Source organism: Chelonoidis abingdonii, chromosome 6, assembly GCF_003597395.2.
Source record: "Chelonoidis abingdonii isolate Lonesome George chromosome 6, CheloAbing_2.0, whole genome shotgun sequence".
In the NCBI taxonomy this organism is placed as follows: domain Eukaryota; kingdom Metazoa; phylum Chordata; order Testudines; family Testudinidae; genus Chelonoidis; species Chelonoidis abingdonii.
The window spans coordinates 64,739,763-64,865,913 of NC_133774.1; the positions used below are offsets into that span (position 1 = coordinate 64,739,763).

General features: G+C 41.3%; 1 protein-coding gene across 3 annotated transcripts; it reads right to left on the reverse strand.

Moving 5' to 3' along the window:
• Window positions 1-20,036: 20,036 nt before the first annotated feature.
• Window positions 20,037-102,321, reverse strand: CHD1 (chromodomain helicase DNA binding protein 1). 3 transcript variants are annotated; one of them, XM_032772384.2, is made up of 37 exons: window positions 101,967-102,321; window positions 97,810-98,016; window positions 77,770-77,974; window positions 76,635-76,736; window positions 75,178-75,245; window positions 73,457-73,606; window positions 72,846-73,108; window positions 70,349-70,574; window positions 69,179-69,279; window positions 67,940-68,118; window positions 67,413-67,540; window positions 62,856-63,072; window positions 53,445-53,534; window positions 52,149-52,339; window positions 49,881-50,069; window positions 49,263-49,425; window positions 46,027-46,179; window positions 45,558-45,629; window positions 44,061-44,210; window positions 42,910-43,058; window positions 42,482-42,578; window positions 42,294-42,389; window positions 40,423-40,599; window positions 40,115-40,275; window positions 38,514-38,555; window positions 37,527-37,657; window positions 36,937-37,075; window positions 35,978-36,128; window positions 35,088-35,210; window positions 34,602-34,733; window positions 31,781-32,044; window positions 31,343-31,483; window positions 26,739-26,917; window positions 23,832-23,928; window positions 23,512-23,569; window positions 22,206-22,419; window positions 20,037-21,047 (listed from the first exon to the last, which is right to left on the reverse strand). In XM_032772384.2, the coding sequence occupies exons 2-37, from the start codon at window positions 97,860-97,862 to the stop codon at window positions 20,684-20,686; spliced, it is 5,415 nt and encodes a 1,804-aa protein (XP_032628275.1). In that variant the 5' UTR covers window positions 97,863-98,016; window positions 101,967-102,321; the 3' UTR covers window positions 20,037-20,683. The 3 variants fall into 3 exon arrangements, with proteins under 3 accessions (XP_032628275.1, XP_074923222.1, XP_032628274.1); XM_075067121.1 differs by having other exon boundaries at window positions 22,206-22,416; window positions 101,967-102,320; XM_032772383.2 differs by lacking the exon at window positions 101,967-102,321 and adding an exon at window positions 98,731-98,749.
• Window positions 102,322-126,151: the final 23,830 nt, after the last annotated feature.

The following is a 126,151-nucleotide window of genomic DNA, read 5'->3' on the forward strand; positions in this document are numbered from 1 at the left end:
CGTCTGAGGAAGTGGGTATTCACCCACGAAAGCTCACGCTCCAAAACCTCTGTTAGTCTATAAGGTGCCACAGGATTCTCTGCTGCTTTCACAGATCCAGACTAACACGGCTACCCCTCTGATACTTGCCACAGAAGAAGGGAGAGGAGCGAGCTCCACCCTGCTTGTTTATATAAAACGTGGTGGTGTTGTCTGTCAGAACTGTCATGCTGTGACCTTCCAGAGTAGTGTGAAAGGTTTGGCAGGCTAGATGAACCACCCTGAGCTTCTTCACATTGATGTGGAGCAACATCTCAGCCTAAGACACAAGCCCTGCATCCTTAGGTCCCTTAAGTGAGCTCCCCAGCCAAGATCTGAAGTGTCTGTCATCAAGGTCAGAGCAGGTTGCGGTGCGGCGAAGGGGATACCCTCACATATTACCGGATGACTGAGCCACCAGCGCAGGGAGTCCAACACCTGGACTGGAACCATCACAACAAGGTCTACAGGATCTCTGCCTGGGTGATACGATCAGGTAAGCCACTCTTGTAATGTCCTGAGCCGCAGTTGAGCATATTTGACTATGTGGGTGCATCTGCCCGTGGTAGTGGGAAACTTTAGCATCTAGTCTATGACCTGCTGGATGTCCAGGAACCTGGATTTCAGAAGTCTTGCTTGCGCCTGCACCGAGTCCAGCACTGCCCCGAACTCCAGCCTTTGGGTTGATATCAGGGAAGGCTTGGGCAAGTTGACTAGAAGGCCCACCTTGCAGAATGCATCTAGGGCACTGTCACATGGTAGCAGACCTCTCTGGACTGACACGCAAGGAGCCAATCATCTAGTTATGGGTATACCCATATTCTCCTCTTTTGCAGGAAGGCTGCCACTACTGACATGCACTTTGTGAAGATGCGGATGGCTGTTGCCAGGCCAGACGGGAGGAGTGTAAACTACTAACGGTGCTGGTTTATGGCGAATCATAGGAACCGTCAGTGAGCAGGGTAAATAGCGTTGTGAAAGTAGACATCTTTGATACTGAGGGCAGCATACCAATCCCTCAGATTCAGGGACAGGATAATAGTTCCTAGGGAGACCATACGGAAGCGGACCTCGACTAAGAACTTGTTGAGCCCACAAAGGTCTAAAATGGGCCAAAGGCCCCCCTTTTCCTTTGGGATGAGAAAGTAGCAGGAGTAAAACCCCTTTCCCCTTAGTTCCCAAAGGACTTCATCCACCACGCCCGCCTCTAGCAGCAACTGTACCTCCTGCATAAGGAGGTGCTCGTGAGAAGGGTCCCTGAAGAGGGACTGGGAAGGGAGGTGGGTAGGAGGCAAGGAGGAGAACTATAGCGTGTAACCCGCTTGTACTGTGCGTAAGACCCAACAATCCGATGTTATACAGGACCACGCCTGGTAGAACTGGGAGAAACAGTCCGAGAAACGTGGGGAAGGATCCTGGAGCTGGGTTGGTACACTGTCCTCGAGCGCACCTTCAAAACCCCTGCTTGTTGCCAGGCTAGGGCTTGCCCTGGCCCTGGTCTTGACTAGGCATATTATTCCGCCTGCACCTGTTGTCTCTGCCCCTTCTGCGGTAAGGGTCCTCCCTAGGGCAGGGCTGGTACTGCCGTTGTTGCAATGGTGGGGGCTTGAATGGCTTCTTCTAAGTCACCGGGGTGTGCATGCCTAACGACTTGAGGGTTGCCCAAGAGTCTTTAAGGCAATGCAGCTTGGCATCCATCAGGTCGGGAAAGAGGCCAGACCCTTCGAAGGGGAGGTCCTGGATGGTGTTCAGCCTTCAGGCCTTCTGTCAGAGGTTCAGAAGCCACACCGAATGCCTCATCACCACACCTGAGGAGATTGTTCTGGCTGTTGCATCTGCTGAGTCCAGAAAGGCTTGGAAAGAGGTCTTGGCGACTGCTTTTCCCTCTTCTACGAGGGCTGTGAACTCAGACTGAGAGCCCTGGGGCAATGAGTCTTTAAATTTGGAAACTGCTGCCCAGGAATTAAAACTGTGCCTGTTTAGGATCACCTGCTGGTTAGCAATCCATAATTGGAGGCCCCCAGAGGAGTAGACCTTCCTGCCAAAGAGGTCCAAACGTTTAGCATCCTTGGCCTTGGGGGCTGGGGCTTGCTGGCCATGATGCTCCCATTCATTCACGGTGGAGACAACCAGCAAACAGGGGGTTGGATGAGAAAAAAGAAAGTCGTATCCCTTGGAAGGAGTGAAGTACTTCCTTTCCACCCCCCTTGCCATCGGTGCTCTGGAGGCTGGGGTTTTCAGACCGTCTTGCAGTTAGAGTGGATGGTCTTTATGAGCGGGAGTGCAATTCTGGAGGGACCTGCAGGGCTTAGTACGTCCACCATAGGATGCTCCTGCTCCACCATTTCCTCCGCCTGTAGGCCCAAATTTTGGGTGACCCTGCGGATCAGCTCCTGATGTGCCCTGTGGTCGATTGGGGGAGGCCTTGACACCGCTGTGCCCACCACAGCCTTGTCTGGGGATGATGAGGTGGTGAGGGCCTGCTGAGCTCCTCCGTTTGTTCTTCCTGCCCTTCATCATATGTTGGGAGCACAATGAGCCCTGCCTGGCAGATTGGCCCCGGGACTTCCCCGGGCTTGGTGCCACTTCCACTCGCTGGTGTTCCGGAGAAGCATCTGGTGGCCTGGATACCATAGCCTCCTTGGGCGCGGAGGGGTGTCTGCGTGGAGACCGGGACTGGTGCACCAAATAGCCAGACCTCGAAGCTCTGGAGGTGGTTCCTTGCTGCTGCTGATAGGCCAGAGTGTCCAAAAGGGCCATTGTCCTGGTGGTCCGCATTGGGAATGCCATGTGGTCTGGGGCTCCTTGCTAGCTGGTGCTCTGCGGGCATAGCTGGAGCAGCCTGAGTCAACCTCAGATTCCGAGGAGGCCGATCTTGAAGGCCAAGGTGGTGCTGTGGTATGGTGTCATCGGGGGGGCTGGAAAGCAGCTTCTCCCTGACCGGGACCAGTACCAATACTCTCGGGACCTGGATTGATGCCTTCTACCCAGGGCCGGAGATTGCAGCTTTATGTCCCCTTGGTGTTGGCTTAGTGGCGGTGCTGGGGAGTGGTGCACCAGGGGAGCTGGTGCTGTGCGCAGGCTCAGTTCTGGTGCCATCGAGTCCCGCTGAGTCAAAGGTAGCTGGGAATCCACAGAGACTGAGCTCGACCGGGAGCGGTGGGAAGGTGACCTTGAGGGGCACACCATTTCCGGCTTGCCTCTGGATGGCACCTTTGGTGATGGCGCTGGAGATTGCTCCTTGCCAGGGCAGGGACTTGACGCCAACACTCGATGAGGTCTTTTGCCACCTCAAAGATGGCTGGCGTGGAGGCCTGTTCTGGGAAGTCTTCCAGCCCTTCTTCTGCACTCAACCCAATTAGCGTGGGGCTCGATGGGCCCTGTGACACTGGAGCCACTGGTGCTGGTGCAAGTCCTGAGGCCGCACTGCCCTTTTGAGTGCTCGGTCACTGGGGAGGTGCCACCTTCTTATGTGAGGAGCGCCCTCTATCGCCTTTTGGCTGCTCCTTCGACCGCACTGGAGAGGTCCAGCAGTGCCTGGGTTTGTCCTGTTTTGGTGCCACATGCTTGCAGTGCCCCACTGGGACCAGATCACGGATTGATGCCAGGGCACTCCGCACTGAGGATGCCTGCACCGAAGGCAGCTGGTCCGAGGCCGCAAGTTGTAGCATGGCCTCCATGAGCAACTGCTTGAGGCAAAAATCTCTCTCTTTCTTAGTTCTTGGCTTAAAGGCCTTACAGATCTTGCAGCGCTCAGTCTGGTGTGCTTCCCCCAGACAATGGAGACATGAGTCGTGGGGATCACTGATTAGCATAGGCTTGTGGCACCTGGCACAAGCCTTAAACCCATGGGCCTGTGGAATGCCCCGGAGCCCAGGGCTGGTGCTGGAAACAACTTCCAGATACCTAAAACAAAGGAAGCTTAACTATCTACTATTAAGAAGTGCTAACTACTGACAACTATTAACTACAGATAACTGCTAACTACTGATAACTGTTACAACTGTGCTAAGGGATCACTCGCAAGTGAGAGAAGAGTTGTTCCAATGCCACCACGGATGGTAAGAAGGAACTGAAGGGGGGTTGGGTCGGCAGGGGTATATATGCACTGGCATGGAGGCGCCGCTCTGGCAGGCTCCCCTGCCAACCCAACAGAAGCCGCTAAGATAAAAAGTTTCCAACGTCTGTGCACATGGAGCACGCACACCTAATGTGGAATGGACATGAACAAGCACTCGAAGAAGTAGTACACTTGCCAGTTGGTAGCACAATTAGATACAATGCATTATCCATTTTAATGAAATAGCCTGGGTCTTGGAACAGCCAGCTATAGCCACAAATAGGCATGGGAACAGTGTGAAAGATTTGTAGATGTAATATCAAAGAGCTCTGGAGATGTCTAAAGTGCATAGCTGCTTCTCCCTTTGTGAAGAATATGATTCAGGGAAGAAGAACATAGATACATTTAATTGATTAACTTAAGTGGAAGATGGAAACCACTTTGGGAATGAATTTTGCATTGCATTTGTACCACTTTGTCCTTACGAAATGTATGGACTTGAACATGAGTGCCTGCCACTTGCTCACTCTCCTGTCTGAGGCAATGGCCACAAAAAATATCATTTCAAGGGTGAGATGGAGCACTCGAAGAGGCTCAAAAAGGACACTCCATCACAGTTTCAGAAGGATGATATTGAGGTCCCATCCTGGAGCAGATTCTCTGACAGGTAGGTAAGTGTGCATTAGGCCTTTAAGAAACTTGAAAACTGATGGATGAGGGCAGTGGTGCTGGAACACTTTTTATAGTGAAGGTGCTGAAAGCCAGCTAACGAAACTATAAACCATGTGTGTTGAAAAGCCATGTGAAAAAGTGCAATTCCTGCTCACATCACACGGTTGCAGCACAGCTCCTGGATTCTGAAGCATCACAAACTAATGCTAGCTTCCTTCTGCAAACTTTTCACAGTAATGCCTGGAGGTGCTGCAGCACTAGCTGTACCCCTAGTTTCCAGGCCTATGGATGAGAGAAGATTGAGAGCAACTGCATTGCAGGATGGTGTGCCAGTATTGCTGCTAAGTGGACTTTGAGCTACAGGGAAGACCAGAGCATTTTAACTGCAACAAGAATTGGGAGTCTTTGGTACCTGCACCAGGTCTAGGTTGTGTTAAGCAGCTCTTATCAAGAACCTTTTCAACTTGATGGAATAAGGTTTTTTTTTTTTTTCTCCTCCTTTCTCCTTGGTGGAGGTTTTCTTGTTTTGTAATAGGATTTCTTGAACAGAGCAGTCCCTCTCCATGGTGCTTCACCAGTCAACATCCAGGCCATCAATTGTAGGGACTGTAGGGCTTGGTGGAAAACCTGGCCTTGATCCAGAAAAAAACAAGTCTGGTTGGCTTGGAAGCTTGATCAATGACTATGTGGACATCTGCAAAAGGTCTGTCAGCCAGAACTGTACTGGCCAGTAGGGAAATGTGAGGATGAGTGTGGCCTGGCTTTGGCAGTCACCCTGGGGATTAGTAGCATTGGTCTGAAAGCATATAGGAGGCCTTAATTCCATTGTAGGCATCTGAAAATGATCCAAGTTTCATGCTGTCTCCAGAACTGAAATTTGTACTGGTCCTTAATAGGAAATGGGCCTATCAGTGGCATCCCCCATGAACTTGGTGATGGACCTCAGCAGGGACCACTCATGATTGGTGACAGACTGCTCAGGAAGTTCACCAGATCATTGCTGTCTTCTGGGGGGTGCAGCTACTGGGATTGTGCTATCTGGCACCATTTCCACAGCTTGACTGTTTCTCTGCAGCAGGGGGAAGAGCATGCTTGTTTATGTAGCGAGTGGTGCATCTGCCTCCATGTTCTCAGAAGGAATTTTTGCAGGCACATTTGGAGAAACCTTCTCAGGGATGAAGACAATGGTTTAATTCTTGATTTTCACCCTAGTTATTCATTAGCAACACTAATTGCTGCCCTGAAAATGTGAGGCTTGCCTCAGTATGTGAAGTGGGATCCTCACTGACACATACTCAAAGAAGCTGTTTTGACAGATCAAGAAGATCTGTATTTCTGAACTGTAATGTCTAAGCTGGGCTACCAAGTTTTAATGCACCTCCTTGTTTGCTTATTTTTATAGTGTGTGTGTGTGTGTGTAGAAATGGAGAAGTCTGGCAGAATTCATTACTGACTCACATTGGTTTTTATTCTTGCTGCTCACATCTGCTGGAGAGAATATGTTGCCGATCAAGTGAAGAGCCGATGTAAAGACTTGGTTTAGTATAAAAATGGTTACCTACCTTTCTGTAACTTGCTCTTTGAGATGCGATACACATGATCACCTACAACACTGCAGATGTGTTTGCACCTCATGCACAGTTGCCAGAGAACTTTTTCCCCTCAGTGGTACCTGAACAGTGATTGTAGGACAATCCATCCAAAATTGGCATTGTCCCTTGACTGACAGGAAATGGCATAATGAGACGTAAAAATGTGGACTGATGACCAAGTCACTGCTTTACAAATATCTATGATCAGCATTTGTGCCAAGAAAGCCACTGAAGTTGCCTGTGCTTTAGTAGCATGCACCAATACTCTATCTGGTGGGGCTATATTACCCAACTGGTAGCATAAATGAATGCACAAAGAGATCCAGGATGAGATTCTCTGAGTGGAAACTGTTTGGCTCTTAGCCCTGTTTGCAACTGCAATGAACAACTGCATGGACAATCTAAAGGACTTAGTATACTCCAGGTAGAAAGCTACAGCTCACCTCACATCCAATGAATTAAGTGTCTCTTGCGCCTAGGGTTTTGAGAAGAGCATTGGAAAAGAGATTGCCTGGCTAACAAGCAAATTAGAAACTACCTTCATGATGCTGGACAAACTTTTTCCTTATGGAAAACTGTATAGGGAGGCTCAGACATTAGGGGTCTCAACTTGTCCATGCTTCTAGCTGAGGTAATGGCAACTAAAAATGCTACCTTCATAAAGGGATGGAGCAACAAAACAAGATGCAAGGGGTTCAAATGGTTGTCCTATTAACTTTGCTGGGGACAAATTCAAATTTCAAGGAGGGATAGCACTTGCATATGTGAGTACAATCTGATCAAGCCCTCGAGGACTCTGGTAACAATAAGGCAGGAGAAAAGGGATCTACTAGCCATTAAGGTATGGAAGGCTGAGATAGCTGCTACATGTACTCTTATAAAGCTAAACTCCTAAAACATCAGAGTTTGGTATAGAAGATAGTCCAGTACGAGGTTCGGGGGGCATGCTCTCGGGATACACCTACCTGCAGGACCAAATGGAGAAGCACATCCATTTGGCCAGATAAGTGCTCCTAGTTGAAAGTTTTCTACTATTCAGAAGCACATCCTGGATGTTCTTAGAACAGAATCTCTCATTTAGATAGGGGAGGCAGAACTAGTTGGGATTGGGGACAGATAGCCCAAATCCAGGGCTGGTGGTACCAGGAGATCATTGGAGGCTTGCCCATTGACTGACTACACCAGCCTTTACTGAAGCATGGGAGGTTATGGTACCATGAGTTTCTGACACATAGAGGTAGGTGCTGCAGGCATCAGTACCAACTGCAAACCTTGCACCACCAAGGATAGCAACACCAAGAGGCTAAGCAGGTCCCTCTTGGGTGCTTGAGGATGGCAATGACTGATGACTCTGCTGCAGAGCTCTTTCAGGGAATGCCTTTGGTGATCTTGGCATAGGCTCAGGTGGCAGCAATCCCTTCTTCTTAGCTGAAGACTGCTTCTGCAAAAGACTTTTCCCCCCAATGTCTGAGTCTCTGCTTCTACTAAGTTTTGGCACTGACACCCCTGAACATGGTATTGAGTCTGAGGAGGGTCTAAGCCTTTTCTTTCATACAGGTAAATGGGACCAAGGAACTGCAGACATCTCTGGTGTGCTCTGTACCATGGGGGGCGAAATGCTGTCTCCATGAGCAAACGTTTGAGTCTAGCCACTCAATCCCTCACAAATGTGACATTTGTCACTTATTTGGGATTCTCCCAAACATTTCAAATGGGCTGGATGTGGGTCACTGATTAGCATAGTTTTAGTGCAAGTGCGGCAGGATTCAAAATCTGGTGAGTGTGAGTACTGATCCCAGTATCAAAAGATGAAAACTAGTGCAAAAAGACCTAAAAATAAAATCTATCACTAAAACTAACTTAAAGTTAACTACTTCCTAACAATAACAAGGTATAGAGACAAATGATTGAGAGAAGTTTATGACAAATCTTAAATTGCTTCAATAACTGTCATTGGCAGTAAGAAGGAAATGAGGGGAGCTGGGGGCAGCTTGGCCCTCTTGTGACACAGTGCTCGAGCCACCCTGATGGGTACTGCTGAGGGAAAAAGGTTCTCTGAAGTGGTGACATCCCTCAGACATCCTAGGCAGAGGTGCAGCCAGGGGACTCTGTGTCCTTCCTCCGTCTGCAGGCACCACCCCTGCAGCTCCCATTGACTGCAGTTCCAGACCAATGGAGCCAGCATTTGGAGCAGAGGCAGTGCACAGAGCTGCCTGGCTATGCTTCTCCCTAGGAGCAGAGAGGGGGATGTCACTGCTTCCAGGGAGGTGTGGAGTCAGGTAGGGAGCCTGCCAGCCTTGCCCACCCCCAGCAGCGGTGTGGGTCCCAGGCCTTGTACCACCATGCCCCCAGAACCCATGGCATGCCCCAGGCCTCACTTCCCACTCCAAGATTTAGTCAGGGGTAGACAGTACAAGACAGGTCACAAGATATGAGTTTTTGCTTACAGTCCCTGACCTGTCCATGACTTTTACTAAATACATCCAGCTCCAGTGGCATCTTATGTACTGTTCTTTCTGAATTTTCAGCAGTGATATCTTTGATCAGTGGATAGGTAGATCAGAAAATTTGTTACTTGATGATTTAATATCTATGACCACCAACCAGGTTGTTCTCCAATGAATAGGATCCAAAGGTGACTAAACTCTTTGTCTAACAACCTTTTGCTTCATTATACTTCTTCCAATGGCCACCTCCAATGTTTGCAAAGCTGTATAAATAACTTATCAAATGTGGTCATCGGTGAAAATTCAACTTCAACTTTACTTTTACTGATAAACTTCTAATGATCACCCACAACAAAATTGCTATTAGTCAATTACAACATCACTTTTTCTGGGTGGTATGAGCTAGCAGTCAGGACACAGAAAGGAAGTGATTGGGTAACATTTTCAATTGATTCTTAACCTGTGAAGTAGCAAAATGCTTTCAGCTTATGATTTTTCCATTACAATGAGGAATAAAAAGTGTAGCCTATAGAACCTCTGTTTGTAGGAGTTGGATAACCATCTTTGTGATCTTAAGACTAATGCCTCGACCATCACAAAGGTAAATTTCAGATTGGAGATGAAAACAGTCTCAAACTATAATAGTTTTCTAGTTGATCCATTTCAGAGAAAAGAGAAATGAAGATGATTTCTTATCCATCTGCTTTCATCTTCTTGGCCCTGAATCCGGAACATGTCTAAATGCTTTCCAAGAGAGAAACATATAAAGAATTTCTTCTTTGAACAAAAAGGGTGAGGTACTTGGAATTGAAGATGACAGGAGCTGATTGGATAGATTGGGATTTCACACATTAACAATTTGATCTGAACATGGACTAGAGGAGGGGCTACAAAGTATTTATTCAAATTCTTTTCGCCCATAGATGCTGGGGTACACCTGATCAGAGATCTTTCTTCCACTATTAACGAGAGATTGTCTCAATATAATGTGCTGTGACAAAGTTCCTCCTCTACCTTGGTGGGTCCTGCGCTTATTGACGGATTTGTTCACCTCAGTGATCTTCCCCTCTTGTGGAACCACAGTCTGGGTCAGCTCCTCCTGTGTCTGATCAGGAGTTGGGAGGTTTGGGGGGAACCCAGGCCCTCCCAGTACTCCGGGTTCCAGCCCAGGGCCCTGTGGGTCGCAGCTGTCTATAGTGCCTCCTGTAACAGCTGCATGACAGCTACAACTCCCTGGCCTCCTCCAAACACCTTCTTTATCCTCACCACAGGACCTTCCTCCTGGTGCCTGATAACGCTTGTCCTCCTTAATCCTCCAGCAGTACACTTTCTCATTCTCAGCTCCTCGCCTTCTTGCTCCCAGCTCCTCACACACACACACTCCTTCGCCTCTGGCTCCTCCCTGTCTGACTGGAGCGAGCTCCTTTTTAAACCCAGGTGCCCTGATCAGCCTGCCTTGATTGGCTGCAGGTGTTCTAATTAAAGTAGCTATCACTACTGCCTTCTAGAAAGATCTTACTTGGCTCCAGGTGCCTTGATTAACCTGGAGCAACTGCCATTTGGTTACCAGGTTCCTAGGGATTTGTTTAGCCTGGGGCTAACATACCTGTTTCTCAGTACTTTACTGTAGCCATCTGGCCTTGCCTCATCACAGTGCTCAATAATATGGTTTTAGAGGAAAGTTTCAGGGTCTTTTTTGTTTCATTGCAATTGTTAGTGGATCAGTCTATTCCCAATCAATTTCCCTCTCTAATAAAGATTTATGGTTGATTGGATCCTTACTCTTCAGATTCAATAACTTGAAAATTACCTGGGCTGAATGAGCCCTTAATACCGCCTGAGGATACAGGTAAGTCTCCCATCTTATTTACTTTGAGTCCTAAGTGACACAGACCCAGGAGCTGGAAGAAGAATGCTTTTCTCCTCTGAGGCATCTTAAATGGACATTTAGGTCAGACCCTGCATCACCAAATTCAATAGGAATTTTGATTAACTTCAGTTGGGCAGGATCACTCCCTTTATATTGCCTGTATTTTAATGCCTGATCCCTTCTCCTGCTTCTCCATCCTGAGAAGAGAGTCAGGCCACAAAGCCGCTAAATCTAAATTTTAAAAGGAGGTGGGGGAGGGGAGATTAACTACTAAAAATTTCTCGCTCAGATAAATAACTTCCTGACTATAATGATACCAAAACTGAAAAGGACTCCAAGACCAAGTGGAAGAAGAGGAACTGAAGGGCATTTGAGACTGGATCACTCAGTCTTGGTCAGTGCCATGGTAGATACATATGTGGCTCCAGGCTTAATGGTTCAAGGATTCACAAGCCATAGCATGTGACTATGTGATCATCAGCTGCACAGGTGGATTCATGAAGGTTGTTTTTTTCCCCCACCTATGAATCTGCTGCTCAAATCCTAAAACAATAAGGCATTTAACATACATCAAATGCTTCAAAGACCTCCGTGCATCCCTAGGGTTTATAGCCAATTATAAAGAAACATTTATTAATGCCAATTGCATTGTCTACCAAAGATAGTCAAAATAAAGGCCATCCAAAAGCACTAGCTTATTTTACTAACGGGGGACAAAAATGTTTTTCAAGCTTCACTGCCTCTGCTTTCAAAGAGATATGCTCTAGATTACTCCAGTGTATGAAATTTGTTTCAGTTTAAAACCAGTTGAGGTACAAGCAAATGAAAAACAGAAACAGACGTGCTTCATTTCTTATATCTGATCAATGGTATGTGGTTTTCTGATACAGTAACTTACATCATCTCAGGATGTTTCTCTCTAGAGCACACTGACTCATAACCTGAGTCTGTTGAGTATTTAACATTAAAGAATAAGATCAATCCTGGCAAAACAAAATAAACATATCCTTTGCTCTACAGTTTTCAGCATGTGGGCTCACCCTAGATCTAAATCTAAAAAGCTTTACTATCTGACCCAAAGCTTGTATTAAAGCTTCAGAAGCAAGACATTAAAAGAGACTTTAACACAAGCCTTTAAATATGTTTTTATATCCTACAACTTGTTATGATAAAGCTTTTAATAAGAGGCCCACTTTCACACTAAGTACCTTTAAAATTACTGAGTTTTACATTTTTGTAATCTACATTGTAGCTATGTAAACAACCTCAAGAATTGTGCAAAGAGGTGTGGCCATAACTGATATTAAGAAACATTAGTAGTTGTCAAGATTTAATTTAATTTAATTATGGCCTGAGGATACCAAACCATGTCCGGGAGATGTCAACTGTACTAATTCACTCAAATCTGGAGATTAATATTTTTTTGGTAAAAATTCTAAACATAAGAACATTTCATAGAGATTTTAGTCATTAGCGTATGTATATTTTCACTGGTTTTAATGTGAAAACTCCACAAAAAGGAACTAAGCTGTATCAGAAATTTGCAGTTCAGTTTTAACAGACCTGATACAACTGGATTCATTTTCTTAAGGTGACAAAACAGGAGCTAACCAGGTTTCAAAGCGGCTACATCAGACATACCTTTATGTTATTACTGTAAAATATTCAGTTACAATGTTTTCCCCCTGTACTTAAACAAAATAAGAGAGGAAGTATAGTCTAGTGATTAGACAATCAGACTGGGATGTAAGCATTCTGTACTCTGATTCCATCTCTGCCACTGACAATACGTGATTATGGTTAAATCACTTACCTTCTCTTTGGTTAAGAATCTCAATATATAAGATGGAGATAAAAATTACCTATCTTGGTTGTAAGACTTAATGTCTATTAAGGGCCTTGAGCGTCTTGTATACATCAGTGGAAGAAAACAAGTCAGAAATACCTCCTCAATAATGAGAACGAAGAGTATTTGTGGCACCTTAGAGACTAACAAATTTATTTAAGCATAAGCTTTCATGGGCTAAAACCCACTTCATCGGATGCCTGCAGTGGAAAATACAGTAGGAAGATTACAGAGAGACTGGGAGTGGATGGGTCATTACACAAAGTAGAACTATTCCCCCTACTGTTACTCACACCTTCTTGTCAATTGTTGGAAATGGGCCATCCTGATCATCACTACAAAAGTTTTTTTTTTTTCCCTCCTGCTGACAATAGCCCACCTTAACTGATTACTCTTGTTATAACTGGTATGGCAACACCCATTTTTTCCATGTTCTCTGTGCGTGTGTATATATATCTTCCTACTGTATTTTCCACGGCTGATACAGACTAACACAGCTACCACTCTGAAACCTGTCTCCTCAATAATGCACACATCTACAAAGTAAGTGTAAGTGAAGTACAAAGAAAAAATCATAACCATGCTTACAGACTACCATTACTTTATATATTTACTAATAGAAATATTTATTGACTGCTGCATATTAATATGGTAATTCTGCATGAAGAATTCTATGCTTCTATTTTATTCGGTTCACATATGCCTGTATACAATGACAAACCTTTGGTATGGACTGAAATCTGGGATTTAACCAGTCAGCATAGCCTCTTAACCAGCCTCCACAATTTCTTTTAAAAAACACAATGGGTTCCTAGTCGATGATTGGGACTCCTAGGTGCTGCAGCAATACAAATAAACAAATCCTAAATTGTAATATAAAGAGTATTATCTAGAATATAGGCTATTACTTTTATAAGAATCTTCACTTATTTACTGCACAACATATTTTAAGTGCGGTGTTACTGGTACAGTGGTGTGCATAACAATCCTAACACACACACGGTCTTGAACGTTAGAACACAATATGCAGTTTTCATAATAAGTTTGTGAAGAAATGTTACAGAAAAGAGCTAATATGTTATTGTTCAGAGAATAAGAGTGTCTTATTAGGGCTGTCAAGCAATTAAAAAATTAATTACAATTAATTGTGCTGTTAAACACTAGAATACCATTTATTTTAAATATTTTTGGATGTTTACTACACTTTCAAATATATTAATTTCAGTTACAACATAGAATACAAAGGGTACAGTGATCACTTTATATTTTTGATTACAAATATTTGCACTATAAAAAACAAATTACATTTTTCAATTTACCTCTGTGGCCAGACCACAATGCACTGGCACGGCGCCTCCTGCTGGTTGTCCAGGGAATTGGCTCTTTTCCAGCTCCAGAGCACCTTCTGCTGGCTGATCGTCTCACCTGCCACTGGCCCCCCATGTCCCTCTCAGACTCCAGTGCCCTTGGCCCAGGGTTCTGCCCCAGCAGTAACCCACAATCTGGGTTCCCCCACCCCAAAGAGCCCCCCCTCTATCCCCACCTTGCCTCAGTGGCTACTACCAGTCACCATCTAGTCCCCGCTCACTGGGGCAGATGGCAGTCTGTAAACCACTCATTAATCAGCAAGGGGGGTTGGACCAATTGCCTCTGCCTATTCCTGGGCTACCCCTCTGTAGCTCTAGTACCGTTTTTGTGGGCTCTTAACTCAGCCCGCAGCCTCGGGCTTAGCTGCCCTTTCCCAGCACTGCTCCACCCTAGGTACCCTCCTCAACTACCAGATAGCCAGGCCCTTCTCTCTCTAGGGAGCTAGAGAGAGTGTGTGCCTCAGTCCTTCTGGCCAACCATCCTCTTATAAGGGCCAGATGGGCCCTGATTGCACTGGCTACAGCTGTGGCTGCTTTCCCAATCAGCCCAGCTTCTCTCCAGCCACAGCCCTCTCCCTAGGCTGTTTTAAGCCCTTCAAGGCAGGAGCAGGGTTACCGCCCTGCTACAACCTCAAACAGGTACTGTAGTGCAATCTCTTTATCATGAAAGTTGAATTTACAAATGTAGAATTATGTACCAAAAAAACTGCATTCAAAAATAAAAATGTAAAACCTTAGAGCCTACAAATCCACTCAGTTCTACTTTTTGGTCAGCCATTCAGACAAACGGGGTTGGTTACAATTTGCAGGAGATAATGCTACCTGCTTCTTGTTTACAATGCTGATGATGCATTCTGCTTGATAACGATCCAAAGCAGTGCGAACTGACTTATGTTCATTTTCATCATTTGAGTCAGATGCCACCAGCAGAAGGTTGATTTCCTTGTTTGGTGGTTTGGGTTCTGTAGTTTCCACATCAGACTGTTGCTCTTTTAAGACTTCTAAAAGCATGCTCCAAACCTCTTCCTTCTCAGATTTTGGATGGCACTTCAGATTCTTAAACCTCGGGTCGAGTGCTGTAGCTATTTTTAGAAATCTCACTTCGGTACCTTGAGTTTTGTCAAATCTGCTGTGAAAGCGTTCTTAAAATGAACATGTGCTGGGTCATCTTCTGAGACTGCTATAACATGAAATATATGCAGAATGTGGGTAAAATAGCAGAAGACATACAATTCTCCCTCCAAGGTGTACAGTCACAAATTTAATTGATGCATTTTTTTTTAATGAGCATCATCAGCATGTCCTCTGGAATGGTGGCCGAAGCATGAAAAGGCATATGAATGTTTAGCATATCTGGCATGTAAATACCTTGCAACACCAGCTACAAAAGCACCAGGCAAACACCTGTTTTCATGTTCAGGTGACATTGTAAATAAGAAGCAAGCAGCAGTATCTCCCATCAATGTAAACAAACTTGTTTGTCTTAGCGATTGGCAGAATAAGAAGTAGGATTGAGTCGACTTGTAGGCTCTAAAGTTCTAAACTGTTTTGTTTTTGAGTGCAGTTATGTAACCCAAAAATCTGCATTTGTAAATTACACTTTCACAACAAAGAGATTGCACTTCAATACTTGTATGAGGTGAATTGAAAAATACTATTTCTTTTATTATTTGTACAGTGCATGCATTTGTAATAAAAATATAAAGTGAGCACTGTGCACTTTGTATTCTGTTTTGCAACTGAAATCAATACTGAAAATGTAGAAAAACATCCAAAATATTTAATAAATTTCAGTTGGTATTCTATTGTTATAAGTGCAATTAATTGCGATAAATTTGAGTTGATCGCATGAGTTAACTGTGATTGACAAGCCCTACTTATCACCCTCAATTACTAATGATATTGTGGGCTACTGTTTTTATGTGAACAAGTTAATGGCTCTCATCTTTTCTTGGTTAATTTAGTATTTCTGTGCAAATTAACATTTATAATAATAATTTGTCTACATGAAACATCTAGAATTTCATCCATGTAATCAGGATTTCTCTCTCAAAAAGAGATATCTACAGATTTTGCAATTTAAAAAAAATACTGAAAGTTACCTACTTACAATGCTTAACTACTGTTCAGGAAAATGGAGAGTAACTTGAGTTCTTCTGGATGCTTTTACCCACATGGATGCCACTGAAGGTGTGCATACAAGGTGTGCTCAGCATCTTTTAGCTAGCAATGTCTGTGGGGGCTGTACATCCTGTGCATCTTTGTGTCCCCTACAGTGAGCGTATAAAAAATTGAGCAGTCCCAACAGCCACTCAGTTCCTTTCCTAACGTAGAAATACAGGCAAGAACTCCAGATCACTGAGGAAGAAGGGGAGGGGTCCATGGGAACAAAAGCATTATGAAGTACACCAGTTGCTGTACGGTAAGTAACTTTTCTTTTTCAAGCGTTTGTCCACACACATCACAGTGTAGGTGACTGGCTAGCAGTTTCCCTCCAAGGAGATGAGTAATTGAAGTCCCTATCTAAATATTGACTGTAGAACAGCCTTGCCAAATTGGGCATCATATCTAGACGCTGTGACAATGGAGTAACGATTGGTGAACGTGTCAATCAAACATTGGTAGCTGTGCTACAGACTTTGGAGATAGGGAACCCTCTAAAACAAGCCACAGAGGATAATTGGGCCTTAGTGGAATTTGCCTTCACTTGAGAAGAACTATCAATTTTTTCAATAAGTAGGACATTTTAATTTGGATGGTCTTTGTGATGTAACAGCCTGCCTTTAGACTTCTTATAAAAGGCTGAGATGATTTACAGAAAGACTTTGTTTTGGAAAGATAAAAGGACATAGCTCCAAGAGTAACTAGCATGTGGAGTTGGGCCTTCATCAGGGAATCATCAGGCTTAGGAAAAAGTATTGATAGAAGAATAAATAGGCTTGTATGAAAGTCAAACTATTTTCAGAAGAAATTCTCCGTGTGGTATGCTGTCCTTATGAAATACCAATTAAAGGCAATTGACCCACAAGAGCTTAAATTCACCCATCCTACAAATTGAGATGCCAGTGACTAAAAACATCATTTTAATAGAAAGATGTTGCACAGAATATACCATAGATGCAAAAGAAAGGTCCATCAAAGATGTGAGTACCACAGTCAAGCCCAGGTACTGAATGGTTCTTTAATTGGTGTGGTTTGAGCATTGGCCTGCTAAACTCAGGGTTGAGAGTTCAAACCTTGAGGGGGCCATTTGGGGCAAAAATCTGTCTGGGGATTGGTCCTGCTTTGAGCAGGGGATTGGACTAGATGACCTCCTGAGGTCCCTTCCAACCTTGATATTCTATTCTATTAGACATTTTAAAAACCTAGAAACCTTAGGATGGAGGGAAAAAACATCAAGAAACAGTCAACAGATGGATTATATACTGATATAGCAACCATGTTTCAATGACAATAAACAATAAAAGATATTTTAAACAAGAGACTCCAAAGGCTGAATATGATTCTGGGTAGACCACAAAGAGAAATACTTCCACATGACTAGATACATTTTTCTGGTAGACACCTTCCTGCTCTGTACCAAAACACACTGTATACTGAAGAGCTTCTGCCCACAGAACTAAGCCTCCGTTCTGTCAAATGAGGGGATTCTGGGGCTAGGTAAAGTACCAGGCCCTGGCTCTGCAAAATGATGTCTTATGGGTTCAGATGCGGAGGAAGTGGACTGATTGATAGCTGCATCAAAACGGAGTATCAAAATTTATGCATCCATAAGCAGGCAAAACAATCTCACAGGCAGAGCAGATTTTAAAACCTGTAAATTTAGTCTCCACCTTTGGACTTAGTTCTCAGAACCATGGTGAGACTAAACGTAAAAAGATTCAACAGCCAAAGCACTTAAATAAAATAAATAAATAATCAAAACCTATACTACCTGCTAATAATACCATCTAAGATACAAAGTAAGCAGGACACAGCAGCTTTTTTTTTTAATTCTTCTTCAAATGTACGGCAAGAGAGGTGATTATCAACATTCAGATAATGAAGTCCAGATTAGCGAGTCAGTGGGAAGCTTCAGAAATGGCTTTGTAAGTCTGAGAGGCCACTGACATGATCAAATCGGGCACTGATTTACAATTTGGTACATAATTTGTGACTGGTAACCACAGTCTCATTGTGCATTTTCTCTTCTCTTCCGAAGGTATATGAGATGACAGTATCTGCCATGCAATGTTCTAAAACAGGTTAATGGTGCGCAATGTTCAGCAGTCAAGTATACCAGTGCTCCAGTCAGTGTTTGAAGAATGTGGACATCAAGACCCCTTATTGAACCCATGAGTTTTCAGACAAGACTAGTCCTTGCTTTCACTTTTCCAGATGGGCTTTAAAAGTCAAGCATCTACCACAGACGGTGAGAAAGAACTGAGTGGTGGTTGGAGCTGCTCTGCTTTTTGTACTTTTACTGCAAAGGGCATGAAGATGTGTAGGAGATATACGGGGCCCCAAAAGGCTGTCAGCAACAAGATTCCAGGTTTGCATGCACAAGGTACACAAACCTACAGGGGGATCCATGTGGGCCAATTCTTGAAGAACCTTCATTTCAACTTTAATATTTTCAGAAACTGGAAAGTTTTATTTTATACAATTAGAGATCAGAATGAGAAATCTGAGTAATATATAATTAATCTGACATTAGTCTGAAATGTAGGGATGATAAATTCTGTGTCATGCACAATTACCAAACCAGACCTAACTGTCTGAGGTATTTTATATATTAGTTTTATTTTCGCTCTATAAAACAATCAAATTATTTAGGGAACAGCTTATTTTTTTAGATTTATTCTGTTCTAACAAAGCCAGCTGACAAGATAGATTGTGGGTTAAAAATAGAGCAGCTATCAATTTATTTGTTTCAAATGTGACGTTATATATATATACACACACACACACACAGAGCGTCAAGATCTCAACCTTAACTTATTCACTTTGTGTCTAAGTATATTGGATTTTTGAGGATAAAATTTTAACAGAAACATGAGTAACTGTCATCTTCAGGAAAAAGTTAGGGAAAAAATTCTGCTTGCATACCTTTTTCTGTAACTTGCCTTCTGCATTTTATTAGTGACATTCGTATAGACATCCGGGATCTTTGACTTTTCTTAGATTGCATCTGCTTATTATCCTTTTGGACTCATAACCTCTATTTGTGACCTCACAAATAACTGCAGTTTAGATGATGATCATAATGTAAAAAACAAAACAAAAAAAATCCACAAATTGTAGGCAGGGATCACAGAACATAAAGTAAATAAACTAAACAGAGATCCTGGTTTTAGACATATGGCCTAAAAACCACCACGGAAAATAAAGACAAAAATATAATCTAAGCACCCTAAAGATATAATTTGAAGTATTCCATCAAGTCAGTGGGTTTTTAACCTTATTAAATTATTCCTCCCGCCACACATTTTAAAGTATGATTTTGCGACGATATTCTGAAATTTGATATAATCACTAAAATTAGTATACATTTAAGGGTAAAACATTTTAACAATGTTTAACTTATAAGGAACGTAACACCATAGGAAAATAGCATCAGAAAACTACAAGAGCCCATATATCCTTTAGTTAAATTTAATTTGTCAGATAGAAGTTATCTGTTTACAATCAGCGTGTAGTGTAACAATTTTTATTAATAAAGTCACTCAAATCTTCTAAAATATTAACTGGCTGCATAGCACATTTGACATTATTGCCTATACTGAAGAGGGAAAACAAATGGATTTACAATAAAATTTGTCTGATATGGATTCTGAAGGGTTCATGTGTTGAATTATCCTTCCCCTTTTAAAACAAATACACCCAAAAAAATTTTTTTCAGAGCCTAATTTAGTTGTATATTTCTTACCATTTCATTACAACAATCACAACACGGACAGTTTACTAGAAAAAAACAAAACATATCGCACACAGTATCTCAAACAAAACAAAAACAAAAACAAAAAGAGCACTAAATGGAATAAAGTGTTCCCTTCCCCCAATTTTACATTCTGAGCAGTGATTCCATCAAGATATTTTATTCAAAAATGTAACACACTGATTTTGTTTCATACTTGTGACAAGAAGGCCTGAGTTGGTGAGGAAAGGAACAGTCAAAAAAAGCCTGAGAGGGGAAAAAGCTCATTTAATTAATTTACAATAATTTACAGCTCTTTTTTTGTAAAAAGGCATTACAATTGATCACAAACAGGAGAAATCCTGGTTATTTTACAGTTCTAGGTACAGAATTTAAATATTCAAGCTTGTGATGAAAAGCGGCAAGGTGGTCGCAGTGTACAATGTAAACAAGTAGCTTTGGAAAGTGAACAAGGTCCTTGAGAGTTCTTTACTAAAAAAACCAAAACAAAATAAAACCCAAATGCCTCATTCCTTCCTGATACACGATCACAGGTCAGTGTGTAAAAGTTCATTTACAAACATAATTTAAACTGTATTCAGCTTAAAAGCACTTTGACGTGAAGAGTTTTATAAGATCCAGTCTGAATGGGGCAGTGTTGAGGTCCCTGTAAAAGTAAACATCTTCCATTTCTTAAAAAAAGTGCCACAACATTTGCAGCACAGTGCAGCATAAACTTTAAATACAAAAATATTTTTTTCCTCTGTTGGGATAATAGACCTTGCATCCTGGAAAGAAGTAACAATACTGCTACTGATAGAATATCCAGTCCATGTCTTTCAAGTCATGTAAGGCAATTACTGTGTTAGTTTACTGTATATGGCTAAAAGAAGGCCCAGAAAATGTTAGTCTTTGTTATGTTTTCCGGCTACTCCATGTATGTTCAGGTGTACTTTTGTGATCTGCTGAGTGTTCAAATGGAGATCTGTGTCCTAAGGGAGACCTTGAGCCATAAGGAGACCTCTGATCTAGTGGTGACCTTGGGCCACTACTGGAAGCTCTATGGTCCATTTGCCAGTCTGAGTGGTATCTATAGTCCCTGGAAGATTTATGATGGCTGTACTCTGAACTGGATCGGTGATCTGAGTGTATCCGGTGGTCTGAATGAGAACGGTGGTCTGAATGAGACCGACTGTCTTTTAAATTTCCTTCCAGGCTTGATCTGTGATCTCTACTCCTGTGGTCATCCAGCTTTCTATGTTTATTATCACTGTAGTATCTGAAAGATAGGATAAATTGTTATTTTGGTAATAGTAATAAAAGCAAAGGTTAAAATGGTGGCAATCTAGCAGAATTACTTTAAGAGCTCATTCTTTGAAATTCAGCACTATACACAAAAATTAAGCTTTGATGCTCAGAAACTTGGATATTCTTGTGTTTGTCAGAGGAAGCATATATATAAAAAACAGATGAGATACATCCTTTGTCAAATTCAATTAGAAAAGACGAAAGTGTTATAAAATGAAGAGATTCCAAAGAGCCTGGTAACCATATTTCATTCCATGCTCTCATGCCCCATCATCACTGATGTCTTACTTGTCCAGTGTTACTGAAATAGGTCTACCTCTTATGATATCAGAATATCAATTTTTCCTCTCATCCAACACAGTTTCCTCATTTGATTGCCTATCACTTCCATTGTCAGCCATCCTGTCTTATGTTGTCGTTTTCTGCCCTTTTTTTTTTTTTTAAGGGTCACGGTATTGACTCTTTATCAGAACTTTCTATCCCTTGAACTGACTTCAAATCTTACCTATATTACTATTTATAATAAGTTTATAGCAGAACATAATGTGCTAGGTGTTTTTCCAAAAGAAAAAACAACAAAGTCTTTGACAAAAGGAGCTCACAATCTAAGAGATAGAGACTAGGGGAAGTAGTACAGAAGCAGAGGATCTGAATATGTATATGCATATGCATAAGGGAATGGAGGTGTCCAGTTCATTGGTTTGATCCTGAAATTACTAGAATTTCAAAACGGTGCCCAGCTGCATCTCACACATACACTCTCATACACACACACTCTCACACAATATCAAACAATCTTCAAGAGGGATTTAAATGCACAGAGGGTAGGTGGTCTTGTGGATGAACTCAGGAGAGGCATATATTATTGGCTAAGTGTAGAAGAAGGCACGTTTTAATTATAGCACACTATTCTAATCAATTGAGTTTCACTAAGCTTCTGAAATATTTTTATGTGAGAACATGTTGGATAAGTATCTACAAGGACCTAGCAAACTGGCAACCTGTTTTTGGTATGAACCACATACTTAAGTGAAATGCAATTAAAAAAAATCCCCAGAAACAATACCAACAATAACAAAAAACAAAACATGCCTCCCCCAAATTTCTATGGATTATTAGCAAAACTCACCTGCTGTCCTGTTTGTAGTGATCCCAATCCCTGTGATCTTTTCCATTACTGAAGGCAGAATAGGGCCTTTTTCTAGAGTCGCTTTTTTTGTAAGCATCTCCCTGATGCCTGTCTTTGTGATGATCGTGGTATTGTGACAAATGTCTGTCAGAGGAATAACTGTCCCTGCTACTGTCATCGTGGTTTGTATTCTCTTTCAGTCTTTCCACATCTGCTTAACAAAATAGATAGCTATGCTGAATGTGTGTTTTTGCGTAAGAGAATTTCATAAACTACAAAATTTCTAGTTGAAAAGTATGAAAGGATTATTGTACAGAACAACCCTTCAACCTCTTAGATTTAACTATGTGAGAGAAATACAATGATTTGCAACAGCAGCTGACTATAGGAGCAAAAATGTGTGAACTGAGAGAAGTTGGGATTGAATAGGCAGAAACAAGAATAGAAATGCAGAGTGGAATTTAGAGGTGGACAGATAGAGATTATGTAGGATCTAGAATGAATGGATGAAAAGTTCAATTTGATTAATTAAAGGACAGGAACCCAACAAAGTGTTTCAATGAGAGGTCAATGTGGGTGAGGTTGCCTTTACCAGCGGAATTTTGAACAGTTGTAGGAGGAGCAGAGAAAGTTATAGTATTCAAGGTGAGAAATCACCAAGGCATGGACAAACGTTTTAATAGTGCAACTAATGAAACAAGGGTATTTTATTGTGATTCAGAGGAAGATGTACCATTGCTTCATGAGTGATTGGACATATGTATAGTGAAAGAGGAAACAAAGAAGTCAAATATTGCATTGTGGCTGCAAGCTCATGAGATTGGGAGGATAATGTCACTGTCAATGACAAAAGGGATATTACATCCTACATCATAGATTGCTGGCCCCTGCTTTAAGTGAAAACCTTAGAATTCATGATAGTGATGCAAGAAAACAAAAAACGAAACAAAAAAGCCTGTAACAAAACAAAACAAAACAAGAAAAAACCCACTTTGGAGTCTGAAACTAGTCTAGAGGCATCAAGCATTTCTCTTTTTTAACATAATTAAACACAAAAGTGTATTCTCAAATGTGTTCTAATAAAAAGGATTGCCAAATAGCAAATAACTCTTAAAAAATTAGCTGCAGTTGGATTTGTGCTTGACTTAGTTTCACCAGCAAAAGTATGTATGCTGGGTCTCACTAAGTAAATCTATCTGTAGGGACAATTTCACTTAATGCTAGGAGGAGTTTTAGAAGGTTTCAGAGTTTCAAATACCCTACTAGAAAACAATTCAACTCAACACCACCATGCAGAACGTCTTACCTGGATTTCTAATCACATGTGTGTTCACGTTGCTGCTGATGTTCTGGTCATTGTGTTGCTAAGAGAAATAAATACAACAATTGGCATTGCTAAATCTCAAAATTACAAATACAAGTGCTAAAACATTCCATCTGATCAAAAAGGTGACATTAACACACAAAATTATATCCTTTAAATCAGACATTTTCATTTGTAAAAGGTAAATTCAGAATCCATTAACACTTTACCCTCATAAAACAAGTTTTAATATGTCCAAAAAAAAATTGGATGTATACAGATATCCAATCAGAATGTCTCGAAATATAAAAATAATATATTACCTGAGATTCCTGGCGTTTTTTGATTGCGTGTTTATATAGTTTGTGCAGCTTTCTGGCATCGAATTCTGTAAACTTTGAAACAAAAATCCACAAATTTCTAGAGAAAGGAAAATAAAAAAAACAAAAAGACAGGTTAGCCTTCCTGCATACACTGGTTTTCCTTTATACCATTTTGTCTACAATGGGGCTGATTCACCATTGTGATATTTCAGTGCCACACTGGTGTAATTACATTGAAGTCAATGGAGTTGTACTGCAGTGGTGAATCAGGTCCCATCACATGCAAAGGTAGAATGTCTAGCAATACAACAAAGAATTTTGCATAATTCTCTGAAGATATTAAACACTAAATGCTACATATGTATTATTAATTCCTCTCTTTTTCTTTACTGCTGTGTGATGTTTATATTAGTTTGTTTAGAATGCAGATATGACCACGAAGAAGTAATGGACATCAGTGAAAACTCTGCTAGTTAAGGGTGGGATAGACCTGACTTTACAATAGGAGTTGAGTGCTCAATTCTCTTAAGAGAAACAATGGGTGATGCAATATCTTTTGTTAGACCAACTGTTAGTGTTGGACAAACTTTTGAGCTCTGATCTCTTCAAGGTCAAAAAGCCCCTTTTTTTTGAAAATTCCCTCTAAAATGGAAACTGTGTTACTCAATGTAACTTCCAAGATTGATTTTTCCTGCAGTGCAAGACTTTTGTGCCACATGCCTTATTTCCTGAAAATAGCAGAGGCAGATAGGATGCAACCATATGATTCCAAGGATTGGTCATGCATCTACTGCTAGTAAATGAGATGAATTTTCACAACTGAGTAATCACAAAGATACTAGTGGAAATGAATCCTAATTCGTTTTCTGGACGTTTGTCCACACTGGGAGAGGGAACAACTGGTGATAAAGAATTTGGTGGGAGGTCCCATGTGGGGAACAAAGTCCTTGAAATTTCAGGCCCCTATTGATTCAAAAGAGAGCGGGCAAGAGAAATTTCCTTGCTGCTGTCTCCAATTCAACTTTAAAAGCCAGGACTGCAATATAGAATGCAGACGCGTTAAATTGCCTCTTTAATTTTCATGGCTGAAAGAGAAATTTGAAATAGAGGGGGGAAGTGGCAAGGGTAAGCCTGGAACTATTCTGAACTACCTAGCACTATTTGGAAGAAAGTAACGAGGTGCAGCCCAAGTTCTTCTGGAGAGGCCAGAATCCTTTAAAAAAAGGTCACATATATCAGTTCTGGAGAAGAAACTGTACTTGTGAAGTTTGCTGATGTACTGCTGAAAACACAAACCACAGAGCATTCACTGATGTTCTCACAGGGTTCCAAAATACATCTTCAGTGCTGAGTTTACTACTTCTTCAGTATACTAAACTTTGCTTTTTCCGGCAAGTGATTAATTATTATAACTTTGGCCTATGAGCTTTACTTAAGTACGTACAATAGCTGTGTTTAATGACACTTGTATAAGTGGTCACACATGGAATCTCTGAGAACTGGAGGGAATGATTGTCTTTAGCATGCTGTGTGTCCAATCAGATATTGGTGTAGTTTGTCTTTCAGTGCCTTATGCATGGCCAAGAAGAAGCCAGAGTTTGCATAGCCACTGTATAATTAAATATAAGATAATCTACCACAAACACCATGCATGTTATGGATAGATAAAATTTCTTAACATTTGCTGATAGTTTTTATAGCAGTGATACATGGGTAGAGATAAGGTAACATGGATGATCTTAAGTGTGAATGTTTATCAATTTTTTCCCTTAAAAATAGAATATAATTGTCTATTTTGATTGTACGGGTTTTGGGACATGGATCTTGCTTTCATACTCGTCTAAACTGTTTAACACAATGTTGGAATACAATAATTGAGTAAGAACAGCAGCATTCTAGAAGTTGCGGATATTTTTTTCCCCCAATTAGAATTAATGACTGAGGACTTAGGACTTTTTTAATCTATTTAGAATTGTGCGAAATGCTGAAAAATATCACCCCAACTTTTTATTTTAAAGTATAATCTAGGTAAAGTGAAGTCTTTGGTTTATAATTAAGCACAAAAACACATTCGGAGATTCTTTCTGATCCTTTCTTGCCGCTTTGTTAGTTATTAGTATTAGCATTAAGATTTCTAAGTAATTTTTTTAAAAAGTAAAACATCTTATTATATGGTGCCAAAGTTAATATTTCATTGTAAAGCCATAGCTGACAAGCAATCTAGTTTCACAATATATTTTAGTATTTTTCTAGAATGGAGGCTCTAAGCAAATTTACATAGGCAAAACTTCAGAAGTGTTCACTATGAAAGCATAACGAATAATAATCAAGATTAAAAATTAGATGCCATCTTCTGTCTTTACAGATAAAAGTTCTTTGCCACTAAAAGTTACTTATAAAGTACTCAGGAACTTCTGATTCGCTAACTTCCAGTCCTTTTTAAAACCAGGAGAAGGCTCCACCTAGTGGACAAAGTACAGCTTGCAGGGGTAGTCAATTGTTTTTTGTCAAGGTCCAAATTTCTTGGACAAAATATAGTCAATGTCCAGACTCCAGAGAAAATAATACAAAAATAATAACAATAATGATGATAAGAAGTAAATAAAGATTTTGGGATCCATTAAAAAGCATCTGGCGGTCCAGATCTGGCCCACAGTTCTCCTATTGACTATCCTAAGCTTACACAATGATACACAATTCAGCATATGGAACATGAATCTGGCTTCAAAATCCACTACACAATTCACATTTTTCTTTATTGTACTCATATGGTATTTTAAAACATCTGTAAGTAGATTCAAGAATGTGAGAGCTGGAAACCAACAAAAATGGACAGAAATCACTCTAGTTAATAGAAACAGTTAAGGGTTTTTTCCTTTCATTCATGAAAAATGTAGAATTACTTACTTCCTCCACTGCTTAATAAGTTCAGGATTTGTGTATTCTTTTAGACATTCAGTGATGTGATCCCCAATTTTGATCAGACACTGTCTAGTATGCTCCAGCTGTTCCCTTTCTGAAAGACCTTTTTCTGGTCTATCTAGCTGTTTCAGCGCTGCTTTGACAGGCCTCATTCTTTCTTTGCACTGTAAAGTGGAAAAAGGGATATACAAGTCAGGAGGGAAAGGAAAAAAGCAAATTCTACATGACCCACCTTACTACTGTGCTATTTACACAGGAAAAGACAGTGCTACTCTAAGCCAAATGAAATGTCAAGCCTCTGGCTCACAGCTTTTAAATTTTTTTTTTTACTACAGGTTTCCTTTGGAAAAGTAATAATTAAACCAATGTGATATTAGCTCCTTTATGAAAGCATTAGATTGTATTTAAGATTGAAGAAAATATTTTTCTTAGAAATAAGATATTACAAACAGATACGATGACTCTAGGTATTATAATTCTAATCTGTTGTTTTTTTTGTTGTTGACCTTTCAGCACAAATACACAGTACTAGACCTGTGTTACTTTCAAGAAACTTTGTATACAAATTCAGTGTCAAGATCGTAAATGACAGTATTCAATAAATCTAGAATAGATGAATCCTGAAAGAATTGCAGCCCAGAGAGAAAGTGACATTCCACTCAGGAAAGGACCTGCATTCCTCTTCCTCTCTTGTTGGGCATGGTTCCCTACCCTTCAGAAAAATCTCTGCAGCTCTCTCTCAGATAATCTTGCCAGCGGATTGATCCCTATGAATGAAGCTAAGACTACCAAGGAGATGCTGGTATGGACAGACAGATGAAACTCAGTTCAAGCTTTCCTTGCATGAGGAAGAGTGGAAAAGGCTGGCTCTCCTTGTCCCATATCCAGCCCTCCCAAACATTCATTTCTTCATGACCCAGTAAGAAAAAGCTCTCATTGTACCTATCTTGAGTCTCTAAGTGAAAAGAGAGAAGTGAAGAGAAGAGGGAAGGGGAAGAGGATAGACTGAACTGTAACATCTGATAGTGGAAGTGATGCTTTCAGTAGGTGAATAGGAGAAATTGTCAAAAGCAGGGCCTGACTAGACCATGTAGATAAGCTCCTGCCTGGCTCACTAATATTAGGAGGACTTCTGGAGAGACTGCAGCAGAAGTGCTATGATCTCCAATACAGCTTTTGTCTCCTTCATCAACCTGTTCAGTGTCTTGAGCTCTAAAAGCACCTGGACTACTCTTTTATCTTTTTCTTATTATGACGAATATGGGGAAGAGTGTATTTAAAAAAAAACAAAAAACAACAAAAACCTCACATTGCCAGAGCATTCAACAGATACTTTTTATTCAACAATCAATCTCAATTACCGAGAGGGCAAATAGGATAATAAGCAAAAGCCAGCATAGATTTGTCAAGAACAAATTGTGCTAAACCAAAATAAGTCCTTTCTTTGACAGGGTTACTGGCCTAGTGAATGGAGGGGAAGCTGCAGACATGATACATCTTGTTTTTATAAGGCTTTTGACATAGTCCCATATGATATTCCCATAAGAATACTAGGGCAATGCGGTCTACATGAAATTGCTATTAAATGGGTACAAATCTGACTGAAAGACTGTACTCAAAAAGAGTAGTTATCAATGGTTCACTGTCCATCTGAGAGAATGTATCTAGTGGGGCCCCAAAAAGATCAGTCCTGGGCTGGTGGTATTAATATTTTCATTAATAATTTAGATAATAGAGTTGTGGGTATGCTTATCATATTTGTGGATGACATCAGGCTGGGAAGGATTGCAAATACTTTGGAGGACAGGATTAGAATTCAAAACAACCCTGATAAATTGGAGAAATGGTCTAAAATCAACAAGATGAAATGCAATAAAGAGAAGTGAGAAGTACAATAGATTTCACTTATCAGCAACCCCTCCGTTGCCAGCAAAGTTGCCATTATCTGGCAGTTGCCAATAAGCAAAAGGCAGGTTTACAATACTGCAGCTGGAGAAGGAAGTGCTGGGACGTCCCTTCCCTGGCCACAGATCTTGCAGTTAGGACAGCCAGTGGGGAGGGAGGACTGAAGCCCAGATTCTGGGGCTTTCTATATGAAACGGGGTGCTGAGGGACCACAGAGCTGTATGATAACTTCCCCTATGCTCTCCAGGGATTGCGGTCAGCATTTCTGAGTGCTTTCTTCCCTGCATGCAGTCACCGACAAGGCAAAGCCAGGAGAGTCAGGGAGTGGTCTGACATCCAAGCTGCAGCCCCACTTCATATTACTGCCCTGCCCACAGCCTCCCCTCCCAGCCCACAGCCCTGACCTCATGCGCGTTCCCATGCACAAGCAGGCTTGTGGGGCTGTAGTCCCAGAAAGAAGCACTGGGACATGCTGAGCACTGGTCACAGGCAGCTTTGTGGGGCGACAGCCAGGGAAGGCACGTTCTCACAGCACTTTCTTTGCTAGCTGCAGCTGGTGTGTCTTCCAAAAAATGCTGTTAATTTGTTAATAAGCTGCGTGCTGATGCCAACATCTGAAGCCCCTTAACATAAAAGGCAATGGGATGGGATTGATTCTCAGCAACATGTTGCTATTAATTGGAAGTTGTTAATATTCAGGTTACTATTAAGTGGAATCTCCGTATTACATTTACAAGGAAAAACCCAAATGCACAAATACACAGTGGGAAATAATTGTCTAGGCGGTAGCACTGTTGAAAAGGATCTGGGGGATTATAATGGATCACAAATTGAGTATGAGCCAACAATGTGAAAAAAGCTAATATTCTGGTGTGTATTATACTTATACTAAGCTTGATAAGTATATGGAGGGGATGTTATGATGGGATAGTTTAATTTGGGCAATTGATCTTGGATTATCGGCAGATAAGTTTGCTAATGGTCTGTGAGGGGATGTTGGATGGGATGGGAACTGAGTTACTGCAGAGAATTCTTTCTTGGGTGCTAGCTGGTGAGTCTTGCCCACATGCTCAGGGTTTAGCTGATCGCCATATTTGGGGTCGGGAAGGAATTTTCCTCCAGGGCGGATTGGCAGAGGCCCTGGAGGTTTTTCGCCTTCCTCTGCAGCGTGGGGCATGGGTCGCTTGCTGGTGGATTCTCTGCAGCTTGAGGTCTTCAAATCACAATTTTGAGGATTTCAATAACTCAGTCATGGGTTAGGGGTTGTTATAAATGTGTATGGGTAGGGTTTTGTGGCCTGCCTTGTGCAGGAGGTCAGACTAGATGATCATATTGGTCCCTTCTGACCTATGAGTCTATGAGTCTATGAGTATTAACAGAAGGATCATATTTAAGACACAAGAGGTAATTATCCCACGTCACTTAGCACAGGTATTCTGGACATCACACTCAGAAAGATGTGACTGAATTAGAGAGATTCGAGAGAACAACAAAAATGACAAAAGGTTTAGAAAAAGGTTTAGGAAAGGTTGAAAAAACTGGGCATGTTTAGTCTTGAGGAAAAAAAGACCCAAGGGGTGAGTTAATTTTCTCGTTACCTATCTCTCTTACGGCCCCAACTATGAGTTAAACCAATCTGGGTTCCTTTAGATTCAGTGGGCCCAATTCAGGAGGAATGTAAAAGGGTGTGTAAACTACACATTGATAAATTGGGTATGGATGTTAGTCAAAGTCTGCCCTGTTACAATATACACAGAGAGAGCAAAAAAGATGTAAATCATCTCTGAATCTGACATGTGCTACACCCAGTCTGAAAATTCAATTCAGGGAGTCTAGGCAGTCTGAGAACTCCATGTTGCACCTAAGGTAATTTGACCCAATCTTCCCCATTAACGTTTTCTATTAAGGTAAGATGAGAAACCGAGTGACAATCAGCATGATAGTCAGTGTTAAGAAATGCTTCTTGAGCATGAACCTGACTGCTGGTTTGAATGAACATGGCATGCATGTGTTATGGCCAAGCAATGGGCCCAGTACATCCATCCCTCCTGATGAAACACAGGCCCATCTTAAAGATTGCAGGCCACAGCTCCCTCAGCAAAGGCAGAACCTAAATGATCGAGACAAGACTAAACAAAAATGAAATATTACATTCGTCCATTCCTCAGATAGAACTACAACAAGGATCCTCACATACGCCAGCAACAATCCAAACTGGTTCTAACCTATCTTGTCTCTGAAGCACACAAATCTCAGGATTTCACATTTTTAAATGTTATATGTTGCTGGACATATGCATATCAAATGATCTGTGAAGAGATCGTAGCATATTTAGGCACCATAATATCATTGGGAGGTCACTGTCATATTTTCATAGGACCTCGCTAAAAAGGAGAGTGCATATTCAATATATAACTCAGAAGTGCAAACACACATCTGAAAAAGCTGATATTGAGCTTATGCAGAAATTTTGTAATGTTTGCTGCATGAAGACAGAACTGAACCTTTAATATATACCTTATCCACATATTTGGTGTGCTATTCTGAGACCTCACTGGCAAGGGATCAAGTGCAACAATGCCTAAGCACATTGGTGTTAACCGAGCATATAGAAGCAGTTTTAATTCAGAACATCATTCTTTTTGTGTTAAATATCAGCATTAAGATGGCAATAAGGAACTTACTACACTGAATGTCTTCTGATCCAGTTCTTCTGATTCTTCAGATATAGGAACTGGCTCACTAATTGCAGTAATATGAACTGGAGTATCTGCTGATGTAGCTTTCCTGATTTTGTCTCTGTTGTCAGATTTGACTTCATTAATCTATGAATAAAATATTAAAACAGATCTGAAAAGGGAATTGGAGTTTAGTTCTTCAGTTACACTATCTTACTACACATACTGACCATTTACATATAATTAATTTTATTTATTTTTTTTGCCTAAGGAAGCAGAAAGGAGTGTGAATGTTTCTTATCCCACTTGCACTTTCAGCCAGCTAAACTATGTGGCAGTAACAATAACAGAGCATTAAGTGATCTAAAATGCCTGTCTACCTCAAAACTAACCTGTTGTTTTTTTTTTTAAATTGTATTACATAATATACTGAAATCTAATTACCTTCTCTTCCTTTGCTTCTTTTTCTTTCTGTGTGGACTCCTTTACTTTGCTTTCTCTCTTTTCTTTCATATCTTTTTCCTTTAATTCTTTCTTATCCTCTTTTTCTTTTTTCTCCCTTTTCAGTTCCCTCTTGTTTTCCTTTTCTTTTGTTTCTCTCTTTTCTTCAACCTCCTTCTTTATACCAATATCTGGCTCAGATTTTTCATCGTCTTCTTTTTCCGTTTTAATTTTTTTATTTGAATGTTTCACTGAAGTGATCTCATCCTGCAACATTTAAGTATAGGCATCACATTGCAAACTCAATTCCTAGCTTTACAAATTTTACAACAGAGAGATTAAAAATATACCATTCTTCCTCAAAGTGTGATTTTTTAAAACTTTAATACCTATGAAGTGCAGCTAAATCACACAGTGATACTGTAAAAAACAATTACACTTCTGAAGTTTAATAGGCATGTGCCAGAGAACGCTGAATTGGTCAATATCAGCTTTACGGGAACACAAGGGAATCACATTCTAGAAGTTTTCCTGAGAAGGAAATGGAAAAGTCAGTTGGGCAGTCTCAAGGATCCTTTGCTTGGCTCATCTGGGGCGTGAACTGAAAAGTCATTATTTAACTTTAGGATTCCATTGATCCTCCCAGAAAGGCTGCTGAGGCTACACAATAGTGTGACTGTATCCTAAATTTCAAGGCTGATTGGAGGAGGAGAAAAACAAGCTTTACACATGGTCTTAGTGGTTGTTTATAATCAAAAGGGAATACATACAGGAATTATTAACTAAAATTAAGTGTTGATCCTTCTAGTAAATAATCTTGGTTTTCTTTACATCCGTTATTGTTGTTGTATTTGTATGTAGTCCTGATCTATACAAGAGACTTTAACACATTTTTTTTAAACCAGCTTAGTTTAACTGGTAGAAACCATACATGGATGCTCTTATTTCAGTTTAAAGGTGGCTTATTTCAGTTTAGTTTAAAACAATTCCTAATCTACTGAGGTTAAACCAAAATAAGCCTGACTCAAACCAAACTGAATTGCACCAGTTTATCCCATAAATGCATCAGTTTATCTCAATATTGGTTTACAAATCACATCTTTAAACATGTGCAACAAGGCCTTAGACTTTAAATACATTTTATCTTTTTTTATTGGTTTACATGATACATTAAAAACAAACAAATGGTAGCAAGGAAGCCTGGAGGTTGGGAGGTGGGGAAGGTATGTGTGAGAAAAGTTACTTAACCTTGCTATGCCTCACTTTTTCCAACTGATAAATGGAGAAAGCAAGCATTACTCACTGTCATTTGAGCATTTGACTGAAAATGCGTCAAGTGTTAAAACTGGCTGTCTTTGAAGCTTTGGTTCAGACACCAACATAACTGTTGAAAAAAAGTTCCACCTGAAGAATCAGTACAGCTAGTAATGATGCCCTAGGCACAAAGCAGTACAGCTTTATCTATAGCTCCAATGCTGGATTAGTATTTCTAGCAAATTTTAAGTCATGGGTGGGGAACCTTTGAAATCACACAATGTCATTTTTCAGACTATACTTAGTTTATTATGTAAGAATTCAGAATTCCATCAATACTGCCACAGCTGCAGTTTTCTTTATAATTAGGGTCCTACCAAATTCATGGTCAATTTTTGTCAGTTTCATGGTCATAGGGTTTTAAAAATTGTAAATTTCATGATTTCAGCTATTTAAATCTAATATTTCACAATTTTGTAATTGTAGGGGTCCTGACCCAAAAGGAATTGTGTGTGGGGGGGTGATGGTGGTGGTAAAAAAGATACTGCAGGGAGGGTTGCGGTATTGCTACTCTTAGGCCTGCTTTACACTGGGGGTGGAGAAATCGATCTAAGATACGCAACTTCAGGTACGAGAATAGAACTTAGAATATCTTAGATCGACTTAGATTGACTTACTTTGCGTCCTTGCGGCGTGGGATCGACAGCCGCCGCCCCCAACTCTTGCCCTGGTGGAGTTCTGGAGTCCATGAGAGCGCATTCGGGGATCGATGTATCACGCCTAGATGAGACGCGATACATTGATCCCCAATAGATCGATCACTACTCGGCAGGTAGTGCAGACATACCCTTACTTCTGATGCTGATGGCGTCAGTGCTGCCTTCAGAGCTGGGCAGCTGGAGAGCGGCAGCTGCTGGCTGGAAGCCCAGCTCTGAAGGCAGAGCTGCTACCAGCAGCAGCGCAGAAGTAAGGATGGTATGATATCAGTTGCTCTGAGTCAGTAGCTGCCACTCTCTAGCCACCCAGCTCTGAAGGTAGTAGCACAGAAGTAAGAACGGCTTGGTATGGTATTGCCAGCCTTACTTCTGCACTGCTGCTGGCAGGGTGCCGCCTTCAGAACTGGATGCCTGGCCATCAGCTACTACTCTCTGGCCACTCAGCTCTGAAGGCAGCTCAGAAGTAAGGGTGGCAATACTGCAACCCCCCTGCAACTTCCTTTTGGGTCAGGATCTCAAATTTGAGAAACATAGGTCTTCCCTGTGAAATCTGTATACTTTAGGGTAAAAGCACACAAAAGACCAGATTTCACGGTCGATAACAGATTTTTCTTGGCCATGAATTTGGTAGGACTCTACTTATAATTGAACTAAAAGGGATTAAAGCTCCTCCATAACGTTTAACTAACATAAAATTAACAAGAGCTATCACAGAAAATATGAAGAACTCAAATTAAACATGCTTTGCCAGGAAAATACCATTCTATTTTGCGTAAAAGCAATATTTAAGTGAGATGGAACAAAATGAACTACAGAAATGTGTTCCTTTAAGAACACATTTCAAAAATGCCCACCTTGTTATCCTCCTCTTCATCAGATTTTTCTGAGAGCAGTGGAGAAGAATCACTTTTTATCTCCTCTTTAACTTTTGCAAGTCTTATCACTTTATTCTTCTTAGTTCTTGTCTTCCTCCTCTTTGAGTTTCCCTTAATACAAAAACATCATCTTAATTCTGTCAACTGAAATGCCTCATTGCCACGAGCCATTCAGAAAGATTTGTTTCTATATTAAATAGAAGTTGATTTTATTAAATGGTATTCAGATATACAAGTTACCTTGTTAGACCAGAAATGGGAAAGGGAGCCAGCCTGATAATAAAGAGCTCATATAATCTAAAAGACAAAAACCCTACATAATCTGTTTTTAAAATAATTATTTGAGCTAGCCAGACATGCTCTGATTAAACAGAGGGTGTAGAACAACTGGAGGGGGTGGGGTGATGATCTGCTAACAAGCAGATTACTACTTTATCATTGTTAAAGATCTGAAATTTCACTTACTGCACCAGAAAGTCTTTGTGCTTCCTTCCTTGCAAGATCTTTATTGAGTAATTTAATGAGGTAGTCTGCCCGAGTCTGCAACTGCTTGGCCTGGGGTTTCTTATCCGGATCATCTGGTAGAATCTGAGAGGAGAATAAAAAACATCATCAAGTATGACCACCAGTATTGCCAATTTGGAAAATGCCAGAATGGAGAAGCAGCAGCAGCAGGCTGGAGTAGCAGAAATACAGAGCAGAAAAGCACTGGAGGTGGGAAAAAACTGTATGATTCTGGATCCACTCTGACACTACACTGTAAATGTACTGGTATGCCTGAAGAAGTGGAAAACTTCTTGAAACCCACCTTCAGCTTTTTACTCCTTCCCACTATGTACACTAATATAGGAGCCTCAAAAGCAATTCACCAACACAAAAGTTATCAGCCCTGGTTTTGTGTTTCTGCTCTCATAACACATAACTGAGCTAGGAGAAGCTGGGCTCCTGCGTCATATGGCCATCAATGGATGGAACTTCCACCTCAAATAGCATACTTGCTTCTAGTGAGTGGGGGAAATGAGTCAGGTGAGCAAACAGGGATGGGGAGCAAAAAACAAGAGTAAAAGTGAATGCAAACAGCCAAAAAAGAAAGGGGATAAGAGACAATAGAAGTGGAGAGTGATAATGGTTTGAAAAAGGAAGATAAACATTGTACCAGGACATGGCACAATGGAGTAAAGATGGCCATCACATCTACCAGTCAACCACAAGAGGGGGTTCCAATAAAGCAGATTTGACGTATACTTTTTGTGAGATTTCAAATTACCATAAAATAAACAGTTTCAATGGCTCCTCCTTATCAACTAAGCAAAATGAATTTAAAATATGCTCACCAGCTGGATGACAGGACATACCTTGTGTGTCAGGCTGAGGTCAGGATCCATTTTTATCATTTCCCAACTACCATACCCATATTCATAGATGCCTATTAAAAGATTGGAGTCATCCTCTTTGCCCCAATCTATATCGAAATGAGCTGCCTTAGTGTGGCATGGAATGGCATATCTAGAGGGAAGAAATCAGAAAGCCAAATAAAACCTTACCTTTTTAGTTTTCAAAAGTAAGAATAGTTTGACTTGATGAGAAAGTAACTCAGATGCATTTTTTAAGGTTTTTAAAAACACTTTACAACAAGTTTATTTAATTAAATTAGTGCTGTGATCTGTGTGCTAAACAGGCCAAGATTACAAAAGAGGCACTATAAGGCATGTATCTGGGATCACTGTTCCTGAAGTCATGAGACTCATTACATTCTCAGCACTCATTTTAAAGTTTCTAACTTCAGACAGCTGTGAATATAAGCTTGAAAATGTGACCTAAGTCTAACCAATTCAGTGTCTGCAGACAGACTAAAACAATAACTATAAGAGGTGTGAATCTCAATGAGTTAACTCAAAAGCCACATGCTTTGGGAGGCCTGGCCATTACCACCCAAGAAGACGCTTCAGCATGTGGCTAGAGATAAATGCCCATTTCAGCCATCCAAGTAAATATACTCCAGTAGCCAGGGTAAGTACTGCCATAGCCCATGCTTCTTCAGTGATGGGAGAGGGAGGAGGGAAAGAGAAGGGCCCCCATGTTGTCACTCCTGGAAGGGAAAAGAAGGGAACTCCCCACCAGCATTCTAAATATAGAACAAGGAACCACAGGGGAGCCGCCCCTCAGGGGGCCTAAATCTGCCTAAAATCCAGATTGCTTTAATCAGGCCCGGGTGCTAAAAATGTTTGCATAACTCAGTATATAAAGGCATTTAATATAATAAGTTAAGCTATTTTCTATTATTTTTCATATTAAAAACAATACTACTACTAACCGTTTCCTTTCTTCTGGATCTGAAGGAATAGACTTGTGCAATGGTGCCAACTCTTCCTCATGAGAGATGACTAGCTTTGCATTCACTTGTACTCCTGATATTCGGAATGTTGGGCCTTTAACTTTTCCAAGTCTGCCCCCTTGAATTAAGAACCATAAGAATGTAACATATCTTGTACATAAAATGGATAAATGTTAAGTGTTTATCTACTGGCAAGTTTAAAGAAAAAATAAGCAAGATTTTGATCTTAAATGTCCGTCATGCAGCAGTACACCGTAACATTTTATTCATCTACTCAAATTAATTTTGGTTAAACAAACTCCGGTCAACTCCCAGGATCTCAAGTATTGCCAGATTTAATTTAAACTTTTGAATAAAGTGAAAATGTACTGTCTACCCTTATAATTCACCCAGAAAAAAAACCTTACACACACTGGTATTCATTGCCCAATCCACCTATTTGATGTTTCTAGTGTATCTGCAATAGTTAGACTCAAATTAATAACTCTGATATCATACTTAACTGCTTTATGTAACTTATTATTGATACGTCTTTTTATTTCATTTTGTTTTGCTCAAACATACTGTACCTGCTCTTTCTTGTCCAGAGGAATTGTCCTTTAAAGCCTTAATGCATCCATTGTGTACCAGTTCCCCCAATCGCCTAAGGTCTGTCTCAGATTTATCAACTAATTCAGCATCTCTAGCTATAGCATCTAGCCTGTAATAAAACACAAGTTCTTCTTACAGCTCTGAAGCTTTGACACTTTGTTAATGACGCCTTCAAAATATGAAACTAGAGAGGTAATGTCAATCTGCATTCATCCTACAGCATGCACATCTGGTATGTTGTTTGCCGTTCTGATCAATATAGTTTAGAAATGCTATAGAAAAACTAGAGAAATTGTAAAAATGTCAGTAAAAGTGATCTAGCGATGAGAAAACAAGACAAACAGGAACAATAAGGGAGCTAATTTTACTTATACAGTATTGGAGTGTGTACATAGTGTGTGTTTGAGACAGACACACTCACACTGACAATGACTGGTAACATGACCTCACAGTCTATAGAAAGAAGGACAGAAAGAAAGAGATGAATTGCTCACATAACGCAGAGTAACACAGTTTAAGAAGAAAAATGAGGACTGACCTTAGAAAAACATACTTAACAGTAACACTAACTGGGCAACTGGGGCCTGAACATTGTGAGTCTTTTCATAAAACTTGAATAGGCATTGAACAGGCTTTATGATAGCTTAAAAAATGAGGTGGCCGAATAGCCATCACTGAAGATGACTTAACACTGTGCTAAGTAAGATAGTACTCAGAAGGACATAGTGAACAGTCCTCCAAAATGGATCAGATTAAATGACCTGTGGTATCCTTTTGGCATTCAGTACATATGAAAAAAGAAAAATAAAGAATATGCAGATAATTTATTAATTATTATTATTATTATTAAGGTAACAGACTAGCACAGTGTTCTCTTTTCAAGATATGGATTCTTGGTACACTGTTTTGATGTTTAATCTTATAAAATTTCAAACTGCTATGTAACTATAATCAAATAGGTTTACCTTTCCAGAGGGCCACCAAATTTCTTGTAACTCTTGATAAACCTAATAACAGAAAATAATTGCACCGTTTAAGTGTAAGCTTAACTAATCACGATTTAAAAACTACAGTGAATAATATGCTTACTGCAATATAAAAACCAAGTTATATGGATAATGCTAAAAAGAAAAATCACTAGGGAAGTTTTATGAATCAAGATAATCCACATTTAAAAACAAATGCTTCATTAAGTTTACTAGATAATATAAATAAAACAATAGAAGCTACAATTTATTTCAGAAATTACTTTATTAGTTTCACAAGACATATTCAAAGCAACTGGATGAGTTTAGTCATAAGATCAAATGTGGATTTACAGTAAATAGTGAATTCAGAGGTATTATTTCTGGTGTAGTTAAGAAGGAAATGATTCAAGACAGATTATTTCAATTAGGATTTAAGATACATGGCAGAAAGGAGAAGGAATATTATTACAATTAAAAGGATCACATGTGGATGATGGGTTATTAAGAAATATGAAACATCTGGGATAAAGAGGAAGCAAAACAGCTCAATTTCCTTTTTGCACACGATCAGAATCCGAGTTACTACTGCAGTCACAAAAGCACCCTTGGAAAAAAAGCAGCAATTCATTAATGTTGCAAGATGAAATGGAAAGAGAATGAGGATCTTAAAGTTTAAAATTATGTTTATAACCCAAAATATTTTTCAAGTGTTTCTATAATATAAGTATTTAAATTTCTCTATTAAAATGATTGTAACAAATCAGCATTTTACAACATGCTGAAAACATAAGATTAAAAAAAGTACACCTCTACCCCAATATAATACGACCCGATATAACACGAATTTGGATATAATGCAATAAAGCAGCACTCTGGGGGGAAGGAGCTGCGCACTCCAGCAGCTAAAAGCAAGTTTGATATAACGTGGTTTCACCTATAACATGGTAAGATTTTTTTGGCTTCTGAGGACAGTGTTATATTGGGGTGGAAGTGTAATTATTTTTCTCCCTCATGCCAAACATTGTTTCCCTATTTGAAGGGATCACATCAAAAAATGCCTTAGCTTAAGTGATTTCTTACGGCTTTAAAAACTTAAAGCATCATGTCACAGGAATTCAATTACAAATGGTGAGAAATTCAAAACAAAACCCACTCGGATTCTTGTAGGTCTTCCCACAAAGATGTGCAGGCTCTTTCTCCACCTATGGTTTTATATAAATAACTATGACAATGAAAATATTTAGCCTACGCATACATATTTTATAAAAATTTCTCACCATTGTAACAACTGGTTTTTGAAAGTGCAGTGTTGGGAGAATGCAGGGATTAGGAGCTGTACATACTATGAAACAAGTCAATCAGGCATCATACTCAATAGTATACCATATTAAAATGGGATCTCATTGTGTATGTATTAATAGTCCATTATGTCAGCACCATATAAGTACTTAGAGAAGAATACCCAAATGCCTAGAATAAAAATTCTTAATCCAAATTCAGTAAAAATTGACTTTGTTACATAGTTTTAAACTATAATCTGTTGAAATTTCATTTCACAACTATAAACAAGCAGTTCCCTCTCCCCCCCCCCATCTTACCGCCTAATCTCTGCATCACTAAATCCTTTAATATTCTCTCGTGGAATAGTGCGTGGTCTTCCTCGTTTTTTGGGTCGTTTTCTTTCAGAGATAGAATCACTATCAGAACCAGAGTATCTTCTGTTCCTACTACGCCTCCCTTCACTTCCATTGAAATTGATCTGGAATTTTGAAAAGGAATAAGTCACAAAGTTACACAGCCAAAATTAATAATAAAATGTTTCTCAGTTTATCTAAAACACACTGTAATTAAAAAAAAAAAATAAGGAAAGAGAAATGACAAACTTTTCTTCACAACTCAAAGATACCTGTTTTGCACAGTTTCGCATTCTTGGTAGCATATAAATTTCTTCAAGCTCCTTCTGTCTTTCCTCCTCTTCTAATCTTCGCCTTTGGAGCTCTGGAATGATTTCTTCCCAGTTCCTTGAATTTCGTTCGGGCTCCAACCCAATGTCATCTTCATCCATATTTGAAAAATTGGCCACCTTGTAAAGCAGAACACATTTAAGAGCCAATAAGAGTACAGGAATCTACTTCTACACCATTACAAACTATAATATTAGAAAAATATGGTTCATATATTCATGACAGCATACGCATACTTTTATATTTACAACTCACTCCAATTATGCCTAGATATAATGTATACATTATGCACTCTTTTTTCACTTATGCATGAATGACACACAACACCTTGCCTTGTAGTGACACTGCGTGGTGGTGGTGGGATGAGTATGAAAAAAATATGGAGTACAAACATTAAAATGCCTTAATTATAGATAGGGCTACGACTTTGTCATGGAGGTCCCAGAATCCATGACTTCCAGAGACCTCTGTGAATTGAGCCCCCACCGCCTAAGAAGCTGTAGGGTTCCCACCACTCCTGGCGGCTGGGAACTGCGGGGCCTGAGCTCCCAGCCACAGAAGGCAGCAGAGGTGCCCCGCAGCTCCCAGCTGCTGCGAGCAGTGGGGTTGCTTCGCAGCTCCCTGCCACCGTGGGCCCTCCCGCAGTTCCTGACCACCATGGACAGCACCTGGAGCATAAAGCCGCTGTGGGCGGTGGGGATGCCTGGGAGCTCCAAGCACCTGCAGTGGCTCTGGGTGAGGGTGCCCTAAACTTGGAGTCACCACTGGTGTGAGGACCTTGCAGCTCCGAGGCAGGCACCCCTGGGTGGTGTGGGGAACTTGCAGCTCCCTATTTTGTAATGCATAATTTTAGTAAAAAAGTCACGGATAGGTCACGGGCTTCCGTGAATTTTTCATTATTGCTGTGATCTTCCTGTGACTTTTACTAAAAATATGCATGACAAAATCTTAGCCTTAATCATAGTCATTTGGCCATTTTATGGTATCACTACAAGGCAGAGTTAAGGTTGTTTTGGTGCCCTAATTGTACATTTCTTATCTTAATATATTTGAACTTTGTTTAAGTGTAACTTTGTCTCTATTTTTTTTAGCCTTTTAATGCTTGATTTGGGGACAATTACAAGGTCCCTGTAATGTTTTGTACCCTTAAACTACAGATACATTCTCTCGAACCTAACTCCGTTTTGGTGGAGCTTTTTCCTCAGGAATTATTTTGACACTGCCAAAATTTTCCTCAGGAATTCAACCAAGACTGGCAAATAGTTATTTTAACTGTTTATAATTCAGCTAAACCTGATGGAATTTCACTTGACAAAGAAAAGACACTTCTCTAGCCCAAGAGCTTTCTCCATGCCAAACTTCAAAGATGTTAAAGCTTCTCCAAACAAACCACCACAGAGCTTTTAAAAATGAATGTATTAAGCAACCTAAATTTAGAGGATGCGACCAACTCCCACTACCCCGACACCCTTTTTAAACAATGTTAGATGTATATGCCAATCTTGACATGAACAGCTTATAGATATCACAGTAAAGCTGCAACTGAACGGACAGCAGGTGAATTACTTGATGTCTTACTGATCAGGCAAAATAAGTCAAGTTTAGATATTTTTTTAAAACCTCATGTTGAAGACAACCACTTTGTGCATGTGAAAAGTGATCTGTGAAAAAAAGTTTAATGAATTTCCTTAATTTGATATGGTTTTTACATATGAATAAAGATAAGATGGGTATTTCAGGTATTTCTGTAAATTAACAAATATCTGTATTGTAAAGGAAACTGTCACTAACAGAAATAAATAGAGAGCAGTACCTTAAACTGGGAAAGCAACTCATCTCCTACAGTTAAAGGACCTGGCTCATTTTCTCGTGTTTCAGCCCTCTTCAAGATTTCATCTATATCCATTTCCTGAAAAAATAACATTTCTTGTTACCATTAAAAGACTGAAAACAAGATTAGATTGATGTGTCCAGTATATGTAGAAAGTTAGCCCTGCTTACCTGTGGCTCCTGCTCTTCTCCTTCAGGTTCCTTAAAAAGTTCCTCAGCACCAAACTTTAAAATTGCTGACAACTCCTCCTTATTAAAAGGAGTAGAGCTGAAAATACAGGAAATTAAATTTCATTGTTACTATTTACAGAAAACACCTTAACTTTATATTAGTGAGACAAATTTTTTCATCGTGTTTCAAGCCAGTTTTCTTCTCAGTGCACTGTTAGAAAAAGTTGTATCTAACATGCAATATGAAAAAAGGATTTTTGAAGGTAGCAAAAGTAATTTTGAATCAGAATTAAGAATTCTTTAAATTTTACATATACAAGTTCACTAGATATACTTCCTCACTCAACAGCTAAAAAAGTAAAATTATTTTAATTAGATGCCAATATATTAAAAAGTTATCACCCTTTCTGGATTGTGTATCAATATACCTTGAAGGAGTGGAACCTGTGTGGAGTACAGTCTTCCCTGTAGTGTCCATTCTCTGAATTACTAAATGATCTAACACCATCTTCTTTTTGGCTCTTTCAAGAATTTCTTCCTCTACTGATCCCTTTGTGACTAGCCGATAAATATTAACCTATGTATAAAAACATAAAAACTTGACAAACATTTGGAAGTTACACATTAAAACTACATTTAAATTAATCTAAGACTAACAAAAAACTTATGTAAAAAGAGGAAGAAAAAATAAAAATAGCACATTTTTGTTTTCAATGTCCTGATCATTGTTGTTCTGTGTTTCCAGATTTAAATTTAGTTTACAGACTGAATCAGCTCTTTCATTCAAGTACCTCCATAAGCAGTTTCCTAAATAGCGAAATTCCAGAACTTTTAATCAAACTCCAGTGATGATGCACATAGATTCAGCTATCTTCTAGAACAACATCCATGCACAGTTCACGCTTAAATCATACTACAGTTGTGGCAGACCCACAGCTTCCCCCATACTACTTTACAGCTGTCACTTGGTATTCATTGCCATAAAGGAGCAAATTCCAGCTGCTCAATGAAAAAGTTCTATTTTAGTCAATCTAAGGCTGTTAAGCTCTTGCAAGGCAGAAATTTCACATTATATTTGATTTAGGGAGCACAGCAGTATGAATGCACTATGACAAACTTACTAGTGTGACAATGAGCATTAACTAAAAAAATTGTTTACACAATTATTTTCTCATTAGATCTGTTATTGTTCTCATGTATGATGTTGTATTCTAATGTTCTGCTGTTGTAGCCCAGTCAGTCCCAAGATATTAGAAAGACAAAGAAAGCTCATCTCTCCAACAGAAGTTGGTCCAAAAAGAGATATTACCTCACTCACCTTGTCTCTCTAGTTGTTCCAATGTGTATTTTGCAAAATGAAAATTCTTTAGCAACTAACATGGTTATTGTTATTAAAGTCAGCATCCTACTTACACAGATTTTACATGTATTATACACAAAAATATACAAACATATTGTATTGAGAGTTAACTATGAACCCAATATTTATTGCTCTAAAAATGTACGCAGACTTTGGTCTCCAATCCTGCAACTGACAGAACCTCATTGCAGGTTTGGAGCTTAAAGCTGAAATACATACCTGTTTCTTTTGGCCAATCCTATGAGCTCTAGCTTGTGCCTGCAGATCATTCTGTGGGTTCCAGTCAGAATCAAATATAACTACGGTGTCAGCAGATGCCAAGTTTATACCTAGCCCTCCAGCTCTTGTAGACAGTAAAAAGCAGAAATCCTGAAAGTAGGAAAAAAAAAGAAATGCATCATAAATACAGTATCAAAATCCAGCCAAAAATCCATCTGAACTTAAATGAATTTAGATTGTGCAAGCTCTTTGAGGCAGAACAATCTTTTAGATTGTGTATTTGTACAATGCCTAGTATAGTAGGATCCTGGGTCCGTAACTGGAGCTTGTTCCTGCTGCTACCACAATATAATAACCAATAAGTATTGATCACAAGTGTGTGTGTGTGTATACATATACACATATATATTAGTAAAAATTAAGGTAGATTTTCATGATGATCGAAGTCCCAAGGATGTGGGACTCCCTGCTGCAAAAGGGAGTCTTGCTAAATTTAGATGACTCATCTCTTGGTGCAGGTTATCTCCTAATGCTGGATGACAAAAGGAGCCAGGATTTTAGAAGGTAGACACCAACAGAAAGAATAAGTGAAATAGTTAAACTATGAAGCAGAATATTTGTGACCATTTGGATAAAATTAGTTGTAGGTCTCATTTAAACCTAAATAATATGATCATGGGCACTTAATGTATACACAAACGGATGTGAAACAGTAGAAGATTCATGATCCAAATTGTTTTTAACAAATGAATTTTTAGCTACATGCTTAGAAATCTAATTAGAACAATACTGCAATAGACTTTTCTGGACAAATTGTTGGTTCCTTTGTGAGGTGAGGGGAAACAGCTTCCCAAGTACAGAACTTTACTCCACACATTGAATTGTTATGTACACAGGAAAATCCAATAAAGAAAGTAAACTCTACTCTAAGAAAAATCCTATTTTTATAAGAATCAGTTTATAGTGTTTTGTTAGATAACAAAAGGATAATCCAATTAATATCCAGATCTAGTGTAAAAGTATATACTTTTCTTAAGGTTGAAGAAAGTGTTATTTTACACAAGTAATCAGAATCATATTTTATGATAAAGAAGATGCATAGTCTTGTTGCAAAAGCACAGAACTAGAAGTCATATCCCACACACGTGAGGCTTAATACTTTATGTTTGTTAAGTGTTTTGAAATATTTGGATGGAAGGTGCTGAAGAAGTGTGAGGTACTATGATATGGCCAATACACTATAATGAATTATTTTGTCAATGTTTCCAATAATAAATTCTACTTAGAAGATTTATTAACAGTTGTAAACATTATGTTCCAGATAGATAAGGAAGACATTTCAATCTTAATGCTAAATTTCCTTGGTTTTAAGCCCTAAAAATCTTGACTTTTACTGTAATGGTTTTTATCATAATTATTAATAGCAAGAAACAAAAAATATAAGTAATAGAAAAAAGACATAGCAAATTCCATAAATGAAAACACACAGTAGCCTACCTCTGATCCTTCTGCATTAAAATGATCCAGTGCTTGCTTCCTCAATTCCCCTTTTATTGATCCATCTAGTCTCTAGAAAGGTCGAAAGCTCCAGTTAAAATACACATCTATATAAAGGTTAGTCCTTACAATGTACCACTAATTATAGTAAATTTGAATTCTGAACTGACAAAAGTACAGCCATAAAAAAATACAATAACTTGAAATCTCACACTCCACCTCATGTTCCCCCTAAATCCAGCAATGCAGTTTCAAAATAAGTTTTAGGCTATATTACTAGTCTTAATCTTCTGTTCATAAGTTCAGTCTTCAGGAAGGATATAAAACACTGGTTAATTTTTCTTAAGCAAAATTGTAAAGGTCATTTGGCAAGGCATTTTCTGCTAAATAAAGGTGACATTAAGACATTAAATGCTAAAAGAGAATGTAGACTCCTTAGGCCAGTACAAGAACAAGATTAAACTCTTACCTGAAAGGGGAACTGACGATACTTCAAATATTCTGCTAGAATGTCCAGCATCCTCACCATCTGAGAGAAAATAAGAACTCTGTTGCCACGCTCCCTTAGGCGAATCAGTAGCTTGTCAAGAAGGATTAGTTTCCCGCTGCTACGGATTAAATGCTGCAGGAATATTAAAATTCTTTATTACAAAATGAATCCACATAAATAAGTATTCTGTGATAAGAAGAGTACTTTTTTTTATTATATTGTAGACAGTGTACCATATGCATGAATCAAAAGTTGAATAATTAATGAACAAAACAATCAGGATCTTATATTCAATTCCACCTCAGTATAACAGGACAGTATGAATTTAGCCTGCCTAAAGCAGGCAAAGGTGTGCAGTGAGAGCCATGATTGCTAGGCAGCTGATGAGACCTTTCACATCATACATATACTTGCAACTTCTTGATACTTCAAACATTTAATCTAAAATGACTCCTCACTCCCTAAAATATAATTTGCTGGGCTGTCCTAGTCAGTAGCAGCAGCCAGAAGAATGTTCATGCTATCTTAATATAAAACTTCCCTGGAACTTCCAACTAAGGAACTCATTCACCTTGGTATACTATACATAAGGCCCTTTAATTTTTATTTTTAAAAAATCCCCAGATGTTACAAAAGCTATCCTTTTTAAAACAATTTTCACCTGAATTTTGGACCACTTAAGTACATTAAAATATTGATTATGTTAAGAAAATCCAATATATTATATTAGGTGAATGTGTGTATGTTAATATTAACTTAAGTGTAAATGTGAGGCTGTCTGTTAAAGTAAGGCAGCATAAGGCAGCATAGTGTCATATACACACACACACACGCACAAATGGGATGTGTGTGTGTATGTCAGTGATTGAGTCCTAAAGAAAAGTAGTGCTGGAATTCTATGGACTTGTCTCTCTGATACGGAAGGAGAGATGCAGCGTTGGTAATCTGATCTGACCTCACCCTAGGGGTACCAAGATGCTTCTCTTTTCAGGAAGATGTACGTACAGTAATATGGTATTATGCAGCTAAATATACTTCATTAAATAAACAATCACTGCATTAAACTGTTTTTCCTTTCAATACTCTTATTTTTACTCTATTTGTTGCATTTTTCTGCCTTCCTGTCACCCTATATTAAGCGCATTATTTATCCAGAAAACTGGGAAATCAACATTTGGCACCAATTTTCGCCAGTTTTTAATAAACACTGATATTTTTCTGGGAAATTTTAAGCAAAATAAAAACCAAAACCAAAAGATCTTGACTATACAGAGTTACCTTTGTGGCTAAATACAATTGCTATAGGAATATGTTACTATCCTAGGAGATGTTCAGGTAACGGAGAAGTTATCCGGGTATTTTAGAACATCACTATGGTATCCAAGTGCTTTTAAGGTAAAACAAAAATAAAACAATGTAATGTCTTAAAAGTGAAACAATATCATGGTGAAACTTGAAACAATATAAAAGTAAGTGCCTTAAAAGTAAAACAGTATAGTATTTTTTCCTCTCACACTCTCTCTTTCCCCTATCTCTTCACATCCAATCCTTCCATTTCCTTTACCGTTTTTTTTTTTAAATTATGCTATAACTAGTTGGATTTGTTTTATTTTTAGTTTAGTTTAGCCTGAGGGAATGTGGGGTATTCCTGAGTTCCTGGAAAAAGTGTGCTGTCCCCTAGGTACAGCAGCACATTGAGTTGCCCACCATTATCTTCTGTACATAGTAAAGATGCATTCATTAGAAATTAATATTTATACAGTGGAATAGGTGCATGGCACCTTACACAAGGATATGATCAGCTAAGGTCTTAATCCCGTAAAAATGTACATACATGCTTAACTATAACCATGATAGCAGCTTCACTGAAATCAATGGGACTACTCAGCTGCATACACTTAAGCACAAGTATAAGTCTCTCTCATCAGGGCATAAGAAATATCATTTATTAAGGTAAAATTAAGATGGAAATTGCACATCATTTACAGTTTTTCACTAATGCTAACTCATTATCTTATTAAACTGGAACAGGGAAGCACTTTGAATATGCATTTATTAAAACGATGAATGAAGCAGCATTTCTGACAAATATGGCCTACGATTTATGTATGATTTATACTCAATATGCCAAATTTTAAGATAACTATCTTTCAGCCTTCTTAGAAACTAATTTAAAATGCAGACTGGGTTGAAATCATGGGCTGTCGCTGCAGAATTCAGTACTTCTCTGAAAAATATTTAAAATGAGAAAAGAGCCAATGAATAATTTTTCCTCTCTGATCTTCAAAAACATACAAAAAGGCCCATACTTCTGTCACTACAGCACACCCTTCCTATAACACCCTTCACAATAGCAAACCTTGGGCTATAGCGAACCTGGTCCATGGATCCCACCTCAAATCCTAGGACTGCTGTGAAGGAATGAGAACTCCTCTGGCTCCAGGGCTGCAAGCCAGGGGACTGACAGCTCTTCCAGCACCTGGGCTATGGCAAAAACTCCTCCCACCATGTGGCAGAGTGCTCCTGAGGCCCTGCGGCCAGAGGAACTGTCTGCCTCAGACACAGTCCAGGAGTTGAAGGAGCAGTCTGCCTTAGCCACAGGGCCGGAGGAGCCGCTGCGGGGCTTGAGGTGTCAGCCAAAACCCTCATCCCCACAGCAGGACTCTTTCCCTTTAACGAACCCCTGCCTAGAACAACTAAATGGCTTGAATCTCCAGGGGTTTGTTGTAGCAAGGGTGTACTGTATTGATTGTTTAGAATGCTGTATTTGTCATCAGTAATTCTATGGTACACTTGGCTACAAATTCACATAGGTTTATACTTGCACGGCATTAGAAAATAGTTATTACAGAGGCATCTTGGTCTTTTCATTTTTTCTATTTCAGATTGATTTAAAATCTGTCAAGTTTTGCTTTGGTTCAAAACACAGTCCCAAATTCTCAACCCAAGAGACTACTTTCCTTTGAATTTAATCAAATCAGCTCTATCTTTATTCAGAAATAAAGGAAACATCACAATACTAACTACAACACAAAATCTATTCAATTACATATCTATAATACAAAATGCACATCACAAGTTCAAGTATTCACTTTACATAGTATACTTCAATAAGACAGCTGATAAATAGCTAAATAATGTATAAACCACTTGCATGCAAGTTTCAGAAATAGAAGAAAACTAAGAGAATCATTTTATTAAAAAAGTGTTTTTACCTGTAAGGCCTCTTGTTTATTATAGAATTCATTGTCATCTGGTGGTTTAATGAGGTAGCAATGGTTACAACACTTCTTGAGTTCCATCATGATGTTCAAAAAGCCTGAGGTACTGCCCTTTGAACCTTTACTCAGGGCTTTGTAATTCCTGGTTAAAATCCACCTATGATAGAGAATATGTAGTGTAATTCCTAACAAATTTTTTTTGGAGGGTGGAGGGAAGGAGCAAAGAGGAGACAAAAGATGGCAGGCAGCTATTAAAATATGCAGTAACTGGATGAAAAGAATGAAGCTCCAAACATAAAACTCACAAGTATCCTATATAAGACAAACTGATTGAAAGGAATTAAATTAATATGAATTCCACTAAAACAAATCTGAAGAGCAGAGTGCATATACTAATGGTGAAATCCAGGATCCATTCAAGTCAATGACAAAAATCACACAGGCTTGAATAAGACCAGGATTTTACCTAAGCGGGTTCTACAAGTCTTTATTACATGCTGAAAAATATCTGTTTAGCAGTTAGCATCATGCAAAGACTCAATAAAATATGGCAAACACTTACATGTTTGTTTTTCTTGGATTTTTTTGGCTATTTCATGGTAGCCCACTTACTTGTAATATTGCTTCTGCAATGCACTCATCTCCATTCTCAAAATCTGTTCAACCTTGGCAGGTAGAGATTTTTCTACGTCTTTCTTAACCCGCCGTAACAGAAATGGCTCAAGCTCTCTGTGAAGACTTGCATAGCCAAATTCTCTCCCTTTGCCATGCTCCTCTTCAAAATCTTCCCAGGAAGAAAACCTTAAGGTAACATAAAAGATTTTAGTGGTATCAAGTTTTTCTATTCCTTTGTAATGTTTGAAAAATTAAGCACTGATGCACTGTGGATGACCTGCGAGGCACATGGACTAGAAAGTGAATATATGCAGAAAAGAAAATGACGAGTCATTTAAGCAAACTAAGAGCACATTGGAGCAAAATTCAGAATATCTTCCATGGGTGGCGCATGTCTCTCGCATTTGGGAAGGCTAGCCCAAGCGCTGGAAGCTCCCCCGGAGCCCAGAACGGGGCTCTGCCCTGAAACCCCAGGCCCACTCAGCCTCCTCCACCGAGACCCCACCCACTCTCCACCCCTGCTCCGCCCCCTCCCTTAGATCTCCCTGCCTGCTCCAGCCAAGTCCCTCCTCTCCTCCATCCCCACCCCCCACAAGGCTTGCACTCTCCACCCCTCCCACCTGACTTGAACAAGTACAAAAACTTGCAGGGGAGCATTCGCTGCCCCCAGGTACACCTAATTGCCGTTTACTACTTAGCAGGAGTAGGGTTATGCCGAGCGGCGGGGGCCTTACGGGGGAGGGAGGTTTAGGAGAGGAGGAGCGCAGCCAGGGGCGAGTGGTGGGAGCAGGGATCGGAAGAGGCGGAGTGCACATGTCCAAGGCATCCGTGCTCTGAAAGGCAGGGATCAGTGGCTGTGTTGCAGAGGAAGCTTAGTCTCCCTGGGCCTATTATAACTGGCACCTACGATATCCTCCTGTAGAAGACACCAATTTTTCAATATTTGTTTTAAACCTGAATTAAGATGAAAAATTGAAATTTCATAAATTTTTGTGGAAAGGAAATTCTGATCAGGAAACACAAATGTTTCTTTTTGACATATTTGATCAAGAAATGCAACATTTTGATATTCCGCAAACTAAAAATGTTTCATTTTGGTTTATTAACTGACTGAAAATGCTTCATTTTGAGTTAGTTCAATAAATAAACTGCCTTTGCTCACAGTGGTACATTGCCTCATGGAAACTGTAGTATGAGAGCCTGGTGCTCCTAGTCTTCCTCTATGGGTCAGGTTTCCTGGCCTAGACTACATTTCCTGTACTTCATCCAGTCACATTTCTCACATAATGCATCATGCAGCTCAGAGGCAAATCCACACTGTATTATGGGAGACATAAGTCCTCTGAGGAACCCAGCCCATCGTTAAGAACGGGGATCAGAACTACAACTCCCATTAAGCAATGCACTGAAAGGGAAATGCAGTTTCGTTTGGTTTCAGATCAGTTCAACAAAACATCGATTAATCCAATTTGGGTTAAGCCAACCAAAATTGAAATATTTCATTTAGATTTTCCCAATAGAAAATCAAAGTATTTCAGCAAAACTAAATTTTTCACAGTAGAAAAACCTGAGTTTGCAGAAACTGCATTTTCTAGAAGAAAACCATGTCAACGGAAAACTCCCAAACAGCTCTGAGAGAAACGCAAATATATTAACAGCACAGTGAAAACCAAATTACTGTTCAAATTGCTTGCATTTTTATATAAATGTAGTTTTGGCGGGGTGGGAGAGGTTTAGGCAATGATTTTCAATAGTGTTTAGTTTAGTGCAATGGGCCACACAGCATCACTGGTTCTGAATCAATACAGATTTCTACACAGGAACCAATGACACTGTATTTCCCATTGTATTTTATGGACAAAAATAAGCTTTATTAGAGGACAGTGTGACAGACAGACCTTTGTTATGCAAACATAATTGACATTAACTGACAACCTTATTAGCTGTCTCAAAGACAATGATTGAAAGGATGTTGAGAATTAACTGTGTAGAGACTATCCTCCAAAACAAGGTGAGGCATACTGTCAGGGTTGTAACTCATATTAAGGAATTTGGTTTTCAGTATCAATCCATTTATTTTAATGGTTTTCTAAAATAGAAAAGTTTTAAAAGTATTATCCAAGTTATTTGTCAGATGTGGCATGAAAAATAAATGCATCTGCTACATGTTTAAATATATGATATTTTAAAATATTTTTCACTGTGAAATTTTCTGTTTAAGAATACTATAACTATACTAACAAGAGTCTGAAAAATTTTATTTACTTTTCTGGCATGATGAAGTGCAGCAAAGACCAGAGCTCTTTGAGGGAGTTTTGCAGAGGAGTTCCAGTGATAAGAAGACGATGGTTCGACTTAAAGTCTATTAGCGTCTTATATAGAAGGGAATCATCATTTTTCAAACGATGAGCTTCATCCACTCCTATAAATGCCCAATTTAGACCACCAAGGAAAGACTTAAAAAAATAAAAGAAAATTATGTTAAAGAAGTATTTCATAGTTAGAATTATGGCAATATTATATTAATTTTTCTCAAATAAATAAATAAAATTCAAATCTTAAAAAACTAACTACTAGTTCTGCCAGTTCCTTTCACACGCCAAATAGGAAGCAGAGTAACCTATAACTGGATATAATGTTTGTTATCAAACCTTTAAATTAATGGTATATGGACACCAGTGTGTTTTAATACTGAACTGTGTCTTTTAAGTTGGCTGGGATCAACAGCAGAAAAAGAGTTCTGAATTGTTAAAATATTATAGTTAGCTGAAGTGTGAGCTATATCAACAAAAACTCAGGCCTCAATACGTCATTAGCCTCCATTAGCTTTCCTCTGGTTCCATTAGCTCAGACTTTCAATTAGCTTTCTCTGGTTCTGCAAGAATTCACAGGAACATTATCTATTACACATGAGGCAGTACAAAGTACACTATAAAAAGAAATAACCATGGTCCCTCTTCCCAGAATATATAAAACAGAAAAAGGGGAGAGAACATACCACTTGCTGCTAGGAACAGGAAGAAGAAGAGAAAAAAACCTGTCAGTTAACCACAAAATAATTATGGCATGATGCTCTGACATGCTGTTGTGATGTTTGTATTGATAATTAAGGTATAAACCAGTTTTTTGTTTAAAGTTCAACTGTGAAGCTCTAAGTGCTCTGAAGTCCACATGGTTAATTGGAGTGCCTTCAAAGTGATATATGAAAACACTGCTGGTCATCATCAACACACATTGACCAAACACTGCAACTGAATTACAGGATATTGTGCTGTATCTGTGGCATTCTGATGTCACTCCTCAAGGTTCAATGTCAAATTTGAAAGAATGGCAGTGGGTAGTAGTAGCATTAATAGCTTGGAGAAACAAATCAATGTGTCTCAGAAATTTGAAGAAAAACCTAAACTGCTATAGAAAATCTATCATGTTTATAAAATAAAGTATGCACACTTTCAGGAACAAAAATAAATGTAACGGCAAGTACAACTGTATATGTTGCAGTACAGGATAAATGGTGATCTCTATTAATGGAAAATAAAATAATTTAAAATTATGACTTACCTTATCCTTTAGCAAAATTTCATAAGTTGTCAAAAGAATATTAAATTTTAACCGCTTGGTCTGTGGATGCATCCATTCATGAGTTCTTATCTACAAAGAAAGATTATAAATTTGTGAGAAATTTAAGATAGAAAGTTGGGATGGTCATTTTCAACCTGATTAACTTTAAATGCTACAGAAGTATGAAATGTTAAATAATATACAATAACCTGATTATCTTAAAAAGCAAAAAATAGAAAAAAAAATCACTAATAGGAAGAATTAGACTTAGAAGTAGGATAATATCTATGATAAACACTCAAAAGTAACTTGTTAGATATAGGGGCAATGTCATAAAGTGATCAAAGAAAACCAGGAAGGTAATTTGCTCCTCTAAAATTAGAAGTAGCATTTGAAGGAGGAAGGTGAAGAAAGAATTAGTCAACTATTTTCCATTTTGAAGTATATGCCACCTTCGGTCTACAAAAACATTTCAGATACATTAGCAATTTATTATTTTGGAATAACCTAAACAAGCTTTAATGTTATTTCTGGCCATCAAATGATTTTATTTCACATGTAAACATTCAGCAATCAACTCATAAAATCTGTTCCCTGAAACGATACAAATCTATTCTAGTATTATAAAAATTATTTAATAAGTTATTGTCTGTTCATCGTGCATCGCTACACTGCTCTACAGCCAAAATGCTTCTGAAATAAATGTAGTCAAACTTTACTAATTCTGGGTCACTGAGAACGAAAATGATGCTTTAAATTGTTGATTGGCTCTAGTCTAGCTGTTGGGCTCCAGACTACAGCAGTGGAATATCCTGGCAGGTGATGTTAGGGTTTCCATGTTCCGTGACCGTCAAAAGGATCTTGTCCCATTCTTCTTCATGGAAGGTGATCTTGTAGCCTGCAACAACATCGATGGTGTGATGGCAGCCCTCAACATCGTTCACGATCCAGATGAGTGGAGACTGTTCATTGATTCATCGAAGACGAGTCTTAAAGCTGTTTTGCTGCATAATGGCAATGTTTTGTCATCAATTCCAGTTGGTCATGCAGTCCATATGAAGGAAACCTATGACAACATGAAACAACTTTTGAGGTGCATAAACTATGACCAACATCAGTGGCAGCTTTGTGGCGATTTGAAGGTTGTTGCTCTCTTGCGTGGTCTGCAGACTGGATACACAAAGTACTGCTGTTTTCTCTGCGAATGGGATAGTCGTGCAAGAGATTCCCACTACATCAAGAAAGATTGGCCACTCCGACAGTCATTGGAGCCTGGGAGGAAAAGTGTTCAGCATCCACCACTTGTTGAATCAAGGAAGATTTTGTTACCACCCTTACACATCAAGCTGGGTCTGATGAAGAACTTTGTCAAGGCCATTGACAAAACACAAGCAGCTTTCAAGTACCTCCGTGGAAAATTTCCAAGGTTAAGTGAAGCTAAGATAAAGGAAGGTGTCTTTGTTGGTCCTCAGATTCGTGAACTTCTTCGAGATGATGCATTTGACCATGCACTGCGTGGCAAGGAAAAGACGGCATGGAAAGCCTTCCAGTTAGTGGCAATAAATTTTCTCGGAAACAACAAGGCAGACAACTACAGGTTGTTGGTGGAAAACCTCCTCAAGGCATACAAAAGCCTTGGTTGCAACATGTCACTAAAGATACATTTTTTGCACTCTCATCTAGATTTTTTTCCACCGAACTGTGGAGCAGTGAGCGACGAGCACGGCGAGCGATTTCACCAGGACATTGCAACAATGGAGTAATGCTATCAGGGCAAATGGAGCCCATCAATGCTTGCAGACTATTGCTGGACAGTGACAAGAGATGCTCCATTTAATGAATACAAGAGACAAGCCAAGAAGCGCCGAGTAGACACTGAATAGGACTAAACTATGTACATAATAGTTTTTTGCCTTTTGTTTCATAATAAATTTTATTTATATAACCCTTTTGCTGATTTTTAAAGTGTTACATAAACAGGACAGGTGAAATATTATCATGTAAAGCAACCATAAACACATGAAAAGACCTAGGTTTACAATTTATGATTAAAACTCTACTATCTACACAATATACATAGACATAAAATGTAAAAACTTAAATATCTTAGAAACAGTAGCCAATCAGTTGTTTTAATTGTCATATTTGAATTCAGCACATCAAAATACATAATAAATACCACATTTTATCTCTGAAGCAGACGACTTCTCAAAAATTGTAGACCAGTGTAATCTGTGTCCTAAAGCACGTCTGTAGCTAAAAAGGACAGTTACCTATTACGTAACTGGTGTTCTTCGAGATGTGTTGTTCCTAACTATTCCACAGGAGGTGTGTGCGCGCTCGCCACGTGCACTGGTTCCGGAAGTTCTTCCCTTAGCTGTACCTGCGGGGGGAGGGGGAGGGGAGAGCACCGTTGCGACGTCTGGAATGGCGCCTCTATATCGTGCTATAAGGGGACCTGCACACTCCCCCCACTCTCAGTTCCTTCTTGCCAGACAACTCTGGCAGAGGGGAAGGAGGGCGGGATGCGGAATAGACAGGAGCAACACATCTCGAAGAACGCCAGTTATGGAACAGGTAACTGTCCTTTCTTCTTTGAGCAATTCCTCCTGTATATTCCACTCTTGACTCCAAGCTATATCTGATGGAGGTAGGTAGGAATTTAAAGGTTAGCAGGACAGAGTACCACCCTACCAAACGCGGCATCATCCTTCGTTAGGGAGCCAATCACATAGTGCAAAGAAAAGATGTGGACAGAGGACCAAGTGGCAGCCCTACATATGTCCTGGATAGGGATGTGGGCTACACAGGCAGCCGATAAGGCTTGCGCCCTCGTAGACTGCGCCTTTGCGATAGGTGGCGGGGGAACCCCAGCCAAGTCAGAACATATGATCATGCACGAGGTGATCCAGAGGGAAAGGCGCTGGGTAGAAACTGGTTGTCCCCTTGGCCAACGCAACAAATAGTTGCGAGGATTTCCTGAATGGCCTGGTTCGGTCCGGGTAAAAGGCTAGCGTCCGACGTACGTCTAGCGTGTGTAGGCGGTGTTCCTCATTGGAGAAATGGGGCTTACGACAGAGTACCGGTAGGAAAATGTCCTGATCCATGTGGAAGGCAGAGACCACCTTCGAGAGAAACGCAGAGCGTGGGCAAAGCTGGACTTTTTCACTATGGAAGACCGTTCCGAGGTCAAGGCCCTAAGCTCTGAGACACAACGGGCTGAGGTGATAGCCACCAGGAATGCCACTTTCCATGACAGGTGGGACCAGGAACATGTGGCCAAGGGCTCAAAGGGAGGACCTGTGAGGCGGGATAGCACTAGGTTCAGATCCCATTGCGGGACCGGGGCCCTGGCGTATGGGAATACACGGTTTAGACCCTTTAAAAAGCAGGTCATCTCATGGGAGAAAACCGAGTGACCTTGCACCAGAGGGTGAAAGGCTGATATGGCCGCCAAATGCACCCTGACAGGACAAGAGGTAATCCAGAATAAGTTGGACTGACGCAGATGACGGGGAAGTGCCCTGTTCCCCTGCCCACCTAGAAAACCTAAACCATTTGGCAAGGCAGGCCCATCGTGTGGACAGTTTTCTGCTCTCCAGCAGAATTCATCTGACATCCTTCGAACACTTTCCCTCCTCCTCGTTCAACCATGGAGCAACCACGCTGTCAGGTGAAGTGCAGCCAGGTTGAGGTGGAAAAGGCATCCCCTCTCCTGGGAGAGGAGATCCGGGCGGAGCAGCAGCCTCTGCGGGGGGGCCACTAACAGTTGCAGGAGGGTCATGTACCAATGCTGGCGGGCCCAATCCAGGGTTATGAGGATAACCCTCGACCTGTCTGCCTTTACTTTGTGCAGGACCTTGCCTATCAGTGGAAATGGTGGAAAGGCATAGAACAGTTGGCCTGACCACCGGAGGAGGAATGAGTCTGAGGCCACCCCCCTGTCTGTTCCTCCCTGGAGCAGAACTGGGGGCAACGTCAGTTCTGGGCGGTAGAGAAGAGGTTGACCCGGGGAACTCCCCACTCTCGGAAGAGCTGAGGGTAACTTCCCAATGGAGTGACCATTTGTATTGGTGGGAAAACACCCTGCTGAGGTGATTGGCTCGCACATTGCATGCGCCAGGTAGGTGGAAAGCCCGTAGTGAGATATCAAGGGCTATGGAAAACTCCCATAGATCCAGGGCTTCCTGGCAGAGGGCCAAGGAACGCGTGCCCCCCTGCCTGTTGATGTAATACATCGTGGTTGTGTTGTCCGTGAGGACTCTGACCGCCTTCCAGTGAAGGTGTAAACTGAATGCTATACATGCCAGGTGCACTGAAATTTATGTGCAGAGACAATTCCAAGGTCAACTATCTGCCTTGGGTTTGAACATCCCCTATATAGGCTCCAGCTGCAGAGCGGCCGCCATGTCGTGTGGCATACTGACTACCTTGTCCAGGCTGTCCCGGGACTGGGAATACTGGGAGGCCAACCAGAATTGGAGAGGCCTCATTCTGAGTCTGGCATGTCGCACCACAGACGTGCATGCTGCCATCCGGCCTAGGATTTGAAGGCACACCCTTGCAGTTGTCACGGGGAAGGCCGTGACCGAGGCTATGAGACTTCTGAGTGTCTCGAACCTGTCCCTGGGAAGAGAGGTTGTGGCCTCTAGGCAGTCTAGCAGAGCCCCTATGAAGTATATGCACTGAACCAGTACTAGTGTGGACTTGGTCTCATTCACCACTAGGCCTAGACCTGCGCGTGTGGACAGCAGGAATTGCATCTGGGCCTGTATCTGGGACCGAGAGTTGCCCTTGAGGAGCCAATCGTCCAGGTAAAGGAAAATTTGCAGCCCGTTACCCTGGAGATGGATTGCTACCACTGCCATGCATTTGGTAAAAACCTGGAGGCTGTGGAAAGGCCAAAAGGGAGGACCGCAAACTGGTAATGGTCCCGCCCCACCAGGAAGCAGAGGAAGCGCCTGTGACCCTCAAAAATGTGGATGTGGAAATACGCATCCTGGAGGTCCAGGGACACGAACCAATCCCTTGGGTCCAAGGAGGGGATGATGGAAGACAGGGATACCATGCAGAACTTGTAGCGGACCATAAACCTGTTGAGGTTCCACAGGTCCAGGATGGGCCGAAATCCGCCTTTCATCTTTGGGATCAGGAAATACTGGGAGTAAAACCCTTTGTCCTGAAATTCTACCGGTACCCTCTCCACCATGCCCAGGACGAAGAGGCACTCCATCTCTTGGTTTAGAAGGGGAGTATGTTCTGGGTCCCTGAGATCCTCCCGGGGTTGGAGGTGGGGGGCGGAGTGCACCAGGCACTGGAATTCCTGGATGGTGGCAGCGCCACAAGTACTAAGCTGGTAATTGAGCTTAGAGGAATTCATGCTGGTACCCTATCTTTTGGATGCTAAGGTTCNGGAGGGAGGGGAGGCGAACTGCAACATGTAGCCCCTGGAAATTGTGCTGAGGACCCACTGGTCCGATGTTATATGGGACCACTGTACCCGGACTGCAGATAAACAGTTGCAAAACACAAACTTTAGTAACTGGCGGGGCATCCATGGTAACAGGCCCGGTGGCCCCCAGCAAAGAGTCAAAACCACCTCCTCCCCTGCCACTTGCCTTTTGAGGGGTCTGGTCACGGGGCTGTGCGAGACTGATGCTGAGATCTGCGTCTCTGCTCCCTCAGTCACTTAGGAAGGGGTTCATATCTGTCCCTAGCAAGAGGGATGGAGGTCTGTGGCCTAGGTTTATCCTTCGTTAGCGGGACATATAGGTCCAAAGTTTGCAGGGTGGTAGTCTTTCATCCCATGCAGGCGAACATTGGTTTGGTCCGCAAACAACGCTTTCCCGTCGAAGGGAAGGTCCTATATCAGTGACCGGGACTCTGTACATAGACCCGATAGGAGAAGCCATGACGCCCTTCTCACGGATATGGCCGACGCCATCAAACGGGCTACCGTGTCAGCCATATTTGAGGCAGCCTGGAGGGCTGCTTTCGCCGCAGCTGACCTTTCCTCGACCAGAGTCTTAAACTCTTTTCTATCTCGCTCCGGGAGAAGAGTCTGGAACTTCGGTAGCGAGGTCCACAAATTGAAATTATAGCGGCTCAACACGACCTGGTGGTTGGCCACTCTAAGTTGAAAGCTCGCGGAAGAATAAACTTTTCGGCCAAAAGAATCAAGTCCTTGTCCTTGGGGGTGGGTGCGGGCTGACCGTAGCATTCCCGATGGTTAACTGACTCCACCACCCAAGAGTTAGGTGCCGGGTGGGATTACAGGTACTCATATCCCCTAGCTGGAACAAAGTATTTTCTCTCCATTTTCTTGGAGATGGGCACCAAGGAAGCTGGGCTCTGCCACAAGGTGGTGGATATGTTGGCTACCCCTTGGTGGAAAGGTAGTGCCAGGGCTACCACGGCTCCCAGGGCGTCGGGAGATGCCGATGGTTTGACCGCCAAGACCAAGTCCAGGCCCAGTGCCTGTCGACTTCTAACTCTGTCGAGGGGGGGACACTGAATGGGCTTGGGACACTCCAGTTACTGAGCGGGGTCTCGCCTGGACAGGCAACTGCAGCCCCGGTGCCCACTGACACCACTGGCCCTGCCCTGGTGCTGCTTGCCATTGACTGGCCTGGGCGCCAAGCGGTGGAGGTTGCCCTTGGGGAGCGGTGTGGTTTGGGGACAGGTGGCTAGGTGCCGAGGCCACAGTCGACTGCATGGTACCCTGAGAGCGGCAGGAGCGTGTATGATCATGCCGGTGTCGACCTCGAGATCTGGACCTTGACGAAGATGAGGAGCTGTACTCGACCGAAGTACTGCTCTCATAGTCATCACGGCGATCGTAGCTACAATGCCTCGATGCCATTAATGCTCAAGGGGAGCTCCGAACATGATGTCTGGTGGAGCGGGTACTCGAGCCTGCGCTTCTTTAACGGTAGTGTCAGGATCTACTCCTGTAGCTCCGATTTGAAGAGGAGTGTCGACGCCTCTTGTCACGGTGCCTGTGGTCCCAGTGGGGAGTGAAGGACCCTCAGGACTCCTGTGCGGGCAAGTCAGCCAGTCTGAGTGGGGTGGAGGGCTGATGTGAGCTATGTGAGGACCTCGCCGAGCAGGGCAGCACGTGGTCCTCGGAGCGCGGACTATGTCCTGCTAGGGAGGGTTGATGTGCTCCCAGTGGCAGCTTCCCTCGGGACAGGGGGCCCGTCTCGAGCAGCGCACCCGGGAGCAGAAGGGAGAGGATGTCACATGCAGTCTGTGCAGCCTCCGGCATCAATGGCATCCTCACCCCAGGAGAGGCATATGCGGATGGGACCAGACTACTCCACTCAGCGTGGGTAGGAGGTCTGGGTCCCGAGGGTGATCATGGGCTGCCCAACTCTGGTGCGGCCTCACCCCTGTCCTTTTGCCGACACTGCTGAGATTTCCCTTGCTTCTTAGTGGGGGGAGAGGTGCCGGCTGGTGAAGGAAGCCTCGCTCTGCACCGAGGACGCGGTACCCAGTGCTGAGTCCGATAGGCGCGCCGGTGCCGGGGCCAATGCAGATTCCATAAGCAGGGCCTGGAGTTGAATCTCTCTCTCACGTTTAGTTCGCGGCTTGAACAACCTACAGATCTGACAGCAATCAGCTACGTGAGTCTCTCCCAAGCAGCAAAGACACTGAGTGTGGGGGTTGCTTCTTGGCATAGAACTGTGACAGGAGTCACAGAACTTGAAGCTTGGGGCATGGGGCATGCCCCACACCAGGCTACTAGCTAAGAAGTTATCCAAGTATCGGAGAATCTGAGTACTACTAAGGCTACCAGAAGAGCTACAGCAAAGCTGGAGCACAAAGTTCCAACTACCTTCACTGGTGGCAGAAAGGAACTGAGGGTGGAGGGAGTGCGCAGCTCCCCTTATAGTGCGATATAGAAGTACCACTCCAGGGGTTGCAGCGGTGTTTCCCCCATACGGGTACTGCTAAGGGAAAAACGTCCAGCACCGGTGCATGTGGTGAGCATGTACACCTACTGTGGAATACACAGGGGCAATCACTCGAAGACGATGACTTGGCTACTTCGTTGTTACTTTAGTAAAATAAGAACTGGCTAAAGCCTCCTTAACTGCAAAGGAGAAAAAGTAATAGGTGATATGTGGCGAGTGTTTACTTACAGAACATTCCATGAATTTTTGGGGAGATGAAAAGGCTAACATGAAAAATTAAAGGTTCTTGTTTTTTAACTTCCATTCTGAAAGAAATTCACAACTCAGAACATTACAGCCAGAGGTTGAACTGGAAGAGGAAAAAAGTGGTTCTCTTCTAAACTCTAGCCACAAACAAAACTCAACCCTGTGACTCCACTCACATCAGATCTTATATAACTGCTGTGACCAGCAATGAAACAGCCAACTATGACATTTAGTTAACAATCTCTTGATGTGAATAGGGTCAGTAAGCACTTTTTAAAGTTACTGTTTTACATTGTCTGCACACCTGGACAGATGTCACTGTATTACTTTACACTCTGTTCACAATTTTATCTTCTCAACCACAAGGGTGGGAGAAAAATTTATTTTTAAATGGAAGCTTAGATTTTTTTTTTTTTTAACAGGCTCTCTGATTGTAGTAAGCAGAGACTAAGAAAATAAAAGAACATATTGTAGCAAATTGCCAGTACTGTTATGCTGGGTCTCGCACTTTCTATTCTTTGGGGAAGGTTCAGGGCACCATTGCTTGCCTCTGAATCGGTATTTTAATTACCCCACTACTGTCCTTGAGGAGGGGAGAGGGAGAGACCTGGGCCCGCCCTCTTCTCCAGGGCCCAACCCAGGGGCCCTGAGGTTTGTGGTGAACCACTTGAACTAGCGGTTCCTTCCCCTGGGCTACTTCCCTCTCCTGCCCTTCAGCTTGTGAAGGGGCTTCTTGCCCTACTTCTACATAAGCCAGGTGCCCCTTACCTAGGGTTTTTTCGATTTCTCAGCCTAACGCAGCACTCCTCCAAACTTTCCTTTTGGTCTCTCTTCAAAACTGTTCTCTGCTCCAACTCCTTCAAACTGCTCTCTGATCCAGCAAACCTTCCTGCTCCAACTCCCACACTGTCTGATTGAAGCAGGGGTTTTTATCACATGACTGACTGCTGGTGCTCTAATTGGCTTCAGGTGCTCTAGATAATCTATAGCAAACCTTCCGCCTCTTGCAGGGAATAAGGCTCCCTGCTAACACTCTCCTGCTGCCCTCTGGCCATGCCGTATCACAATATATAAGTAATTATTTTACATAAAATCTAAACTTTCAACTTTGCATATTAAATATTGTATTCAGGCAAATACATGTTTTCAAATTTTTAACCAAACACATCAAAGATGAATACTAGGCAAATATTTGAAAGAACCCTTTTTCATAGTACTGTGCTTTTCATTACTGTTGAAATGTACTCACCATGTTTCTGCTATTGATGTCTCCTAAATAAACCACAGCATTCATCTGATGAGCCCATGTCTGAATTTCTCTTTGCCAAGATGTCAAAGTAGAAAGCGGCACAACCAGCAAGAAAGGCCCATACAACTGATGTTCATGAAACAGGTAGTTCAGAAAAGAAATAGTTTGTATTGTTTTACCCAAACCCATTTCATCTGCAAGAATACAACTGTTCCCTCTGCAAAATGAAAGAAATGTAAAAATGTTTATATAGTACCATACTGCTAATCACCAGGATAAAAATTACATTCCTTTAAGGATTTGTAAACAGAAGTTCAAAGATGTTTTGCAAGATTTTTCAAATGTATATCCTCTGAGGAAATTTAATTAGCTCACAGATTATGAGGACTATTCCTTATAACTGTACATTCAGCAACAAAGCAAAGAATGTTTTCATGCTACCAATTCAGAAAAAATGCTTACAAACTTTTTTGTAATGGTGGTTCTTTGAGATGGATTGCACATGTTCATTCCACTGGAGTGCTCCAGTGTACAGTTGTCAGAATTTTTCCCTTAGTGGCACCCATCAGGGCAGCACAAGTACCCTCTGCTGCCTTAGGGAGAGGCATAGAGAGCCAAGCCACACAAAACTGCCCTCAGCTCTCTCTTATCAAAAGACTCGGCTAGAGATGGGAAGGAGGGCAGATCATGGAATGGACATATGCAACATACTTTGAAGAACAGCAGTTATGGAAAAGTTAGAACCATTTTTCTTCAAGTGACTGCACATGTCCATTCCACTATGGGTGACTCACAAGCAGGTTCAACTGGAGGTGATTTCAGAGTCTATTTGAACAGGGACTGGAGGCCCACTTGTCCAAAAACATTATCTCTAGATTACTGAGGGATAGAGTAGCGAGAGGCAAGCATGTGACATGATGAACAAGTTACCATTTTGCAAATATCCAATATGAGCATATCAGCCAGAAAAGCTACAGAGGTCACTTGGGACCTAGTCGAACGAACCAACACGCTATCTGACAGCTTCACAGCCAACTGGGAACAGAGTCAAATATAGACAAAATCCTTGGTGTGGACACAAGAATGCCCTTCTTTCTGTCCACAAATGTAATGAGCAATAGGGAGAAAGACCTGAGAGGCTTACTTTGTCCTAGATAAAATGCTAAAACTCTTCTATCATCCAGAAAGAGTGTGTAGTCTCTCCTCCCCTTTACTACTTACTATTTTTCATATTAACCGAGCAATATTGTTACTGACCTTTCAGAAAGAAGGCCCCTACAGAAACAGTCTGTCCAAACCCTTTAAAAATCTTCCAGCCATCAGGCTGGAAAAGAAAACAGTTACCCACAGATGGGTGAAATGCCAAGATAAATGCTATGTGTATTCTAATTGAGATAATCACTAATCCTTGATGTTTCAGGGACAGAAAGTAGTCTAGTGCGTGCTGAATAGAAGCAAGAACAGAGGGAAACCCCTTTCCATCTGGAACAGGAGGAAAACTTCTTCCATTTAGCCAGGTAAATAATTCTAGTGGATGGTTCCTACTATTCAGTAGCATATTCTGAAATTTTCTAGAGCAGGACTCCTGCCTAAGTTAACCATGAAACCTCTTGGCCGTCAGGTGAAGGGCCTGAAGGCTGGGGTGGAAGAGGCAGCCACAGTTCTGTGAAATCAAATCTGCATGGTGTGGGAGTAACAGTGGGGGACTAATTGAGAGGTTTAAGAGCTGTGAAAGCCACACAGTGGCAACCAGTGTAAAACTGGCCTCATCCTGCTTGATCTAGGCGGAAGATGGATTGTAGGTGTAAATACATGTCAGGCAGACGAGAGACCAAAGGGGAGCACAGGGAACTGATAATGACGACTGCTGCCAGTGAATCTCAGAAATTTTCAGTAGCTCTGATGGATTGTCACATGGAAGTAAATGTCCTTTAAGTCAACCGCAGCATACCAGTCCCCTGGGCTCAGCAAAGAGATTATGGAGGCCAGAGTGACTGAAATTTCAATTTTTTTTAGGAACTTGTTTAACTCCCTTAGATCTAAAATAACCCAGAGTCCCCCTTTTGCTCTCAAAATCAGGAATTATTGGGGGTAAAAACCCCTTTCCCCTGATCAAAAGAGGGACCTCTTCTATAGCTTCTACAAGGAGAAGTGATTGTACCTCTTGCAGAAAAACTGCCTTATTAGAGAGGTCCATAGAGAGGGATAGGCAAAGAGAGTATGTGGGAATAAACCGGAGTGCATATCCACCATGCTTAGAACCCACCAAATTGTTGTGATGGAGGCCCAAGAATGATGCTAACGGGACAGGCAGTTTGCAAAAATTGGGGAAGAAAAAAAATGGCACTCTTTGAAGGGGTAGGCCGCTCTTGACCCATTCATCAAAGCGAGCTCTCTATTTAAAGGACATTTACCTCCATGTGACAATCCATCAGAGACACTGAAAATTTCTGAGATTCACTGTCAGCAGTCATCATTATCAGTTCTCAGTGCTCCCCTTTGGTCTCTTGTCTGCCTTGTACGTATTTAAAAAGTGTATGACGATGGTAGCAGCATTTCTCTGGTGGTCACGGGAGTCTTTCCTTACTGGGATGACTGGTGACAAGAGGTTGATCCACATCACAGAGAAGCTGTTCAGCATAAACATAATGGATGATGCCATCTGCCTTAATAAACTGGCAGATGCAGAAGCAGATGGTGGCTGTGGGTGTCTTCTGTAAACTCTGTTCCTTCTCTTTGGCAGATCCTAGGCTCAAGGGGCAAACCACTGAAAACAATGGGACTGGTGAGGACAGAACACCCTCTGCTTCACTGCAAGGGTGTAAATGTGCAGGGATTTCAGGATTCCTCTCATCAGCTTTTTGTGATAGGAGTGATGGCCAGAAGAGCCATCTGGAGGGAGGCCAGAAGAGCATAACCCAGATGAGTGCCTCATCGTGATGGCAGAGGTCATGCCACGACTGTAGACAGGGCTGGATTAATGCAGGTACTTTAGGATCTGCAGTCCAGGGAGGTAAGAGGGGTCCCAGCGCAGCAGGACTCAAGCAGCCACTCCCAGAAACGACCAGCTGCTGGCAAGTCACAGCTCTGTGTGATCTGTAGATCACCTAGATTTCCCTAGATGGTACCATCTTGATGGGTAACCTTATGACCAAATCAGCTGGATCTGCCCAGTGCAGAGGTAAAGCTGCTAAGGCCAGTATCTTGGGCACTGGTACCAGGCAAGACTCCTGAATTGCCGGTGACAGTAGCACCAAGAGGTTCAACAATGCTCTCACAGCCTCAAATGCCTCAGGAGTAGATGGTTCTGGGAAAGTACTCTCCAGTACTGGGGAGTAAGGTGATCCCAATGATGGTGCTTCGAGAGCCAGTCTCAATAGGCCCATACTAGGCTCTGGAGTCAATGAACTCCCCTGCTTAGAGTCCTCAGCACCCTCCCGAGTCCTTAGATGACCTCAACCTCCTTGCATTCTTCGAAGATTCTGGTACCAAGTGCAATTTACAGTGCCTCTTCCTTGGTAACAGCCATGCTGATCTACCTCTCTCTGCTGGTAATGCCAGAGATGTGCTACTGGTGCTGAGCAATGACAGTATCTGGATTGAGGTAGACGGCTGAGATAGAGGACATAGTGTAGATTCCAGCAGCAGATTTCAGTCTAGTTGTCCTGTCCTTTTTGGAGCAGGGCTTAAAACCCTTACAATCAGCACATTTGTCATTCAAATAAGCCTTCCCCAAGTGCTTAAGGCAGCTGGGGTTAGGGTCACTGTTAGGTATCGCCTTACCACAAGAGTGGCAAAGCTTGAAACCCAGACAGGAAGACATATCTCCGGTACCACAGTATCCAAATGGGGTGCCAAATCCACACAACCTCACAATTAAAATATATATATATATTTACTTACTATTCTGACTATTAAACTATATTAACAATACAGGACAACAACACGTACTAGTTACGTGCTTGACTACAGACTCAGAAGGAAAAGGATCTCTAACAACCAATATGGGCAGCAGGAAGGAACTGAGGGGGGGTCAAGGGCAGCTCAGCCCTTTATGTCTGCACATAGTGCATGAGACCTTAGAGAGCAAAACTCTCTGACAACGTGCACTGGAGCACACAGACACCTACAGTGAAATGGACATCTGCAATCATTCAAAGAAGAATCTTAATTACTGTTATTGTCAGTTTGAAAATCCTTCATTAATCAAATGGTAAAAAGGGACCCAAGATAAATTTTGTTCTACATAAAGCTACTAAATAGTTCTTGTGCATGAATTTTAAAAATAAACTTCAACATGTGATATTTGAGGATAAATGTAGTTTATTTTCTATTTCACCTACAAGCACCAGAGGGAAAAAGGAAAACCATGGAAGTCTTGACTGTACAAATCAACTATGTGCTACATTTATGTATTTGCAGGGGAAAGCAATCCCTCTCAAATCTTTATTTTAAAATTTACTACTCCAATGACAAAATAATCCATTCTGCAAAGGTTGTGGATTTTCTATCATTTACAAGTAACAGAAAAGTATCAGACTTTCAGAACGTACTTACTTGCACCAGGAGTGAGCGAGCCAGTTTAGTCCATTTAACTGATAGTCTCTTAACTCTAAACCTTCATGCCCACCAATATATGATGGTTGCTTCTTCAGTGCAACAAACCTTGGCCTCTGTTTTAAAACCTATTAAAGTGAAATTGAACATTAGCCTTACTACTGAATGTTTTAAGATAAGATATAGTTTTACTGAAGCTGCAGGAGAAAATCGAAAATACTTTAAATTATGTTTATATACGTTACTATTTTAACTTCTAAAAGTTAACATAATTCCACTTTTGAGTGAAAATAATTACAATGGGGACATTTGTCTACTTAAAACTAATAAGACCACTGACTCAAGTTATATACCTTAACAGTCATTACTAACCTAAGCAATTTTAATATTTCATTCTGTGAACTGAAAAACTTTATAAAGTTTATAATGTATACCATCCCTAATCCAGGAACAATACAGCCGGCTACAAACATTTTTATTATTTCAATTCTCAGATGTCTATGAAAATTATCTTAAATCTCACTCACCTTGCAGTCCTTAAAAGGAGTTGTCTTGGATTGATTTCTGCTAAAATACTCATCAATGCATGACTGAAATTTTTTGGCAATGAGAGCACCATCTTCCCAGCTGCACTCTGAGTAAGGGAGACCCTGCCACTTGCAATAATAATCTGGATAACCTGCTGCTGACTTCTGATTTGAATGAGCTGTAGAATAAATTTGAGATACTTTATTAATAATTTTGATGAGACATTTAATTCATTTTTGTGACATAATCAAGGGACAAAGTGCTCAGAATTAAAGAACCCATAATTAACCTTCATCCTAATTTATATCCATATTATTTTAGTTTGAAAGTAAAATAATTAAGAATTCTAATAAATGTATTATCCAAAAATGTAAAATTTGGACAACTGGATCTTAATTCAACAAGATGACATTCAATAAAGACATGCGCAAAGTACTTCACTTAGGAATTAAAAATCAAATGCACAACTGCAAAATGGGGAATAACTGGCTAGATAGTAGTACTACTGACAAGAGTCTGTGGGTTTAGTGGATCACAAATTGAATATGAGTCAACAATGCAATGGAGCAGAAAAAAAAGGCTACTCTTCTGGGGTGTATTAACAGGAGTGTCATATGTAAGACATGGGAGGTAACTGTCCCAGTCTACTCAGCACTGGTGCGGCCTCGGTGTGAGTACTGTTTCCAATTCTGGGTTCTACATTTTAGGAAAGATGAGGACAAACTGGAAAGAATAATGAGGAGAGCAACAAAAACGATAAAAGGTTTAGAAAACCTGACTCATGAGGAAAGGTCAAAACAACTGGGCATATTCAGTCTTGAGGGAAAAAAAAGAGACTGAACCGAGACCTGGTAAGTCTTCAAATATGTTACAGGCTGTTATAAAAAGAACAGTGATCAGTTGTTCTCCATGTTCATTGAAGGTCGGATAAGTAGTAATGGGCTTAATCTATAGCAAGGGAGATTTAGGTTAGATATTAGGAAAAATGCACTAACTACAAGGGTAATTAAGCTCTGGAATAGGCTTCCAAGGGGGGCTGTGGAATTTCCACCACAGAGGTTGGACAAACACCTGGGATGGTCTAGGTTTACTTGGTCCTGCCATAGCACCGGGGGCTGAACTTGATGATTTCTTCTTGAGGTCGCTTCAAGCCCCACATTTTTAAGAATCTATAAAAATAGCATCAATGACAGTATATTATCCTTATTGTTATTTCCAGTCTCCAATTTGTCACTTACCAATTATTCTCTCCACTATTTGATATTGTTTATGCAGATCATCTGTAAGTTCTTGCTGGCAATTATAATATTCCACATCTTCTGGAGAAGCATTTTTCAACCTGGAATGGAAATTGTGAAAATAGTCATCACATTGTTTTAGTTTTAGAATGAAACAATATGACAGTCCTAAAGGTTTCAGTATGAGCACTAGAGGAAAGTTGCAGGAAACGCTTCTTTGAGAAAAGAACTAAGGGATATCTCAGTTGAGAAAAAACACTGGCTACAAAAATTTCTTATCTGAATTAGGTTCCCTCCTGCCTGGAAGCTGAGGAAAATTATTGAGAGGCTACTAGTGGCAGCTACACCTGATAAAAAAAAAACTAACAGATGTATAATATAGAACATCAGCTCCCAACAGTTAAGGTATTTTACTCTGTAGGACACTTTTTTCATTTAATGAGAACAACACTTGAAGACGGTTAAATCCAGAGAAATCCATCTCAACCATTCCTAAAAGTAATGGACAAGAACCACCACTTTTCATATAGGACACTGAATAACCCACTAGAAACCAGTATCAAAAGGGGGCAGCGGAAGGTAAAGATTTTCTCCAAACATTTAGTTCAGGACTTCTAACAACACTGATGGAGAGCCCGTGTTGATCCAGACAATGGGCAGAAAAATGAGACAGCAGAACTGGAAAGCCATAGCAATAGAATTTAGGTAAATTTCTAAGAAAAAAGATTTAAGTATCACTGTGGAGAATGTAATGAACAGTTCTGCTTAAAGTACCATGGTCAAGAAAAGCAAATGGTAGGCCATTTGAGTAAACAGTAAACAATGCATACTGCTTATGGTGTAAATATTTTATTTATACGATGCGAATTATAAACATTTAAGAAAAATAACTTCCAAGCAGGCTTAGCTATTTTTAAAGGCATGATCCTGTAAGATGCTACATATCATCATTCACTCAATGGAATGAAGTTGAGGATGCTGTACACTTTGCAGGAACTTAAAATGTGGAGGTGGTTTTAACAATTAAAAGATCATGTATTATCTTCTTGCTGAACATACACTATGGAAAAATATTCTCATATGCAGATCAATCCTCTTGCAATACTACATAAGCACAAATACTGGTAAAAAAAATCTGTATTATGAAAGATGGCTATTGATAACATTCACCATCGTTTTGTTTCCTGATCCTTTTTCTTGTAGTTGTCCAGTTTCTTCATTCCTTTAACATTCTGCTGTTTCAAGGTTTCTTCAGTCTCCCATGTATTATGGATATGGGACCAGCCTTTCCATTTAATCAGATACTGTATTTCTCCTGGCTCCTTCGATTTATCAAACCCTGCATTTGGATCACCGTCTGCCTCAACTGCATAGATGGTAGTTGTAGCACCAGTGGCTGAAAAGGAAATCACAACGTAAGTTTTAATAGAGCATAAGTACCAGTAAATCACCTAACAATGAATTTGATATTAATATAATTCAATTGGTAATTTTTTTATAATATAAGCATTTATCAATACATGATCAATTACTTCTGTAGTTCTCTTCCACTTAGTGTTATTTGCATAATTCTGCTGTATAAGTATATGCCAGTCAATAAATAGTCTCAAAGAGCTGATTTAATAATAAGACAATTTAACCAATAAAACTGAGCATCTAAATTAACTGAAGGTGAAAGAAGAGTGGATGAAAGGACTGGGTGGACAGCCCTTAATATGTTCAAGGCTTTGCCACTACATGTATGTAACCTTCTTCCTTTTAGAAAGAGTGGATGAATTCACATTTTTGTGATGAAATTTTAATTTTGTTTTGGAGTTGCATAGAAAATGTCAAACAGATTGAACTGGTTTTGAATATGGTTTGGAAGAGCACTAATAATGCAAAGCGTTGATCAAAAAGGAAATAAATAAATAATTCAATAGACCATATTAGGTATCCATTCAGATATCAGCCACAGCCCTTTGAAAAGGAAGATACAGAACCCATATTTGAACTTAAATTTGGCATATCTTTGATTTATGAAGTTTATTGTTTCTTTATATGTTTAGGCTCATCCAATTACAAATGCGATTGTATACTTATAATTTAAATAATTTATAAAACAGCACATATTAAAATGTAAGGAGACAGCAGCAGTGGTGAATTTCTGGTGTGGATCAAGGTTATTCACTACATCAGCTGTTCTCAAACTGTGGGTTGTGACCCCATTTTAATGGGGTCACCAGAGCTGGCTTAGTCTTGCTGGGACCCAGGGCTGAAGCCAAAGGCCACAGGCTTCAGCTCTGGGTGGCAGGGCTCAGATTACAGGACCCCTATCTGGGGCTGAAGCCCTTGGGCTTCAACTTTGGCCCCCTTGCCCAGGGTGTTGGAACTCAGATTTTGCCCCCACCTCCATCCTGGGCAGCAGGGCTCAGGCTGGCTCAGGCTTCGGTCCCCCGCTCCTGGGGTCGTGGAATAATTTTTGTTGTCAGATGGGGGTTGTGGTTGAACAAAGTTTGAGAACTCCCACACTACATACATGCACTTGTGAATTCCCTTTCCAACTAGCCTATCAAGTCTAAAGAAGAAAAGATTCTATGAAATTGAAAATATGAAGCTGTATTTTCCCAAAATTCTTAATACTTCACTAGCAAGGAGAAATAATTCACTATGTGTTTTAATCTAATGTATGTTTAACATTATTTTGGAGGAAGATGACAAACATAAAAAAGTTATGCACGCTATATATTTTTGAAATGTAAAAATGTTTTTTGTTTAATTGTAAGTTACAACAAAAGTTTTAAAAAGAATTTAAAACAGGATCATCAAAAGCTCATTCTGGACAGAGCCAAATCGCAGTTTTAATTATGGCTGTGGGACAGGGCATAAATATTGAACTCCATACACTACCCTCATAATCCACATGACATTCCCACTAATATCAAAGGAAAGTTTTCACACACAAAAATTTAAAATATGTATTTTATGTCTTAACTAAAGTTTTAGTTATTATTTATTCATTACCTTATTGCCACATTCAGCACCACTCAGTGGGGAAGTATGCTCACCTCTACGACCATCATTCTTTCTAACCTCTTCTCAGTCTCTTCCCCCCTCACCCCCCATGGCTATATCAACACTAGGAAGAATGGTGTATTTTAGCACGTGTTAACTAAACACATGTTAAAATCCTAATACAGACAGGGTAAATTGTGGTTTTAAAATGTTAGCTAGTTGAGGTCAACCCTAGGGCTGAGACTAGGGTTTTCTTTGACCAGTTAACACTCGTTAAAAAGGGCATTTTTTCTTAGTGAAGACAACACCTGTATTTCTTTCCCCGGAAGCAACTCCCAATTCCCACCTCCAATGGTTTCACTCCCACACCCTTCTCCATTTTAGCCCCCAAACTACTAAGCAATTCAACAGTTAACGCAGATACATAAGCCATTATCATTACACTTTGGCGTTAACATCCAACATGTATGCAAGCAAGCACGTGTGAGCAAAAATACTCCTTTTGTTTACTCTGAATTCAAAATTAGGAAGTTATCTTTGCATTTATTAAGCTAGAAACTGGTTTTTAAATGAAAGTTTCGATGCTTCAGAAACTGTAACAAATACATAAAAGTTGTAAAAACTGCTCTTGGATTCACTGAAGTAGCATTTGGAGAATCTTGGTCAAAAATACCTGCTTTTCGTCCAACACGACTATCCATAAACTTTTCTATGGTTTCAAATTCATCTTCTTCAGGTTGCGGGACATCCTCTCCACAGACTTCCAGCAAGTCATCTGAATCGGTCTTTGTTTCTTCAGCTTCTTTGTAACTAATGTTGACTGTTGCCTGGCGACGAGACCCTCTTTTATCATAATCATCATCTTCATCCTCATCAGATGAATCGAGTTGCCTCTTTTTCTGTCCTGCACTCTTTTTCCCACTTTTTGGCTTAATTCTTAAAAAGAACAAGAGTTGACAAAACAAAGATGTTTTCAGTACAGAAATACATACAAATGTTCTGCCATTTCTTACAGAAAATTAATAGTTCACAGCGATTGTTCAATTGTACCATACTCAATTAGATAATGTAGGGGAAAACATTCACTATGACTCACTGCTGTGATAACATCTTTTGTAACTTCAAAAAACAACTTCCACTCTTGGCATACAGAACTCTACTAATAAATAGTTACATTTGAATTTGAGCTGAGAGAGAGAGAGAGAGAGACCGAGAAAAAAAAAAGACATTCATATTCTCATCAGAAATCTTATCATAACGTATCTTAATTTCCAGAATTCTTACTTGCTTGGAGGTTTCCTGCTTTTCACTTTATTTTTTGGCTCATAGTCAGATTCACTCTCTTCACAACTGCTTTTCTCTCTATCCTCCTCCGATTCAGAATCTGAACCAGTCCCAGAGACAGATCCTGATCCAGACATTTGCCAGTCTTCACTGCATATATTAAAAGGCAGAAAAGTCAAGAATTAGAATATTCAGCATTACAGTGAAGTCTGTATATATGAACGCCGAAAACAAATAATCTTGTTGACAGAAATAAGCATTAAGGCAGTTAATAATTCAGGGTCATTAAAAGGATAGAAAATTACTAAGAACAGATAGAAATGTTATGAAACTCATTGATCTCTCTACTGCCATGAACATGGATACTGCATCTGGAAGCAAGGAACACCATCCAATTTCCGGAAAAAAAAAAAACGTCAGATGCCTTTTCATTAAGGATCTGTAATAGAATGACGCTAGAAACACTTTCCTTCACCTCTTACAGAAACAAGAAAGATTATATTTTCGAATGTTCAGTGTTCCAGTAAATGGATAATTGTTCAGGAGTTTAATGCTACAGTGTTACGTGAACCTACTACAATCATGGTTTCTACCACGGATATTAATTTTGGGCATCCTGACAAACTGATATGTAGGTTGGTAAGAGACTATTTGGACAAATAGGAAACAGCTATGAAAATTTGTCATTCAAGAAACATGGACAGAGGTTTCTGGGTATTTGGTAAGATATACAAACAAATGCGCTAGTTAAAATATTCTTAGAACAAAATAATTAGATCTATAAAATTCAACAGTAGTTTTTGGTTTTCCATACCCTAATAGATTTCTGTGAATTTTTAAAACTACAAAGGATAGGGAAAATAAATAACTTTAGTCAATCACAACCAAAAAGAACTAAACATACAAAATTACACACTAATTTTAAAAGAGTTTTTAAAAAAAAGAGTTCCTGAAAAGTGCCAGATTGACAGTCCTAGAAATTGAAGGGCTTTATTTTCCACAGAACCTGTATCAGACAGGAAATGACAGTACAAGCTTCTCTACACTGCACCTCTAACATTCCTCAATGCTGACCAAGCGAAGGGCATGCTTCTCGGGGTGATAGGATAGTTTTAATTTCCATAGGTCATTCAATCCTTGGTTGCTGAAGTGAGATCAATAAGATTGCCAATCAGTATCAAACATGATGGTCATTTTTGCCCTTGATATTTCAAAAAGATGTCAAATTGTAACAACTTTGTCATTAACTGCTTAATTCCAACTAGTGACCTGGAGATAAAATGACCTACATAACCTATTCCCAATTACCATGGCCATATATAGATAATTTTCAGGATAGGATATTGAGCAGGAAAAGTATGTTACAACTAATACGCTGCACTGTAAGACTCTACAAAGCATTGCTGGAAGTGCTTTTGAACAGACACTATCAATACAAGTGTACCTGGTACAGGGTATTTTACTAACTGGGGAATCTGAAGTCCTGTTTTACATATAGGACTCAACTTGAAATACATGTTGCATCTAAATATCTATGTATTAGAAAATATCCCAACATTCTAATCAAAAGTGAGAAGTGACAAAATCAAGTCCAAAAACCAACCTGAAGTCAGAGTAGAACTAAAATACTTTTATATATTAGATGAAATATATATAAATACTAAAATATGCAAGTAGAAAGGACATTTTTATATAGTATTCTTATATGTAAAATATCCTACTCTTTATGTTTTTTCCTCTTGGTCTCACTGGATGAGTCATCCAAAGTGTCTTCGCTACTAGAGGAATCCTGAAGAGAAAGCAAATATATAGAATTTATTATCAAATATTAAAAGAGCAGTGCAACTGTTAGCAATCTGGCTTCCATTCTTGAGTTGGTATACATTTATTTTTCATGTCTGATTACTTGTCTCCTTCAGTACACAATGATGCACTGAATATGACTAGGGTTTCCACATTTTAGTATGATGCAAAATCCATCACAGTTGTTTATGCATTCTACTGGAATATCTTTTGAAAAACTGTCATAAGTTAGTCAAAATGAACTTCCATCAAGAGACTGAAAATCTCTGTAGTTTAAAGATAAGCCCTGTACCAAATATCACCCTTTTACCCACTCAGGCCCTAGAACTGTTTAAACTGTTTTTTAAGAAAGGTAAAAATATATCTGACTCCTCACTACCTTCACTCTCCAAAAAATTGGATGGACCATATCAGCTCAGACTTCCCTAAAATAATTCTCACTCAGGCAGAGAACAGTTCTGGAAAAAATTCATCCTTGAAAGGAAACTTTCAGAAAGAACCATTTAGCAATAGCTGTAACTTAAGATTTTGTAAGTGTTTACATAGAAAATCTTAACTTACATTTACCATAAAACTAAACAAACAGTTAAAAATGAAAACAACTGTATCATCCAAAACCAGAAGTCCAGGGTAACAGAAGAAGAAAATGGGAGAAATTATGAGAGAAGATACTTCTGACCATACTGTTTAATTATTCTTTAGAAGTTGAGGAGAGATGGCCACAAACTTTTTTGCTTAACAGATAACTTTTACTCTCTTAACCTTATTAGTATCCCCTTTAAACGTATGCTTGCATCCTAGATTCAAATAAAATCAACTGTTCAGATTTTAAAACCTTCTATTTGAATAACTCTAAAATCAGTACAAGAAGAAAATGTGATTCCTTGGAAGAGATGACAAGTTTAGGCCAAGATTTCTCAACCTTTTTTTTAAAAAATAGTGCGGACCATATTCTCATAGGGATTGGCATGGAGCTACATCTCCTCCCATTCACTCCTGCATAACATACTTTCAGAAATGACAGCAATTGCTTACATGGAAAAGTAATATTTGGAAAGTACTTTTATGCTTTTAAGTAATTTGAAGGTGGAAACACAGACCAGAGTGAGTAATACGTGACTTGCCAGCTTGGTGCACGGATCACAATTTGACACATCTGGTTAAAGTGCTTTCTAAGAAAGGTAATTTCTGCAACACTTACCCAAATATATGAAATTAAAAATGATTCAACATTTCTCTAGAAAAGCAAAATTCTCTCCTGAGATGTGTGTACACAATGCTTATTGCCATCAAACAGACTTTCACACATACATACGAAACGAGTTATGAAACCTCTCTTTACATTTAAAGCATAGATTCAAAATAAACTATTCACCTCTTCCGACCCACTGTTTGATGAAGCTGCTTTCTGCTGCTGCTGCTTCCTGAGCATTGCTGATCTCTGTACAGCCAAAATACTTGGATTTGATTTCCAAAACTGAAACAGAAGTCAAATAGAAGAGTCATGCAGACAAATACGGTAGAACTTTACAATGATTTAATACAGTCAAATTCTCTAACTGAAGTTTTGCTAATAAAATTATCTATTTTCGGTTTAAAGAATAAGGAGAATATTTCAATTTGTTACAGCATTTTAATGCAAAATGTAGCATGCTTTACAGTAAATTTAAGAACCATTATATTAACACAAAAGAATACATATACTATAGTCATTGCTAACACATTTCAATTTTTAAGTTGTTATAACTCACACAATTCCAATTAAGAATGTAGTTAGTGCAATTGTCAAATAAAAAAATGAAGGAAGAGGAAAAACTGAGTTTTAAGCAGAATTATGTTATTTAATATTCTGTTACATTTATTATACTTTCATTCAAGGAGAGTCATAATACTTTACAAATTTTATATATTACACACAGAAGCAACTAGAGCAAATTTGAGGTTATTTTATCCCACAGGATATGTTCAGAAGAAATTTTCTGAACAATTTAGATTTTCTTCTCAAATTTTGCAAACTTCTTCCTCGTAGAAGACTAACTACATGCAAATTTGAAGTGTTCCAGTTCAACAGTGTATATAGTTAACAGCAAGCTAAAGTATACAGATATGATTTTCAAAAATGAATAGAGTTAAGAAAGGATTTAGTAGCATAGGGGACTAAATAAGTGGCCTGATCTTGAAAAGCAGACTGTCAATCTACTACAATCAACAGGAGCAGCTGGGTGCTCAGCGCTTTTGATAATCAGGCTATTTATTTAGATACCCTGGTAAGAATTTAAGAGTATAATTTCATGTATCTATTTCTGAAAATCTTGGCTTTAACATTTTCCATGATATTCCAGTCATGGTATGCAGATATTTTACTAATCAATCCAAGTTCAAATCCTAACAGTTTAAGAAGTCTTTCATTCCAGTTCTTATCTATAGCATATCTATAGTGAAAATAGTTATAGGAGATAACCACACAAAGTCTAATATCTTTCACTGGAATGTTTATTTGCGCATTTTACCTCAGCTCCACCAACTTTTGGTGGCTTTGCTTGAACTTGTTTCTTCTCTCTAGATGTGTCAGACTCTGATTCTGACTGACTGCCTGACTCTGAACCAGAGTCAGAGTCGCTGCTACCTGACTGGCTGCTACTTCCATCGCTACTGCTTCCAGAACTTGAACCAGATCCAGAACCTGATGCTGAACCAGAATCATCATCTGACTGGCTGTAATTAGACATAAAAGAATATTATACAGCATTCTGAGTAGTAGAATAAAATCAAAGTGAAGATAGAAGCTTCACCTGTAAAATTAATTGTGAAATTAGCCAAGCATGCATATAATAGCCTACTCTTAAATAACACACTACATCCATTTATACGACCTCCATGCTGTTATAACTGGGAGCACTTCACAAGTTGGGTCAATTAATAATATATCCATATGCTCCCCTGCAGCCCACAGCTTCAGAGAGGAAAAAAGACTTTGCCAGTTGATTAAATTCCACAGTTTTATTTTCATTCAAAGGAATGTGCAAAACAAACATGCCTTGCTTATCTTTATAAATAGGGCCAAATTCAAAGTGAGAGGTATCCATCTATTCCCTGCAAGAGGAAATTGTAGAATGATCATCTTGCTATTGTGAAAGCCCTACACCCAACTTCTATGAAGTTCAACTTTGGGATAGGTAGTTCTAGCTTTCATGTATAGTGTAGGTTATACGATGGGTTTCTGATACAGACATGTACTATGATTTTCACCCTGCAGTTAATTAGCAGCTAATGCACAAAGCAGAACTGAGATGGAAAGAAAGGATCAGAGATATCCCTCCTCCTTCCAGACAACAGGAAAGGAGAAAGGGGTCTGATAAACTCAGAGCTACTAGCCAAACCTTGTAGAAAAGATTATGCTTCAAGCAAGGACCAGAGACAGCACCCTGATAGGACAGATCATCCATGATCCGGGCAAACAGTCCAAGCAGGCAGAATGCTAATGGCACTGCATTTCACATCCATCTCAATTATTTGTTTTAAATAATATCTATATAATTTCAGTATCACCCATCGCTGTCAGACAAAGAGGTCTTCCAGCAAAAGCAGGATAGATCAGATTGTCTTTCTTAATATTTCTGAAGTAAAAAGAAAAAACTTCAAAACTTTTAAAAAACCACACATATTTCAGCCCTTCCTTATATTTCATAAAGAAACCAAAATAGGACAAACCATCAAATTTAAATAAAATTCTTTGTAGGTTACATTTCAGGCCTTGTGTTGCAAACCTGGACTTGGTGATTTAAGACAGGATTATCAGGAAGAGTTATCAGGACCTTTGGATTCCATTCCTGAAGGCTCACCTACACAGGTAATTATACTTGCATGATTTTACTGGTATAGTTATCCAAATGTAACTCCCCATGTTGACATACTTATGCCAGTAAAATTCCCCATTTAAAAAAGCTCAGAGTCTCCCACTAAACTACTGCATAACCACCTGCAAGTCACCTGCCGTATGTACATAGTTATGCTTGAGATGACTGACTGCCCCCTTCTCTCTCTCTTCCTCCCTTAGTTACATCACACTTCAAATAATTTATTTAATTTAAAAAGAATGAATTAGTGTACATAACATTTTCCAACAGTATTTTTATATGTACATATGGTGAACTATGTTCAAGATACAAACAAATCTGGTTTCTCAAAACAATTTTAAAAACAAAAACAAAAACCGTAATACACCTTTACCCCAACATAACGCAACCCGATATAACACGAATTCAGATATAATGCGGTAAAACAGTGCTCCGGGAGGGGTGGAGGGGCTGCGCACTCCAGCGGATCAAAGCAAGTTCAATATAACACGGTTTCACGGTAAGATTTTTACTTCCCAAGGACAGTGTTATATTGGGGTAGAGCTGTATTAATTTAATATAGAAACATAGAAATATTTTTAGACAGACATCTTGATGGAAAGCATTATAGGGACAATTTTGCCTTTAAAGTAGCTGAATAATTTAAAAAGAATGTATACCAGAACTGTAAATAAGCATCTTGATAGAACAGGTAATATTAAAAACAATTACAAAAGGCAATCCATCCTCTTAACAGACTTTCAGTTGCATCACATTTAAAAAAAACTGTTATCATATAACTTTTAAACAAACTTTCCCTTGTGCTAAAACTATTTGAACCAATGCATGCAAGTTGCGTGCCTCTCTATCAATGACTGATGAATACAAAAGACTACAAAGCATGCAGTAACTATTTTAAAGACTACCAGCAGCTTTATTTTAAAAAACAAACAAAACACCAAAGCCTATGTAATTAACTGCATATTTATCAAGAGCATTTTTTCTACAATGAAATGTGGTTGGAGCAGTGCCTTTATTTAAAACAAAAAAAAATCATGCCCTCATGGATGCCAAGAAAGCATTCCAAATACGAACTGAAAGTGAATCCCTCCAATATTAGCACTAAACAACTAGCTATTAGTTAATGGGAGCTGTGCATGCTCAGCATCTCTGAATTTAAAGCACCTCAGCCTTTAAAAATTAGGCATACTAAAATTGAGGTAATCGTGTAAAATTTGGCCCTTAACCACTGCACCTTACTTCTTCCACGTCTAAAAGGGGACAATACCCATCTTTAGGGAAAAACATTGATATCCTCAGTTTAAAGTGCCATATGCAGTGTACGACAGAGACACTGGATTTATGGCTTATTATAACAATCTGTAACGCACTAAATCCCCTCTTTTTGTCCGGTACAGAGGTGTTAACAGGCCACTCTACCTAGAATGGTCCCTTAGAATATGAGCTAACTATTTATGCTAAACAATCTATTCCATCCTGCATTTAGCTGTGATGCTCAGAATACCTTTCCCAGACCTGAAGAGGAGCTCCGTGTGGCTTGTCTCTCTCGTCAACAGACGTTGGTCCAATAAAAGATATTTTCTCACCCACATAGTCTCTCTAATATCCTGGGACCAACATGGCTACAACAACACTGCACATGCAGTGTAAACTATTCTTAATGTAGCTGGCTGTAGCTATTGTGGATATGAAGGGAAGTGCTCTACTATCTACAACTGCCCCATTAAGAGTTGTGAAGCCCAACAGTGCTTCTCTCTCCTGGTCTCTAATCCTAGAGTAAGTCTAAAGGACAATGTTAAAAGCTACCTCTGTTCCTACCTTTGCCTAGCCCAGTGGGAGAGAAACAATGTTTCTGTTACCTAGAGGAACAATTAGCTATTTCTATAAAGTGCTCATTAGGCATGTTTCCACAGGAGAAAAAAGGAAGTGGTGAGTCTCAGAGCCCAAGTCAACTTAGATTCACACTGCAGGGTTAAAAACAGCAGTGCAGATATTGCGGGCTCAAGAACCTGGGGAGGGTCTTAGATCCCAAGCTCCAGCCCGGGAGCTTTTTAGCGCTGCAGCATAAGCCCTGCAAGCTAAGTCAGTTGACCCAGGCTCTGGGCTCATGGCCATGGGTCTTTTCACACCCGAGTGACATAGCTAGGTTGACCTAAGTTTGAGACGCAGACCAAGCCTTAGTGTCCTGAAGTGGGCATGCAGAGAAACATGCTATTGAGCTTCTGCATCCTTGCCAAGGAAAGAAAACAAGGCATTGAGATTGCTCCTAAACTTCCCCATTCCCTGATCAAGGACTTGTCATTTCCTAGACTGGAAACATGAGACAAAACACATAACAAAGGCAGTCCTCCAGTGGATCTAAGTTTCTAATGTAAAAAAAAATTCAACAGGCAAACCCTTTTTTCCCTTTTTTCAGTTTACCTTTAACAGGGGGATCATTCTGCTCTAGTACACTGAAGAACTGATAAATAGTTTATGCCAACATGGACCATTGTAGCATCCCTTTGGATTAATAACTACAGCCCCAACTGAGCTTTTGTTTTTGTCCCTGAGTTCTACTGGATCACTGAAGCCTGACAAGTTCTCTTCTGATGGTAGAATACCCTTCACATCCGGAAAGGGACAGTTAGCAATTTTTCCCCCCAAGAACAATCCAACCAAAGTATGGTTACGTTTATAAACTGCTTTGAGATATGAATGTACTATGAAAGTTTAAGTTATAAAATTTACTTTGTGTGTGTAGGTGAGAGGGGAGGAAGGGATTTATCTTAGGAAGAACAACACTCCATCCATATTTCAATTCACAGCTTCTGCCTAAAATATGACAGTAATTATTTTTCTCAAGCTAACACACTTGCTGAGAGATTTGTTCTTCCTAACCAAGCTGATGGAGAAAAGAAAGAGGAAAGAAAAGGTGGGCAGAGGAGAGAGAAGAATCCATTTGTATCATCAGAAGAAATGAGAGGAACAGAATTAAGTTGGAAAGTTCGCAAAAGTCAGAGGGATTTATTTATTTACTTTGAAAGTCTACTTCACCTACTCCTGTAGTTTAGAATCAGTAATGAAGAGCCAACCATTCAAATTATTAATAAGGTTAAAAATAAACTTTGACACATCTCACTCCAAAGAAATAGTTCTAGCCCAGACTCTCACTTCATAGGCTTGTAGGGTCTGAAAACAGTGCGTGATTTGTGTTAACAAACATTAGTGTTCATGGGGTACCTCATTTAATTCTGAAATAACCCTTGTAGCAAAGCAGAGTTGACAAGTTTTCCAAGACCCAGAAAGTCATCATAAGATGCAGGGGTTGTCTGGAGGAAAAAAAAAGTAGAGGGTTGACTGGAGGGTTTTTCTGTGTGCACTGGGAAGGTTTTGGAGAGTTGGGATGGTAAGACTGGAGTAGAACATCAGGGTTTTGGCATTCCTTCTCCAGGTCTGTGAGGACTTGGAGGATACACCCTACTCCATTCCCACCAGCACTGGCCTTCCAGTCTTCTCTTTAACCAGTACCTTCTCTCTTAGGCAACATGTACAAAAAAAAAAAGAATTGAGGCACTGGTAAGTGAAGCAGTGGTAAGTGAACCAGCACCAGCATAAATACCAATAATGCAGTGAATTCACATCAGTCATGCTACTTCAATGGTAGGTTCTTTGCATTTTTGTCCCACATGCATACTAGTGTTCTGGCCACTGACACATCTCTTCCCCTCTGGGTACCTATTCCACATTTCCCACCACAACACTTTGCAGCAGGTGTATAATCTCTACAGTATATAGTGTATGTATGTGCACTTATTCACATACTTTTGTTTTAGCTGTCACTTTTGAATGGTGCTGTCCTGCATGAGAAATTGCTCATCTGATGCTGAGGGGTAGAAGCTATGCCCTCCTACTCACTGCAGATACCATGACAAAAAGCCTAAACCTCTGCTGACCACGTTCCATGCACCCCACCCAGTTCTTCCATTGCTTTAGGTGGAAAGATAGAAAAGAGAAGAGAGAAGAAGAAGAAGAAAAAAGAAATGGGCAAACAAGAGGCTGAGATTGCAGTCAGAGATGAAGGGTGAAAAGACAGTCTGGGGCATATATATTAAAGCCTCTGTTCTGTTTTTCAGAGATTAGGGCTATGGGAGATGGTCCTAAGAGAAAGGCTTGGAAGTTGTAGCAGTCCCATTCGTATAGGGAGAAGGGGAGTCGGTGTGTGAAATACTCATTTCATGAGGAGAGACGTTTCCAGGTGGAATTCCATGAACAAAATATACATATCAGAAGTTACAGGTTTAAATTACATTGTACTTGAAGCTATTTTTGTGCCCTTCATTATTTCTCTGTAAGACGGAATTGGGGATGTATCCATTGGAAGTCAACAGAAGCCAACTTCAGCAGAGTTCCATCTTGGCTGGTCTCAGGCAAACACTGAACTGGGACAGGAAGACTGGGTTTGAGCAGTCTGCATGCCAGTCTGCAGTAAGCTTGACAGATAAATGATAGAGGCAGTAGTCTGAGCCATCAAAACTGTCAGTGAAGAATGAGTAAAGACATTCTAGGATAGCACTAACTCCCATCCAAAAAGTGTTTTTTCCGTATGCACACCTGGGTGTACATATGTGCTAAGTGATCCACAGAATGATTAAAATTGAAGAAGTTTTCGTAGTGCAGCATACAAGACCTATCTTGATCAACTGCCTTGACATAATATGGTTCTAGACCAGTGCTTTTTTCCATCTCCAACATTCCCACTGTCGACTGGCCTTAGGAAAGCAGTGCATCCATTCAATTTTTGAATGGATTTTCAAATTTTTTGTTGAGTGATTGAAGAAACTTAGCATTTAAGCTTTCTTAAAACAAAAAATGAGATCTACTAGAAAAAATGGATATCAGAAATCCATCACCCAGATTTCTAATGCCACAAATGAGATTTACTTCATCCTCCAAACTACTTCTGGTTCCAACAGTTTTAGTTACAGAAGAGAAAGAGGAAACTATTCCCAAAGCTAAATCAGTTTGAAAAAAAGTTTAAATATAGACAGGCTGGATTTATGGAATTAAAAGACCGCCCCCCTCCTCTAAGTTGTGTGACAGTGCCAGAAGTGGTTTAATCTTTCTTGAAGTGGAAAAGGAGAGATGTGATGTTAGAAGGGAAGTGATTAATATGTTTCAAGAAAGAATCATTACAAGCTTTCATTTTTAACTGAACTACTACTGGTAGTGTTTCATACTATATCAAACCTGACCTTTAAAATAATTGTTTTACTGAAGAACAACAACATGACAGTCAAGTTAACATTACAATAAAACTGTATGTGGGCTCCCTTTGTGACAACGATCTTAACTGTTAACGTGTGACTCCAAACTATATCTTAATGCCTCCTTTGCTTGAGGTTTGCCCTGCTTTAGAAGCAGGGTTCCTTCCTCAATATATTATTTCCTTTTCTTTTTTCTACCCTTCTCCACTTTCTCCAAAGGCATTTTATGCCAGCAACTCCCTTTCCCAGCTGAAGAGTGATGGATATTGCTCACTGTTATCAACTCTGCCTCTTTAGTTAGGCCCAATTCTGCAACCCTTTCTCACAATGAATACTACCTGTTCATGCAAGTAGTCCTATTGAGCTGTATGGGAATACTCACCTGAACAGGTACTGCTCATTATGAGTTAAGGTTCCAAAACTGTACCCCTCATTCTCATAGTTCAAGAGACCACTGAAACATTCATTCACCGAGGAGCTCAAAATGCTGTCACCCAGTCTGACACGGGAATAAATATCCTTGAATAGAACTACAGCAAATGAATATGCTTTAGTTCACCAATGCAAGTTTCTCCATGTTTGCCTCTTCCCTTCACTTCTATTTGGGTTCAACTCTTCTCCTACTGCCCCATGATCATATCTGTTTCATGCTGTTCAAAATCAGGAAATTAACTTGAACCTGAAGTTTTCATTCTCTTATTCTTGCTGGGATTGTGACCCTCTGCCGCTGCTGGAGGTGTTCTCATGTGAGGAAGGAGAGTGGAAAGAAGATGTGTGATGGTCAGTTTGTTCATTTGCCTCCCCCTCACTTCAGAGAACTCCTAGCAGCAATGGAGAGGATTGTATCTTTGCTTCAGCTGTTCTTAAACACAACAGCAATAGAGTGAAACTAGGTATATGTCAGTCAATATAGCGATAGTTGAAATCCCCCATTATTATTAAGGTTTTTTTATTTTAATAGCCTCTCTAATCTTCCTGAGCATTTCACAGTCACCGTCACCATTCTGGTCAGGCGGTTGGTAACACATCCTACTACTCTATTATTATTAGAGCATGGAATTACTATCCATAGAGATTTTTTGGTCTCAGTAGATGAGACTAAAAAATCTCTATGGATAGTAATTCCATGCTCTAATAATAATAATATAGTAGTAGGATGTGTTACCAACCACCTGATCAGAATGGTGACAGTGAAATGCTCAGGAAGATTAGAGAGGCTATTAAAATAAAAAAACCTCAATAATAATGGGGAATTTCAACTATCCCCTTATTGACTGGGTACATGTCACCTCAGGACGGGATGCAGAGATAAAGTTTCTTGACACCTTAAATGACTGCTTCTTGGAGCAGCTAGTCCTGAAACCCACAAGAGGGCAATTCTTAATTTAGTCCTAAGCGGAACACAGGTGAATATAACTGGACCGCTTGGTAACAGTGACCATCATATAATTAAATTTAACATCCCTGTGGCAGGGAAAACACTACAGCAGCCCAACTCTATAGCATTTAATTTCAGAAAGGAGGACAATACATAAATAAGAAAATTAAACAGAAATTAAAAGGTACAGCACAGAAATTGAAATCCCTGCAAGCTGCATGGACACTTTTTAAAGACAGCATAATAGAGGCTCAACTTAAATGTATACCCCAAATTAAAAAACTTAGTAAGAGAACCAAAAAAGTGCCACTGTGGCTAAACAACAAAGTAAAAGAAGTAGCAAGAGGCAAAAAGACATGCTTTAAAAAGTGGAAGTTAAATCCTAGTGAGGAAAATAGAAAGGAGCATAAACTCTGGCAAATGAAGTGTAAAAATATAATTAGGAAGCTCAAAAAAGAAATTGAAGAACAGCTAGCCAAAGACTCAAAAGTAATAGCAAAAAATGTTTTAAGTTCATCAGAAGCAGGAAGCCTGCTAAACAATCAGTGGGGCCACTGGACAATCAAGATGCTAAAGGAGCACTCAAGAACAATAAGGCCAATGAGGAGACACTAAATGAATTCTATGCATAGGTCTTCACAGCTAAGGACGTGAGAGAGATTCCCAAACATGAGCCATTCTGTGTAGGTGAAAAATCTGAGGAACTCTCCCAGACTGAGGTATCATTAGAAGAGGTTTTGGAACAAACTGATAAACTTAACAGTAATAAGTCACCAAGACCAGATGGTATTCACCCAAGAGTTCTGAGAGAACTCAAATGTGAAATTACAGAACTACTAACTGTAGTCTGTCACCTATTATTTAAATCAGCTTCTGTACCAAATGACTAGAGGATAGCTAACGTGACACCAATTTTTAGAAAGGGCTCCAGAGGTGATCCTGCCAATTACAGGCCAGTAAGCCTGACTCCAGTACCGGGAAAACTGGTTGAAACTACAGTAAAGAACAAAAATGTCAGACAGATAGATGTCAAGTATCAGAGGGATAGCCGTGTTAGTCTGGATCTGTAAAAGCAGCAAAGAGTCCTGTGGCACCTTATAGACCGACAGACATTTTGGAGCAGATGAGCTTCATGGATGAATAACCAGCTTCGTCAGAGCGCATGATGAAGTGGTGATGGGCACCCACGAAAAAGCGCATGCTCCCAAAAACGACTGTCATCTACAAGGTGCCACAGACTCTTTGCTTGCTTTTAGACATATAGATGAACATAATGTGTTGGAAAAGAGTCAACATGGTTTTTGTAAAAGGATACATCCTCAACGCAACCTACTAGAATTCCATGAGGGATCAAAACCATGTGGACAAAGGGGATCCAGTGGATAATAGTGTACTTAGCTTTTCAGAAAGCCCTTTGACCAGGTCCTCCCAAAATCTCTTAAGCAAAGTAAGCTGTCATGGGCAACAGGTAAGGTCCTCTCATTGGATTAAAAGACAGAGCAACAAAGGGCGGAATAAATGATGCAGTTTCACTGCAGAATGGAGACTTAAAATATGTGTCCGCAGGGTCTGACTGGGACCGGTCCTGTTCACAGATTCATAAATGATCTGAAAAGTGAGGTGGCAAAATTTGCAGACAATACAAAATTCTCAAGATAGTAAACGGTCCCGGCAGACTGCAAAGAGCTACAAAAGGATCTCTCAAAACTGGGTAACTGGGCAACAAAATGGCAGAAGTGAATATTCAATGCTGATAGAATAAACAGTAATGCATGTGGAAAAATAATGCCAACTATACATATAATGATGGGTCTAAATTAGCTGTTACCTCAAGAAAGGATCTGTGGCTACTTCTGAAAACATCGCACTCAATGCGCAGGCAGCGCGAAAAGAGGAAACAGGCATGTTGGGAATCACCTTAAGAAGGGGACGATAAATAAGACAGCGAAAAACATCATACTTGTCTCAGTAATAATTCATGGTACGTACACCACCTCTTGAATACTGCATGCAATGTGGTCGTCCCATCTGCAAAAAGATATAATGGACATTGGAACAGTCAGAAAAAGAGGCAACAAAAATGATTAAGGGATATGGTAGCTGTTCTATGAGGAGATACTAATAAACAGAGACTTTTCAGCCTGGAAAAGAGATGACTAAAGGGGGATATGATAGAGGTCTATAAAAACATGACTGGTGTGGAGAAAGTAAAGAAGTGTTATTTAGTCCTTCTCATAACACAAGAACTAGGGGTCACCAAATGAAATTAATAGGCAGCAAATTTAAAACAAACAAAAAGAAGTATTTTTTCACACAGCAGTCAACCTGTGGAATTCCTTGCCATAGGATGTTGTGAAAGCCAAGACTATAACAAAGTTCAAAAAAGAACTAGATATGTTCATGGAGGCTAGGTCCATCAATGGCTATTATATGTCATCAAGTGGAGCTTGGTGCACAAGCTCACAATGTATAGTTAAAAAGTTTCATTTCATGTTCAATGTTTGAAGAGAACCTTTCACATGTATAACTGATATTGTCAGAATCAGCACGAGAAGTAACAGTGTGGAAAAAAGAACATTTCCCAGAGTGGTTTAGATTTCTTGCAAAAAAAAAAAAGGGTAAAAAGAAAAGCTTGACAATCCAGTGAAAAGTTGGCAGATTTAATTTATTCTTTCTGTGTCAATCCATTTTTCATTGAACTATAACGAAAAATAAATAGTACTCAGTTTACATTCTATTTTTTTAAACTGCCATTTCAATGAGATTCAACTCCTTGTCATAGGCTGAGCTTGCCCTTTGAGAATCCTGGGCTCTGCCTTACTCGAGACTTAGTTTACCACTCCGCATCACGGTCACCTGACAGGAGTATGAGACTAGAAGCCAGGTTTGCTAGGGGATACCAGGGTAGCCTGAATTTAGATAGGAGTGAGAACCAAAAGAAGAAACAATTGGCTGAAGAATGTAGGATCTGGGAAAAAACAGGTTTTGACTTTCATTCACACTGAACTGTTATTTTAATAAACTAGAACCCCAAGGAGAATGTACCTGAACGACAAAGACCATGCTATTATTAGAGACCTCAGGAAGGGAAACCAGAGGGAGTGAGACACCCATATCTAGACTAAGTAAGCCACTACTACATTCTTGTTAAACTGAAATCTGAAATGTGAGTATGATGGAGCCACCACTTTGACATAATTTCGTAGACAAAATTTTGCAGACATATGCGCTTAAAAATTGAAAACTCATCTAGAAACTTTTTCATAAGAGTTTTTAAATTACCTTATCTGTGTGAAAGTACATTACGTAAGATTTAGCATCCTGACACAAAGGGAACAAGACAGTAGTGTCCACTTCCATACTTCCAATGCTTTTAAAAAAATTAAAGTGTAAATTTAAGTTTGATTTTCCAAACTTAAAAAAAAGCAGCCAATTAAAATATAGCTTAATTTTTAAGCTATATTCCCCTGAAGTTACCAATAAGAATGTTCAAGCTTAAACTTTTTTCCAAAATAAATACGACAGCATGAATAATTTCTGTATTGAGCATCTGTTGCTTTGCTCCTATGCAGAAACACTAACTCTGTTGCTCCTCCCTACAGATATCCTCCCAATTCAGTTACCCCTCTTAACCACATACTTCAAAAACTCCACAGCGTTTCCATGTAAACCAATAAAACCCCCATATGGCTCTCTTCTTGTGCTTCCCAGTTCCCTCCCACTCCAACCCAGCAAACTCCTTTATCTTCATGAGTCTCCCTGCCATCCATTTGCCACCCTGATCAAATTCACTGGCCTTCCGTATATGGAGAGGAGCATCGGCTCACAAGACGGCCACGAGAAGTCCATGGCCCACAATCTACACCCATTAGATCAGGGGCGTGCAAACTTTTTGGCTTGAGGGCCACATCAGGTTTCTCAAATTGTACAGAGGGCTGGTTATGGGAAGCTGTGCCTCCCCATACAGCTAGGCGTGGCCCACCCCCGCCCCCCTATCCAACCCCCCCCCCCGCTTCTCGCACCCTGACAGCCCCCTGGATTCGCCTTCCACCCTCCTGTCCCTGATCGCCCCTGGCCTCCCATCCAACCCTCCTTTTCTTCCTGACTCCCCCCCCACCCACCTCCTGCGCCATTCGACCCCCTGTCCCCACCCTCTGACGCCCGACCCCTATCCACACCTCACCCCTGACCACCACCTTGAACCCCTGTCCTTCTATCGAACGCCCCCCACCCCCCGCTCCCTTACTGCGCTGCCCAGAGCACCAGATCAGACCGGCTCTGCAGCTGTCCTGTCAGGCAAGAGTTCGCAGTCCTGACACGCAGAGCATTGCGCCGGCGGCGCAGTGAGCTCAGGCTGCTGGAGGGGGGAAACAGCAGGGGGGCCACAGCACGAGAGGGCCAGGGGCTAGCCCTAAGGACAGGAGCTCAGGAGCCGGCAGGAGGGGCCCACAGGCCGGATGTGGCCCGCAGGCCATAGTTTGCCCACCTCTGCATTAGATCATGACTACACAGGATTAGAATACCTGTATCAGAGCAAATGCAGCTGAATACATTGTGCAATAGCTAAATTAAATCCTTAAACTAAGCCAATGTTCATCCTCACTGAATCCAACACAATTAAATATAATTGGAAGGGCCATGTTTGATTGTTTGAGATAAGCTTACCACGCATTACTAATATCTCAAAAGTGGAAAACTCACTTTGTTTTAAACTTTTGTATCTCAAATACCCAGTTTGAGTTTTTCCAACCTAAAAAAAAAAAAAGAACTCTGGCATCAGATGACATAGGGGAATTTCTCACTGATTTAGCTTTACTGTAATGGAGTATAAAACAAAAACAAAACAACTTGTGATAGTACACTTGAAACGTAGAGGCTCTTTGAACAGAGGTACTAATTCTCAACAACACACTTTAAACTCCATTAGCTAACTAATGTTTATATAAGAACATAAGAATGGCCATACTGGGTCAGACCAAAAGCACCAAGCCCAGTATCCTGTCTGCCAACAGTGGCCATTGCCGGTGTAGTGAACCCAGCAGGCAATGATCAAGTGATTCTCTCTCCAGCCATCCATCTCAGCCCTCTGACAAACAGAGGCTAGGGACACCATTCCTTACCTATCCTGCCTAATATCTATTAACAGACTCAGCCTCCATGAATTTATCCAGTTCTCTTTTAAATGTGGTTATATCCTAGCCTTCACAACCTCCTCACGCAAGAGTTCCACAAGTTGACTGTGTGCTGTGTGAAGAACTTCCTTTTTTTGTTTTAAACATGCTGCCATTCATTTCATTTGGTGGTCCTAGTTCTTATATATGGGGACAAGTAAATAACTTTTCCTTATTTACTTTCTCTACATCACTCATGATTTTATATACGTCTATCACAGTGGTCCCACACAGTGCCGCGGGCTCTATTGCGCCGTAGGGCATCTTAATGCGCCCACGTCCTGTCCGCGGAGGAGCATCGCCGAAATGCCGGCGGGGACGCCTCTCAATGACAATGCTTGTGTCAACAAGTGACGTCAGTGAGAGGCGTCGCTCCTGAATTTGGCGGGACGCCTCTCGATGACGTCACTTGTCAAAGGCAAGTGGCGTTATCAAGAGGCGTCGCCGCTGCGGCATTTCTGCGGGTCCTCCGCCGCGACTGCGGCCCTTCGGCTGGCACCGCCAGCCAAAAGGTTGAGGACCACTGCTCTATCATATCCCCTTAGTCTCCTCTCTTCCAATCTCTCCTCATATGGGATACATTCAACCCTAATCATTTCAGCTGCCCTCTCTGAACCTTTTTAATGCCAGTATATCTTTTTTGAGATGAGGAACCACATCTGTATGCAGTATTTGAGATGTGGGCGTACCCAGATTTATACAAGGGCAATAAGATACTCTCCATCTTATTTTCTATCCCCTTTTTAATGATTCCTAACATCCTGTTGCTTTTTTGACTGCCGCTGCACACTGTGTGGATGTCATCAGAGAACTATCCACATGACTCCAAGATTTTTTCCTGATCGTTGCAGCTAAATTAGCCCTATCATATTGTATGTCAAGTTGGGGTTATTTCTTCCAATGTGCATTACTTTACATTTATCACATTAAATTTCATTTCCCATTTTGTTGCCCAATCACTCAGTTTTGTGAGATCTTTTTGAAGTTGTTCACAGTCTGCTTCGGTCTTAACAGTTGCTTATCTTGAGCAGTTAGTATCATCTGAAACTTTGCCACCTCACTTTTACCCCTTTCTCTTGATCATTTATGAATAAGTTGAATAGGATTGGCCTACCCTCTCCAGTCTGAGAATTTACTTTATTCTCCCTTTGTTCCTGTCTTTTAAACAGTTGTCAATCCATGAAAGGATCTCTTATCCTTGACAACTTAATTTACGTAAGAGCCTTTGGTGAGGGACCTTGTCAAGGCTTTCGGAAATCTAAGTACACTATGTCCACTGGATCCCTTTGTCCACATGTATGTTGACCACTTTAAAGAACTCTAATAGATTAGTAGACACGATTTCCTTTACAGAAACACATTGACTTTTCGAACAATTTATGTCTTCTAGGTGTGTTGAATATTATTCTTTATTGTTTCAACTAATTTGCCAGGTACTGACATTAGACTTACCGGTCTGTAATTGCTGGGATCACCTCTAGAGCCTTTTTTAATATTGACGTTACATTAGCTATTTCTAGTGATTGGGTAAGAAGCTGATTTAAACAACAGGTTACAAACCATAGTAGTTATAGTTCGGTGGCTTGTTACTGTTAAGTTTATCAATGATTCCAAAATTCCTCTAGTGAATCTCAATCTGACATTCTCCGATTTGTCACCTACAAAAGCCGGGTCAGTTTGGAATCTCCCTAAATCCTCAGCTGTGAAGACTGAAGCAAAGATTGTTTAGTTTCTTCACAATGACTTTATCATCTTCAAGTTCTCCTTTTGTATCTTGATCGTCCAGGGTCCCATTAGTTGTTTAGCAGGCTTCTGCTTCTAATGTACATAAAAAAAATTGTTATTACTTTTGAGTTTTTGGTAGCCGTTCTCTCTAATTCCTTTTTGGCTTTTCTTATTACATTTTTACACTTAATTAGCAGTGTTTATGTTCTTTCTATTTACCTCACCACGATTTGACTTCCTTTTTAAAGATACCTTTTTATCTCTCACTGTTTCTTTTAATAGTTGTTAAGCCACGGTTGGCTCTTTTATTAGTCGTTTGTACTGTGTTTTTTAATTTGGTATACACATTTAAGTTGGGCCTCTATTATGGTGTCCTTGAAAAGTGTCCATGCAGCTTGCAGGGATTTCACTTTAGTCACTGTAGCTTTTAATTTGTTTAACTAACCCTCTCATTTTTGCATAGTTCCCCTTTCTGAAATTAAATGCCACAGTGTTGGGCTGTTGAGGTGTTCTTCCCACCACAAAGATGTTAAATGTTATTATATTATGGTCACTATTTCCAAGCGGTCCTGTTACAGTTACCTCTTGGCAACTAAGCAACAGAGAAAGAGTCTCTCCCCTATGTGGAGGACTGTGGTGAAACTCAGCAGGGTGCATGAAGACCATAGGTTGTCCTTAGATTTATAGCATCTTCTTCCAAAGGTTTTTTTAAATATTAAATCTTTTTATGGAAAGGTGCCACAAACTGCTTTTACTTTCTGATTTGTGTTGGAATACCACAGAATGTCTTGTCTGTAGTAACAGGTGTTTTGTTTCCCCATTTCCCCAAAAAACCTGTTTCCAGTTTGGGCCAGGGGAATGGGTTGGCTTTAAAGTAGAATTTAAGTATGGCATCTCATTTAGCAGAATTAGTTCTCTGGCTAATAAGTGTGTGCAATGGTTCAGAGACAACACTACCCAGGGTAATTTCTTGACTACTAGCAGGGAAAATGACACTTCTCCTTTCCACCTTCCCCATGCACTCTTCAATGCTTCACTGCCCTGTTCTATCTGAATCACACAGTAAGATCAGAAAAAATGGAATCCAGATCACAGCAACCCTCTGTTCAACCCACTAGTGTTGATACTATCCTTATGCAATTCAGGAGTAGGTAATGCAGTACTGAATTTCCCCAGAGAGGCTGCGCTAACTTGCTCGCTAAGTTTTTCTTGACACTAACTAGTAGGCAATTGTAGCTGAGCCCCCATAAAGAGCTATCACTCCCCTAAGGAAAACTTTGTTTGAATCAGGTGTTCTTGAAAAAGTTTCTTTCCTCGTTTATAGCAAAGGCCATTTGCACAAAGACAGTACTATTGTTACTGAATTTATCTGCTCATGCTTCCTTCCTACTCAGAGGAACAACAATTTGTGATGTTACAGTTAACTGCTTTGGACACATTCCATAATCCTTTGTTTTGTCTTTACATACTAGAATAAGCAAAAAGAAAAGAAGTCTCTATAATAATTATGTAACAGAACATTGGGATGACAGAAAGCAGGGTTAGATGATAGGATGTTTAGTCTTGTCCAACCTACAGCTCCCACCATTGCCAGCACCAGCAGTAAATTATAAGCACAAAGGCTGCTACAAAAGACAAGGTTCATATGCAATACTTTGCAAATGCTTGGACTATGAACATAAGTTATATTTTTTTTTCACAAGTGCTAAAATAAAGTTTTCCTAACTGGCAGCTGCTATGGGTGGACAGGGATAGAAAAGCCAGATGATAAATTTAATCAGCCTCTGGATGGGGTGGAGACTGGACACAAAAGTAAGGAAGATGTGTACTCTTCATAAGCAAGATCTCTGTTTCCTTCCTTCCCCATCATCAACAGAGGGAAATGGAAGATAGCTGGAATTCCATTATCAGGCTGCTGCTGGAACAATCTTTGAGAGTGTCACCTAATTCTTGCTAATGTGTGAAATTTGAAGTCCGTAACTAATGTTTCCCCCAGTACCCTTCTCTTCTGGGAAGAAGCTGAATTCCCTCTCTACTCCTCCCACTCCAGAGCTTTCTAATTATTGTGATAACCTCTTCTGCTGTCTATCTGATGATCTACTGTTACCCAGCCTCCTGGCTGCTACTTTACAAGCTCCATTTTAGGTCCAGTTGTACTCAGTCACTGTTCAACTTTCTCAACCAGTAACAGCACTCTAGATCAAGAGTGACAAACTCACTTGGAGAGGACTCATTTTTATGTTTAATTATGATCCATGGACCAGGATATACGTTGAGGTCTACATATTCCCTGCAACACACAGCAATATCACAAAGTTTGTACAAGGGGAGAATATACCTTATTTGTTGCATTGTCACCAAGAAGATAAAAGACCCTTTTAGATTCACCACTATATCTGTTCTTTGTTCCTCTTCCTTCCCCAATCTCTTTTTCTTGCCCCCATTCCCCATCTCTGAGTGCTTCCTCTGTCCTTTTCTCTGCATTTCCTTCCCTGAAGCAACTCCCAATTACCTACCCAGTGTGCTTCACTCTTATTCCCAACTCCATTCCATCCACTAAAATGATCTGTGATTAAATAGTTAATGTTGACAGTGAAGTGTCATCACTGGGCTTTAATGCTGATCTTCTAGTCAGATTAAAAGGGAACATGGGAGTTCATATCTCTGGGTTATAGGCTGAATGCAGATATCACTGCGTTGGTTACATTTGGAAGCTTATCTGTGCAACAAAGAGGATTAGATGCCCTTTTAAAAAGGCTTAGATTCTGGAGACTCTGAAAAGCATTACAGTATAACAAAACTACATGGGCGGACCATACATTTAAGATTTTAGCTTTGTTAGATTTTAGCTAGATAGTACTGCTGGAATTTACATTCAGTTCAGATTACCTTCACAACTAGGGCTCAAAACTTTTTTACAGTGAAAATGTGTATCTACCATTCATAAAGGAAAGCTTCCTGCTTGCAAGTAGGCAGGTGGATTGTTTAAGCTCTGTTCATGCATTATTAGGCTATATGGTTAATAAATAATACACTTAAACAAGCTGTGTTTAAATGCAGAATGAAATTTGACTCCACAGTTAATAATCAAGCTGATTAAGTATATTAGAATCTCTGCTTGATATTCACTTTTAATCAGGTTATTGGAAATACTTGTAACAGCTTATTTAATAGTAATATTTTTCATGTATGTTACCTTTTTTTAAAGAAGACACACATACATTGCTATGCTATATACATTACACAGCAGGTGCAGTGTTTCAGTTTGATATGAAGCATCTCTCTTCCTACATTATCTTTAATTAGGATGCCTTGTGTTTCTTTTTAAGTAGGCAATGCAATCACATACATTTACAAAAACATTTGAGATGTTCCACACAAGTTAGCCACAGTTTTTGAATTTTGATTTACAATGTTTTGAAATTCAGGAGGACAAGCTTTGTTGACACTACTTTTTTCTGAGAAAGTGAAAATAAGCACAGCTTTGAATTTGTGCAACATTATGGTATTAAGCTGCAGCTGAAATTCCACAACCTTGCTGCTTCCAATAAAAGCAAGATAATTGTCTACTCACTCAAGTAAGCCTTCAGAAACATTAGAGGGAATCATTATCAAGCATTAAAACAAAAATTTCAAACTCGTAATTTTAAAATGCATATACATTATTAATTCTAGGTATAACTGAAGTTCTCATTACACAGAGGCATGATAACATTTACTGTGTAAATACATTTTTGTATGTCTTGTCCCCTCCCATGTGCAGCATGCATTATATTACTTTAATTGAAATAAAAATCTTTGAACTTTCTACAGCCAAACAAAGCTGCGAATAGGATTGGAAGGGACCTCAGGAGGTCATCTAGTCCAACCCCCTGCTCACAAAAGGACCAATCCCCAAGCACACCATACCAAGCACATTTGTAGGATAACAAATTTTAATTCCTGCCCATAGTGCTTAAATACATTAACGGGGAGGTTCTGTTAAACTGATTAGCTAAATAGTTAATATTTACACATTGAAGCTTGAATGAGAACTAGTTAACATCCCACTGAAAGAAAAAGGTAGTTCAAACCTCCTTCACAACTATTTCAGTCAGAAGATGGAAAAAAATTTTTTTTTTTTTAAAAGGAACAATTTGGCTCAAATTCTCTGCAACCAAGCAGAGAAGCTTTCAGATGGAAGTGTTATTTTTTACTACAGAAAACAGCCATGGAGGTTATCAGAAATCCAGAGAGACTCTAAAGTTACATAATTTATAAAAATTACACACATGAAGTTTTAATCTTACTCTAATTTATGAAAACCAAAAAAACAGCCCTTGAGGTTCCATGAGGACTGTTTTGCTTCGTTTGAAAGACACATTCTGTATTATACTAAATAAACTTCCCTATAGCAAGAGGAAAGTCTTCTAAACAACTAAAAGCAGTATACATTCTCAATCACCAAAACAAAGTTTGAGACTAGTAACTTCTAGATTACAGATTGTTAAATTCAAAATGGCAATGAATCAATAGCTGTACTTGAGAAGGCAATTTTGCTACCTGGTTATTTCACACTGGTGAAGCCTCCAAAGCTTTTGTAGCTCAGCAACTAAGGAAAAACTACAGATTACGTAACAAAATCAAAGATCAACCTTCTCTTATAGGTTAAGCTGGGTTTTCATATTGCACCCATTAGCATGGTATCTGAGTGCACAGGTTGCATTTCCAATATCCGAGGCTTATTTTGATATTCTGAATACATTTTTCCACCTTCAAATTTATTAGGCAGGACAAAGATTAGTTTTATAAACAGTAAAGCTCTTCTTTTGGACCAACTATATTACTTAATACTAAATTTAACACACTAAAATAACTTCCTTTACTAAGGTCTACAGTTTTTATAAAACAATGCTGACAGTTAATAAATAATGCCAAGCAAGCTGGGGTTTTTTTTCAAATGCAGATAGTTTATTCATATTTAGCCTGCGCTAATTGTATGCTTATAATATAACATGCATTAAGATACCAAGGTGACAGGCATTATGTAAGAATCTGAAGAGGATAGAATGAGACCTAAAAACTATGTTCTGCATCTATGCCAAAGAGTTTCAGCTGTCCACAATAAAGTTATAAACTCAAGCGGTCTTCAAACAAGACCATATAGCAGAGACTTGAAATGATTAGTGCTTACCTTGATTCTCCACTACTGTTTCTTATGCTTTCCTCATCACTGTGCCCATTCATTGTAAATATTCAGAAGTTTAAAATATAAGTCCACTCAGTTTTTGAGATGGATATTAAAAGTTCCCTTTATAGTCTTCCTTGTACTTCACGTGTTTTACAGGTGACTTGTTTGTTCGACTGTTCACAAGGTATTCAAGATCCTTTCCCAAATTACCTAAAACACAGTTAGATATACAAAAGTGTTAAGAATATGATTTTAAATATTGCATGGTTTCATACAACCTCTAAGGATACTAAAGATAACTGACCTAACAAACTAACATTTAAAAAGATCACATATGAAATCTACTTCATTAAAAAAGTTAAAAGTTCTTTCTGGCACTACCCGCTGCAATTGCTGATATTTTTGTAATAACACTTTCCTGTTTAAAGAACATTTCTCTTTCCCATTGCTCCATGAAAGGCCCACACAAAGAACAGAGTATGACTGTCTATACAAAGGAACTGTTAAACTGAAAATACTGTGACAAACACAAAGTACACAAAATGAAAATAAATAAAAGTATTCTTCTAATGTATAGTAAGTGAGAAGATACTACTGGTCAACATTTTGGGACAGGAACTGTAATTTATTGTATGTATCAAGGGCTGAACAATGTGATCTAGACCTACCTGGCTTTCAAGCGCTACTGTATAATAAACTTTAAACAAGTACAGGTTAAAAAGGCAAGTATTTTATTTCAACTGATGGAACAATAATCAAATCAGTAAAGAAATACTATAAACATACTGTAAAAGCATTTCCAGGTTCAAGCATAACATTTTCTCTAATTATCAATCAAATTTAAAAAGTTATGCTTGTCAAGAGTTATCCAATAACAAATCGAACTCAAGATCCCACAGCTGTAATGGTCAATATTTCACATACCACGATAACTAGAGCTGTGTGTACTCAACTATCCGAAGCATCAGGGGTCACTGTAAGGCCTGGTCTACACTACGCGTTTAAATCGATTTAAAGAGCGTTAAATCGATTTAACGCTGTACCCGTCCACACTACAACGCCCTTTATATCGATATAGAGGGCTCTTTAAATCGATTCTCTACTCCACCCGAACGAAGCGGAGTAGCGCTAATTCGAGATTAACATATAGATTACGGTTAGTGTGGACGGAAATCGAGTTATTGGCCTACGGCGGTTATCTCCCACAGTGCACCACTGACCGCTTGGACAGCCAATCTGAACTCGGATGCAGCGGTGAGGGTAAACAGGAAAAGCCCCGCGACCTTTGGGAATTTACATTTCCTGTACTTGCCCCAGCTGGAGCTCTGATAGCCACAGGTGCGATGCAGTCTCAAATCCAAAAAGAGCTCCGCATGGACCGTACGGGGAGATTACTAGATCTGATCGCTCAATGGGGAGACAATTCTGTCTGTATCAGAGCTCCGTTACGAACACAAAATGCCAAAGCTTTTTTGAAAAAAAATCTCCGGATACAGCAGCGCTGCATGACAAGGCGTAACGGGAAGCCACGAGACTCAAATGCCGCTCAAGGATGGAGGACGGTACTGAGCTCCGTTATCCCAGTCCACAGCAGTCTCTGAAAAACTATTTTGCCTTCTTGGTGAGCTCCATGTCTGTAGTTCAAACACAGTGTCTGGGCGTGGTTCGGACAGCTCACTCAGTTTTCTCCCCCCCCCCCCCCCCACCTAGTTGAAAGAAAAGGGAAGAAATCATTCTTGAACTTCCTTTCAGATGTCACCCTATGCTTACTGAATGCTTGTGGTAGACGCGGTCGATGCCGCAGCAGTGAAGAGCAGTATCCGTTCCTTCTCCTTCTCCCCCTCTCCGGTGGAGACGGCTGCAATAGGACTAGTAACCGTCCTCCATGAATATCTAACATGTATGGACATCGAGGCCAACATTTGCGCTGTCCAGTAGATCAGGATCAGAACGGTTTATAACCAGCTTCATCATAGCACAACTGGGGGCTTCAGCCCCCTCCCTTTCCTGGGTAAGAAAGTTTCTGTACTGCCTGGACTGTATAGCAGCAGCATGCTTGGGCTCCTCTTCCCCACACCGCTAATGTCCTGCTGGACTAATCATCCGCGCCGGGAGGCTGCCTCCCCTCATTTTATGTCACTACACCCTCGTGTTTCTGTCTTCCTGCTTTCTTTATTACTTCATGGACAAAGATGGGCAGGACCACTGCCATGGTAGCCCAGGAAGGTTGGGGAGGAGGGAAGCAACGGCGTGGTTGTTGCAGGGGCACCCCTGTAATACTGAACGGACGCAGCTGCTTGCTCTGATACACCTGGTCCTTAATCACTTGCCTTATTCTAGCAGGACTGACTCTATTTTTAGGAACCATAAGGGAGGGTTGACTCAGTCCCAAGCTGAGTAATCCCAAGTTTTGCTTTTTGCGTAATGGCCCCAGCCCGATTCACGAAGGGCACTCATGTTGATAGCAGCGCGACAGTAAGAAGAGGAGAGATAACCGTCATCTCATTTGCCGTTTTCCCGGCAGTAGAACGGGACAGAACGCCCGTAACCACTCTGCTAATCATGCAAAAGCAGTGGAATCGCTGCTGAGTGTAGCGGGCTGGAGTATCGCCTCTCTCTCCGCGGCATTCCAGTACACATACGGATGCCGGAAAAAAAAAAAAAGCTGAACGGGCTCCATGGTTGCCGTGCTAGTGGTAAAGTCTTGCAGGGCAATCAGGGAAAATGCTAGCGAAAGGATTGTCAGCTGATGTTTTCCATAGAGGAAGGAATGACTCGATGACCATTTACCCAGAACCACCCGCGACAATAATGATTCAACCCAGAATTCCAAGGGGCGGGGGAGACTGCGGGAACTATGGGATAGCTACGGAAGAGCTACCCACAATGCAACGCTTCAGAAATCGACGTTAGCCTCGGACCATGGACGCACAATGCCGAATTACTGTGCCTAGTGTGGCCGCATGAAATCGAATTTATAATATCAGTTTTATAAAACCGATTTTAGCTAATTCGATATTATCCCGTAGTGTAGATGTGGCCTAAGTGTCCTACAGTAGGAATACAAGGATAAACCTCGTAACAAATCAACGAATGAAGAGTGCCCCGAAGGCACTGAATGGATGTGAATGAGAAGAGGGTTTCATACACAGCTCATCCATCGGCCCCTCCACCTCCTCCTTTGCCTGCAGTGATCCGACTGAGTCTGTACTGCTGGGGTTTCCTCAGGCTACTACTACTCTCAGGCGTCACAGCTTCTCATCCAGGCCAGCACACAAAGGACATGGCGGAGTGTACGAGCGACCAAGGAGCCCGATAATCCTGCCCCAGCCACAAGCCCAACCCGACTGGGAATCAGAGACAAGGGGAACAGCGCGTCCGTGGGGCGGCCCGTCTATGCAGCACTTCCAGGCGCTGTTGCGGCGGGAGCGCCCTTGTCGATTACAGACCTGAGGAGTCTAGTGGTTCAACAAAGCTGCCCGCTAGGAGGCCTGGCTAGCGCCCGCTGCGGGCCGAGCTCCTCGGCCCTGCCATCCCAAAGCCACTCACCGGCATCCCCATCCCAGCCATTCGGCCTTCGGCAGCTTTCCAAATTTACCGCCCAGGCCGGTGGGCGCAGCTCTCTCTCCCCACCATGCACCATGCTGTACTGGGGGACCCGCTGGCCAAAGAGCTTCTCTGGCTGTAATCCCAGAAACGCAGCGGCCTCTTCCTTTCCCAACCACCCACCCTCCAGGACAGCCCGGGTCAGAACCGCCCTGGCCCCTGCCCCCGCCCGGCAATGTTCGGCCTCCCCCCTCCTCCTCCTCCTCCTCCTCCTCCGTGGACAGTTCCCCGCTCCCGGCGCGGCCTGCACTAGCGCCCCTCTTGGCCACGGCTCCCCGGCCGACTCAGCCCCCGCACCGCACGCTCCTCACATCGCCAAGGCAGCGCGAGGGCCGCGCTCCCACCTCCCACCCGGCTCCCCCGCCGGGAGCCAGCCAGCCCCGCTCCCTCGCGCTCATCACCCCCCGCCCCGCCTGGAAGCGGTAAACAGGCCCCGCTCCCGGCTTCTTCCCACTCAGCCCCCGGCCTGGCCGCCGAGCCCTGGCAGCCGCAGGAAGTCCAGCTCCAGACCTGCGAGAAACTAACGAGCCCAGCGCGGACAGGCCGCTTCCTACCTGCGCGTGTCTCGGCCGCGCCTCCCCAGGCCGCGCGGCCGGGACACAGCGTAATCCCGGTGGAGAGGAAAGTGCTGCCTGCAGTCCGGGCTCGGGGGCTACTCCGGCCACCGCCGCCGGGCCTGGGCCGCTTCTCCGCCGCCGGCCGCACTGGGCCCCTCGCTGACCTACACGGCGGGCTGGCCCGCGGCGCTTCGCACAATGAAGCCCGAACCGGCAGGGGAACAGAAGCAGGGTGCGCGCTGCGCCGCCGCTTAGGGCCTCCCGGCCGCCGCCATCACGCTACCGCCGCTCAGTACAGTCAAGTCTCCCCCTCCCTCGGCCCGATGGAAACCCCGGGCGTGATGTCAACCCGGCGCTCTGGGACAGTGTGAGCGGAGGGAGGAGCTAGGCAAGGGGCAGGACTCAGCAGTCGGGAGAGCGAGCGACGGGAGGAAGTTGGCGGCCTGATGGGGACCAAGGAAAAGGGTGGCGGACTCTGCAGGGCGGCAAAGCGGTTGGGATCAGAAAAGAGGGCAGGGGAAAGTCAGCGGGATATTCACTGTTGGGCCTGCTACCTCCAGAGCACCAGGGAAACAGCGAGTGCTGCTGCCAGGAAAGGGAACCTTAAAGCTTGGCCTGTTGCAATGTACCAGGTTTAAGGACTTGTAATGTGCTCTGAATATGAACCTCACTTATTTTAAAAATCATGGCTCAATTTTGCTTTTTACCAAGAACCTTAAAAACAAGCTTAAAATTGTTTATCTCCGTTTGTCTTCTTCCAGGTTTGCAAGTAACTTCAGTAGAACAGGAAGGTGATTAGTTCCCACACCATTTCGTGTCACAGACCATGAAATCTGGTTTTCTGTGTGTTTTTATCCTATTATACAGATTTCATGAGGGAGACCAACATTTCTCAAATAGATTGTGTTCCTTGCGTCTATCACTATAAGTCATGTTTTCTAATCCGTTAATCATTCTCATGACTCTTCTCTGAACTATCTCAAATTTATCAATATCCTTCCTGAATTGTGGGCACCAGAACTGGACACGGTATTCCAACAGCTGTCACACCATTGCCAAATACAGAGGTTAAATAACTTCTCTACTCCTGCTCAAGATTCCTTTGTTCAGCATCCCAGGATTGTATTAGCTCTTTTAGTTACAGCATCACATAAGAAGTTCATGTTTAGCAGATTCTCCACCGTGACCCCAAATCTTTTTTGAGAGTTCCTGCTTACCAGGATAGAGTCCCCACATCTTGGGATAGTATACTGGTACTTAAGTGCAGACTTGGCCTTTGTCTCTGTTCACCTGCCATTTTGTACCTTCAAAAATTATATAGATTTATATTCTGTAATACTCCATCTTCCTGTTGTTATTTACCTGGTGGTTGTTGCCACAGGACAATTGTGGTGACAGCTATTAAAACCTTTATCACAAATGCTTAAAGAAAAGGTCTCATTCATAGTGTTACCAGATATTTAGTAATGAGTTTCTATCCTCTACCATCAAGGGTTGAGCAGGGTCAGAAGAATGTATTGTTTGCTAATCGACAGGAAGATAGCAAAAGGGAAGTATCATGAAGTGGGTACTAGAAGAGAGTTGCCGGAGTATTAGAGTAACTGGAATGAAGAAGTTATACAATATTTCTCTGCTTTTTGGGCTCTATTGGTCTGGAAAGCAGAAGCGCAGCACAGCCTGAGCCAGCAGCAACTAATGCCAAAAGAACCTTTAAGACTGAATATATGGAGTCAGATATTTGTCACGTACCTGATGGGTGCTACCTCTCTGGAAGAGTAGGCGGTGGGCAATGGCCAGGAAGGGTAGGTGATGGGCAACAGCCGGGAAGGAAAGGATAAGTGGCAGGTGACTGGGCAGGAGAAGGTGGGTGACAGCTGGCGGGGTGGGAAGTGAAGGGCAGGCAGTGGATGACAGCAGGGAAGGGAAGGATGGGTGACAGCCACCTGGGCAGGAGGAGTAGGGTAGGTGGCAGGAGATGGCAAGGAAGAGTGGGTGACAGCTGGTTGGGCAGGAGGGGTAGGGTAGGTGGCAGGTGACAGCCAGGAAGGGAAGTGGAGGGTAGGCGAGGGAAGGGTGGATGACAGATGTCTGGGCAAGAAGGGTGGGTAGGTGGCGGATGGGTAGGGAAGGGAAGTGGAGGGTAGGTGACAGCCAGCTGGGCAGGACAGGGAGGGTAGGTGGCCGGCCTTGGCAGGGGAGGATAGGGTTGGTAGCAGGAGGTGATGGCAGGGAAGGGGAGGGTAGGTGGCAGGCGACAGCAGGGGATGGGAGGGTGGGTGACAGCCAGCTGGATGGGATGGGTAGGGTAGGCAGCAGGTGGTGGCTGGGCAGGAAGTGAAGGGATGTGGCTGGAAAGCCCAGACCTGGCTGCTTCACTGCAGAGACTGGATAACTAAACTGACCACCATCCACAGAGGTTACAGTTGGGATCTCCAACAGCCCCTCTTTAGAACTCTAGAGCTGATCTTGGAACTGGGCGTGTCTGATTGGCTGTAGCTTATAATGAAGTTGCCACCTCAACCAAAGAGGTTGCAAAGTGGAGATAGAGATTGGGGAAGGGGCAGCCACCATTCCACTCCTCACAACCTTACAGTGATACTACACTAACAGCATTGAAAGACAAAACAAAATTAAGAAAGCCCAGCCCCTGAAGGGAAGAGAGAAGGAATTTGTTGAAAATTTTTAAAGTGTTTAGAAAAAAAACCACCCCAAAAAACAATGATTCAAGGCCTTGAAAATCTGCCTTACAAGAGACTTAAACTAAATAGGTTGAACTTCTTATCAAAGAAAAGTGAGGAAAAGTAACTATTGGAAGAACTTACTTAGTGATGTGATGGATTCTCCATTACTTGAAGTCTTTAAATCAAGACTGGATGTCTTTTTAAAATATATGCTCTAGTTCAACCAGAAGTTATAGGTTTAGTGCAGAAATTACTGGGGAAATTCTATGGCCTGTATTATGCAGGAGGTCAAATCAGATGATCATAATGGTTCTTTTGCCCTTAAAATCTATGATTATGGAATTGTACAAGTACAGTTCATAAATTTGTGAGGGTCTCAGGTGTCATGATGATGAGTTGGCAAAGGATTTTATCCTGCTCCCCCTGAAGTCAGTTGCAAAACTGCCCCAGCATCAATGGTGCAATAACAAGCCTTAACTGAGTTCATCTCTATTAAACAAACATGGTCCACAGAACTATGAACACCTTCAGAAAGTAAGCAGACTCTCAGAAATGCATGCACCCCTAAATAAAAGCAGAGGAAGGAAATAAAAGGTAGCCACTAAAGAGAAAGGGACTGTAGGCATCAAGCAGTTCTTACATTGTGTCTAATCCAAGGATATATCAAAAGTGCCCAAGGAAGGAAGGAAGAAAACAAATTCCTACCAATATCAACAACAAGAAGTGAACAACCAAGACAACTTCAATTATTTAATTACAGATACAGTTGGCTCTTTTAATAAGCATCCCAACTCTAACTGCCACCAAAAATACCAAATGTCAGGGCCACCCGGAGGGAGGGTGCAAGTGGGGCAATTTTCCCCAGGCTGCCCGGGGCCCACAGGGGCCCCCATGAGATGTAGTATTCTATAGTATTGCAACTTCTTTTTTATGGAATGGGCCCCCAAAATTGCCCCAGGCCACCTGAATCCTCTGGGCGGCCCTGCCAAATGCTAGTCAAACAAATCCTTCTACTTTCCCATGTCAGTTCTAAAATCTTTTATATGCTCCTGATTATCCAAAACAAAACACATTTCTGTTTGTTCCAAATCAGAAGTGTATATGTAGAAAAGCATTAGCTATCAATAGAAAAGATAGTTAAAACTAAATAAAATTCAAAGCTGGTGTGTGTTAAAGACACTGGATAAATGCCTATTGCCAACAATTTTTTTTTTTAAATCTACAGTTATATCTACAGTGATGACAGAGTCATATAGAGGAGATGGAAATCAAGCACTGTTTCCAAATAAAATGATTAGTTTAAAAATCCATACCATCATTAATTGGAAAAAATTACATTTTCAAACAAAAGTAAAAATATAATGATTTAGTCACACATGATCCAAATTTCTTCACGTAAATTCCAATCCTGGAAAAAGAAACATCTGTACATAGCTGATGGGGCTGCACCTGCAAAGTTTTCCTTGAAGGATCAAAGCATTAGCCCGGAAATACTTTAAGCAAGTGTATAGCTTCATGCAAGTGAGTAGGCTAACTGAATGCTTAAGGCCTTTTCTTCACTAGGAAAAAATGTTCCCCCGTAGTCTTTATCTTAACCTGCTAACATGTGAAAGCTACAAAGTGCCTGGTCTTTGCTGGGATTTTGACTTGTGTTACCCTGTATGTTCTAACAGGACCTAAGAACGTTCCCTTTTTCCTAGTGCAGTCGCATGCTAAGTGTTTCCATGATCAGGACTTTAATGACGTTACTGTTGCATGCAGCATCACCCATTAGGAAAAGTGATACAAAACTCCTAAAACCAGTGGCTATTTCTGCCTTTTGTTTATTAGATTGTTAGCATGTTATGCATGTTTTGCACACACATTGTCAATTAGATTTGCACTTAACACTTAAATTATTTTAAAATCTGGCTCTTGAAGTTATCATTTAAATGTAATATCCTTTTGATATTAAAGGTGCCAGTTCACACCTCTCAGACTATCTGCAGATGAAGGAAGACAATTTTGCATTGATTTAAAATCAGTTCATATTACGAAGCTTTTCTTCGTAATCATAAAGGCATAAATACTTCTTTATTTTAAAAATGAAGGCTTAAAGGCTGCAGTCTTTAATGGGATGAGATAAGTAACTTACACAAATAATAAGTATACCTGTCCTTGGGCCAGATTTTTAACACCATTAGTTTAGTGTTGTCCCTTTTCTTTGAAAAGCAGTGCCTCCATTTCTTTATTACATCTCTTTTGTTATTAATTATCTGTGCTACACATAATACAAGCATCATAAAAAGATGGTCTCTATCACCAACAGCTTACAGTTTAAGTAAAAAGTCTTGTACATCATGGTTTTCAAACTTTTTTTCTGGCAACCCAGTTGAAGAAAATTGTTGAAGCCCGCGACCCAACAGAGCTGGGCATGAGGGGTTTTGGGTGTGGGAGGGGCTCAGGGCTGGGGCAGAGGCTTGGAGTATGGGCGTGAGGGTTGCAGGGTGTGGCTGGGAATGAGGGGTTTGAGATGTGTGAGGGGCTCTGGCCTGGGGCAGGGGATTGGGGTGCAGGAGGGCATCAGGGCTCTGGGCTGGGGGTGCAGGCTCTGGGGTGAGGCTGGGAATGAGGTGTTTGGGGTGCAAGAAGGGGCTCTGGATTTGGGGGGGGCTCAAAGCTGGGGCATAGGGTTGGGGTGGGGGCTTACCTCGGGCGGCTCCCGGTCAGTGGCGCAGCGGGGGTGCTAAGGCAGGCTTCTGCCTGTCCTGACACCACAGACCACACTGCACTCTGTAAGCAGACAGCTGCAGGTCTGGCTCCTAGACGGAGGTGCACAAGTAGCTCCAAGCATCTCTTGCCCTCAGGCACCACCCCCCTCAGCCCAGCCAATGGGACTGCAGAGCCAGTGCTTGGGGTGGGGGCAGCTCGCGGAGCCCCATGGGCCCCCCGCCTAGGAGTCGGACCTGCTGCTGGTTGCTTCTGGGGCTCAGTGTGGTATCAGAACAGGTAGCGACTAGCCTGCCTTAGCCAGACAGCACTGTCGATGGGACTTTTAATAGCCCGGTTGGCAGTGCTGACCAGAGCCACCACGACCCAGTGCCTTACATTCTGCGACCCAGTACTTGGTCGCGACCCGCAGATTGAAAATCAGTGGTCTACATGGCCTTAAACATGGCCTTGTCTATTTTCTCGTCAGTCTTCTATTCCCCTGTTGCTATTACATTCAGTCTTGCATTCTATGTTTCCAGTATCATTCTCTTTTCTTTTATATAGCCATTGGAGTTCCACAATGATAATTTATCTAGGTGTTTGTCATTGTACGGAAGTATTTCATCTTTCTTACCTTTCTCTCTATTGTTCATATTTACTTTGTTATTCTAGTCCTTTCAATTGCTTCCCTTCTTGCCACTCAAGCCTCTTCTCACTTCTCTTCTCCCTGGACTCCTCTTCTCATCTAGGGCCTAATTGTTCGTTGCTCAGTACTGAGGAGTGGAGAATATTACATTTTGGCCAAAGACAGGGTAAAACCTTTTCATCTTCTAAAAATAGCTATGGGATCTATTAAAATATATGAAATATGATCAGCCATGCACAGAGAGTGAATGATGTGGCACTATTTTTATCTAAATAAAAAACACAATATATGCTGCCCTTGCTACAATGTCATAATTGTGCCAATATAGTTGCCATAGTGTAGACATGGCCTTATCCTGGTTTACCAACACAAGTTACACTGATCCAAAACAACTTTAAATGAAGTGTGTCCACTTTAACTAAACTGAGTAAATTAAATGAGTGGAAAAACTCTTTGTAGACCAGCCCTGACGTGTCCTACTTGTTCCAGGGAGTTCAGCAATCTTGATAGTGTGGCCTGTCTACAGTACAAAGTTTGGTCAACTTAAATTACTTTGAAATACAGCCATCAAAGTTTCTGTATTGCTTAGGCAAATGAATACTTGGCTACTTGTGTCAGCGCTGTGCATACTCACCAGCAGCACTTGAGTAGCTATAAAGTGTGGTGCACCACAAGTAGGTAGCCTACTGTGCCATGCACCAAGGGGTGGCCAGGGATTCCCCTCCCTCATCCCCATGGATGAGACCACTGAAGCAGAAGTCACATGCGTGGTTGAGTCAGTGTCCACCATTGAGGGCAGGTGGCAGGAAGAGCCATTGGAAGGGAGGGTAGAAGTGATAAAGGAAAGGGTCAGGTCAGGGTAAGGAAAATGGAGACTATATGTGGGGGAGAAGGGTGCAAACAAACTGGAGGAGTTAATGAAATAAAGCAAGGAGGGTGTGGGGCACAATGAGCAGTGTTGCTGGGAGGGAATTACTAGTGACTGCACTGGATTAGTGGCAGCTGTAAATGTGGGGTAGTGCAGAGAATAGTGGATAAAACAAAATGGTGGGGGGCAATCACAGCTGCATGGGGCAAGTAGGGCTTGATGAGACAGGGGAGACAGGGAACAAACAGCAAGGGCGTGGGCTGTGTGGTGCAGGAAACAAATAGCAAAAGGGGCGGGGCTGGGTTTGGAAGGTAGGTACAAAACCATGAGGTAGGGGCATGGGTAAGGCAGGTACCAGACAGCAAAGGGAGGAGGCCTGAGTGGGGCAGGAATCAAACAGTGAAGGAGGGGCTCTGGGCAGGGCTGGTATCAAAATAGCAAAGGGGACTTTGTGTGGGGCAAGAGGAACAGGCAAATATATAGCAATGGGGGCCTAGGGAGGACAGTGGAGGCAGATAACAAACTGGGGGATGGGGAAAGCAGCAAGGTTTGAGGAGGGGGAGCACCTGAGCTGGGGGCAGTGAACTGCATAGGGGAGGGAGGTTGTGCAAGATTGGAGGGGTTGCAACCACAAGGGGGATCTGGTGGGCAGGCATGGACAGAAGGAAAAGAAGGCGGCCCCTCAGTCAAATCCAAACTGGGGGAAGAGAGGGGGATGGAAAATCCAAGGGAGGGGATGTGCATCCACATGTGCTTGTTATAAGAGTCCCTGTTGCAGTAGTAGTCCCAGGGTAGGTGAGTGGAGGCTGGCAAGGAAGTAGGCCAGCAGATGGTCTTCAACACCAGGAGCAAGAGTGGAAGAAATATGGTGTAGCACAGTAGCAATGCTAGCAGCTGCCTCCTCCTCTAGCAGCAGCAACAGCAGCAATGGCAAGCCCTGCCCACAAAGCCACAGGCAATAGTGAATGCGGCAGGGGATTTCAAGAAGAGAAAAGATGGTTGTAATATTTTGGGGCTCATCCAGTTCAGTAAGGGATTCTGTCACCACATGCCCTGTAACTTCAGCACACTGCACTCTGTTATATCCTTGGGGGCAGCCGGTTTAGGAAAAAATCACTTGAGAGCAGACAGCAAACTGCTAACAAAACTACCATTTATTTACAGACACAGAGCTCGCCTAACCGGCCAAAGATGGCTGGGCTATCCCCTAATAATCTAACTCAGTTGCCATAGGAACAAAAACCATAACAACCAAATACACAACACCCTCTGCTGGTGAAAGTTACATAGGAGCTCCCCAAGCCAGCAGCACTTAGCAATAGAAACAACAAATTATAATGGCAGAAGTCTGTAGCATAGACCTGGCCTAAACATTTTCGGATATCCAGCTTGAGACATCTGGGGTCTGATTTTCAGAATTCTCACTCACAACTGCAGCTGCAGTCATAGGGAGAACTGTTGTATTCTGTACAAATAAAGCACCATAAAAATGCTAAGAAAAAACAGGCCATAGGCATCTCAGTTTGGGCACCCAAAATTAGTGGATACTTTTGAACCTAATTTCTCTGTGCCACAGTTCCCCCTGTGTAAAAGGATAATAATATGCCACACCTCACAGGGATCTTGTGCAGATAACTTAATTAATATTTGTGAAGGACTCAGATGTTACAGTAATAAGCATCTCACAGGGATCTTGTGCAGATAACTTAATTAATATTTGTGAAGCACTCAGATGCTATAAGAATGAGCCCCTAGGGAAATTAATAGTTCTGTATTCAGAGCAGGGTTTGAAAGTGTGTAGTAAATAAGCCACAAAGCACACAGTGAACCACAAGGATAAAATAGAATTCTGAATAAGTGCTTATTCACTGAGCACCATCCATTCTTTGCACTAAATGAGGCAGGGGTCCTGTGACAAAAATAGTGTGTGATCATGAAATTAGAGACTGTATGATAATCCATATGCATGAGACCAAATTAAACTGGAAAAAGCAACCTTAATTATGGCATTGCCTAACTTTTGAGTGCTTGACTTTGCAGTCTCAGTGTTCTTTTAAAGCAGTTTTTGGTAAGTAATTAGTATAATGCTCTAGCCTAAATGGAGTTATAATATACACTAAATCACAGCCTTTCCAATTCCTAATTCTGCCACAGAAATAGAGTTTTGCAGCCTAGCAAATTCCACTCTTCATCAGAGGCTATGTTCATCTCTGCAAAATGTGCGTTTTGACATCAAGATAGCCATTTTCATACACCTTTATTGTAGGGAAGGCATAGAAAGTGAGCACAACAACAAGACCTCCTTCCCTAATTGCAGCTTCATTTCTTTTTAAAATCTTCTCTGTTTCTTAATCAATTCATTAAGATACTTAATTAATGCACTCCCACTATCTTTAACAGCCATGCAAAGCATCACAAAGTCATTATATTTACAGTTGTAAAATGCTGGCTTACAACATTAATATTAAAAAATTACAAACTGACTCAACTTTACTAGTCACACATTTACAGAACTGCAGACCCAGAAAATGTGCATCTTAATAAATGAGAAATCCCATCACATCTCAAATACACATATATAACTTTATATATGGAACATCTGCTGTCCACTTTCCCTATGATTTTATATTTGGACAGAATTTGTGAAAATATCGGATTATAAAACTCAGCATCAACAAATCTGAAATATTAGTCCTCAGCTGAGACAGAAGAAAAATTGGTCTTGAAATATCAAAGAAAATGGTGACTGCTGTAGTAAAATTCCTGGTAACGAGACTCTCGTTATCTCCTTCCATATTCTGGGACAATATGACCCCCAGGCTGATGTCAGAGGTGTCCATTTGCAAGATGAAGGGTTTTGAAAAATCAGAATGGAACAGGATAGATTCCCAAGTCAGCTGATACTTAAATTTTCTGAAGACTGTGGCACAGTGTTTAGACCACTGGACTTCCTTGGGGGGGTGGGGGGGCGGGCGTATCCTTCAGTAGGTCCATCAGTGGGGTCACAATTGTGGCAATGCTATCCCTGGAAATGCTATTCCTGCCTCTTTGTTGTGGTCTCGGGCCATTCCACTAGGGTTTGAACCTTTCCCACCAATGGGTGTAGGCATTACCCTCACTACCATATTTCCCTGGTATGTCATCTCTCACACGAATGGGTTAGCTGTAAGTCCTGGGGTCCTCTGCCACATGCTTTAGATGCTTATTCCAGGACTTGCTATAGGTGGTGATGTCATCAATATACGCTGCCTTATTTTGGTCATCAGGCTGACGCACCTTATTTATCAGCCTTTGGAAGGTGACTACAGTGCCATGTAAGCCAAAGGGCATTATCTTAATGGCATGTAGAAACCTGTCTTTTCTCCAGATTCTGGGGCCCAGGGGATCTGCCAATAACCTCTGATAGGCTGAGGCTGGTGATATAACTGGCAGCCTATAACCACTCATCCACACTTTGCATTGGGTAGGTGTTGAATTTTGACACTGCATTGACTTTTTGGAAGTCTATGCAGAATCTGGTACCAATGCTATGGGACTTTGCTGCTCGCTGCATGGCTACTTGACTACTCTGAGGTAGTGTAGCCCGTTGCTCCTTCCATGCTGTTTTCCACACGTGTCTCAGCAATGGTCTAAAACTCTCTCACTTTTCCCCCTGGCTCAGTATTTATGTGGTGAAACAGCAGGTGAAAAGCAGGTGAGCCTGTCCAGGCACTGTAGAAAAGATCAAAGTGAAGAACTGGGCAAGTTTTTAGATCTTCTGTTTTTATTCTGTCTACAAGTCCCCTCTCACTGCAGCTTGGTCAGAACTAGGGGGCTACAGAGGCCTGTGATCCAGGTTCTAGTTCTGGGGGAAACAGTGTTACCTGGAGACCCCCCAATCTTTCCAGGCATTTAGCAGGTTGACATGGTATACCCTAGAGTCCTCCCTCTTACCTGGTTGGCAACTCTCATAGTTTACTGCCCAATCTATCTGATCACTTAAAAGGGGCCTTGTGATATGGTAAATAGTTTGGATTCTGAAGTGGGGAGCATAAGTAAAATCTAGTTCCGTAAATGGAACTCCCAGATGCAGGTTCCTTTGCCATAGGCTTACACTTTTCTCTGTTGCACCTCCACTAGGTTCTCCCTCATGAATTCACCTAAGGTGTTTAATTTCTTCCTCAACCACAGCACATACTGTACCAAGTTAGTGGCTTTGGAACTTTGTTCCTCCCAAGTCTCCCGAAGGAGGTCTAGTATTCCCCTTGGCTGTCTTCCATACAGTAATTTGAATTGCGGAAACTTGCAGATGGAGAACACAAGAGGTGAAAGCAATTGGTCCCAGTGGTGAAACTTCAGAGGTACAAACTTTCACACCATATTTTTCAGAGTCTTATTGAATTTCCCCACCAAACCATCCAATTGGGCATGGTACATTAACATCCTTAAGAATTTTATTTTCAGCAAGCCACACAACTCCCTCATAATATGGGACAGAAAGTTGGTACCATGATCCATAATTATCTTGTGAGGAATCCTCACCCAGGTGAATATTTTCATGAGCTATGGGAAAAGGGCTGCCACCTTTGGGAGCAGAGCGGAATTGCTTCAGGGTACTGTATGGCATAGTCTAATATGTGCTGCACTCGTCTCTAAGGGGCCTATCAGGTCTATGCTGGTCCTCTCAGATGGTATCCACACCACAAGAATACAGTCCTCAAAGCCACTTTAGAAAGTGGATAATAGAGTTGTTAGGACCTCTGACAGGATCTTCAAAGCTTTATGGATCAGATCATGTCCTACACCAAAAAGACCTGCAGAAGACTCAAAAAACCACTGCAAGTTTCAACGCACTCAGATCAGATCTTGAGCTATTCTGGAAAAGTAAGGTATTTATTAGGAGTCACAGTGCTTCCATACTACTTCCTCAGACTCCTGCTCCTAATGATAGTATTGACCCCTTTGAAAAGGATAAAAACAAATTCCCCCCCTCACTCCAAACTGGTGAGGGTGAGATTCTAAAGCTAAGAGGGGGAGCAGAATTAACGTTATTCTTTGTAAGAAAACTCTTGCAGAAACTTTCCTCTGCCCTTGTTTACAATGTGGTTCAAAGACCTGAGCTCAACTTTCCCTAAGAAAGTTATAAAACTGTGTTTCTCCCATCCACATTGGCAATAAACATCTGTATTATTTATAACACAAGCTCTTCTAGCCAAGGCAAAGAACTATGTGCTCTCATATTCATTCTTGTAGCATAGGTGGGCCCTATGCTTTTTAAAAATATCAAGCATGTTGTCAGTGTTGAATGAAAAATAGCTTTCATGAATAATAAGAGTTAATAGTTCTTGTTTGGAGGAAGAGAGACAAGAAATTACAAGGCATTTTATCTTTACGCAACCCACTGTGGTAAGCTTCCTCCCTTCCTTGATCAGGTTGTTACAAAACAATGTCTCATCATTCTCCGAAGTCACAATTTGTACATGGGGTTGAGTGGGTGGCAGTGGAAGGGAGTTATTTTCAGTTTTAGTCTTTTGGGAAGTTACTGTGGGTTTTTCTACACTTTCGGCACTGTAGTGGCACAGTTATGGTGCTGTAGCACCATAGTGTAGATGCTTCCTACAGCCATAGAAGGGGGGTTGCCAACACTGTAGATAGTCCACCCCCCTGAGTGGTGGTACCTAGGATGATGGAAGCATTCGTCCATTAACCTGGCTGTGTCTATGCCAGGAACTAAGTCGGCATAGCCACAGCACTCAAGGATGTGAATTTTTCACACTCCTGAATGACATAGCTATGTTAATCTAAATTAAGTGTAGGCCGGGCCTGTGAAAATATTGCATACAGAAACTTAGTTTAAAAAATCTGATTTAAAAGTGGGGACATTATTTTAATTATCTAATTTTGAAGATAGACTTCTACTCTCTTATGAAAAACACTTTTTCTCATCTAAAAATAGAAATTGAAAAGACCATCCCTCTTCGTTTCTGAATATAAGTGATTGACTTCATAATCAGAGAGGAAGCATAGTCTTGTGGTTAAGCTTCCAAGGGAATCTGGGTTCAGGTTTTGTGAATTACTTCACTGAAGACAATGGAGTGTCACTAGAGTAAAAGTCAGAGGAGAATCAGACCCATTATCTGTCACATGGAGATAATATTGCCAATACAGAGAAGCACTGGGATATCCTTCTCTCGTTACCAGGAAACCAAAGAAAATGGTGATTGCTGTAGTAAAATTCCTGGTAACGAGACTGGGATATCATATAGGAAGATCTGGATGACCTTGTAAACTGGATTAATAGCAATAGGATGAAATTTAACAGTGAAAAATGCAAGGTCATGCATTTAGGGATTAATAACAAGAATTATTGTTATAAGCTGGGGATGCATCAGTTGGAAGTAACAGAGGAGGAGAAGGACCTCGGAGTATTGGTTGATCACAGGATGACTATGAGCTGCCAATGTGATATGGACGTGAAAAAAGCTAATGTGGTCTTGGGATGCATCAGGTGAGGTATTTCCAGTAGAGATAAGGAGGTGTTAGTATCATTATACAAGGCACTGGTGAGACCTCATCTGGAATACTGTGTGCAGTTCTTGTCTGCCATGTTTAAGAAGGATTAATTCAAACTGGAACAGGTACAGAGAAGGGCTACTAGGATGATCCGAGGAATGGAAAACCTGTCTTATGAAAGGAGACTCAAAGAGCGTGGCTTGTTTAGCCTAACCAAAAGAAGGCTGAGGGGAGATATGATTGCCCTCTATAAATATATCAGAGGAATAATACCAGGGAGGGAGAGGAATTATTTAAGCTCAGTACCAATGTGGACACAAGAACAAATGGATATAAACTGGCCATCAGGAAGTTTAGACTTGAAATTAGACGAAGGTTTCTAACCATCAGAGGAGTGAAGTTCTGGAACAGCCTTCCAAGGGGAGTAGTGGGGGCAAAAGACATATCTGGCTTCAAGACTAAGCTTGATAAGTTTATGGAGGGGATGGTATGATGGGATAGCCTAATTTTGGCAATTAATTGATCTTTGACTATTAGCAGGTAAATATGCCCAATGGCCTGTGATGGATGTTAGATGGGGTGGGATCTGAGTTACTACAGAGAATTCTTTCCTGGGTGTCTGGCTCTGGCTGGTGAGTCTTGCCCACATGCTCAGGGTTTAGCTGATCACCATATTTGGGGTCGGGAAGGAATTTTCCTCCAGGGCATATTGGCAGAGGCCCTGGGGTTTTTTCACCTTCCTCTGCAGCATGGGGCATGGGTCATTTACTGGAAGATTCTTTGCATCTTGAAGTCTTTAAACCATGATTTGAGGATTTCAGTGGCTCAGATACAAGTTTGATACAGGAGTGGGTGGGTGAGATCCTGCGGCCTGTGTTGTGCAGGAGGTCAGACTAGATTATCATAATGGTCCCTTCTGACCTTAAAGTCTATGATTCTATGATACAGAAGGGGCTGGACTGTGAGTAAGACCTGACGAGGAGCCTGAGTCCCTTTTTCCCTCCCATCTGCCTTTCTTCTTCCTGACAAGAGGGAACAACCAGATATTGAAGGGAACTGGGTAAACCGCAGCTGACTACTTGAATTGCTGTTTGTCACAATAACTATTAATAATAGGGTGACCAGCTGTCCTGATTTTATAGGGACAGTCCTGATATTTGGGGCTTTATCTTATATAGGCTCCTATTACCCCCCACCCCCATCTTTATTTTTCATACTTGCTCTCTGGTCACCCTAATTAATAAAGAACTAGAGAAATGGGAATGAGACACACATAACATTTAGTTCTGCTTTAGATGCCTGGCCATGAGTAATAACAGATTCTGGGTCCCTCTAGTGGAGAAATACTTTTGGTTCCAATTCACAACCAGGAGACACCGGAGAAAATCATTCCAAGCTATTTAATGTATTATATGTGACCCTTTACAGAATAAAGAACCATGTGGTTCTGAATTTCCCTTATCTTAGAGATAGATCTCTAGTATTTTATCTTCTGCACAGATATGTTTTTTCTCTTCACTGTCTAAATTTTACATCAATGATTTCATTACTGAACACGTGGGAACCAATTCTGAAATAGTTCAACAGTATTCTAAAAATAGTGTGCTACATATGTTTTGAGACTTTCCTAATTCTTATGCTTCTCATTGTCACTTGTCTCTAGACTCTGCTGACCTCTTCTTAGTGCATCAAAACAAGAAATTAACAACAACCACATTAATACAAATGTCTTTTCTTTCCTGTGGAAGGAAGGAAGGTCCAGAGTTGAGAGTGCCAGAAACTCAGATTCAGTTTCCTGCTCTTCTACAAACTTCCTGTACGATGGTAGGCTAGTCACTTAAGCTAGGACTATACTAGAAAAGATATGCTGGTATAACTGTCATTTTTGTGACAAAGTGTTTAGGCAGTTAACTCTAGGGGATGGTTCATGGTTGTGGAGGGAAGATAACTTCCTCTGAGTGAGACCTAAACCTTGGCATTTCCTATTGGCTAGTCTGGGTGGCTTCTTGCTCAACTTGCTGGCTTTTGTGAAGTCCATCATTCTTAGATTCCTTACTTTCCCCATGCATTGTGTAGAGAGCTTGAGCACCCAATTCAGGCCTATGGATTGCATTGGGTGGCAGGATGCCTAAAGTTAAAGGTTGAAATGCTGAGATTATATGTCACCTTTGTGGACCTAGCCCCTAGTGTAGATGCAGTTTTATACCAGCAGCAAAGTCCTATTGCTAATATAACTTATACCAGTTCCTCAAATGAAATAAGCTTTACTGACAAAAGCACCACTGCTAGTATAACTGTGTCTACATTAAGATGACTTGTTGGTATGGAATTGTCTCATTTTTAAAAAAAATCACACTCTTAACAGACACTACTATACTAGGGGTCAGGGAATAGTTCAGTGGTTTGAGCATTGGCTTGCTAAACCTAGGGTTGTGACCTCAATCCTTGGGGGTGCCATTTAGGGATCTCTCTTGAGATTGGTCCTGCTTTGTACAGGGGGATTGGACTAAATGACCATCTGAGATACCTTCCAACCCTGATATTGTATGAAAAGTTTCTAGTGTAGACCTGGTCTTAGGCTCTCTGCACCTCAGTCTCCCAGTAAAATGGGATTAGGAATAGTTCTTCCTCATGTCCCTGCCCGCAGGTATATGGGATCTTGGGGAGCAATTACCACACAGGTGGGGTGCCAATTAATTTGTTTATAAAAGGAAGTGGTGGGAATTTAACAATGAAATACGATGGGATGGGGTGTATAGGGTGTTTACAATAGACAATAATGGGGGGTTCTTATTGAACAGTATAGGGAGTTCTAACAGTGGGGTACAGTAAGTGGGGTTCAGCACAATGGGATACAGTACAGTCAATAAGCAACTCAACTTTATATAGGAACAACTCTAGATACAGTGTGGAATGCAAAATGTACCAAAAAGAAATGCAAAGTAAAATGGATTACGGGGCTGGGAAAAGGCAGTTGAGCCCGAAGGCAAAGCCACAGGAGCAGCAAGCGTGGGGAACAAACTAATTTTTAAGAGCAAAAAAGCCCACGAAGTTTAAGAAGAGGTTTTAGGACACAAACCAAGTTTTAAGCTGAGTCGTTGGCTAGGAAACAGAGCCAAAGCGTTAAGGGCAATAAAATAAAAAAGTATTAGAAGTTTCAACAAGAGTGGATTCTTACCAGTTCCCCAAGGGGCAGCAGGCCAAAGCAAGCAGCAACCAACAATCCAAGGGAAACAAGGGGGGTCTGGTACCCGGGGTCTCGATAATCAGGAATCTCTCCAGCAGCAATTTCGTTTCTTTCATGTGGGATAAAAAAACGGGGTTCCGCTCAAAAATAAAAACGCGGAGAGCGGAGAAAGGGACCCCCCAGAAATCCCTGGCTGAATCAGGGACAGGCGCAATGCCCAGGGAAACCTTTCTGATTGTTTGTTTCCAAAAATGCCTGTTTTTAAAGGCAATTTTCAGGGCAGTTTTCCCACCAAGTAATTTCTGATAGGCTTCCCCGTCTTGTCCACAAGGGAGAAGGGGGACACAGGAAAAACGAGGTTGAAGCACAGAGGACGTGCCTGGGGTAGAGTCCTGAACAAATAGTGGCTATTCCACCCACTTGCAGGACTGCCAAAAAAGCAACTGAGGCTATGGAAAACTCCCATTGACCCCAGGATCCTTCAAAAAACCCACTTTAGGGGTCTGGCCAGCTCTGGACATTGCTTTCCCTTGCACCAAGCAGGTTTTAAAAAACAAGGTATAAAAAACGGACCCCACCCTTTTGAACACGGGGCAAAGTGGTCCCACTTAGGCACGGCAGCCAAAGTTGGCCATCCCCTTGAGAAAGCACTGGCTCTTGTAACCAAACTTTAAAGGGGCCACCTCCCTTTTGAGAAAAGGGCAGTTCCCTGGTAAGTCCCTGGTAAACAACTTAACAGCCAGGGAGGGGCGGCCACAGGAGGAGAACAAAAACAAAATGGAGTATGGGGACAGCTGTAAGAAACAAAATGGAATAGGGGGATAGCTGTAACAGACACCTCACAGGGGTGTTGCAATGATAAACACATTAAACATTGTGGGACATTTGGATACTATGGTAATGAGGCCTATACCAGCACCTAAATAGTAATTATGAAAATTAAAAAAAAAAAATCCTGGCAATTTCTTCTACTTCAGCTACCCACTTCAGCACAGGCACTCATGTTTCCCTATATTGTTATGTTTGTGGATTTATTTACCAGTTTTCTGAAAAGGTGTAGTTAGCCCTACAATGCACCAACAATAGTTCTAGAACAGGCCTGCACAACATGCAGTCTGCGGTGGGGAATCAAAGGGCTCTGGGCTGCTCGCAGCCGCGGGGAGCTTAGAGCCCTTTAAATCCCAGCTGTGGCTGGAATTCAAAAGGCTCTGAGCTTCCCGCAGTGGTGGGGAGCCCAGAGCTCTTTAAATCTCAGTTGCGGCCGGGATTCATAGGGCTCTGGGCTGCCCGCAACCAGGGAGCCCAAAGCCCTTTAAATCCCAGCCGCGGCCGGGGTTCAAAAGGCTCTGAGCTGCCCGCGGCGGCGGGGAGCCCAGAGCTCTTTAAATCTCAGTCCCAGCCCCGCAAAGCTCCGGGTTCCCCCAGATGCTGGAGCCCTGGGTCCTGACAGTTCCCAGCCACCTCTTCAGCTGGGAGCCCCTGGCTGATTTAAAATGAAGTATCACCTCCCCACCCCCAACCTTCCTTTTTGGCCTACAGCTGTTTTGGTGGGGAGGCGCTGGGGAAGGAGGGTTTGTTTCTGCAGGGCTGGGTGGTGCTGGGCAGGGTGTTTCCATGGGGCCGGGAGGTTCTGGGGGGGGTGTTTCTGCGGGGCCGGGGGGTTTCGATCTTCAGCTGTTTTCTTTGGAGTAATGTGGCCCTCACCGCTTTACGGGTTGTGCAGGCCTGTTCTAGAAGAATACAACAACACATGCTACAGAGAATGGGAAAAACAAAAAGAAATACTACCCAGCAAAGCCAGATGCTAGCAGCATGTTCCCCAACATACTCCTGTGTGACGGCCAGAGGAGAAACATCTGCTGTTCTTTGCACAGCTGAGAAGCATAAAGTCAAGGTTCAGTATGGCATGAGCAACTCAGCCTGATTAATGGCTGTTCTTAGTGCACTAATATATTTGGGACCGTCAAAGGGATGGGAGTAAAGGAGAAGCAGAAGGGGGAGGGGAAAGGAGGATGAGAAAAAGAAGATGACTTCAGGAGGACTAGGAGAGAGAGAGAGAAAAAACCAGCACATCCTTCAAGCTGGCCTGCACTAATCTGTAGGCACAAACAGGAAGCAAAATGAAAATAAAACTAAGAAAGGTAGCAAAAGAACAAAATGCACACTGAAAAGAGTATAAATAGAATCAGAGAGGTAACCAATAATGTGCACTTGAAGCAGAAAGAGATAAAGAACAATCTAGTGGTGGTACACCAGTGGGAAATTTCCTGAAAAATCCCATCATAAACAAGGCTGAAAGGCAACTAACACCTAGCACAAAGATCGACAACCTTTTGCACGCAGTCCATCAGGGAAATACGCTGGCAGGCCGGGACAGTTTGTTTACCTGCAGCATCTGCAGGCTCGGCTGATCACAATGGTTCGCTGTTCCAGGCCAATGGGGGCTGCGGGAAGTGGCATCGGCCGAGGGATGTGCTGGCTGCAGCGAACTGTGGCCAGTGGGAGCTGCTATCAGCTGAACCTTTGACGCTACAGGTAAACAAACTATCCTGGCCAACCAGCGGATTTCCCTGATGGGCTGTGTGCCAAAAGTTGCCGATCTCTGACCTAGCCCAATGGGATCCTGATCTGCAACTAGGGCTTCTAAGTGGTACAGTAACACAAATAATAAATAACAACAATAATTTGACACTGTTTCAGCTGTAGGTATGTAGTCCTAGTGCCTCCTCCTAACTTATATAGCACCACCCCATGTGGAAGGAAGGCTGATTGTGGTGATTTGTCTTAGTACTAGCTAAAGCTCATTAAGATGTGGGGGTTTGAGAGGAATACAAGAGTTAGCAATTATTGTTCCGTAGGTTGTGAAAATGGTTGTTTCTAATTCTCTTCTACTTTCCTATCCCTATTTTTGTTTTCTACCGAAAATATGAAACTTAAAACTTACGAGGAGAAGCTGAGGGATCTGGGTTTATTTCGTCTGCAGAAGAGAAGAGTGAGGAGGGATTTGATAGCAGCCTTCAACTATCTGAAGGGGAGTTCCAAAGAGGATGGACTAGGCTGTTCTCAGTTGTGGCAAATGACAGAACAAGGAGCAATGGTCTCAAGTTGCAGTCGGGGAGGTCTAGGTTGGATATTAGGAAAAACTACTTCACTAGCAGAGTGGTGAAGCACTGGAATGGTTTACCTAGGGAGGTGGTGGAATCTCCATCTTTAAAGATTTTTAAGGTCCTGCTTGACAAAGCCCTGGATGAGATGATTTAGTTGGGGTTGGTCCTGCTTTGAGCAAGCGGTTGGACTAGATGACCTCCTGAGGTCTCTTCCAACCCTAATCTTCTATAATTCTATGAAAAACCAGACAACTAAACTTCATTTTCCAGTTTTGTTAGAAAAAAAGGGGGAAGTTTCAAGATATCTTTTCCACAACAGTTTCTGAATTAAAAAAGGCTGTTTTCCAAACAACAAACACTTGTTTGAAAAACTTTTGGACAACTCTAATAGCAGCTCCTGTAATAAGAATTGTTCAGCACAGAGCTTAAAAACACAACAGAGCTTTAATAAACAGGGTTAAAAATGATCTGAACCTAAATACAGACTGTGACAGGAGACAAGAAAATAAATATATTTATTTCTCCAAAACTTACTGACAACTCTAATAGCTTCTCAGAGCAGGGCTTCTCCAATTGCTCATTCTCAATATTGAACTTTAGTTTTTAGTGTACTTGAGCTTCCCTGAGAACTCTTCCTATACAGAACTTTCCCTCCTTGAGCACTTTGTATTGAGAGACTGTCAGCTATAAGCAAAAAGAACGAGGAATACTTGTGGCACCTTAGAGACTGACAAATTTATTTGAGCATAAGCTTTCGTGGGCTAAAATCCACTTCATCGAATGCATGCAGTGGAACATACAGTAGGAAGAGATAAATACACCTCTACCCCGGTATAATGCTGTCCTCGGGAGCCAAAAAAATCTTACAATGTTATATGTGAAACCGCATTATATCGAACTTGCTTTGAACCTCCGGACCGAATTTGTGTTATATCGGGTCGCATTATATTGGGGTAGAGGTGTATACACAGAGAACATTAAAAAATGGGTGTTGCAATACTCACTGTAATGAGAGAGATCAGTTAAGGTGAGCTATTTCCCCATGCTTATTTTCCACCCTACTGTTACTCACGCCTTCTTGTTAACTGATGAAAATGGGTCATCCTGATTATCATCACAAAAGGTTTTTTTTTTCCTCCTGCTGGTAATAGCCCACCTTAATTGATTAGTGTCGTTATAGTTGGTATGGCAACACCCATTTTTTCATGTTCTCTGTGTATGTATCTCTTCCTACTGTATTTTCCACTGCATGCATCCAATGAAGTGGGTTTTAGCCCACGAAAGCTTATGGTCAAATAAATTTGTTAGTCTCTAAGGTGTCACAAGTACTCCTTGTTCTTTTTGCTGATACAGACTAACACGGCTATTACTCTGAAACCTGTCTGCTATAACAATTTTCTTAGGCTGTTGTTGTTAAGAAAGAGCCTATGAATCACTTTTATATTCCCACTTCTACTAGATGGATACCTGGACCTCCCAGCAGCTTTTCAAAGAGTTAAAGGAAAGAGAGTCCTGAGATTCTGGAAAGTCAATTCTAAGGTAAGGTAAGTCAATTCCCAAAGGCTAATTCCTTATGATAAGATTCTTTTTTCTTTTTAAACTTCTAAGTCATAGGGACTCTATCAAATCATTCTATGAGTTAATTGTTGGTTCTCTTTTTCCTAGAATCTCCTACACATAGACTTTTTGGTACAGAGAGATAGCTATAAGCAAGTACATTTAAACAAGGAAAAGCAAATGGGGAAAGAATGGTGTAAATACGTGAACAGAATATGTCAGCTCTTAAAACAGGGAAGTAGCAGAAAGGGAGAAGGAAGAATGACAGATTTATCTTTTCAAGAAGGTGTCTTAATTTTCTTAGGAGAAGGTGCAGGTTTCATATAGGAGGGTGTCTAGGAGCGCAGCTGCACCAGATGGGGATTGGATTGAAAGCTTTGCCTATCCCCTCACTGGGACTCTGTTGATGTCTTTCTTTGGCTGCCTAGCTCATCTTCTGCCTTGGGAATCTGTGTGCATAAGCGTGTGCTAGGAAAATCTTTTAATAATCATAGCTCTGTAAGAGAGACTAATTATGTAGCATGATGTAGCTCTAGATTCATTGATATCAGAAAGAAGGATGAGGGTTTGCCAATAAAAAGAGCTCTGATGGTGTGTATAGACCCCACACAGGTGTGACTAGGTGCATTGGTCTGTCTTAACTAAACTAAACGTATTGTAGGGTGTCTCTTTTGGTAAAAGTGACTTCCTGTTTAACAATTATATGGATGTCTGTTCAATGGTAATAATTACAGTCATTTTGGGCTTCCATTTAAAAAGATGCATAGTCTTGTAAATGACTGTCTTGGAACACAAACTATCACAGTTTTGCTTTTGTGTTTGGAATATGCCAGTCCCTCAAAGTTGAGATGGCAGGAGTTTGGTTAATGCACAGAACTGATTCTCTGGGGACAGCAGCATTGCATTAATCAAAGTTGTTACCCGAATAACTCAATATTTGTCACTTTCCCCCAAACTTGATTCAACTATGCATCTGAGAACATTCTTGCAATAAGCATGAGCTTCCAAAAATTGGTTTTCCATTTGGGAATCAATTCTGCCACTAACTTTCTTTCAGAAATGGTAGCTGCTAACTGACCATGTATGCTGCTCACTCGTTGCGTGATAGGTAATGTATGCAGTATTCTTCCAATCACTGAAGCCTTTGCAGAACATTCCCCACATTTTGGTATCAGGAAACAGGCAGCAATAAAAACAATACACTTTCTTTTAAGAAGGTGAATAGATGAATCATTCTCACTTGCCAATCTGTTTGTTATGCTTTACCTAGTCAAACACTGAATTGGTCAGATAATGATTCCAGTTGGTGTACTCTTGCTTTGTCAGTGAAAGATCAGCATCTAGATTCTGGCATTTCTGTGGGCCCTACTCAGTCCAATATGCAATGAGATCTTGAGAAGTCATGTCCTACTCGTGTGGATCATTGGAAAAAGATATTTTTGTATTACTATCACTGGGAAAGTCTTCAGAAGAGGGGGGTGAGCAGGGCCGACGAGGGTGGGGGAAAGCCGGTACAAATTACCGGGACCCGGAGGTCCGGAAGGGGGCCCGGGGCCTGGCTTTGTCGGCCCTGTTTAGCGGGTCTGCCCTTGCTGGGGGGGCCCAAAATTTTTTTTGACCAGGGCCCAAACCTACTCTCAGCAGCCCTGGGGATCAGACTGCAACTAGAGGAATCACAGGAGGTTCACCTGGGCTGGTATTCACTTGGACTTCCTCACCACCAGACTTAGTAGGAGGGAAAAACATTAGGAGAGAAGGAGTACCTTTCAGCACTACATCTTGTCTTTTCTGTCTGTCTTTCTGCCATCCTTTATTTTTCGATTGTGCAGTGTAGGCTTACAGTGTACAAAGTTCAATATTGCTTGCCACACAAACATCTACTTAGCCCACAAAGACAAAAATCACAATCACCATAAACTGAATTTACAGTCTTGATGGATTCATTCATTTGTACAAAGCAATATCTAATGAGACACCAAATTTCTGATGGACCTGTTACCATCACTCAGCTGTTACTTCAATATGGAATGAAGGGCCTACAGTAGGAACTAAAAATAGAAGGATTAATCCGGCCCTGCTTGCCTAGGGTGGGGGTGAGGCTGAAAGCGACACTCTGCCCATGTCCCCGCCCCCCGGTCCCCTGACCAGGGAATGTGGAGGGACCCAGGCTCCCCACAGCTGTCCACACAGCTCTGTCTCCAATCCGGCTCTGGCCAGGGGATGGGGCCTTGGAATTGCAGCCTGGCCATGATAAGATATAAGAGCCTTGCGGAGCTGCAGTGAAGACCCTCTACTTGTCCTGGACAGGGGCTCCCAAGAGCAGCCCTCGGCTCATGTCCCTGCCCCCCAGACTGCTTGCCCAGAGCAGGTGGACAGTCCACACCGTGCCTCCCCACAGCTGTCCACATGACTCTTACCATGCTGGGCTGCAGCTCCGAAGACCCCATTGTCCCCTCCCACACTGGAACCGGATCAGGGACAGAACTGTGTGGGAAGCTGGCATGGAATTGTGGACCTTCTGCTTCCACCTGCTCTGGGCCAGGCAGGGAGCTCGGGGTGTGGGGACACAGGCTGGGGACTCCTCCTGGGACTCCTCCCAGGCTCCTCACATCAGAGCCAGGTGGACGGTCCACACAGCTCCCACAACTGCCTGTGCTCCCCAATTGGGATCCAGGCTGGCCTGGCCGGGGACCGCAGGGGGAAGAGGAGGGGAAGGGGCAGGGTCGTGCATGAGTCAAGCCTATCCACTTTCAAAAGGGGAAGGGGTAAACAGTAAACAGTGAGGTGGCAAAGTTCGCTGATGATACTAAACTGCTTAAGATAGTTAAGACCAAAGCAGTCTGTGAAGAACTTCAAAAAGATCTCACAAAACTAAGTGATTGGGCAACAAAATGGCAAATGAAATTTAATGTGGATAAATGTAAAGTAATGCACATTGGAAAAAATAACCCCA

What these genes read in the sequence shown, in the direction of transcription:
- CHD1 (XM_032772384.2), bottom strand. Translation starts at nt 97,862, where the DNA reads ATGAATGGGCACAGTGATGAGGAAAGCATAAGAAACAGTAGTGGAGAA. An exon ending in AAATTTTGCTAAAGGATAAG is followed by an intron (nt 52,340 to 53,444) that starts GTAAGTCATAAT and finishes TATTTTTTTAAG; the next exon opens with TCTTTCCTTGGTGGTCTAAA. An exon ending in ATGAAGAGGAGGATAACAAG is followed by an intron (nt 32,045 to 34,601) that starts GTGGGCATTTTT and finishes TAAATGTTGCAG; the next exon opens with GATGAGATCACTTCAGTGAA.